At 34.0% G+C, this 144,179-nt stretch overlaps 15 protein-coding genes and 1 pseudogene across 17 annotated transcripts in view; 5 read left to right on the top strand and 11 right to left on the bottom strand.

Annotated features, from left to right (window-relative positions):
* The window catches only part of LOC11444702 (beta-glucosidase 11), a 2,604-nt gene extending 1,805 nt beyond the window's left edge, over positions 1-799 (bottom strand). The window contains exon 1 of the mRNA XM_003627769.4: positions 571-799. The gene's annotated coding sequence lies outside the window, so the exon portion shown is untranslated. The remainder of the gene's footprint in view (positions 1-570) is intronic.
* Positions 800-5,307: 4,508 nt separating this feature from the next.
* LOC11444544 (two-component response regulator ARR8) lies at positions 5,308-6,930 on the top strand. The gene is made up of 5 exons (XM_003627766.3): positions 5,308-5,550; positions 5,698-5,798; positions 5,890-5,967; positions 6,296-6,366; positions 6,547-6,930. Exons 1-5 carry the CDS (start codon positions 5,448-5,450, stop codon positions 6,725-6,727), a joined length of 534 nt encoding a protein of 177 aa, XP_003627814.1. The 5' UTR covers positions 5,308-5,447; the 3' UTR covers positions 6,728-6,930.
* Positions 6,931-7,200: 270 nt separating this feature from the next.
* Positions 7,201-9,295, bottom strand: LOC112417324 (uncharacterized). The gene is made up of 2 exons (XM_024772890.2): positions 7,784-9,295; positions 7,201-7,701 (listed from the first exon to the last, which is right to left on the bottom strand). The coding sequence occupies exons 1-2, from the start codon at positions 9,265-9,267 to the stop codon at positions 7,347-7,349; spliced, it is 1,839 nt and encodes a 612-aa protein (XP_024628658.2). The 5' UTR covers positions 9,268-9,295; the 3' UTR covers positions 7,201-7,346.
* A 7,459-nt stretch (positions 9,296-16,754) lies between these two features.
* On the bottom strand, positions 16,755-21,046 carry LOC11445114 (putative disease resistance RPP13-like protein 1). Its single transcript, XM_003627765.4, has one exon. The coding sequence runs from the start codon at positions 20,772-20,774 to the stop codon at positions 17,016-17,018; it is 3,759 nt and encodes a 1,252-aa protein (XP_003627813.1). The 5' UTR covers positions 20,775-21,046; the 3' UTR covers positions 16,755-17,015.
* A 2,014-nt stretch (positions 21,047-23,060) lies between these two features.
* On the bottom strand, positions 23,061-27,785 carry LOC11444088 (silicon efflux transporter LSI2). Of its 2 annotated transcripts, XM_024772527.2 has the most exons (4): positions 27,447-27,785; positions 25,331-26,595; positions 25,047-25,236; positions 23,235-23,497 (listed from the first exon to the last, which is right to left on the bottom strand). In XM_024772527.2, exons 2-4 carry the CDS (start codon positions 26,510-26,512, stop codon positions 23,235-23,237), a joined length of 1,635 nt encoding a protein of 544 aa, XP_024628295.1. In that variant the 5' UTR covers positions 26,513-26,595; positions 27,447-27,785. The 2 variants fall into 2 exon arrangements, with proteins under 2 accessions (XP_003627812.1, XP_024628295.1); XM_003627764.2 differs by lacking the exon at positions 27,447-27,785 and having other exon boundaries at positions 23,061-23,497; positions 25,331-26,512.
* Positions 27,786-30,833: 3,048 nt separating this feature from the next.
* Positions 30,834-36,042, bottom strand: LOC11445247 (putative disease resistance RPP13-like protein 1). Its single transcript, XM_003627763.4, has 3 exons — positions 32,089-36,042; positions 31,513-31,595; positions 30,834-31,174 (listed from the first exon to the last, which is right to left on the bottom strand). Exon 1 carries the CDS (start codon positions 35,871-35,873, stop codon positions 32,136-32,138), a length of 3,738 nt encoding a protein of 1,245 aa, XP_003627811.1. The 5' UTR covers positions 35,874-36,042; the 3' UTR covers positions 30,834-31,174; positions 31,513-31,595; positions 32,089-32,135.
* Positions 36,043-38,141: 2,099 nt separating this feature from the next.
* LOC11443981 (flowering time control protein FY) lies at positions 38,142-51,523 on the bottom strand. The gene is made up of 18 exons (XM_003627761.4): positions 51,054-51,523; positions 49,303-49,394; positions 49,113-49,181; positions 48,565-48,669; positions 47,153-47,248; positions 46,968-47,050; positions 46,769-46,840; positions 46,583-46,680; positions 46,136-46,195; positions 45,987-46,047; positions 45,753-45,840; positions 45,316-45,379; positions 44,521-44,599; positions 43,423-43,512; positions 42,213-42,301; positions 41,105-41,595; positions 39,678-39,905; positions 38,142-38,533 (listed from the first exon to the last, which is right to left on the bottom strand). The coding sequence occupies exons 1-18, from the start codon at positions 51,355-51,357 to the stop codon at positions 38,465-38,467; spliced, it is 2,238 nt and encodes a 745-aa protein (XP_003627809.2). The 5' UTR covers positions 51,358-51,523; the 3' UTR covers positions 38,142-38,464.
* A 16,321-nt stretch (positions 51,524-67,844) lies between these two features.
* On the top strand, positions 67,845-68,536 carry LOC120577468 (30S ribosomal protein S3, chloroplastic-like; annotated as a pseudogene).
* Positions 68,537-69,896: 1,360 nt separating this feature from the next.
* Positions 69,897-70,449, top strand: LOC11445181 (histone H4). The gene has a single exon (XM_003627754.4). The coding sequence runs from the start codon at positions 69,977-69,979 to the stop codon at positions 70,286-70,288; it is 312 nt and encodes a 103-aa protein (XP_003627802.1). The 5' UTR covers positions 69,897-69,976; the 3' UTR covers positions 70,289-70,449.
* Positions 70,450-73,515: 3,066 nt separating this feature from the next.
* Positions 73,516-75,454, top strand: LOC11444543 (uncharacterized protein At5g39865). Its single transcript, XM_003627752.4, has 2 exons — positions 73,516-73,815; positions 73,911-75,454. Exon 2 carries the CDS (start codon positions 73,916-73,918, stop codon positions 74,687-74,689), a length of 774 nt encoding a protein of 257 aa, XP_003627800.1. The 5' UTR covers positions 73,516-73,815; positions 73,911-73,915; the 3' UTR covers positions 74,690-75,454.
* A 4,295-nt stretch (positions 75,455-79,749) lies between these two features.
* Positions 79,750-85,578, bottom strand: LOC11445104 (probable ADP-ribosylation factor GTPase-activating protein AGD11). Its single transcript, XM_003627749.4, has 9 exons — positions 85,271-85,578; positions 85,014-85,133; positions 84,570-84,654; positions 84,368-84,443; positions 83,670-83,833; positions 83,340-83,580; positions 81,179-81,295; positions 80,987-81,082; positions 79,750-80,193 (listed from the first exon to the last, which is right to left on the bottom strand). Exons 2-9 carry the CDS (start codon positions 85,054-85,056, stop codon positions 79,912-79,914), a joined length of 1,104 nt encoding a protein of 367 aa, XP_003627797.2. The 5' UTR covers positions 85,057-85,133; positions 85,271-85,578; the 3' UTR covers positions 79,750-79,911.
* Positions 85,579-87,751: 2,173 nt separating this feature from the next.
* On the top strand, positions 87,752-93,460 carry LOC11441435 (uridine 5'-monophosphate synthase). Of its 2 annotated transcripts, none has more exons than XM_003627748.4 (7): positions 87,752-87,896; positions 89,299-90,110; positions 90,304-90,387; positions 90,626-90,708; positions 90,803-90,890; positions 90,982-91,236; positions 93,045-93,460. In XM_003627748.4, exons 2-7 carry the CDS (start codon positions 89,340-89,342, stop codon positions 93,171-93,173), a joined length of 1,410 nt encoding a protein of 469 aa, XP_003627796.1. In that variant the 5' UTR covers positions 87,752-87,896; positions 89,299-89,339; the 3' UTR covers positions 93,174-93,460. The 2 variants fall into 2 exon arrangements, with proteins under 2 accessions (XP_003627796.1, XP_024627706.1); XM_024771938.2 differs by having other exon boundaries at positions 87,765-87,896; positions 89,306-90,110.
* Positions 93,461-97,816: 4,356 nt separating this feature from the next.
* LOC11444084 (E3 ubiquitin-protein ligase DIS1) lies at positions 97,817-102,294 on the bottom strand. The gene is made up of 4 exons (XM_003627746.4): positions 102,108-102,294; positions 99,461-99,693; positions 98,713-99,099; positions 97,817-98,435 (listed from the first exon to the last, which is right to left on the bottom strand). The coding sequence occupies exons 2-4, from the start codon at positions 99,665-99,667 to the stop codon at positions 98,115-98,117; spliced, it is 915 nt and encodes a 304-aa protein (XP_003627794.3). The 5' UTR covers positions 99,668-99,693; positions 102,108-102,294; the 3' UTR covers positions 97,817-98,114.
* Positions 102,295-105,852: 3,558 nt separating this feature from the next.
* On the bottom strand, positions 105,853-123,836 carry LOC11443968 (uncharacterized). Its single transcript, XM_039829012.1, has 8 exons — positions 120,355-123,836; positions 119,709-120,072; positions 119,300-119,639; positions 117,373-119,107; positions 116,917-117,276; positions 107,956-108,040; positions 107,177-107,311; positions 105,853-106,311 (listed from the first exon to the last, which is right to left on the bottom strand). Exons 1-8 carry the CDS (start codon positions 123,834-123,836, stop codon positions 105,853-105,855), a joined length of 6,960 nt encoding a protein of 2,319 aa, XP_039684946.1.
* A 5,718-nt stretch (positions 123,837-129,554) lies between these two features.
* Positions 129,555-130,854, bottom strand: LOC11446969 (aspartic proteinase CDR1). Its single transcript, XM_024772888.1, has 2 exons — positions 130,555-130,854; positions 129,555-130,376 (listed from the first exon to the last, which is right to left on the bottom strand). Exons 1-2 carry the CDS (start codon positions 130,852-130,854, stop codon positions 129,555-129,557), a joined length of 1,122 nt encoding a protein of 373 aa, XP_024628656.1.
* A 7,571-nt stretch (positions 130,855-138,425) lies between these two features.
* Positions 138,426-140,011, bottom strand: LOC11445103 (aspartic proteinase CDR1). The gene has a single exon (XM_003627738.3). The coding sequence runs from the start codon at positions 139,872-139,874 to the stop codon at positions 138,555-138,557; it is 1,320 nt and encodes a 439-aa protein (XP_003627786.2). The 5' UTR covers positions 139,875-140,011; the 3' UTR covers positions 138,426-138,554.
* Positions 140,012-144,179: the final 4,168 nt, after the last annotated feature.

The raw sequence follows: 144,179 nt of genomic DNA, 5'->3' as shown, positions 1-144,179 counted from the left end.
TGTTTGAAATCATCACACAGGAGCAACACAAAACACAACAAAGTTCAACATAAATTACAATAGTTCAACGTTATTTTGTTAAAATATCTCAACACCATTCAAGAAATTAGCATTCTAGTACTCAGGTTTTGAATACATAAGGGTGTAAATCTAGCCAAAGATCCTAATAAGATATATAGTCCTGATAAACAACAACTCAAGAACAGCGAAAATGCAAACCACAAAAACGCAAACCACATAATGAGTACCTGTTGGAACAGGCCAATAAAACACAAACCACAACATACACCCAATTGGAACAGCAAAAACGCACAAAACCCACAATATATTTCAACATCAAACATGAATCCAGGTCTAGGTAGTTAAGCACACTAAAAACCCTAAGAAATAAAAAAAAATAAACCCTGAAATTGAACAAAGAATCAGTCACAAGTTTATGGGAACATGGTTGATTTGTTGACAAGAACACATATTATAATATAGAGAGTGAATGGTAATACCTTGAAAAGCTTGAGAAATTAAAAAAAGAAAAAACTGAGAACCTCAAATCTGAAGAGAGGAGAAGCTAACCTTGAAGAGCTTGAGAAATGGTACAAGTTTTTGGAAGGAATTGATTGAAGAGTTTGAGAAATTGATTGTGAAATTGATTTTAGGGTTATGGAAGAATAAATCTAGTTATGAGAGGAAGCAACACACAGGGGGAAATTTTGATGTGGACACAGGGGATATAGAATTTTCACACTTAAAAATAAAATTAAAACCTTCCGTCCGAAATCCATCTCAAAATTTCACACGGTTTTGGGACAGATTTGTTTTTTTAAGGAAATTCGTGCGAAATTCGTGGGAAAATTCCTTGTTTAAATATGTTATAAAAATTTGGGACGGATTTGGGACGAAAATTTCGCTCCTTTAAAACCGTCCCAAATCCGTCCGAAAAATTCAGACAAATAAGCTTCCGTCCCAAAATTCCGTCCGAAAACACAGATTTTTTAGTAGTGTTATTGACAAATATTATTATATTAGATTTTATGTTGAATATTAAAATTCTTGAAAGAAAAAACAAGTGGCTAAATGGTGAACGAAGACACGGCTCTCTTATGTTTAAGATGAGTATATTATTGTTTGACTTATAGATGTTGTTATATGTCAATTGTGAGTTAAAGTTTTACATTAAATAAAAGAGTAAAGGTTGAACAACATATATGTGAGGAGACTTGTTAAAATTTTGGATGAATATGTGATATCAAATCTCAGTTATGTGATTGCTTTAAACCATTATTTTGATCCAACTTTGTAAAACTCCTCTCATGCACAACAATAAAACAAACCATTAGTTGAATCGTATTTTGACTTGTTCTAATAAAATGTTTATTATATGATCAATAGGAATCAGATATCACATTGTGATTTTGCTTGAATTGTACAATATATAGTTGATGGATCTACGATGGATGTTAGTATTACATCTATTCATGAAATAATATGGTTTGGAGTATTGGTTTTGAATTATTGTAATTGTATTATATCTCTTCATGAAATTGAACTTTTTCTTTCCTTTTTCTTTATGTATGTCTTCCTATATATAGGAAATAATTTTATATTATTACATATTTTTTCATCAATATTTGAGAAAGAAGGGGATAAAGTTTTTTTACAGGGTTAATAGGTCTTTACCCCCTGTAATATAGGTCATTTTCGGTTTTCCTCCCTGTAAAAATTTTATTTTGATTTAACCCTTGTAAAATATTTTTGTTTTGATTTACCCCCCTAATAGGCCAAACAAAAACGAAAATTTCTTGAAAAAAATAATAAAATTGGTTTTTGTTTGGCCCCTAATCAAAACAAAAATATTTCATAGGGGTTGAATCAAAATAAAAATTTTACAGGGAGAAAACCAGAAATGACATATATTACAGGGCGCTAAAGACCTATTAACCCTTTTTTATATAAATATTACACAGTTTTCAATGCAATAACTTATACCCTCTGGTCACAAATATTAGCGAAAATTCATGCCAGATCAGGCAGTAATTTTAGAGCCCATATTTAAATAGATCTTTTTGACCTGATCCGATAAAGACCAAAACTTGTTAGGACCAGCCCGAAACAGCCTGATGATCCGTTTTGAAACTTCTATTATTTTCTAACAAAAAAACCTAGGGTTCCAATCCTTTTATATATAGCCGCCCAGTTCTCTCTTCACTTCACTTCTGCCGCTGCAACTCAACATCATCAAATCCAATGGTATGCTTCTCTCTAACTCCTTCATTCAATCTTCTTTTTATTTATTTATTTATATATTTTAACTGTTGTTACAATGAAGATAAATGAATTGTTTACTTAATAATAATTGTGTTGGTGATGAAGCAAAATTGCAATGAATCTTTACAGCTGTTGTATGATTTCAAGGCTATAAGAATTGGTACAGGAGGTAACACAACAAAATTGGAAGATCTGTATAAACAGTTTACAGATTTTAAATTGAGATTTAACTCCTTCACACTAAAAGGAATCTCAATTCACTAATGATGAGATTGGACAAAAATTTGACATTGAAGAATACCAAAAAATTTATCGCGGAATTGATAGACTAGATTCGATGATTCAACTTCGTCAGTTGAAGTTTCAACTTCATCAACTTTTTTTCAACTATTCAACAAATATTAGGATTGGGGTGCTGAGTTATGTAAATTGTTGGACAATCCCAAGAGGCTCTAAGAATTGATCCAAGAGGTGTCGAAGCAAGACCACAAGATATATATAAAGCATATAAAGAATAGTCGAAAGACGTATTTTGCAGTCTTGCTTCAATCAATTCTTAGAGCCTTGGGATTGTCCAACAATTTACATAACTCAGCACCACAATGTTTAATATTTGTTGAATAGTCGGAAAGACGTTGATAAAGTTGAAAAATGACGAAGCTGAATCATCGACTCTAGTCTATCAATTCCGGCACAGATTTCTTGGTATTCTTCAATGTCAAATTTTTGTCCAGTGTCTCACCATTAGTGAATTGAGATTCCTTTAGTGTGAAGGAGTTAAATCTCAATTTAAAATTTGTAAACTGTTTATACAAATCATCCAATTTTGTTGTGCCACATGTACCAATTCTTATAGTCATGAAATCATTCAACAGTTTTAAAAATTCATTGCACTTTTCCTTCATCACCAACACCATTATTATTAAGTAAATAATTCATTTAAGTTCATTGTAACAACGGTTAAAATAAAATAAAATAAAAAAGAAGATTGAATGAAGGAGGAAGAGAAAAACATACCATTGGATTTGATGGAGTTGAGTTGCAGCTGCAAAAGTGAAGTGAAGAGAGAACTGGGGGGATATATATACAAAAGGAGTAGAACCCTAGTTTATTTGTTGGAAAACGGTAGAAGTTTCAAAACGGGTTATGATCAGGTTGTTTTGGACTAGCCCTAACGAGTCTTGGTCTTTATGCACTCTAAAATTACTATCTGATCCTGACACTTTACGTGCTAAAGAGTGCAGCCCTTCTTTATTTCATTTTCTGAAACATTATAAAAGTGATACAAAATTTCTTTGGAAATATGAAGAAAAAAAATGGTATATATGAAGTCAAAAGAGGATATAGATCTGCACTGTATCGAAGCTGATCTGACAATCTGAACCGAACAAACACTTGAACAAAAGGGAAAAGACAAACAACGTCGCACAAAGACGACAAACAAAACAACGTCGCACTAAGACGACTAAATCACAAAAGGAAAACCTAATTCGATGTTAAAATCACTTATTTAAATAAAATGGAAGAAGAAAAACGATATGGAGGGGTGAATTGGGGTCAAAAATTGACCCTAAACCACCCCTCTTTGGTGGATGAAGGAGAAGAAATTAGCGTTTCAGCTGACGGCTCACAAAAGAGAATAATAAGTTTTGATGTTATTATGTATCTAAACTATTATTATTAATGAAATAAGATAATTTACTTCTGGAAAAAAAAAATGTTAGCATGAAAAATCATTTCTTTTCGTAGAGTTTTCTCCCATTGCCTGCTGTGTTTTCATATTTTTTAGGTAGTGGTCAGAATTTGAACCTCAAACTTTACATATTTGATGTATTGTCCAACCAACTGAACTAAGTTCACAAAGACAGTTGTGCTTTCATATGATTTGTAGCGAAAAAATCAGTGTACAAAATATCGTCAATTAATATAACTCACATGCAGTAATGCTAATAATGTTTCAATTATTTATTTTTTAGATTAAATATTGACTCCTGAAAACAATATCAATCAAATGGGGACAGAGAGAAAGATCAAAGCTAATTATGATGCGGATAAATTATATTAAATAGCTTGGCCACGCTTGGGAGGGACTATGCAAAATTCAAATTCAAAAGAATTAGAATTTGGCACCTTGTAATTAAGATTCGTAAATTTTCAATTAAAGTTCTTGCTCAAATTATTTGCATTGCGCCCAGTAACAAAACAATATGAAAGTAAAAAAATATTACGAAAAGAAAGAGAATGAAAAAGAAATCATATGTACTAAAAATAAGACAATTTAAAAAAGGAAAAAAGAATAAAAATGAGGTAAAGGTTTTCCCTTAAAAAAATTAAATACAGATATGGTGAAATCCTAAGTTTGACCCAATGATGTATCATAAGTCATTTAATCAAAGATTTGACAACTCATTTTTTAACAAAAAAACAATTGAATATGTAATACGCAGCTCAAACGCGTTCTGTTTCATCCGATTATGATCAGAAGACTAAAAATTTATGTTAGCAACAAATTAGGGATTTCTTAACAATAAAAATCCAAAATCTGATATCAAAATTGTCTCTTTATGTCAAATGACAAAAAGGAAAATAAAATGCAACAAAATCATAAATTTGCCTAGTACTACTAAAAAGTGTGGCTAATTTCTACCCAAAAAAAAAAATTGGCTAAGTGCAAAGCACTAAGCAAGTCATGCACATGCATGAATGGAAATGAGATTTTTGTCTCTTAAACAAATACCCTTTAGTCCTAATGAAAAGGCAAATGAGGTAAGAAAGAGAATCATATACCTATTATAAAAAAGGGCGTTTATATTATAATAATTAAAATAATAATAGCTCACCTATTATCAAAAGGGTCAAATATATTAAATTACTAAAATAATAATTAAAATGTCTAATTTAAAAAATTGGTAAAACAACGCCACCTTCTTTGCTTCTTCTTGAATTCAAAAATCAACTTTGAAGATCCTAAAGATTCTTGATGAAATCTGTGGGATACTGCTTTCCAAACTGTCAAATATCCTATAAGGATTATGTATCTTTTTTGACCATGATAGTCTCTCATTTAAAATGTCACATTTTGATTTTGATTCATTACAATTATATTCCTCTTGCTTTATATTCTCTTTTTTCATTCACCTTTTTTCTCATTTTTTGGCTTGAAAAATATTATTATCTTTCAAGTAATGGGCATGGCAGCTGAGAATCAGTTCCATGTTTTGGCTGTTGATGATAGTATTATTGATAGAATGTTGATTGAGAGGCTCCTCAAAACTTCTTCTTTTAATGGTACTTTTCTTGTCTATAGTTTTTTCTCTCTATCTTTTAATATAGATTTATATTTTAATGCTGTTTGTATAGTCTAATATTTTGATTTTTTGGTTACTAAGTTTGATGCATGTTAATGATTTTTGTTGTTTTGTATTGAAATCACAGTTACTACAGTGGATTCTGCTAGTAAGGCCTTGAAATTTCTTGGTTTGGTTGAAGATGAAATGAGGACTTATGACACTCATGTTGCTTCAGAAATTAATCAGGTTCATTTTCTTATTCAATTGATAAATATTATGAATTAAACCATTTTATTGTATAAATTTGTATTGATCTTTGATTCAATTATTCATGCAGGATGTAGATGTAAATCTGATCATAACAGATTATTGTATGCCAGGGATGACTGGCTATGATCTGTTGAGAAAAATTAAGGTAGGTTTTTGAGATGTTTTCCAAGACTTTTTCAAATTGCTTTTTGCCACTTCTTATTTGATTACTCTATTTTCAATCTCATTAATTTTTGCCACAATTTTGTGCTCACTTTTGAAATTTGAATGCATCAAGAAGTTTGGTGAAATTATTTTGCTTTTCTATTTAGGAAACAATTTGAAAAATAGGATCTTATTTCTTAAATACAAGTGATACGAATTTTCAAACAGAACATTAAAAAAAAAAAATCATAAATCGTTTTTTTTATTTTTTATCCCTTGTATATTCTTTAACTTGATGTTTAAACTAATAAAAGTTCATTGATCTGCAGGAATCCAAATCATTCAAAGACATACCAGTTGTGATAATGTCCTCGGAGAATGTTCCATCTAGGATCAACAGGTGAGGAAAGTTTATACCATAATATAAAATTGTCTATGCAGTTGCGAGCAGAAGAAGATATCGTGAAAAAATTATAAAATCTAATATCAAATTAATTATTTTGAAAATGAAAAGTCGATCATATTATGGACTATATTTTAAATATGACTAGATCTAACCAATTATTTGTAATGGTATCAGATGTTTGGAAGAGGGGGCTGAAGAATTCTTCCTGAAACCAGTTCAACTATCAGATGTAAGCAAGCTGAAGCCACATTTGTTGAAATCAAAAGTTAAGGAAGAGAATGAACAACCTATCAAAAGGAAGGGTATGGAAGAAACTCAATCACCAGATAAAACTAGGCCAAAAGTTAGCATTTAAATTTTGGTTTCAAATTAAATTTGATTTAACTTAATTAGTCCTAGAACATGCAAAAGGAATAAGCATTAAAAGTTCCAAATGTAAATAGCTGAGAAAGGTTTCAATTGAGTTTTGGTGGATTATTAACTATTCATTTTTGACATATTGTGTTACTTCCATTGTCTCTCTTATATGGTTTTCTGGGACAGATTTTTCATTTCTAATTATGACTCCTCTTTTTTTTTTCCCACTGCTCTTAATCTTCTATAACCAAAAGTGTGAATTTATAAAGAGTTTGGCTATAATGTAAATTGTGATTTTAACTAAGCAAATGTACTTGTTCATGTTTGGACTAAAGTGGTATCATGATAATTGTTTATTTATTTCTTTTGACAAAATCATGATTATTTTTTCGAAACACAATACCTTTATGTTTTAGAGAATTTTAGAATGCAAGAAACTGCATTTCACATATCTCAATATATATACATCATGTTACTTACAAGTTCATTCAAGGTTAAACTTGTTCACTGTGAGAAGAATCAAATAACAATTATCTCTGCAGTAACCAACTCCACAAATCATTTAAAAATGTACTTGAAACAAGTGGCCAATTGCACAATTATTTACTTGTAAAGGATTACAATCTAACTTTGTTCTCATGTTCTACATATTGGTAAGACAATTCATATATGTTTTTAATCACGCCGTAGAAGTCATCTACACCTCCTTCTCTGACTCCTTTTACGTAAACACCACTGTTATATGTTTTTTTGCCCACTGTCCATGCATGAGTATGAAATTTATATCCATTCACAAAGTAAGTGTGATATTCTTTGACAAGTCTCTCTGGCCCTCGAGCTAGTCCTCTCAGATGACTGGCTCCTCTAGTCGGTTCAATAATTGATACTTGATGTTTAAACCATTCTGAAAAATTAGCATATATATAACTAGAAGATTGTTGTTCACTAACGTTTGCCCAACTCAAAAATGCCCTGTGGTGAAATTCAAACATTAACTTCAGTAATATTAAAAAAATATATTTGATTAAAATAAACATATACATGATGGACGTACTCGAGGTATGGTTTAACTTCAGTGCAATTAATCAACACATGAACTTCAGCTGACCGCAACTCTTCATCTTTCATCCAGTATTCTTTGTTCCCAACATGACGCCTGGGAAGACAAAAGACCGATAAAGCAAATGAGTGACTTCCACTTGCAGCATCAACTTCATTTCGTGTGTTTGTTGGAGTCAATGTCCCGTTTTTGAAGTAATGGGAGAGAAAATAATTTGCTTCCTTCAACGTGTAAGCTGTGCGTATTGATCCCTCAACCTTAGCCTTATTCTTCACACATCGCTTTGCATCACCCATGAATCTTTCAAAAGGATACATCCACCTATATTGAACAGGCCCTCCGAGCATGGCTTCGTAAGCGAGATGCACCGATAGATGTTCCATAGAATCAAAGAAACCTGGTGGGAAAACTTGCTCAAGTTTACAGAGAGTGATTGGCATATTCTGGTCCATTTTAACAAGTTCATCCATTCTTAGAGTTGAAGCACAAAGGTCTTTAAAAAATTGGCTAACTTCAGTTAATGGTTTTATAACATTATTTGGCAATGAACTAAATGCAATTGGAAGTAAGCGTTGCAAGAAAACATGACCATCATGACTTTTCATCCCACGACACTTTCCCTTGTTGACGTCAGCACACCTTGCTAAATTAGAAGAATAACCATCCGGCATCCTTAGCTCTTTTAACCACATACAAACAGATTTTGCTTCATTAGAGGTTAGACTAAAAACAGCTTTGGGTTTTCGAAATTTTCCATTTGGAAGAGGTTGTAGTTCCATTTCTGGTCTTTTACAATAAACCGACAAATCCAGTCTAGCCTTCTCATTATCTTTTGTTTTACCGGAGACATTCATCACTGTGTGAAGTATATTGTCAAAAAAATTCTTTTCAATGTGCATAACATCAAGATTATGTCTTAGTAAATTGTCTTTCAAGTAAGGAAGGTCCCAGAAAATACTTCTTTTGATCCAGTTGTGCTTTTCCCCATATTCATGGTATCTGATTCTTTTGCCAACATCTGGGAATCTCGAAAGCCCACGGACCCTACGAAACACTTCACGAGATGTTATCTTAGGAGGCGGACCATCTTTTTCTATTTTATCTTTCCTGAACATATTTCTTTTCCTTCGAAATACATGACTTTCTGGTAAAAACATCCTATGGTCAAACCATGAAGCCTTTCCTCCATAGTCCAAAGTAAACGCCTTTGTTTTCTCCATACAATGAGGGCAAGCAAGTCTACCATGAGTCCCCCAACCAGACAACATCCCATACGCAGGAAAGTCGTTGATAGTCCACATCAAAGCCACCCTCATATTGAAATTCTCCCTCTTTGCAATATCATACGTCAATTGACCAATCCACAACCTTTTCAGATCATCAATTAAGGGTTGTAAATACACATCAATGCCATCAAGTGGACTCGACGGTCCCGGAATATGACAAGTCAAGAACATGTAAGGTTTTGACATACACATCTCAGGAGGGAGGTTATACGGGGTAACAATAATTGGCCAACAAGAATAAGGTGTTGCCGACGCTTGGATATATGGTGTAAAGCCATCAGAGCATAATCTCAATCTCGCATTTCGTGGATCTAATGCAAAATCATGATGAACACGATCAAAATGCTTCCATGCCTCACCGTCACAAGGATGCCACATCACGGGTGGATTTGACTTATTGTAATAATGCCAGGTCATTTGACTAGCAGTTTGCATTGATGCATACAACCTCTGTAGTCTTGGTATTATTGGCAGGTAAAACATTGACTTAACCGGGATTCGTTTGTGATTACGGTGAACATCATCATTGCGAACAACATAACTCGGTTCATTGAAAAATTTACACTCCTCTAGTGCACCATCATTAGTACCGAATTCATTGTCGTAGAACAACATGCACCCATTACTGCAACAATCAATCCTTTTAGATTCTAACCCCAATTTCGACACTAATCTCTTGGCCTCGTAATAACTTTTCGGAAGATTGTCTTTGATGGGAGTAGCATCCAAAAGCATTTTCACGAAGTGCTCCAAGCACTTATCAGGTACATTCCAATTTAACTTGGCCGCTAAAAGTCTCGCGCACATGGATAATTTAGAGTCATTTGATCCTTCAAACAACAGTTCATTATCTTTTCCAACAGGTTGTAAAAATCTTGTGCTTTCTTGTTCGGAGGTAGCTCCTCTTCAACGGGCTCATCATAAGACATGTTCACTCCAAGAGCGTCACTAATCATATCATCCATCATGTCAAACTGTTCAACATTCTCTGTATGTGTTCCACTACATGAAGCATGTGTATTCACATCGAACCCAGTATTAATAGGCGACATTTGTTCACCATGATTAGTCCACACCCAATAGGAATCCATAAAGCCAACATTTTTTAAATGTTTGATGACATCTTCTCCACTCTGTATCAATCTACACATACAAGTAAGACACGGACATCTTATCCCTCCCTCCCTCTCATAAATGGTTTGTGACATGGCGAAAGCAACAAATCCATGAATTCCTTCCTCAAATTGCGGTTTAAGTTTGGTTCTCCCCGGAAATGTTCTATCGTACATCCAACTTCGGTAGTAATAATATGGATCCATCTTCTGCATTGTTGACATTTGGTTAAATTCTTTAAAAAAAAAAACTATTTATGCATTTCTTAATACAAAATATAATATTTATGTATAGTATATTTTTTTATACCAATATCCATGCATATTTAATCAATAAAGTTATATATAAATAAATATATAATTAACAATACATATTATATATCACATGTATGTATACTAAAACTTACGAACTAAGATTTTTACTAACTAGCATTTTTTTTTGAAAGAATACTAACTAGCATTTTTATTACTACCTATTTACCAACTAACAATTTTTATAATTAATAACGTTTTTATTACTAACTAGTTTTTTTTCACAACATTTTAATCACTAATAACTAACATTTTTACTTCCTTCAAAAAAAAAAAAATAACTAACATTTTTCACTAATTTTTTTTTTACCAACACAAATTCTTTTTAGAAATTAACATTTTTACTACTAATTAACCTTACATTTGAAGAAATAAAAATAAAAATAAAAATTAAGCATCAACAAGAAATTGATAGTGAAATTATAAATAACTATGATCAAAAGTATATAAATAATTATTGATAGTGAGATTATAAATAAATTGATAAATTAACATTGTAAAAAAACTAAATCAACAATATTTATAAAATAAAAATACATTTGAAAAACTTACCAATAACAATGATCTGATGCTAAATTTCAATAGATTTAAGTGACAATGATTTTTTCTTCTTGATGAAAATGGAGTCAATATATTAAGTAGATTTTAGTTTGGTGTAGTTTGTAGTGTTTGATCAACTAGATGAAAATGTATTATTGAGGAAAGTGGGTAATAAAATTAATACAAGCTACCAACATTTGTACAATGCCGTGTAATAGTTAATCCTTCCAACGGTCATATCTGCTTTCCGAGGAACGTTTTCCTCGGAATTCAACATCGAAAAGCTTGCTCAACAGTTTGTGCAGGAGGGACATTAAAGAGTCCTGACATATGCATTCCGAGTAATTACTTCCTCGAAAAACCTTTATTTTTGCGAGAAACCATGCTTCCTCGGAAATTTTTGGTCGGAATTCCAAAGTATTCTTGTAGTGACTATGAATCTCAAACAAATGGGACACATAAATTTTATTTTCCACAGCATGACAGCAAAACCCTTCACCATTATTATTTATTAATATTAATACTATTGTTATCCTTAAATTTCTCCTGTTTTGAACGATGAATCACCACTATTAGAAAATGTTCTAATTAATCTTCTTGTGAATCGCTCTCACTGTCTTGAAGAATCACCAAACACGTGTTGAAGAATCAATTAAGGTCTATGAATAAAAAATTTATTATTGGATTTTGTCTCAAGGACAAGATTGTGTGTGAGAATGTGTAAATGTGAAACTGCATTCCACATATACAGCATGTTACTTACAAGTTCAATTCAAGGTTAAACTTGTTCACTGTGAGAAGAATCAAATAACATTTATCTCTGCAGTAACCAACACCAAAAATCATTGAAAAATGTAATTGAAACAAGTGGCCAATGGCACAATTAATTGCTTGTAAAGGATTACAATCCAACTATGAAATATTGTACCCAAGAAAAAGCTCAGACTCACACCTTCAAAAGTTCCATGATAATTTATTTTAGAAGAAAAATCAAATGTGAATGAAATTCAGCAAGAGTAATGTGCTTATATATATTTGTCTCCTCTATGTTCACAATCAGTGCTTCACCATTTTTCTAGTGCCTCATTCTTTAAAAATGAGCAACGTATCTTGTCAAAATTCCAACTTTAATAGAGGCATAATGATAACAGGAATTGTTTCACATATATAACAGAACAAAAATTGGTGTGTGAAATTCAACTAAATACTTTGCTAATCTTGTTATATATTTTATTTGTTGGGAAGAGGCTGCTGCACTTGAAACCTGAAATGTTTAATGATCATGCATGTAAAACTCAAAGCGTATGGGGTTGCCACACTAACCTTTAGGTTCGATTCGCCCCCACCAATAAATGTATATTGGATGCAATAGGAATGACCGGCGAATCCCCTTCAGGATACTATGAGTTCCTTGACGTGTATTGCACAACCACACCAAGCGTATCTCCTAACAGTATTTTACAGATTTATGGTTCCAGCAATTCACTCATGCATTAGAGAATTGATGGATGATTTAGAATAATAGAATGGTGAAGAATTATGTTGTTAATGTAACAAAATTCTGTCCAAATTGTGTGTAGTTGTGTGGTTTTTGTCTCTTCAACTAATGCCCAAATGTCAAGCATTTATAGTGCATTATATGACTCTTCACATGAGAGAAAACACCTATTTAACTTGAATCAATGCCATGATTCATTAAGCACCCTTTTGCCAAAGGTTATAACCATATATACTTGAATCAATGTCATGGTTCATTATTAATAATAAATAATAATGTTCCAATGTATATGAATGGTTCCCATGAAGAGTTACAACTTTTGGTTCTAAAGTGATTCCATTATTTTGGAAATCACCAACAATCCCCCACCATTTTCAAAATACTAAATCACATAAATCCGGAAATTCCATGCCTTCAGATAATGGTATCTCGCGATTTGAACAATTACTTAGTAAGTTAAGTTTTCGCTCATTCCCAAATAGTATGGTAGGCAAGCTTTGAACCAACTATCTATTAGAACAAGTGTGCATAACGTACACATAGAATCTCGGTACCATTGATAAAGAGACTTGTAAGATGACACATTAAGAAGGCCTTGTGTCATATATCCCTTTTCATGAGAATTTAAGAGTCAAGCCCTTGAACTCCGTGAAGCGGCCAAACTTCATTCTCACATAGGTAGACTATATCGGGAATGCCCCATAAGTATGCATTCCAGCAAATATATGCTATATGTCCATTAAGAGGAAAACCTCATCCTACCTTTTTTCTTCTTATGGTCCAAGTACTTTTACCTTTGGGATGTATCTATTGTCAAGTACTACAATTACTCTAATAGTGTACTTTCACCATTGAACCCAAGACTTGATGCTACTCAAGTGTGGGTTGAGTTTCCACTATTGGTAATCAATTAGATATGGGCTTGAGTCCCATCCCCAATGATGTCTTCAACACCATATCCTTTGTCAGACCTTTCGTCAAAGGATCTGCAAGATTCTTCTCTGTTCTTACGAACATGATGGAAATTATTCCATTAGAAATCAAGTCTCTTACATAGCTATGTCTTAAACCAATATGCCTTGATTTCCCATTATAAACTTGGCTATAAGCTTTTGATAGTGTGGATTGACTATCACAATGTATGGATACTGGCGCCATTGGCTTTTGCCAAACTGGTATGTCATACAATAAATTTCTTAGCCAGTCTGCCTCTTTACTCCCTGCAGCCAATGCAATAAATTCTGCAGCCATGGTGGAGTCGGCAATGCATGTTTGTTTCTTTGACCCCCAAGAAACTGCACCTCCACCAAGGTTGAAGATCCATCCACTTGTGGAAGCATGATCTTCAACATACGTTACCCAACTAGCATCTGTGTATCCTTCCAAAACAGAAGGGTCTCCACTATATGTTAAACAATAATTCATTGTTCCCTTTAAGTATTTTAATACTCTTTTCACAGCGTGCCAGTGTTCTTTACTTGGATTGCTAGTATACCGACTTAACCTTCCAACAGCATATGCTATGTCAGGTCTAGTACAAGTCATAGCATACATCAAGCATCCGATTACTTTAGAATATTCAAGTTGTGCCACAGGACAACCTTTGTTTGGTTGCAAACTGACAGTTTGGTCAAATGGGGTAGAGATCGGTTTACAATCTAAATGATTGAATTTCTGAAGCACCTTTTCTATGTAATGAGATTGGGATAAACCAATATGGTTACCATCTCTTATGATTTTAATTCCTAAAATCACATCAGCTTCTCCTAAATCTTTCATATCAAAATTGTTGGATAAGAAAGCTTTAGTTTCTTCAACCTCATTTATACTTGTACCAAAGATCAACATGTCATCTACATATAAGCAAATCATGACACCTTTTCCATTTTGGAATTTACTGTAAATACACTTGTCAGATTCATTTATGATGTATCCGTTGGCTAACACAACTTGGTCAAACTTTTGGTGCCATTGTTTGGGTGCTTGTTTCAACCCATATAAAGACTTAGTTAATTTACACACTTTATCTTCTTGACCTTTGATCACAAACCCTTCCGGTTGTTTCATATATACCTCTTCATCCAACTCTCCATTTAGGAAAGCAGTTTTAACATCCATTTGATGGATTACAAACTTATGGATGGATGTCAGTGCAATTAGCATTCTGATTGATGCAATTCTTGCAACAGGTGCATATGTATCAAAATAATCAATGCCTTCTTTTTGCGTAAACCCTTTAGCAACTAGTCTAGCCTTGAATTTATCAATGGTACCATCCACTTTCATTTTCCTTTTAAAGATCCATTTACAGCCTATCGGTTTGGATCCAGGTGGGAGATCTACCACTTTCCAAGTTTTATTACCCATAATTGAATCCATTTCTTCTTGAATAGCTTCTTTCCAAAAAGCTGAATCTTGAGATTTTATAGCCTCTTCATATGTTACCGGATCACTCTCAAGGTTAAAGCAAATTGGTCCATAACTATTTATGGATTTACCTGTTCCTTCTACAAGAAACATGAAGAAATCAGATCCAAAATCTTTCTCTTTCCGGATCCTCTTACTTCTTCTAAGTTCTGAACCATCCAATGTATCTATATCAGATTCATTGTTTTCTAAATTTTGAACATTAGAATGAACAATATCCTTGGGATAAGAAATTGAGTTAAATCTATCTTCTTGAAAAATTGCATCTCTTGACTCAATTACTGTATTAAAAGAATATGAGTCATTCGATTCAATAGTCAAGAATCTGTATGCTTTGCTATTTTCTGCATAGCCTAAAAATACACATTCAATTCCTCTTTCACCCAATTTCTTTCTTTTTGGTTCAGGCACTTTCACAATTGCTCTACAACCCCAAACTTTCAAATAATTAAGAGTAAGCTTTCTTTGTTTCCAAAGTTCATATGGGGTTATTTTGTTCCTTTTGTTTGGAACCCTATTGAGGATGTAACATGCTGTTAGCATTGCTTCACCCCAATATCCTTTAGATAATCCAGAATAGGACAACATGGCATTAACCATTTCTACCAAAGTTCTATTCTTCCTTTATGCTATTCCATTTCTTACTTGTTGCATCTTCACGCATGTATCTGGTTTCCAATTTGTCCCATAAGTCTTTTGCAGAAGGGCTGCTCTGGTAGATATCGAACAAAGAGTCAGACATACCATTCAGGATGTGTCTTAAGCAGATGTAATCATCGTTGTCCCATTTCTGTCTGTCTCTTGTCTCAGCAACGGTTTCATCATCCTTCTCCTCAGGCCTTGCCATGTTCAGAACGTATGCCACTTTCAATGTTGTAAGAAGAAACTTCATCTTCTTTTGCCAGCGGATGAAATTTCCCCCATCAAACTTTTCCAACTTAACAAAGTCAGAAGTCATTTCTTTCAATGAAGCAGCCATAGAAATCGAACCTAAAGATTGTTATATATTTTGTTTGTTGGGAAGAAGCTGCTGCACTTGAAACCTGAAATGTTTAATGATCATGCATGTAAAACTCAAAGCGTATGGGGTTGCCACACTAACCTTTAGGTTCGATTCGCCCCCACCAATAAATGTATATTGGATGCAATAGAAATGACCGGCGAATCCCCTTCAGGATACTATGAGTTCCTTGACGTGTATTGCACAACCACACCAAGCGTATCTCCTAACAGTATTTTACAGATTTATGGTTCCAGCAATTCACTCATGCATTAGAGAATTGATGGATGATTTAGAATAATAGAATGGTGAAGAATTATGTTGTTAATGTAACAAAATTCTGTCCAAATTGTGTGTAGTTGTGTGGTTTTTGTCTCTTCAACTAATGCCCAAATGTCAAGCATTTATAGTGCATTATATGACTCTTCACATGAGAGAAAACACCTATTTAACTTGAATCAATGCCATGATTCATTAAGCACCCTTTTGCCAAAGGTTATAACCATATATACTTGAATCAATGTCATGGTTCATTATTAATAATAAATAATAATGTTCCAATGTATACGAATGGTTCCCATTAAGAGTTACAACTTTTGGTTCTAAAGTAATTCCATTATTTTGAAAATCACCAACAAATCTAAATGTGCAACAATTCATGAGATATACCAAAAACATGTATGAAACTTGACCTGATATTTTCAAAGTAGGTTGAATCATCTTTCTTTAATATGTACTAGCAATTAAGGTGCAACTTGTGCTACTATTGTTTGCAAACTAAAGTGAAACATTTCCAATAAACAAGATTGTATTTGTCCAAGATTGTACCTTGATAGGTTCCTTGTTACAAGGTAAAGGAAAGAAAATGATTTGTCCCTCGATTTTATTGATAGCAAAGAAAAGATACACAAAGGAATCAAATCTACTTCACTAGAGCTTTAACTAGTTCATACAAATTTAAACCAATTAAAACCTAATCTGCAAAAGGAGGGGGTGACCCTATATATAACCACATGGCCAGCTTACAATAGAAAAGCAGTCGTAAAGGTACCTAAAGGTACTTCAAAAAATGCGGTTCAAAGGAAAAATCATCTTTGAGATCCACACATTGAATGTGAGAAATCTTCCCCCAATCTTCACCATTAGGTTTCATGCATCGCTGTTTAAGCAACAAACAATCCGTAACTTGTAGAGCTGAAATGGTTTTAGGCAGTCCCTCCACTGGTAAGCATTGAAGGCTGGGGCAACCACTAAGAATCAAATCTTCAAGAGAGGAGAGGTGGCAGAGACCTTTGTGGTCCAGTTTTTTAAGATTTACACAATCATCAATCCTGAGAGAAGTAAGAGAGCGTGGAAGCAACCCTTGATCGGGAAAAGACTCCACATCCACATTTCCAATATGCAGACGTTTTAGAGAAGTGTTGATTCCCAAAGCCCATTTCAGTGAGGACAGAAGAAGATTGGAGCATCCGTAGAGTACCATGGATTTTAGGCTTGGTGGCAAACCTCCATTAGAGAACACCTCCAATTGTGGACAATCGTCAATAGTTAGGCTTGTAAGAGATGGAAAGAGAGTGTGCATACATTCTGGCAATGATTTTAAATTCTGCAATCTACAAATATCAAAATTCTTCAGACTGGGTGCAGAGAATCCTCCCTCGGGAAAAGATACAAAATTTGGGCATTCTGTAATTGACATATACACAAGGCTATAATCAAGCTTATAGTCCTGTGTAATCAGTTCAAGATTCCTACACCCTCGGAATACCATATAATCAAGTTTTTTGAAGAAACTCAGTGGAAAGGTCCTTAGAGAGTCACAACTACCGATGATGATCAAAGTTTGAAGGAAACTGTAGCAACAGTCTAGGATAATGTTCATAGATGGGCAATCAACAATTTCCATTGACAGGATAGAGGTATGTGGTAAGGTGTACCCAATCCATTCAAGCAACGATCCCTCCATGCATCGTCCACCAATACTGAGAAATTTCAAACTAGTTAGCTGTTTATCAAATTGCAGCTTTCCACAATTAGTTATATGTAAGTCCTGAATGGATGTGCCCCATGACACAGAAGAAGTAAGCCGTGCACAAAAATAAATTCGAAGTTTCGTTAAACTGGGAAGGTTCACAGGCAAACACTCTTTTAAATTTGGACAATTGTCTATAGAAAGTGCTTGGAGACATGGAAAAGCACCCGACACTATTTTACAATCCCATTCTTCCCATTCCCCCATATCCTTGAATTGTAAGGTTTGCAAAGAAGCAAATGGAATAATAACAGAAGAAGAACCACTCCCATTCCCATAAAACTCACTACCAATAACCACTAGCCCAGATAGCTCTTCGATCTCCAGTTCTTTGAGAGATGGCAAAATTCCAAGTGGGGGCAACAACACACAGTTTTTACAACTGCTCAACTTTAAGGACACCACATTTGATAATGAATTATCTCCAAACCAGCTTGGAAATTGTGTACCACCATAGCTCCGGATAGATAACTCCTTCAAGTGTTTGGAAGGTTGTAGCTTCTCAAGCACTACCCTTTCTTTCTCTGAATTATCACTATTTGCATTCCATTCTAACTCTAGCTTCACAAGATGTACTTTATTTATTAAATTTGCTGCAGATGCATCAGAGGGATTGTCAATGTTTTGCAACGCTAAAATTGATAGTGTTTCATGAAGATTGAGTTCTCCTAACTGTTGAATATTGGCCTCGCTACCTTTGTCCACATAAAACGAACTCAACACTTGAAGATGTTTTAGTTTCCCCATAGCCGTTGGCATTTTTCTCACTTTAGTTCCACTAAAATCAAGATAACGCAAATTAGTGAGTTTATGCAAATTCAAGGGCAACTCTTCCAAACCCCAACAATGCCTCAACTTCAGTGTTTGCAAGTTGTAAAGATAACACACTGAATCAGGTAGCTTTTTTATGCTATAATTACCAGAAAGGTCTAGATAACGGAGATGTTTAAGATTGCCTATGGTATCAGGCAACTCCTTCTCAAAGGAGCAACTAGAGAACGACAAGACACGAAAGAACTTAAACTTTGAGAACAACTCTTGCATCACTGTGCTAGATATCCGGTATTGAGATGGAATACCATAGGATGTCATATCTAATGGTAGGAATGTGCGCGATTTATAAGCATTGTGTAAGGTCTCAAATATTTTGGAACCTTTACACGGATTTTTTGTAAATGAAAAATGGCGAGTCGTGTTCAACAAATTATTCGATTCCTCAGCTTCAAATGTAAAGGAAAAATCCCCACTTACACATTTTGCCAAATCATTGAGAAGGTCATGCATTATAAATTGCATTTTATACCGCCTTGATTGCTGAAAAAATGACCTCGAAAATAGATCATTGAAGTACTGTTCCCCAACTTCTTCCATACTCATACTCTGTCGAGAGCATTGTAGAAAATTTTCAGCCATCCATAATAAAATTAAATGCTCCTTTTTAAACACATAATTTTTGGGGAATAAGGCACAATAAGCAAAACATCTCTTGAGATGAGAAGGAAGGTGATGATAGCTCAACATTAAAGCAGGGATGATGTTGTTCTCCTCCTCTGGTAAATCCCATATCTTGCTTGACAATATTATTTTCCATTCCACCAAAGATGATTTTGTGTACAAGAGGCTTCCAATTGTTTTCAAAGCTAGAGGCAATCCTTGGCATTTTGTAATTATCCTTTTAGCAATGTCCTTAAACTCATGATTAAGTTGAGGATCTTCATCTTGGCACGCGTGTTTAGCAAACAACTTCCAGCAGTGTTCTTCTTCTAATTGATCAAGTTGAAGCATTTTATTTGATCGCATGATTGAGGCAACTTTCTCACTACGGGTAGTGACAAGAATTTTGCTTCCATGTGCCGCATAATTAAAAGGAGTTTGCAAAGTCATCCATTTGTCACGTTTTTCGTTCCAAAGGTCATCTAAAACAAGAAGAAATATCTTCCCTGTCAATTTTTCCTTCAACCTTTCTTGAACCATATTTAGGTCTCTGCTATCATCAGTTGATCCAGTGATACCCTCAAGAATTGATCTTGTTACCTTGAAAACATCAAATTCTTCTGACACACAGACCCAAGCTTTGACATCAAATGTTTCCTTCATCTTTGGGTCATTGTATAGATGTTGGGCTAGCGTGGTCTTACCCATCCCGCCCATACCAACTATAGAGACTATTGAAAGTTGATGGTTTGCATTGTCAGGGTCAGATTTTAGCCAATCATAGATAACCTCCTTATCAACATCTCTGCCATAGATAATAGAATCAACAGGCAAAGATGTTGATGGCAATTTTTGTGACACTTGGCTACCAGATCCAACATCAAAACTACTGGTAGACTTTTTCAAATCTAGTATATCCTTTTTGCTAGAAAGATATTCTAGGTTATCAAGTACTTCTTGCATCTTTGTTTCAATTTCTTTGTCAAACGAACTGGAAGAAGCATTGAAGAAGTTCCATACCTTGTTAGTAGTAGATTGAGATTCAGCTTCCAGCTTAGATTTGGAAACCTCAAAGTCAATTTCTTCCAAGAGATCCTCTGCATCTAACACAGCATCTTTGACAGCATCAAGCCATGCTCTCACGTTTGGATTTCTGATCTGCTTCAGTTCTGCATCATCGACCACAGCATCGATGGAGAGAAGTGTGATGTTGAGTTTCTTTAGAAGATTGTGATTGAGTTTTGTTCTTCGAAAGTAGTCTCCGATTTCAGCAGAAGCAAGCTTTTCGAATGTGACTTGAAGGAAAGCGGAAAGAAGAGCACCACCAACAAATTCAACTGCCATAATGGCACAAAAAGAAAGATTGCAAATGCAAAGTGCAGCTGACTCTATGCAGTAAAGTGAGCTATTACTAGTGAGCTATTTTCTGATATGAACTATTTTGTGTTGGGTCTTCCCAAATATACAAAGTTATAATATCATATTATCCAAGTTGATTCACATGGTGAAAGTGCAGAAATGAATTCAAAAAGGATATTTAAAATGAATAAATTATTTGCAAGTGGGTTAGTTTATTCTATTTGTTAGTATATAATCAATCAGTGCTCTATTCTTTTGATTTAACTAAATGGATAGTTTAAGAAAATTCAATGAAGGTGGGCTACCTACCAAATAAATAAACCCAACAAATGCTGCCAAAAAACTTCTTCCAACAAATTTGTCGTGAAACTCATTCAACTTTCATTTTCTTACTTTGTTTACTCATTTATCAATAATTAATTGTTTAAGCAAGTTTAGATTGTTTGGTCTGTTCAGTAGATGACTATTGGTAAAGCTGTGAATAACCAATGAAATTTACAGTATACTCCTTTCATCTTATATTAACCTTCCTTTGAGAGTTTGGATGGGAAGGGAGGGGAATTTGGAAAAACCTTCAAAACCTTCAATATGCATGGAGGTGAGATACAATGCTTATATTCATGTTATTTAAACACACAATTTTGGAAAAAGAAATGAGAGACAGAAAAACACCAATGAACATATATATAATATACATACATACTCTCTCCCTTTCATTTTTTCTGAGTACAACAAAATTATTTCTCCCCTCCACTTACACTGAGTTTCTTGAATAATAATATTTCTTGTGTTCATTACAAATTCAAGTTGCTCTGTAACTCCAAATATGATTCGTATCGAGGGATGGACTTATTATAGCCAGGGATATTTGTGCTTATGATATGGATAAATCTTTAAACACGGTGACTATGTCACACCTCAGTTATTGTGTAATTGTTTATTATTTTGCAGGTCTCATGACTTGATGCTAGAGATGCTCGATGAGTTACATCGGTGGTCAATTTTGCATGCAATAATCTTACTTACCGATAAGTTTATCTGATCTCTATTTTATACTTGCTCTCATTAATAGTTATTTGATGCGTATAATTTTTTTTTTATTTTTAATATGAGATAATTCCATGACTAATTATACTATTGACACTCTATTTACCAAGTAGTTAATCTTTGTACAACAATCTCTAATTTTAAAACCAGATTTAATCATAATAGAATTGATTGTAGGACATGTTTTTCATGAGAATCTAACTCAAAATTTTCAGATTTCTGCAATGCTAGATTTAATCATTAATTTTATTTTATTTTTTAAAGAGATTTTAGCATAAAAATGATATGCTTTATGTATCTATATGATGACTCAGTGATTACAGGTAATGGTTGTTTTTACAATGACAATGCTACAATATGAAACGATTATTTTAAGTTATTTTTCATACTATAATTTTATAGTTTATAATAAAACTTTGGTTTGATGCTCCTCAATTTGATCATGTGAAACTTTATGTTAATGACTTGCTATTTTGAGTCAAGCAGGAATATTTTATAGCCACTTTATTTTGTGTTAAAATGTTAGTTTGTTATGTTTCTTTCACTGGGAAATATAAACTTGGTTTCATACATAATCATTTGATTATTTAGTTCTTGGTGCTGTTACACATGCATATAATAATTAAATAATGAGAGTCTTAAGTATAGAACCAAGATTAAAATTGTGTACCAGTATTCTACGAACTATCTTGACCTAAAACTGTATTGAGATGCAAGGAGTTTTGATAACTCCTATGACAATTATAATTTATCCCAAATTTTAGTGACAATTGTTCCAATATTTTCTACTTGTGATCCTTTTTTGGCATTAGGAAGAATGAAGAAATCTGCAAAATACAACCATGAAGGATTAGTTCATCAAAACAAAGACAATGTTGCTACGACTTGCATTTTCAAGATTATTGTTGAATTTTGAAAATGTCAGTTGTAGTAACATTTTCTTTGTATTCATGAGCTAGTTTTTTCTTATTGCATTTTGCAGATTTTTGCCTTATTCCTAATGCCAAAAAATGATCACAAGTTTAGAAATTATTGGAGCATCTTTCACTAAAGTTTTTGATATAATATAATTCTCATGCGAATTATCAAGCTCTTGGAATTGGTTGAAATCAAACAATATAGAGTATAATGTTGCTCAATGGTATTTGAAGCCTAGAGCATGTATATGGTGTGTGGATGTTTGATTCTTGGTTGCTAATCTTTTTTCAATTTAAAAGCTTGGAATCATCACAATCACTTGCTTATTTGACACAAATGCTCAAACTATAGAAAACTCGGTACTCATTTACATGTATGTATTTTCTCATATACCCTTTAACTTGTATATCAAGAAATCGATTTTGCTTGTACGTAAATTTCTACTACAGGACCCTTTTGGAATTCAACAACAATTTTTCATCATCTTATGAGTGTCAAACCAATAGCAGTAACTATAATAGTTGAAGGGAGGCCAAATTTCAAATGACTCCAGAAGGTTAATGTGTATGATAGGTTTGGAGCTCGGCGAGCTTGTTCACAAACAATCAAGTTTGCAGCTGACCCCAATAGTGACAGGTTCCCTGCTGTAGTGCTGACCCAAGCCAATATGAGCCATGCCCTTTTCTGATCTTCTTGAGAAATTGCAGCAGCCGAGGCTGCAACTCTTGCTCCAAGCAATAGTACTAGAAAAATGTAAACACAAGATTGGTCAATGATACATAAGATCAAAATATCTCCTCCGAAGATGGATATAACTAAATTATTTTACTGTAAAATTTTCAAAGATAGGAAGAGGAAATATTTGGAGCAATGATTGTAATTTTCTATCAAACATAATTCTTGAGTTTTAGCATTAGAAATAAAACTTCTAATGAGCTGAGGAAAATTTAGCAATCCAACAATTGGTTGTTTTATTCATGTTTTACATGTTACCAAAATTCTAAGCATGTCCAGGAGCATAGCTGCTTTGTTTATGTTTCACAAAATTTTCCAAGCTAAAATATTTCTGATTTTTATCATGTCTTTTTAGGTAGGGGACCAGGAGAACCAAGTGCCAAAATATTGTAAGGTGTAAAGATCCTTTACTCTTGCACTGATCTACGGAGAAACATATGTGTGAACTTTTTTGTTTTTCCTTGATTCTTTTACTAAATGATTTTCCACCCCCTTTTTGTAAGGTGTAAATTTTGTAGGATGCAAATAAAAAAGGGCAGGAGCTATTATATTGGCACCCCTTTGAATTGAAAATCTTTAAAGAAGACATTCAAGTGCTTTAATGATTTCTGCAAACAACCATGAAAGTTCATGTATTTCTTGGATTATTACGAAATTTGCAATCAACAGCACTTTAAAGTCGCCTCAGTGAACTTTTTTGACAAGATGTCGCCTAGTTAATGACAGGAACAGTTTCTATCAATCAGAAAGTTGTTTATTATTGGAAAAAACAGTACGAAAATTATAACAAATGCTCCCATCAAAGGTAAATTCCTATTGTCCCAAATTAAAGGCCTAATCTGATATGGAAAACATACCTAGTAACTTATCTGTCTGAACTACTCAATATTAACCTAACTTATCTGTCTGAACTACACAACATTAACCAATGTCATCAAAACTGGACCAGAAGTTGAATCCGTGAGACCATGGTTTGATAAATAAATATTAAACGAAGTTTTTTGAACAAAATATTACAAACCGGCTGAACCAACCGCAGTTCAACTACAGTTCTTCGGTTCTATACGAGTGTTACCCGACCTTGGTTGAACCAAGACTAGCCGATTTCGACTGAATCGACCGACCAGGTCATTTTTTCACTATACTGATGTAAATAGATTTGAGATCTGTTTTCTCTCTCCTAACACGTTTCAAGCAAGTTTTTTACTGAGAAGATGTTGCATACAAGTTGATTCCTCCCATAAATAGAATATAAATGATTGGCCCACATAAATAAATCACAAGAGCTTTATAGGATCCATTTTTGAATCCTTGAAACTATCAGTGAACAGCATGGGGAAAAAAGACTTTACAAATCATGCTCCTACCATACCAAATTGATGCATTTAATTACAAACACCATATGACAAACAGAACAGAAAAGAAATAAAAAATGAAACATTAGACACCAAACATATATGAAATATTTTGGGACGGAAATCATAAGTAAGGATCCTCTACAGTTAATAAATGGTTTCAACAGGACAAAGGCCCCCGACCTAATAATCATTCACTTACCAGTTGGTACATTTGAAGCCAAATTTGATAGGACAAGTATAACGAGAGAAAGTATCGCTATTCCACTAGAACGATCAACTCGTGAATAAGGCTCCATCATCTCCCATAAAGCACTTGGAATTCCAGTTTTGTTGAATCCATTTACTGTGATAAACATTCCACAAAAGAATATCAAAAGTGAATATGAAACCTGTATCAACAAGAAGAAAAAAAAGTCAAGACATTTGTTCAATTTTGAACTAGCACAAGAATAATAGTAGCCAAGTTTTATAGTTTTGAAGTACCTTCTCTAAAGGAGGCCCAGCATCTTTGAAATCAAGAACAATCAAAGCTAAAGCGGCCGAAATTGCAGTCCACGACAAATTTAAACCAAGAAGCATTGCAATCAACATTCCTAATGTGATCATATAAACACAAGATTTCCACAATCTACGCTTCCACTCAGCGCTTAAATACTCCTTTCCTTCCGAAGAGATCAAATCATGTCCTTCTGTTGTTCTATCTACTTCGACAACGGTTTTTGTCGGACTAGTTTCCTCCTTTGTTTGAGAAGCCAAGTCATTATTAGTCCCTTCCTTTGAAGCAGTTGAATTTCTAGCAGAATCAGTTGTGCTACCAACATGAAACCTATCAATTTCACCATCACTCGAAATTAATCGGTTACGTGGATTATGAACTTGAGGAGAGTTTTGAATACTACAAGGTTCTACTAGGTATCCATTCAACTCTTGAGAATTAAGTGCCGATGAATAATGAGACATTGTAGCTGGTGAAAATTTATGAGAATTAACCTCTTCTTCAGCTGCAACTTCAGCAGTCGGGTCCTCAATATCTTTATGAACAGATAACAATTTCCAATACATAGCTATAAGAATCAAAGCATTAACTACAACTCCTATAAGCATAGCTGGAACAATACCAAGCAAAAACTCTCCAAATGAAATTTTGCTTTGAACAGCTATAACAAGATTTTGAGGGTTACCAATTGGTGTAGCTGAGGAACCAATGTTAGCACTTGAAGCAAGTGCAAGCAAAAAAGGTTGAGGTGGTAAATTATGCTGTTTTGCAATTTTCAATACGAATTCGGTCAAAACAACACAAGAAGTGTCATTTGTGAAAAATGCACTTGATAAAGCTGAAATCAAACAAATTCTACAAAGTAAATCCTTTGGCCCTTTACTTTTCCAAGAAAGTAACTTTCCTATGTATTTAAACATGTCTGCTCTTTCAAGATATACACTAACAACCATTGTGCCGAATAGAAGACCAAGAATCGGAAGATCGATTGCGGCGTAAGCTTCGTCCGGACTTATAACTCTGAATATTACCATAAGCATCGCACCTAATAGGGATCCTGCTGTTCTACCAATTGGTAGAAAAGGAACTGCTGGAAAAACTGCTAATATCCAGAAAATTGCAAAGGCAATTGAACCTAGAACAACTTTTGGAATAGGAGCTAGTGCCATTATTTTGATTCAAAGATCAAAAAACTAAAACACCGCCTTTAGGTCATTAATTACATGGATCACTTTGGTTGAAATGAAAATTCCTGAACAAGAAAAAGGAATTGGTTAGAAAAAAGCATGGCAAAAATTCAACCTTTTGAGAGTTTATTGTTTTATTAGAATCACGATGTGCTACCGTGATTTTAGCAAAAGCTGCAAGGAGCTTCAATAAAATTACATTGTCAATGTGATTTTGTGAGACTCACCGTGATTCCAACATGATCTTATTCAATCTACTACTATGAGACTGCAATATTGTGAGTTGTGAATCATTGACATCAACAAAGATCATTGATCAATAAGATGGAGTAGATATGTTTAAGGTATCTTATAGAAATTCAACATTGAGTAAAAACCATGTTGTAGATTCTAACAAAATCTAGCTATAAATTTGTAGGATTCAGAAAAAGCAAAATTAGCGAGGGAAATTAGTGATGGAAAAAATGAAATCCCTCGCAAATTTCCTCGTCATAAAATTTAGTGCCAGAAATAAAGAGGGATTTCGCGTTTTCCCTCACTAATTTTTCTTTTTTTTAGTATTGAATAAAACTTAACTACTTCTTTCAGAAAATTCAAGTCTCTACACTCTTCTAAGAGAATCAAACCAATTCAGAAAACCCCGAAATGGAAAATATTTAGATCATATAAAACACATTTTCAGCTAAATCAATGACACTTTTAGAAAATAAAAAATGGCATCTATCAAAAAAAAGAAAAAATGGCATGCAAAGTAATTTAGTTCAATTCTATGCCACTATAGATAATTGGTTGTGGAAAATATTAGCAAAGATAATATCATCTTATATAACATATATATTTAAAGAAAATAGAAGGCTAATAAAACAGCACAAAACGTTCTTCAAAAAAAAAACAGCACAAAACGTTTACCACACACCTTGCAAGCTCATGTCCACTTCCTATCCTCGAATTGAATTTTTCTCATCTGCATGAAAAACTATAAACTTTTTGAGAGAGTGTATTTTTATTTTTTTTAAGGAATAAGATAGTTAAAATTGTAGCATGTATCCATATCTATATATATGGATCATTGAGGTGTCTTCACACCTCATAGTCACATAGTGAAACATGACACTATTTTATATGTGAACTGCAAATTATAACTATAATAATTATTAAAACCATGAACGAAAAATTCATGTCAACTTATCTTTGTTGTTAAGGACATTGTCTTATATATGTAAGGTTTAGAGTTCAAACCCCACACATCTCGATTATTCATCTTGAAAGATGAATTTGTAGTCACTAGGTTGTTCACACTTCAGATTTTTTAAACTTCAGACTTTTTCTTTGGTGAACAGGAAACTTCAGACTTTAATGAATGGAATCATGGAAAATGACAAATCTTTTTTTATAGGTAAATATTAATGGTTAATATATGACAATAAGACAAATTTGTTGGCAGCTTATATAAAAAATTTAGTCTTCATTTTTAACTAGAAAATGACATGTGCATTATTGGGGTTTGCCCTCTTTTGTAGGAAAAAAATGAACTGTTAATTTTTTGTTGATGGTCGGGGTTCGAACCTTGGACCTTGTATATATTATACATTGTCCATACCAACTGAGCTAAACTCACGAGGACAAAATATGTGTTAATTATATTAAAAAAAAAATTATATTGGTAATATTGTAAATTTATTAAATATATGCATGATGCCCGTTGCGGAATTTATTTGCAGAAGCAAATTTGTATGTAATGATATGAGAAAGTTTATATGATAAAAAATTTAAGTCTCATGACTATTTTCAAAATATCAAAATTAATCTAGTGTTTCTAATAATACATTATTTATTTTTATTATTTAATAGCAATTGACCATAAAATTCACCAAATTAGTGACATTAAAATTCACCCCTCTTAGAGGCACAATTTATCAATTTTGTGAATAAACAGTTTTGGGTCTTGATCATCTAATTTTTAAAGAAGCTATGATAATTTAGTTTTTGTTCAAAAGTAAGTAAAGTTTGATAAAAGACAATTTAATTAAAAGATCAAACTCGAGTATTTTATAAACAAATTTTGTTATCAAACAATTTAATATAAAAACGGTACGTATAGTTTAACTATGAGAAACATAAAAACGCAAACCAAATTTGGGTATTGACTTCTTGCACTTCTAGTTTCGCATCTAGTGACTATAGTTTGATATCTAATTTGCATTCCAAGTTTGGCATCTAGTTTGGTAAGTTTGGCATCAAATTTGGGTATTGACTTCTTGCAACCCAAATCAATTGAAATGCTTGTTTTTTCCGATCACAATCGAAAACGAAATGTAGATATCTCTTTCAGGATGTTAAGTTGGAGGAAGAAAAAAAAAAAAAAAGTTCTTAAAATGGGGACCAAAACTTTTTATTCCAAAAAATTGGGGGACTGAAAAAGCATTTTAATAATAAAAGACTCCAACATTGCTCCTGTCCATAGTGATGCTACATTAAGAAGTGTTGCAATTTTAAGTAACACTCCCTTAAAAGAAGTATAAAAAACGGTGGATTTTATGAGGGCTCAATTAAATCCATCATTGGTGGAGCATATAAAATAAACCGTCAAATTTAATCAATGATTCAGATTCATTCAAAACAAAAGTAAGAACAGTTACACACTTACACACAATTATTATCTATAATCATCACCAAGAACACACAAGTGCAAATTATGCGTTGGAAACATCAAGACCATCAATTTGTCTAACATCAAGAATTGGAAGATTTTTAGATCTAATAAGCTGTATTCAAACTTCACAGAATTTTGAAAACCCTTAACCATGATTGTTTATTAATATTAACACTATTTTTATCCTTGAAGTTCTCCTGTTCTGAACGATGAATCGCCACTATTAGAACCTGTTTTAATCTTCTTGTGAATCGCTCTCACTGTCTTGAAGAATTACCAAACAGGTGTTGAAGAATCGATTAAGGTCTATGAATCAAAAATTTATCATTGGATTTTGTCTCAAGGACAAGATTGTGTGTGAGAATGTGTAGATGTTCTTACTTTTATTCTTAATGAATCCAAAACATCGATTAAAACCGATAGTTAATTTTCCCTGCATAATATTTACTAAAAAAAAGTACTCTTTAACTAATTCACGTTTTCGAGAGAATTCTTTTTATTCTTCTCCATGGTTCTTTTTCAGATGTTTGAACAACTTTGTTTGCATTTTCTCATTTTCAGGTTCCTCTTGTCTCTATCTACACACGCACGACATTATTATTGCTTTGTTATAGGTATTTCCATTCTAGTTATTATTGTTATTACTCCGCAAGAATTTTGGTAACTGATAAAAGAAGAAGGAAAAGGAGAAAGAATATCAGTAAAAGAAAAGGCAAAAAGAACGCCGTTGTTAAATAATCGCTCATTTCTTGTCCGCTAAATTGACAACACGGTGTCATGCCAATTTAGCACAACACGCACTCTGTCCAGCCCGGGGACGCGATAACCCCTTTTGCTCTTTTCATACCGAAATCTTGTAACATGTAGTTGACCTTGAAGATTTTGTAAGGTCGTTCCTATTCATGTAAGATGGAGTCATACTCTTTATCAGCAAAATAATGCATAAACTAGTTTCAAAACAATATGATTTGTCAAACTCTAATAACAGGAAACATTGCCTATTATTGCAGGAAACATCATCTTTTAAATAAGCAAGTCTATCAATCATATCATATCAACATTTATGGAAATTGCATAACGTTGAAACCAGAAACTACACATGGATACTGAAACATCTTATGAGGTTCATCGGAGTATACTATTAACATAGATAAATATGTAGAGTTAACCGTAGCTTTTGAACATTGACCAAGCAAAGCTTAAAAGAGACTGAAACAAATCCAACCTACATCATTGAAAGTTATCGCGGAAAGCTAGTTTATGTTGACTTCCACATAAGGTATCCGGTAAAGCCTTGCATGATCTCAGATTCTTGTCATGAACATCAAAAATTTCAGTTTCAGAATTTCAAATAACTATACATTCCAACAATCAATCTTCTTTATAAAAACAACTTTTAGTCATTAAGAAAAATAAACTGTGACAACTTCTTTGTTTTTGGGTCAAGTAGCCTAGTGGGCTAGAAATTCACCTTGTAAATAAGTGGAATGTCCGGGGTTCGAACCCTGGCCCTGCATATATCACGCATTGTCCCTTACAAACTGAGCCAGGTTCACGGGACACTTTGACAACTTTAATATTTAAATCATAATATCCCAAGAAACACCCTAGCCACAACTTTTATGTCACTATGAAGCAGCTTAATAATACCAGTCATTAAATACCATGATGGATAACATGCAGAACAAAAGTCTTTAACTGTTGAAACAACAGTTTTGGCTTTAGAATGAATAGAGACTCATCTTGTTAATGCAAAATCATATTGTATTACATTTACATGTTGTATAATACAGAGAAAAAAGGTATTTATACTACTTTACTCTAACAAACTAGGATAAGGGAACATGATCGAAATGTTTGGTTAGAGGATCTGCAAGTTGCTGATAACAGGACGTACTTGATATTTCCTTTGGGATACATTACATCCAGCTTTCGATCTTGATATTTCCAATCCGAGGACGTACTTTAGTTGGTGCAAGCTTTTCGTCCAACTAGAAACAATCAATATTTGAGAAATAAAAAACATTGTTAAATTCAAACACATCCTAATCTTTTAAACATTAGTTACATTTTAGAAGAGACTTTTAACATAGCAGAAAGCAACATTGTTAAATATTTTGACATAGCCACACATAGTCTAACCCTATTTTTTCATGAATAAATCTAATTAGGTTGGAAATTTGAAATACCGAGTATATTGTGTTTTCTCAACACTTTTTGAGACTAAGATTAGTATTATTATTGTCATAGGAAAAAGACATTTCACAAAATAATGTAAGTAAGAACTAAGCAGATTTAAGCCAGATTGCAAGTAAGAAAATGAATTTACCCAACAAAATGCAAGAGCTATTGCACTTTAGTTTTGATGGAACCGATACTAGAACTTGTGCTTCCCATTTTCCAGGTGTTTGGCTGCACACCAAACATGAAAATTAAATATAAGCAACATATTTGTTTGAAATTAAACTTAGATGTAAGCTGATCTATCCTCTTCCTAACTAGAGAGTGCAATATTATTTCTTCTCTCATATTGTCATTTAAGGTTATGCACATTTCTAAAGAAAATCATTGAGTGTACTAATTTTATAATAAAATGAGCTTTATTACTAAAGTACGCTTATTAGTAGTTAGTGAACTAGTTAGCTGATTTTTTTTCTCTTTTGAAACTAGTTAGGTGAGTTGACAATTGAGATGCCGTAATAAGGGTATATTAATAGAAAAAAGTAAGTAATGCTTCGATGGTAATCTACAATGAAAAACAATATGATTATGAGACAGACAAATATTTCAAATGTGATACTTCAAATGAGACAGATGAATTACATCAAATAAACATGAGTTACTCTATCATAGTAATGGATGACGGTATGAATCAATATTTCAATAGATACAAATATATAGATACCTGATCATATTGTAGAGAATAGAAGAACTAGTGAATGGCTTTCCAGTTCATGTTATTATCTCGTTGTCAATTATTATGCATTGAATGTGGCGAATCTTCTCCCAATCTTCTCCATTCGGTTTTTGAAAACGATGTTTGAGCAATGGACAGTTGCCCCAGATTTGTAGAGTTGAAATGGATTTGGGCAGACCCTCCTTTGGTAAGCATTCGAGTAACGGGCTGCTGGAAAGATACAATCTTGTAAGAGAGGAGAGATGGGAGAGACCCGAGTAATTCAATCTCTTAAGATTTGGACACCAAGTGATGGATAGGGAAGTAAGAGAATGCGGAAAAAACCCTTGATCAGGAAAAGACTCCATATCCGCTTCTCCGATATACAAAGAAAGTAGAGAAGTTGTTGTTGCCAAAGCGCATTTCAGTGATGCCAAAAGTTTGGAACAATTGCGAAGATGCAACTGTTTTAAGTTTGAAGGCAAACCTCCATCAGAGAACAACTCTAGTTGCAGACAGTCCTGTACTATTAGATGATACATCGATGGAAGGAGAATGTGCATGCATTCAGGCAATGATTTCAAGTTCTCCGATTTATAAAATTGACACATTACTAGCTCAGGTGCATTGAGTCCTCCTTTTGGAAATGACACGAATTTAGGACAATTGGATATTTGAAAAAGTTTGAGATTGTGAGTTTTCTCTTGTGAAACCATCTCAAGATTATTACAGTCTCTAAACTGGAGCTCCTTTAATTTTGGGAACAAATCAAGATGAAATGTAATTAGAGAGTCACAACTACTCCAGATGTACAATCCTACAAGGAAATTGTAGCAACAATGAACTGGAACGTTCATCATCGGGCAAGAATTAATATTCATTCTTTCAAGAGAGATATTGGATATGATAGGCTCAATACTCTCAAGCAGTGATGCTTCCATGCAGTATCCAGAAATCGTGAGAATTTTCAAAGTAGCTGGATGGTAATCAAATTGAAGCTTTCCGCAATCATTCAGATGTAACTCATGAATGAATGGAGTCCTAGGAACAGAAGCCACAAGTTGTTCACAATGGGAAACTTCTAGCATAATTAAACCAAGAAGTTTCTCTGGTAAATACTCTCTTAGATTTGGACAATTTTTTAAAGAAAGCTTTTGAAGATGTGGAAAAGCATTTGTCATGGTTTTGCATTCCCATTCTTCCCATTCATACATATCCTCAAATTGTAAAGTTTCCAAGGATGGAAATGGAACAGTTGAAGAGCTACTTCCATTAAACTCGGTGCCAATAAACACTACACTCGATAGCCCTATAATGCTTAGTTTCTTGAGAGATGGTAAAATTCCAAGAGGAGGCAACAAGAGACATTTTTCACAGTTACTCAACTTCAAGGACACCAAATTAGATAGTGAATCATCTCCAAACCAATATGGAAATCTTGTTCCACCATAGCTCCTAATTGATAGTTCCTTCAAGTGTTCTGAAGGTTGTAGCTTCTCAAGCACTTCCCTTTCTTGCACCGAGTTTTCATTGTTTGCATTCCATTCTAACTCTAGCTTCACAATGTGTATTTTATTTTTCAAGTTTGTTGCCAATGCATCAAAGGGATTGACAGTATTCTGCAACTCAGAAATTGATAGTGTTCCATGAAGATTTAGTTCGCCTAACTGTTGAATATTGGACTCACAGTCGCTACCTTTTTCTACACAGAATGAATTCAACACTTGAAGATTCTTCAATTTTCCAAAATGCATTGGCATATTTCTCACTTTAGTTCCACTAAAATCAAGATAACGCAAATTAATGAGTTTATGAAATTTTAAAGGCAACTCCTTCAAAAATTGACAATTCTTCAACTTCAGTGTTTGCAAGTTAAAGAGAAAACATATTGAATCCGGTAGCTTTTTTATGTTTGTATCAGAAAGGTCGAGATAACGGAGATGTTTAAGATTTCCTATAGTGTCAGGAACCTCGATCATATTCACATAACAAGACAGAGATAAAGCGCGTAAAAGCTTAAACTTGGGAAGCAACTCATGCAACAAAGGGCCAGACATCCAGAATTCATTGAGAAAAGATGGCACTTTACGATTCCTGCTAAATGGAAGAAATGTACGCAATCTTTCAGCTTTACATAAGGCCTCAAACCTCTTGGAAGATTCATATCTATTTCTTAAAAATGAAAAATGACGAGTAACTTTCGATAAATTTTGTGCTTCTTCAACTTCCAACCTGAAACAAAAAGCACCACATACATATTTTGCCAAATCATTGAGAAGATCATGCATGACAAAACATGTTTTGTCTTGACTTGATTGTTGAAAAAAAGATCTCAATAACAGATCATCAAAGTACTCTTCGCCAATTTCTTCCATACTCTTACTTTGTTGAGGACATTGTAGAAAATTTTCAGCCATCCATAATAAAATTAAATGCTTCTTATCAAACACATAATCTTTTGGAAATAAAGAGCAATAACCAAAACATCTCTTCAAATGAGAAGGAAGGTGGTGATAGCTCAGTCTTAAAGCGGGGATAATATTGCTAACCTCTTCAGGTAAGTCCCATATCTCGCTTTCCAGTGTAGTTTTCCATTCCGCCAAAGATGATTTTGTGTACAAGAGACTTCCAACTGTTTTCAAGGCTAGAGGTAATCCCGTACATTTTCCAACTATCTTTTTACCAATGTCCCCCAACTCAGGATTCAATTGAGGATTTTCATCTTGGAATGCATGTTTAGAAAATAATAGCCAGCAATGTTCTTCCTTTAACCTCTCTAGCTGGTGTATTTTAGTTGACCGCATGGTCGAAGAAGCAACTCTCATACTGCGCGTAGTGACGATAATTTTGCTTCCACGGGCTCCATAATTAAATGGAGTCTGCAAACATTCCCATTCGTCACATTTTTCATTCCAAACATCATCCAAAACAAGAAGAAATCTCCTCCCTGACAATTTTTCCTTCAACCTTTCTTGAACCATATTTAAGTCTCTACTATCATCAGTTGATCTGGTGATATCCTCAAGAATCGCTCTTGTTACCTTGAAAACATCGAATTCGTCGGAAATACAAACCCAAGCTTTGACATCAAATTCATCCACCATCTTTGAGTCATTATATAAGTGTTGAGCAAGCAAGGTCTTACCCAACCCACCCATACCAACAATAGAAACTATAGAAAATTGTTTTTCATTGTCAGTATGAGATATCAACCAATTCAATATAATATCTTTGTCAACATCTCTACCATATAAAACGGTTTCACCGAGCAAAGATGTGGAAGGCAATTTTCGCGACACTTGACTACATGATCCAACACCAAAAGCACTACTAGTACTACTACTAGCCTCTTTCAAACCTAGTATATCCTTTTTGCTAGCAAGATATTCTAAATTTTCAAGAACTTCTTGCATCTTTGATTCAATTTCTTTGTCAAATGAATTTGCAGAAACATTCAAAAAACTCCATACCTTGTTAGGACTGGATTGAGATTCACCTTCGAGTTTGCATTGAAAGGCTTGAATGTCAATTTCATCTAATAAATCTTCTGCTTCAAACACAACATCTTTGACAGCATCGAGCCATGCTTTCACTTGTTGATTTCTGATCTGCTTTTGTTCCGCATCATCGATAACAACATTGATGGATAGAAACATGATGTTGAGTTTCTTAAGAAGCTTCTCATTGAATTTTCTTCCTTGAAAGTAGTCCACAACTTCAGGAGAAGCCAACCTGTCAAATGCAACCTGAAGGGAAGCTGAAAGAAGAGCACTGCCAATAAATTCAACAGCCATAGCACAAAAGGGAGGAGCCTGATGATAAAGAAAAAAACTATTGCAAATATGAAATTCAGCTTATGCAAGTGAATTAATGTTGATTGAGCCAGTTAATACTAATTAGCAATTTTGTTAATGATGACTTGCAATACATTTGTGACTGTGCTGTATTGGTTCAGGCCTCTCCTGTCTTTTATATTTTAGTGCTTTGATAAAAAAAAATAAAAAAAAATACATCATGGTTAGTAAATGTCATTTTCTTTGATGAGAGTCAGCCAATATATTTTGAATCTTCCAAGCAATACAGTCAAAAGATATGGTGTGAAAAGTCATGAGTGGTAATGAATGAATGATGGGTGCTGAGAAAATTCATGGTGGGTTGTTGGGACATTGTCAATTTCATTAAATTCTGCTATTATTTACTTTCCTGATAGTAGTTTCTAAAATTTCAGTAATTGTGCACTATAGATTTTCTTTTTATTTTTCTTTTTCTACTAAGGAAGCAATTATTTTCTTTGTCCTAAATTATAAGTTGTTTTGATCATTTCACATATAAAAAATGTAATTAATTTTATTTAAAAAAAGTGAAATTATGAATTGGTACTTTACGAAGTTATTTTTCATTAATAGTATAAGAAAGATAAATTAAAAATGTTAGAATAGATAGACCGATAAACAGTTAAGAGTTTTTACAAAAAGGAGAATTACAAAAAGAGAGTATTTACAAAAAGGAGAATTTATTTGCTGAAATATTGTAAAAGTGTGGAGTTTGAAATTATGGTGTGAAGTGAGGAACCATTAACTTACCTTTTATCCAAGCGAAGTTTCCATGCTACTAGTTTTTTCAATAATTATTTTTTGACAAACAATAATTTCAATAATTTAATCAATAATTAATATATATATATTAAAAAATTATATTTTACTCAATTTACATTGTACTCCGAAAATTACATACATACTTTATAATTATCCTCTACACGATTTTATGTATGATATCGTTGAATAATCCATTAATTATCAATGGTGTCGAACACATCTCTCTTAATATAACTTACGAGAGAATCAGTTCATCCATTTATCCTCAATTTGATTACACAATTTAGTCTTCATCCATTCATCCTCTGATTTGATTTTGAATTGTAAAACTGAAGAATTAATTAATATAAGGAATTAGGAAAATGATACACTAATTAATTAATTAATTAATTATAATACTAGCTCTCATTGGACTAATTAATATTACAATACTAGCCATTCACTAAACTAATTAATTAATAATATGCTACAAGACATTATAATACTTGTTGTTGCACGAGCTACTGCAATTGTCAGTCATAAGCTTTGTCTCTCCTCAGCATGCTTTAACTACATAGCTAGGAAAAAAAGTGAGAGTAAGGGCAAGTATGTGCGCGCGCGTGTGCGTGTGGGGTGTTTCAACGTGAGATAAACACAATAAATTGAATGTAAAATTATGAATTGAGGATGTTCACTTTAACCCCCTAACCTTTATGTAGATCCGTCAGTGTGGGTGAGTCAGTGTGGGTGAGGCTTTAGGTTTGTTATCAACAATGTATTAGGTCTTAAACTCTAGAAAACTACAAATTTTAAAATTATACAAATGAAGTTCAAAAGCATAATTGAACTTGAGTCCAAGGCTACGTAATATTATTCCTATTGGGGTTCATTTCAACTATTTTCATTAGGTCACTTTTCAAAAAATCCGTGTATTACAAATTACCACCTGGACCACCAATTTCGTTTCCAATCTTAGGGCATGCACCTTATCTTAGATTATCACTCCTTCATAAATCATTTTATAAACTTTCAAATCGTTATCGACAGTTAGGCAAAACAACAAGGATTTGAATCACATAATAGCCACATCAAGGTAGAAACAATGTTGGCCTTCCCTTTCAAGAATCAAATCAAATTTGAAATCCCAAATGTATCAATTAGCAACAACACAGAAATATATACATTTGGGATTTGATTTTCAAACAAACAAATGATTTTAACACCATATATTAATTCATTATTTATAACACGAATGATAATACAATTCACCACCAACAATCAAAATCTATAGAAATTGATTATCATCTGCTATAAAATAACTACTCCTATGATTTTATTCATTGATGTGGACTCAACTATTAGCGAAATGTACATATAAGAGAAAGATCAACAACACAGAAAGTAACGCAAGGGATTCCTTTTTTTAAAGGAGTAAAACTTAAAAGAACCAATTTAAATATAAAATAAAAAATAAAATAAAACAAAAGATAAAAGATAACGGTTGAATCTGAATATCTAAAGAATGTTAAAGGACCTTTAAAGCAATTTTGCCTATATTTTTATACAAAAGCAGACACAGAATCAAACAACTAAACTTATGCTTAAGCAATGGAAGTATGTCTTAATCGGCTATGAATCTGAACTAGAACTAAAGTATGAAACCTCTTAAAGGCAAAGGAATAAAATCACAAGAGAATTTCCCATAACAAAAATTTCTGCAGCAGATTAAAAACTTCAAAAAGGTATAAATAAGAACAGAAACTACACGAGCTTAAATGGCAACTACAAACAAAGAAAGCAATTTCCTTAATTCATTGAGGCATTTGAGAGTGTGGTCCACCTTGTTGTGAGTTTGGAGGCATCCCAGGTTGATTTCCAGACTGCAGTATAGGCAAAATTAAGAATTAGTTCCTTTCAAAATTGGACCTTAAACTTCCAAGAACAAATCAATTAATCATGAAACTAGAAATATGATCATGTAATAGAGCTGATAACATAGCTCAGAAAGTAATCTATTAATGCATTTAATCAGCAGCACATAACCAATTAGGATAGCATGGTAAGATAAGATAGACCTATTTCATATCATGCAATAACACATACGGCGCGTTTGATTCGCAAAACAGTGGTACAAAAAAGAACTATACTGGAGAGAAATAGAGGTAATATTTTTTATGTTGGAAAATAAAAATGGTATTTTGGTACTTTTAATGATTTGTACTCTGCACAAAAAGTTGTCTCATGGTTTACTGATGGACAAGGATTCATGTTTGTGTTCAGTCCCTTGCTATCTGTTTTGTTCAGTCTCATGATCAATTTCTATTTATAAATCAAATAAGAGTACAAAAAATTGTTCAGTCCAGTTCCCTGTTTTTTAGCAAATCAAACGCACGCTTAAGAAACTAAATGGAAGTAACATAGACCTCGCAATCAGTCAACAGGACAAATGATAAAACATGTCCGGATTACAAAAATGTATTTCAGACATGTTCACCCTAAGTTTCCACCCAATATTAAAACTATTCTTTGGAGCTTGACGACCTTGAGCACCAGTTTCAGCGATTCTATACGCAATAAATTGTTGCTCAAGACCGTCAAGTCTAACAGCCATTTCTTGACACTTTTTGATTAGTCTCTTACATACAAATATTTATTCTAGAAACAACAGAAACGAAATGAAAGGAACTTTTTTCATTATTTACGAGTCATGAATGAGATGTATGAAAAGCGGAACCAAAAATAAATGCGTACTCCTATGCCTTTTTCTCAGCTGTGCCAAGCTACATCTCTTGTGAAATATAAAGAGAGAGTGGAAATAGGAAGGGGGTGGATGTAGAGATGGGAAAAGCTGTTGTTTAAATACAGACAGATGATATTTCTACTCTGATACCATAACACAGTTTAAGGAGAAGTATAATTTATGATAAAAGAAGAAGATCAAAACCAAAATATGTTTCAACTTAAAAACACTGAACTTACAAGCATGTGAAAATATGCAGTTTATGAAGCAGCATATTATCTTACCTGGTAAGGATTATAACCTTGCATCATGGGCATTTGTCCACCTTGTGGTCTGTTAAATGGAGCACCTTGAGGATAATTGTTATTTGGTGGCCCTTGCATATTGTTTGGGAAGCCTCCCATAGGTGGTCCTCCACTTGAAGACAAGGATCCTGAATGCATTTGATTCATGCCCCCATAATGACCTTGTGGCATTGGAGGGCCCATCTGATTCATTGTACCTTGCATCCCCTGAAGGACAAAAAATTAATTTGTTCTGTTAAATGTGCATTTCAACATTAGAGATACCCTATCAAGTATCAACCATGTTAAGTTGGAGCACATTTACTCGAGTGGTTTACTTTCTAATTGTACTCTCCCTATTGACATGTGTCGCCGATGTTGGGTTGATTTATTTAAGTCAAGAATGACATATCATTCTTGACTTCAATTTGACATTCTTAACTTCAATTTTAAAAATGAGTTCAGATTTTGTTTCACCTAATTATCCTTTATATATAGTGAAAAATAATAGTGAATTTAAAAGAAACTATGCATATTAGGGAGAGAAAAAAGGAAAGAAAACCTACAACACAATTATTTGTAAAATTAAATATTTCACTACCACAGCAAGAGGTTCAAATTTGTTGAAATCTATATATCTGCTATGATTTGGTTTATACAAAAAAATATATATATATGTAATTGCCAGTACATCAACTGCAACTACAATTTCTGCAAAAGCAGAAAAGAAATCCGAGTGTGCATCAAGAAACCTATCTCTTGACTAAATTATTTAAATATGCAATGCACACACAAAAACGTCCTCATGAAATTGATTGAAACTATGTAATACATGTGTAGATTGTCTATGTGCATTGGGCTACCAAATAGGAGAGTTATTCTCTGAAGTAGACCATAGAATTATTTGATTGGCATGCATTATACAGAGACCCTCTAATATGGTGTGAATTGCTTGCAGCACATATATAAAACATGAGACAGCAGTTACAGAAAGAGATGGCTGACATTTTTCAATTGTTTAAAGAGCATGCATCTGCTCAATGTGCAAGGCAACCAATACCATTCCGCTTATATCTTAAAGAAAACCACAAGGGAAAATAAATAGCTCAACTTAGCTGGCTAAGAGCCTAAGAGAGGCCGAATAACATAAAGAGATGCTAAAATAACGAGAAAGTAAAGCATCTTTTTTTCTTAGCAGTGGCCAAGCACATGGATATTCTACATCTATCATATACTGTCGAAATAGGCATTATATCATGCTAATCCTGCAAGAATATATCAACCAAAACACCCATCATCTAGACCCCAGCAGCCCCCCACATATACACAACTCAAACAATCTAACGCTTGAGGTAGGAACTGCCTCCAGATAATTTCACTATGTTAATAAATATAAAAATCAGAATAAAAGATCGTTGAACACATACCATAGGTCCTGGAATTGGCATTGGATGAGATGTAGGCACTGGTAAAGATCCTGGCATTCCATGTGGCATTTGGGGGGGAGGGCGGGGCAAATGTTGGTGAGGGAGCATAGAGGAATGGGAAGAGTGTTGTATCTGTGGCATATTTGGAGGCATAGGCAAAGGGCCCATATGTTGTTGTAGCTGTTGCTGATGTTGTGGAATCTGCTGTGGATTCTGTTGGAATGGTTGTTGTTGGTTGGGGTTAAGAAGAGAGGGATGTGGACCCGGGGGAAGAGGAGGAGCACCTATTGAACCAGGATGGGGCTGCTTCTGCTCCCCTTGAGACCCATCAAAAGAAGGAATAGATAAGGGCATTGCAACTCCAACACCTGGAATGGTACCCTCATTTCGAGTCATCAGCCCAGGGGGAAATGGTCCTGGAGTTGTTGGGCCTTCAGGCATTACAAAATGGCCAGGTACACGACCAGCAACAGGATTTTGCTCGGCATATCCTGACAGATGAACATATTCAAACTAATGTCAAATAATTTATTTGCTTTTGTTATAGGCAATTTTTCTAACTAAAGAACTACCATCCAAGCCTACAATAAAGGACCTTCGAATATTACAAACTCTAGCTCAGTTAAAATAATAGTTTAATACTGAAAGAGTGCACTTATATGGATTAGCATAGATACATTTGAGTAATATTACATCCTTCTGTAAACAGAAAGAACTGTTGGGAGTTAGCTTAACTGCTACATAATGTAAGGTGAATGTACAGCTTGTAGTTATCTTAACTTTTAAGAAATTGTAACTAAATGTATCAGATCTATAGGTTCTGTTGACCCAGGATTTACCTTATATATAATGTGTTGTATTCTTCTCAGATTTAGATAAACGTAACTTAAGATTCAGTTCAATCTCTATCTATCTATCTATCTATCTATCTCATTCTCTTTCGACCATATAAGACTACTATTCCAGAAATTTAGAACAAGGAAAGCAACCTGAGCCTACTAACTATGAAATTCAGTAATTAGATGACAAGAATTGACAGCAGAAGATTTTGATTTTAAACTGAAGAGGAGCATACTGCATCATTTTCCTTGATTGGAATAAAGCATACCTTGAATGCCATTGTTATATCTACTATCACGGGCACTATCTCCCGGCCTGTTTCTAGACCAAAACTTTGTTGTATGATCACTGCTACCACTGCATGAGAAAATATTAATGTCATGACATATAACTTGAAGTTGGTTATCACTTTCTTCATATAGCTACAGACTAATTAACTAGGTTACCAGGGTTCTCAAATCATGAATTTCCAAGCTAAGTTTCAATTGCAAATCATCAAATTGGAAGATTCAAAGACAATGAAAATTAGATTGAAATGTGCCATGCGAAATATGTTAGCACTCGACGTAATAATTTTGAACTAGGAATTGACAACTTAAACACAAGGCTCAAAAAACAAAATCACAACTCACATCATTTCATAACTGAGAACAATTGACTGTGAAGCATGGACACAGCTGGTTTTAGGTGTGTCCCTGTATCGACACTGAAGTGTCGGACACCAAATATGGGTGTCAAATCATATAAAATAAAAAATAAAAAAATAAAAAATAAATAAAAAAAAGCACTGACACAAGTGGTTCACCATTCTAGTGTGGGAAGGGACACCTTGTAAATTGTAAAATGATATATTGTGTTCAAATTTTATAGTTTTAATGCAATGGTTTGCAACTAGTTCTAGATATTTCTAATTTTTTGGCCTACGTAGGTGTTTTTGATAGGTTGGATTTTACTTCTAACTTTCATTCTGTGAGCCATCAAATTTGTCCTCTTTTATCTTTCATAAATGATGTTCATATGTGTGTGTGTCTGAGACAGGATCAAACGATACCAGTATCAAACTTGCAGACTTACACCGCTAAATAACTTCATGTATGAAATGAAATTTATCATTCCCGCTATTGAATTATGTGGTATTATGTTCACAATATTGTATATCAAATTTCAAATAATTGTGGATTGTCAGTTTTTGATTTGCATGAAATCTCAGAATTATGAAAACAAATGAATGAGCTAATTGAATAGAATGATTTAGTAGCATTCCTTCCATTTCTTTTCATTTAAGTTTATTTCGCCGTCAATTTCGTTGATAACAATTAGTAAAAATGAAGATAGATAAACTACACAATATACAATTAACAGAAAGGCATATATGTGAAACAGTAACCTAAACCCTTGACCAAGCAAAACTAAGAAGAGACGGAGAGAGAAAACAAGCAAGCATAAAACTATGCACTGAGCAGCAAAGTTTTGTTCACCTGCAAAGAAGATATCCAATAGGATGCCATGCAAGATCCCACACATTATTATCATGAGCGTTGGAAATTTCAATTTGAGGAGTATCTTGCCTGCAAAATACATAAAAATGTAATCATCACAAAAAGCAACAGATACCAAATAAGAAAAATAAATGTGAGGAAAAATCATTTAAGGGGATGAGCTGTATTCTTGTAAACCTACACTACCTTGGGAAGCATTCTCTTATCATACATAAAGGCAAAAGGACAATAAAAATTAATAATAACCAAATATTTTGGAAAGTATTAAGAAAATTCAACTCATTCCACTAAAAAAGAAAAACAAAAACTCACTGGTGCTAAATTTAAAGAGAGATCATCTTTAGGAAATTAAAAACAGCTGAAAACTTTCATATCATCCCAACCAAATACCTCAAATTCAGAAGAGATTATAGAAGTGGAAAGAAACATTGTTTAATTCATCGGAATAAAGTCACAGAATGTTGGTCATAATTTGTATATGGATAAATATAAATTTTGAAGTTTGAAATATTGCACCCACTCGTATTTTTGGATTAAGAATTAAGGTTGAGTTTGACTAAACTCCAAAATTTAAGTCAATGTTGTACAAAAGGAAAGAAACATGCAAGAAAAGAAAGGGCACGTTTGATTTCTAAAAACATTGTGCTTTTAGTTTTAATTACAAAAATGTGACTTCGTTTTCATTGTGTTTCTTGTTTTCCCGAAGGGTTCCTTTGGTTTGAGAAAACATTATCTGTTTTTGTTTCATATTCAATAGGAAATAATAAAAAAACATCACCTTTATTTTAATCTTGTTTTCAAATAGGATTAAAAAAACCTAAATAGAAAGAAGAAGAAAGCATTTTTCTTTGTTTTCATCATTTCTTATATAATTCTTCGAACGCAAAAAAAAAAAGGTGGCAATTTTATGATCATTGACAGAAACGAAAAAGAAGAAAAAACAAGTTTTTTTCAAATGAAACAGCTCCAAATAAAACACAAGCATGACAAGAGAAGAACATTCCATAACATAATGTAAGAATAAGAACTACGAAGAGAAAAAGGAAGACTGCAATGCAAGTGAAGAAATGAATTTACCCAACAAGCCAATGGAAGATGGAACCATCATAACTCCCACTGACAAAGTACTCTTCATGGAACGGATGCCAAGCCAAAGCTAAAAACAGAGTCAAGAAATAAGTCATAAAATCCATATTCCACTCAAACTTGCAAAAGGATTAGAGAAAATGGCAATTTGCCCTACAATACTAGCATGTTACACTACCCAATAGCCCAACAAAACATATTGGAAATTAATGAATTTGAAATTAATGAAACCTCAAAATGATCAATGAATCTAAAAATCGTCATTCTTCAATCTTATTAGTCCCATTGGATCGGTCAATTTGAAATTAATGAAACTTAAATATGATTGAGAATTTCCAAATTCGGGGATCGTTTTAAAATTTTGTTAATTTCAAGGACTAAGTTGAAAGCACCCTACATTTGTTGAGGCTAAATTAGTGATACAATCATAATCTACGTTCAGACTTTTTTTGCATGCATGAAGAATATGGCCTTGTGCTCGTGACACGGAGAATATCACATAAACTGCCATAACAAACTTCACCGTTTGCCTACTTAAAAATAGTGTGGCCAATACACATCACTCTGCCGAGCAACCAATACATTAAAAGCTAAGAGAACAAGAGAAATTTATTCTAGTATAATTAATAGGGAAATACTTTATAGTACCCCGCAAGTGGACGGTGGGATTGGACCCGCTCGGATTAGACGGTTATTGGGCCGGATACCAAGTTTTCAAAACAAAACAAAAAAAAAAAAAAAGAGGAACTGTCATATTCCTATTCAAAGGAAAAACATGTCACTTACTAGTAACATCCTTCCGGTGTCCACGGAATGATTCAAGCTCCTTCATTGCTCTTATGTCATACAGCTGCAAATCCATAGCACATATGACAATTAGTAACTCTGGGCAAGAGAAATGCTTAATAAATCCCAAGGAAAGTAACAAATAGGATTAAGTCAAATAACAAAGGGGGAGAAGGAGGTATTGGCAAAAAAACTGAAATAAACAGGCAGTAATAAAATCAAAAGACAGTAGTACAACTACAAAAAAAATGACACAGTGAGTCCCATAGGTAGTAAAATCCAACCTCAAATCTCTACAAAATCAGATAATCATCCCAAAAAAACAAAAACACAACTCAAATCCCTATAAGGTTAGATAACCATACAAAATATAAAAGACAGATGTAAATGCCTACTGAGGATCCATCAATTAGTACCATGATGAGATAGTTACCAACCTTTATTATTTGATCTTTAGAAGCCGTTAATACCCAGTTTCCATTTTGATTCCATTTCACACAAAGCACGGTGTTTTTGTGGCCATGACTGCATGATACAGATATGAATATGAATATGAATATGAATATGAATATGAATATGAATATGAATATGAATATGAATATGAATATGAATATGAATATGTAAACACAGACAAACTCTACAGAGAAATCAGCGCTTAAGTTAAGACTCACAAGGAGGAGAGCTCTTTCCCGCTTTTAGCATCCCAAAGTTTCACAAGATTGTCTTTCCCACCTGTATCACGAAAATCTCATTGGGTATTATTTCATGTCATTGAATCTCACAACCACAAGAAATTTCACAAAACAAATATTTAAAACACCTGATACTAATAGAGATTTTGTTGGATGCCAGTCAACACTCTTCACATCCCAACCGTGGCCTGGCTGAGTTCAAATGCCACAACAATAACTCTAGGTTAGTTCATAAAAAAAAAATGGGAAAAATAAAATATAAACACAATATATAAAATATAGATTTAAGTAATTCAAAAAAGCAAATTAATGAACTAATTTTACAACAAATTCGCATAGTCATATCAAATTGATTGGCTTCAAAATAAAAGCAAAAAGTATGGAATTCAAGAGGAATAATCATGGAAAATAGAAAGCAGTAAAACTTTTGAACAAAAGTCTAACTATTTACAAGAGACAAGTAATAATAATAAGCCTGAACAGATAAGAAACAGGAAATCCATCCTCCCATCTGGTATATCCAGATTAGAGACAGAAAACCCATTCTCATATCTGGTCCATTCAAAGCACATTACCGGTTAATGAACACTCTTCTTGACAGCGTGCGAAATCCCAAACTTTAACTGTGGTATCATCAGAACACGAACAGAACTTCAAATCTGTCCTACAAAAACTGTTTATGAAAGAGTTACAGCACCTTTCCTCCACATGATGCAATAAAATTTATTTTTATAAATAATATTTTAAAAGAAAAAATCTACCTTAAGTCACGGACTGATTCTTTATGAGCAGATTTGTTGGCTTTAACATTGTTCATGTTGTTCTGCCAATACCTAGAAAATTGACCCGCAATTAAAAATGCTTCTAATTAGATATGTGCCTTCAAACATAAAATCTACTTAAATATATCCAATATGACGCCTTAAAGAAACCACAAATCATATTAAATTAAATATTTACTTTATTGCACCCCCATCATCACCAGAGACCATCCAGTTGTCATTGTGACTCCAGATCATGGATCTGATTGCTGAATCATGAGCCTGCACATATTTCGAATTCCAACGTTGACCTCTTATATTCTTAAGCTACTGATGACTGCAGTAGTAAAATTGAGACAATAATAATATATTAAAGTTATCTACCTGAAGTATCATTTCGAAATTAAAAGACTGTCCATTCCAAAGAGTAAATTCCCCGGTCTGTGAGCCAGTAATAAGACGCCGGCCTGTAGGAGTCCACTTTTTTGAAATATAAATAGTGGGATAGCATCACAAAGTCAGTCAAATGCAAATCAGTGGCACATTGAATAAATTAACAATAAATAACTACAATCTTCCTAAACTAATTTGAAGACATTATAGAAACACATGGTCCTGCAACTCAACATAATACAGCATATAGGATTTTGTATAAAGATCTTCAAATAACAAGATCCAACAAAACAACACAACCATATGTTTGAGAATATACTTTAAAAAGATGTCAAATAATTTGATTAACAAAGCAGGTAGGTTGCATGATAGGTTATTGGATCAGGTTAGATATAAGAAGGTGCCCAAAAAGGCCCTAATGATCACGGATTCCTAAATATAAGGGGAGATTAACTTTTAAACATAAAAATGGTTGGGAAGGTTGGTTAGAGAGAAGAGTGAGAACAATCTGTGATACAGGTTATGTGTGTTGCAATTTAAGTTTTGGCTTATAGCTTCAGCCTTGTGCCAAAGATAATACCTTTGCTGGTAGCATTTGTTCTTACTTTCGGTATTTCCTTTTAACTTCTTATCAATAAGAAAGGTTCCCCTTGTTAGATAGGAGCTGTTTCTGTCATTGCAACTTGTAATAATAGCCTAAAGCCCCAAACCATCCAATTCTATAGGTAAATGATTTTTATACAACAAGAATACAAGACAGTCCAAGAACTGAACTGAAAGGCAAATGTCAGTGCTAACAATTTGAATAGAACAGGACCCACATTTACCACATAATTGACGTTTTACTAACATTAATCAAAGAAAAACTGTATGTTATTCAATCCTAGAATCATGAACACGGAAGTAATTGTGCTCTCGGTTTGCCTCAGCAAATTTCTGAGGAACAGCCACGTGAACAAATCTCCAAAGACAAGTTATTTATAATGATGTACAAAGGCATGCATTTGGCACCAAAAACTTGCATGCACACCAGTTCTTCACAGCATGGAATTATAACTAAAACATTTGGTTTTCAAGAAAATTTCGATAACAAATGCATTTATGGAGTGCATGTTGTTTCAAATAAATTTAAGTTACGAAACATGTAAACAGGATATCTATTTTTTTATACATGTTAAACAATCAGCATCATGCTAAATTACAGCTAAAATAATGCACATAATACAAAAATTTATTTCCCTAGCATAATGAGATCAAATCAAATGTAGAATAGCATCTGTTTAGAAGTGTTTGATTAAATCAAGAACAAAAAATACAACTGGTATATCAGTAAGACTTTTAACAAATTATCAGCAAAACATATGTCAACCACATGTTCACAAGATTTAAATTATATAACTTACAAGAACACAATTAATAGCACAACGATTTTTATTTAGAGATGTATGAACAAATTTAGCAGCAAAGCTTGTGGATGGATTGTCTGAATAGCCAGCTGCTGGCAACATCTGCATGAAAAATAGCATAAGGTTAAAGTATAGAGAAATAGGTTGATTATTATAACAATAGTTTATCAAAAAAATTACCAAGCTGCATTTCTGGAATTAAGGTAAATAGCATTTTCAAATTTAATCTTAAAGATATAATATAAATTCATTCATGTGTCAGTTATCAAAATGCATGAACGCTTGGGACAGTTAGTTCTTAACATGAGGCTCATTGACTAACTGTCTGCTGTTCAACCATTGCGACACCCATTCTTTTAAAAAGTTCAATTCAGTGAAAGGTTGGTGGTGGGTCATTGCTTTATCCACCCCTCAAGCCCAATTTGCATGAGAGGGTTTAAGAAAGATATATAATATAAAGATCGTTCGTGTGAACTCAATTGAAACTTAAGGTTTTTGATAGTTGTTTCGTGACACTTATTAACATAAAAGAGAAGCTCGCTCACATCAATTGCTGCTGCCGGCGTAGGTTGAAGTACTGTCCTATCTCTGGAATCACGCTGTGACATACGAATCTGAAGGAAGATTTCAAATTACCCATGAATTTCCAAGGTGGATTACACACAGATAGAGATGAACAAACCAAACAGATTTCCAACTTAACTGTGATTCTATTATTAAAGCAGCAATCATTACCTGCATATAGCGCACAACTGTGCTCGTATAATCAACTGCCTTCCTTTGAGTGAGCTTTCTCATTCTTTTTGCACCATGGCTATCATTATGAACTGTAAGTAAAACCGTTCACTATTTAATTACAATAGTCAAAATATCCCAAATCATAAAAGTTCAACAAATTTAGCTAAGCTTATAGACAATGGAGAAGATATATAAATATTAATGCCTTGAACTACATGTGAGGGCATAGACATTTTTCTAACATATCAAGACCTATCTCATATATGCGGTAGAAGATAATTTCGTTCTGAATAAATAAAATAATAACTGTTGAAGGGGAAAGAGTAGCAAAATCAAATTATGGATTATCGTCCCAAAGAGCGGAAACAAATATGTTTCAAAAGCAAAAGTTCAACAAATTAGCCTGTCATGTCAACTCAATGCCTACGGAAAAAAATCCTCATAACCGTATGTATGCAAAGGGTTATACAAAAACATATTACTATTTCATCCAAAGAAAATAAGGTTTCAAAGAATTGACTCATACCAAAACACGTACACTAAATTATGGCAAACATTCAACAAACTGCATATTCAGCAGATCCCAATGAGCTTTAAAAGTTAAAACCTCTCACTCTTAGTGGTCATCTTCTCATGACTAAACCATCTAAGGCATTGTTAATACTATTTTTTCTTGGCATGTGCTACTCCGATTTTTTCCCTAATACCCGTCCGTTCCTTATGTTATCTTTCCCTACAATATCCACCTCAACAATTGCATTCTCATCACAGTGATACTTGTATTTTGCTCTTGTCAGTTGTCACCAATCAACTGACAAACAGTTCCCTTCACTCCCACCATATAGCATCACCAGACATACATCCTGTCAAGTACAATTTCCTTTCTATTGATAATCAACCCGTTATCACAAATTACACCTAAAGCATTTTTCTAGTTCAATCACCCAAATTGAATCATAATTCGTAAGCATAATAACATACCCCTTTAATCACCCCCATCATTTTAGAACTTAAATCCATCATACGTAAATCTCCAACTTGCGGGAACACCAACACAATTACCCAAAGCAAACCTCACCTAACCTCTAAAATATTGCTGACTCAAATGCTACTAAACTCGCATCACATTTCATCTACTCCGCCCATCTTACCACCAAACCATTTAATCGCAAACTTTCTGTCCAAAAATCAAGTTCATAATAAATTCACTACTTCACTCCACTCATCAACTAGGAAATTACAATCCTAACAAAATAAAAATAAGATAGAGATACAACTCTTGGATGTGAAAACTTGTGCATTACTTAACCAATCAAACAATTCTTTTAAAATAATAAACAAATAATTAGAAATCACACACACATATACACACCAAAGCACTGTATAAGCAATCACAACAAACTATCATACAAAATAGGCCCTTTTTGTATAAACAGCTTATAGCACAGGACGATATCATGATAATTGATAAGCGCTTATGTATAACCTATTTCTATAGCAAAAGATAAAATTAAATTAAATTGTTTTCATATAAGCTATCTCCATAAGTTATAAAAATAAGCTAAAAACGGCTTACGAACAATGTCATAAATTGTTTTCATAAATTCACCCAAACAATCACACAAAAACTTATGCCAGTAGATAAAATCAAATAAGTCAATCCAAACAGCCCTAACAAGCATATGTGTTCTAATTCAATTCAATTCAATTTCATTCGATAAAAACAACAAAAAGAAGAAAAATCAAACCATCGTAATGAGGAGGAGGACCAGGGGGACCAGGGGGACCACCAGGAAGAAACTCCGATCCGAGATTCGTCGAAGAAGCGGAAGGTTGGCGCATCATAGGCGGAGGTTGTTGAGGCATCGGCGGCGGAGGTCCACGGTGGAAATCCGGACCGGGACCTGACTGCTGCTGCTGCTGCTGATGGTGAAAATGCGGAGGCTGCTGCTGCTGCTGGTGTTGCTGATACTGTTGTTGTTGTTGTTGCTGTTGCTGCTGGTGCTGTTGGTGTTGTTGGTGTTGAGGGTTATGAGGGTCATTGTACATCATTGTAACTAACTATGGTGTTGGAAGAATGAGGATTTGGGATTGAAGAGCAGTGTGGGGAGAAAAACCCTAAACCCCAAAATTGTGGTTGGGATTGAGGTAGAACGATGAATCTGGAGCGGGAAGGAAAGAGTGATGATGAGAGAGAAAGAAAAAACTAACCGCAGACGACGCCGTTTTAATTTAACTACAAATGGATTGTGCGTGCGTTGTAGTTTTTTTTCAACAATTTTTTTTTTACATGGAAAAATTCATCTCATCTCTTTTTTTTTTTTTTTTTTTAAGAAAACATTGCATCTCATTAGATGTCACTACAAGACGTCCACGTGAGTTTAACTCAGTTGGTATAGACAATGCATAAAATATGCAAGGTTCGGGGTTCGAACTCTGACCACCACCAAAAAAAGATGTCACTACAAGACCATAATAATTTGGAGCTAACGTTTAATTGGTCCACGGTGTAAACAATGTTGTTTTAGAAAGCATATAACCCCTGTATACATCTCGAATACGCATAATGATACCAACCTTACTATGGGATGTAAAGAAGGAACCATCAACATTATATTCTTGTCTACGTGGGACTCTGACATTGAACCCTGTTAATAGTACTCGGTCTTGGTGGCAAGTTACGCCGCTTCCAAATACTATAAGAGACTTATGTAAATAAAGAACACTATGACGGTTGAAGTTGATCTAGTAAATACAATACAATTGACGTCTTATTATCAAACTCATTTACGACATTATCTGCAATATTCCTTAGGTTCGCAGCTTGCCAAACTTGCGACGCTTGAGAACAAGTAAAAATAGCATGTAAATAATCCTCGTCAGTATCAATGCACATAACACATTCTGAAGAACATGCAACATCTCTATTGTTGAGTCGTACACGAGTAGGAAAGCAATCACGACATACTCTCCACACAAGGTTTTTCACTTTTGGCGGTACCTTGAGTTTCCATATGGAATTATTCGGATCTTCTCATGTTTGAATAACTTATGAACAGATTCTGTAAGCACTACGAACATAATAGCAATCGTTTTTCTTACATTGTCATACCAAACTATCATTAGTAACTTGCGGGAAAAGAGGTGTATTTAAGATCTGAGTGGCGGTGTGAAGATCAAACAAATAATTAACAAGAGGTTTTTTTCCACAATTTTGATATCTGATCTATTAGTTCACTAACACATAATAGAAAGAAATTGTGCATTACATGTGTGTATGGCCTAATTACTATCACCGGAGGCTAACCAAGGTTGGTCCATCAAAGGGATATTATTACATGTGCCAATAGTGCACCTTGCGTCTCTTTACACCACATCTTTTACACTAAGTATGCTATGCGAAACATAACTCGGTCTGGTACCTATTTTAGCCCCAAAGAAATCAAAAGTTGGAAAATAATGATCCTTAACAGATATGTGACCCAAGCTAGGCTATGCACATTAGACTGAAGTTTCCACACTTGTTTATTGAGCATCGCAACATTGAAAAAGGTGAGGTCCTTGAACCATGTACCACTAAAGAAATTGTGAACTCACAATTTCTCCCATGACATCCAATGAATTCCCCTGTTAGTTGCTCCAACATGTCCCCACCAGAATGCATTCATCATTTTTTTTAAACAACGTCTATCAATGTTTTCGAAAGAAGAAAAATACTCATTACATATGACTTGTAAAACATACTTTATCATTACCTCTTGACCCGCCTTCGATGAGAATTTATTACTCCATGAATTTATTCTTTGCCAAATTTGATCCTTGATGTAGCCAAATGTTGTTTGCTTCTTCTGATCATAGATGGTAGCCCCAAGTATTTGCATGTGCCTAGTTATGCTTGGTAAAGATCCACGATCTTTTTTTTATGTGTATCTTTTTCTAAATAACATGCTGTATTTATTTTTTTTATAAATGGAGAGGATCATTAGAGCATCTTTGCAAACTTTTGCCTTATTGTCAGAGAATCATAAATATTTAACATAAAGTGTGGTGGCTTTAATTTACCAGGTTTCCAACCTTGGCAATGGGGGCCTTCATCCTTTTAAATTTTTTTCAAAAGCTTTTTAATGTAAAATAATGATATAAAATATAGTTTTGGAGTATATTGTGAGATAAGTGGAGTCAATTTTAAAGTTTTGAACGAGTGATATGAATATTAGGTGGAGTCTATTTATACCATAAATATGGTCAGTGGCGTATTCAGGACCTTAGGTCATGTGGTGTAAAAAATTAACTTCGAAAAATTCAATCTCTGAGATACTTTATTTTCTAATAAATATTTTTCCAAATTTTTATTTTTCCTTTGCTCCAAATTATCTAAAAGTATTATTTTGGAACCTAATTGGCCAATTTTATACAACATCGATATCTTAATGGTACACAATGCTATCCACACATCTCTTAGTATTGCTTTAGTAATTTTCCACATATTTTAATTTTATTTTGAGTTGTTTCATATTTTATAATAGGGTTTAAAACTATATGTTAATGAAATTGTGAATAAAAAATAACGAAAAATATCTATTCAAAATTTGATTATATTAAAATGGACCCGCAATGATAGTGTCCATTCCACGCTCCATCATTGTTCTCAATGATATGGCTCACAGCAATACCTTGAGCTTCACTTGGTTCAGCTGTCTTTATAAAAGGCTCCTCAACACACCGCAGCCAAGAATTTCACCAGACTCCTACCATCCCCAATCTACCACTGGTAGCCTTCCTCTAACAACGTTTAGGAAGACCAAATGCTACATCAAACATAACTCGGGTTAGTCATAACTTCCAACCTTGTTTCCCCAACATTGCAAGATTAGGCAATGTAATTAACCATGTAACTATCTTTACTCTCTTAAATAAGATAATGCAACACTACCAAAAAAAAACAAAGATAATTTAATATTGATGATATATACAATGAAACATCTAGATAATATTTTAATTTTTTTTTTAAGCAATAACTTATTTATTGCAATTAATTTCACAACATAGTATATGGATTTTAGCAGACTTACTGATTCTACACAAGTTTTCAATTTTTTAGCTGATTTGGTCTTTTTTTTTTTTGTCTACATTTAGAAGCTTTTCAGCTAGGAATGCCTCTTCTTTACATAGCCTTTTGACAGGATCTTGAGGGTAAGAGAATGATGACTTAGCTATAGTTTATCTTATTGATAGGATCTTCTAGGCATATTTGTATTGTTAGCTACTTAGCATTGCTATTCTGCAGTTTTTATAGTTATCTGTTATGAGTACGCACTAACTTATATAAGCATTGTAATGCTTCATGATTAAAATCAATGAAAAATATAATCAATTTCCTTTCTTTTAGATCCACTTGGGTTGGTCTGATGGTGCTGACTTGCGACCTTAGAATGTGCTCCTTTCAAGGTTTCAGATTCTCCCCGTGCCAAATTTGGTGTGCCAGTTTGAAATTTCAAAAAGAATAATAATAATATTTTCCTTTAAGTCTAACTTCTATCTCTATACTCGAGAACGTGATCCATACTTAAATTGAGGCGTATTAGTTTTGCATCCCATCGAAAATTCTTAAGTCTCTTAGCAATTTTAACGCAACGCAATAATTCTCCAAGCTTTGATCCAAATCCATCTCACAATGACACTATGACTATGAATTTCCAAACATACTTTATGAATTCACAAACTTTATATTTTAAAATTATAATGGTAATAATTCAAAATTGAAAATGTAATTTTGCTTGTTTGTTTGTCAATTCATAATATTTTGTTGTTGTCAGCATTTGGTTACCATGATTTAGTGTTTTATATTGCTGCACACATAATGCTTGGATGTGAAGTTCAGATTATTCATCTCCAAACTTGCGTTCGATATGATATGGCTTTGTCAGGTGTATGTTGCTGCATTTTTTTGCATATAGTCATGAATAATTGTAACATATTTCAAGAACAGACCCAAACTCATCGGTAGATATTACTCCTAAATGGTAGTTGATCCCACGTGGACCAATAACCTATTAGATTAAAATGAAAGCGATGAATGAATAATTCTAACAAAATTTGAAATATTATATAAATTAAACAAAATTCCAGTACTGCATATCCATGTTAGGATGCTACTTATGAAAGACTGAAAAATGAAACATCTCTCAGAGTCACAACACAAAAATGAAACAAATGAACTCTCAAGTATGAACTTGACCTATTATATTTGGTTAGGGAATACAAGCCATATTGCACTTGTCCAAATATGCACTCCATCTTTGAAGACGGTATTCACGAGCTGCCGCAGCCGCATTCACTGCCCTGATAATAATGTCACTACCCCTATCATGGATTACCTAGAAAAATAAAAACATTCGGTGAATTGTCAAGAGAAATAGTACAAGAGTGTGCAAAACAGCACAATAGATTACATGCTTACCATAACCAAGTTATGGCATACCACAATTATCAACCTCAAACAAATAAGAATACAATGAGTTTGGAAAAAATTGGTTTGAATTGCAGATATGAATTAGCAATACAAATGTATTAGCTTTGCCGTGTGAAGCATACCAATAATTCATTTTGTATAATTTCTTTTCTTTTCACCTGTAATGAAAATATTTGAGATTTTAAGTGTTAGCCTCAAAATATTCATAGTCTATGTCAACATTCATTGATGTTTAAATCAAATTGGTATAAGCTGCCAAGACAATATAGTAACAACTCTCATTGATGAAATTTTGTATCATTTTCCTGCTCCACTCTAGCTAGGAGGTGCGGTGCAATCAGAAGTATTCAAGGTAATTAGTCAAATAATGCGTAAATCACAAAGAAAATAAATATTCATCTACCTGTTATTCTCTGTTGGTTATAAAACATCATCACGTAGAATCTTCTTGCAATATGTATCTCAGGATCTCCTTGTCATAGAAATCAAAAGTTTCGGTTTGAGAAAACGACTCCTTCAACGATAGTATTTTATCTTCAATAGTATTTTGAGATATCAATCTCAAAACACACAGTGGTTGTGTTACACAAGCTACTAACTCTTCCTTGATAGATTTCCGACATGCATCCAATAGGAAGACTCTACATGCAGCATTTATGGTAAATCGATGTCTGCGGGAACTTTGAAAGTCTACAAGCAAGACTACTGGTCCATCAATGTTTTCAAATTCCTTGATAGTATTTTCACAGTAAGGCAGTGTATTGGTAGTACAGGACAGAGTTTTGAAACCAGCAAGTCGCAAATGCAAAAGAAAAAAGATCACAATACAAGTATAACGTGTAAATATGACCGACTTCGACTTAGTAGAGGTGTCTTCTCTCAGAAGTTGCATCAGAATTTCCAACTTAGTGGTTGGTTTTGTTTCAGAGAACATGTCATTTAATGCGAGTAAACCTCTACAATAAGGACAGGTTGTAGGGTCTTTGGACTTTTTTCCGCTGGTGAACCATTTTCTGATGCACTTCTGGCAGAAAACGTGAGTACATCCTGTGATTACTGCATGAGAAGGAGTAGATAGACAAATTGAACACTGAACTTTTTCTTGCAGTACCTTCCTAGTTAGGATTGATTGCAAATTAATGTTTGTTGAAACATCTACGATAAAAATTATATACAAATTAATATCATCTACAAAAACCAATGCTTTGTAAGATCATAAGGGGAGTTGGGGTATCATCAACATTGAACTAAACAACCATACAAATGAGTTGGGGGATCTTTACGCGAGCAATTGTGGGGGGGGTGAAAGAGCAAGCTTCAAAACATTAAGGCATTGGGTGTATATGTCATCAATTATAAAATGTTCAAGCACAACTTTTCTAAGATAAATTGTTCAACCTCAACTTTTCTAATCAATGCGAGACTTCTAGCTCAAACTTGCTGCACAACAATGTATGCCTCAAGTGTGAGTCAATTACATTCAATATGCTCCCCTCAAGCGGACGCTTTTTCATCCACATTTACACTTGCTAGCACTGTCGTTGAGTTTATTTGTCATCTCATTTATAAAGTGCTCAAACTCCAATCAAAAATCAACTTCTAACTTACATTTGTTAGATAACAATATCTGAATAAAAAACTAGTCTCTAGGAATAACAATATCTGAATGAAAAACTACACAAGTCTCTAGGAAACAGGAGAAATAATATAAATATTTAGAATATATATAGTTACTGTCTAATGCAGCAAATTACTCATTTTTGGTTTGAATATATTAACTAACCTTGGTACTCGATTTCTCTCGGAAAAGCATCGCTTGAAAATTCATCTATGGATCGATTGTATACTACAAAATGTACACAAAGTTTGCGGAGTTTGGGCAGCACCATATGTATCAAGTCCTTATAGTTGTCATGAGTAAATCAAGTTCTTGCTTCCTCTATCAGATCTTCGTAATGTGCACGGGCTGTCATCGGAAGTGGGTAGTGAGTCCTGATCGATATGTCTTCCTGTTTCGCACGTTTATGTGGACAAGAACCCATTGAATTGAATGATTTCAAACAAAAACCGTTATTGGTTTTTGCTTGGGCGTAGGTATAAGCTTATTAGCAGATAATAGGGTTAGGGTTCAGAGTGGAAGTGTTGTAATTTCACTTGCCTTCTGTTTTGTTTTCCTTTTTTCTCTCTTTCTGTTAGGTTTCAGTTGCGACTTGTGCAAGTGACTACTAGGTCTAGACTTTTTTTTTTTTTTTTTTAAAGAAACTATTCTCTCCAGTTTTTATTATAAATAAAAAAAAGAGTAGTGATATTCAGCACGAAAGCAAAAACAACGAAAACCATTTGTTGAAAATGGTATTTCCCTAAAAAAAATCAAACAAAAAATTTGGATTCTATTTATTAAAAAAATGTCACAATTTAAAATATTTTTCTATCATTCGTTTAATGATTTTCTTTTTAATATTAGTAGATGTGTTTAACGTTTTATAACTTTTCATCGGATTTTTAATGTTTCCAACTACTACACAAGAGGTTGGTGCAAATTTGCTCAAATTCTTGACATTTAAATTGCATTTTTTCCTTTCTGTTTGGCTGGTATCGTTCGGGTTTTAGAATCTGGAATGTGTTATTCAATATTTCGGATTCTAAAATCCGAAATGTGTTAAGAGATCCACATTTGCTATTTTATATATGATATTTTCCATTGCTTCAAATATGGACTGACGCAACGATCGTGTTAGGGATAACAGGGTGTCGATGGATGCCTTTGTTAAACAAGAGCACCATATGAAGCCTAGAGCCAATAGAGGAAAACCCACTGATCTGCCACAATCAACGCATATGTATAAGCCTGAGCCTGAGCTTATGCATAACCCATGACCTAAGATAGAGCAAGAGGAGGTAAAATAGGATGAGGCACCAAGCCATAACATACTTTTTTTTTGCTGAATCAAGGGAGACAAACATCAAGGAAACGCGTAGACAACCCAAATAGGTTGTCACCCCCACGCGATTTACATCCTATGTCGTCGACCCCATAAAATAATATTATTACAAAAGAGGAAAAACTGTCAAACGGGGGGGGCTATACCTAACCATAAAAAAGGTGAGTCACCAACATAGCACAAGAAAGAAGAAAAGATGCAAAAACAACATTGATAGGTCGCTGCAACTTAGCACCAACCTAGTCCCAAAGGTGAGCCGCACAGGGGCACTCAAAAAACAAGTGATTAGAACTTTCAGCCTGCGACCTAGAAAGAGAGCAAACTGAAACAATGAGAGATCCTCGACGCCGCAAATTCCCATCCGTTGACAATTTATTGTGCATAAACTGACAAAAAATGAAGGAGTGCGAAGGACGAATGCATGACTTCCAAATGGTCGCTGCCCAATCAAGAGGAAGCGGAGGAGGATGCAAAAAGCGGAAAGCATCTTTGGCAGACAACAAACGATCAGATGAATGCGACCAAACAAATCTATCTGGCAAAGGAAAGCGAGAGACTGTTAACTTAGAAACATGTGTGGCTATTGTAATATTATCCCGCACAAAAGCAAGAAGCTCAATCTGACCATTGTGAATAGCCATTTGAACTGTGCAGGTGATGACAGGTCATCTTACGTTATTCTTAGCATGTTTTTCAACCTTTTTCAGTAGGTTTTACTAGCAAAACAAAGGAGTATTAGAGTAATTGCCTATGATTTTGGGACATTTGTGATGTTTTCTATATTTGAGTATGTAATCAGAGTTTTCCCGAAACATAGAAATTTTAGGGTGTTCTTGATGTAATTCACGAAGAAATCATGCAAATTGGCAAAGCAAGACATCCGAAGATTAATGTGGTCCTTGGCAAGACAAAGATTGAAGATTCAATAGGCCTCAGAAGACGTTACATAGGGAGGAATTATGTTCTCAAGTTCCAAGACATCTTACATTGAAGAAAACACAAAAACGAGCGAAGAAGACAGGCATTTCAGCACTGAATTTACACTGAAGCGCCTGGGAGCTTCAGAAAAGCGCCTGGGAGCGCATGGCTGGCTAAGCGTAGCGCGCCCAGGCGCATGCCAAAAGTGTCAGGCGCATTGTGACTTGCGAAAAAGTCACTTTTTGTGACTTTTTCGCCCCTGGAAAACCCATACTTTTACCCTAAGTTAGGTGGAAACTTTCCCTGTAAATACCGCCTTCCTCATTCATAATTTCTCGTTCAGAACTGGAGCAGTTCAAGAGGAAGGCGATTCTAGGAGACTAGGAGGAGTTCTATCTTCTCCTATCTTTTCTAGGGTATGTTTTTATCTTTTTGTATCTTGTCTTTAGTTACCATGTGTAACTAAGTAGTTATAGGTTAAAGTTCTAAGATGAACTCCTATTTAATTTCTTGGATAATTATTTAATTATACGTCGTTTATTTAGTTATTTTCTGTTAGCTATTCAGTTTTACTAGTCTAGATTTATTTTGTTAGCAGAGATATAATTCAGAGACCAATTTGACAGTAAATTATATAAAAGTTAGTGGACGAACAAAGTTGCTTGATATAATTCAAAAGCAAAGTCATGTATGCCTATTCACAAAATTCAGGACGTAAATGTCCGACCCCTTCAATTTCAGGGGAAGAATCGGTTATTTACTCTATATTAGTGTGCCTCTTTTTCAGAGACTAGTTTATTTGCATTAGATTGTAACTTGTTCCAAGTATTAATATTATTCTGCCTCTTGTCTAGAGACTTTTCAGTGTTGTAATCAGATATTTGCCTATTTTCAAGAGATGTGCATTGGTTTTTGTGGATGATAATTTGTGTATTTGTATATAGATGTTTTGACAAACCTCAATTTGAGGACGATCCTAAATAGGAGGGTAGTTGAAGAACAAGTTGAATGTTCAATTTGTCTATCTACTCCTTCTTCTACACTAATCACAAGATGTACTCACGTTTTCTGCTGGAATTGCATCAAAAAATGGTTTGATCATGCAAAAAAAAATCTATCACATGTCCTAATTGTAAAGGTTTACTTACAAGTGATGGCATGTTCTCTGAAAGGCCAACTAATAAGTTGGAAATTTCGATGCAGCTTCTGAGCGAAGACACCTCTACCAAGTCAAAATCTGTCGTATTTTCACGCTACGATGATGCACTATACTATTTAATTTTGTATTTGCGACTTCCTTGTTTCAATTGTCTTGTGATCTATACCACCAAAACAATGATTTGCTATAAAGTTATTCTCAAGTAATTTGAAAGCAATGTTGGACCAACAGTCTTGTTTGTCGACTTTGAGACTGCGCGCTGAAAGAAAATTGTCGTGAATGCTGAATGCAGAGTCTTCCTGTTGGATGCTTGTCGAAAATATATTGAGAAAGAGTTGGTGGCTCATGTGACACAGTCGGTGTCTGTTTCGAGGTTGATATCTCAAAACACAATTGAAGATAAAATATTCTCATTGGAGGAGACATTTGTTGAAACTGGCACTTTTAATTTTAATTAAAAGGAGATCCTAGGATATTTATTGCAAGAAGATTCTATGTGATGATGTATTATAACCAGGTACGGTGATTGTGGTTCCATATGATTTGAGCGCTTTCATAGTTTTGGACATAGTTTTAAAACTCGGACCGGACCGGCCAGTCGGACTGGTTCCAACCGTGTGAAACATAGCATAACAATATGAATCTTTCATTTTATTTCTGATTTATGCATTCTTGAGTTAGTTACTTTTATGTTGAGTTTAGTTAATTTATTTGAAACTGAGATCCATTATGTGTGATAGACACAATTGCTGAAATTTATTATATATGACAAACAAACTTATGAAATGATGTTGTTGCATTATCCTGTTTCATTGATTCTTGCAGAGATTTTGGATGCTTTGCTTGATAATAATTTCTACTTAAGTTATAGCACCATTCCAATTTTAAAATTGCTGTAAAACTACATTTTGGAAGTCTTTATAATTTCATGTTTAGCTACTGGATATGAATTTTTATAAAAAACTGTACTTTTATGGTTTTTATTCTGGATCATATCTGATCTTTATTTGACTATAATCATATAATCTGAAAGACATGTTCAAAAGGTATCTCTTTGTTTCAACCAGTCTAACTCATGCCTCAAAAGATTGCAAATAGGAAAACTAAATAGAACCACATTCACCAATTGTAACAAACGAAAATCTCAATAAGAAAATGTGACTACTATTATCAAGTGAAGACAAGTTAGTAGGAAAATAGCAACTCAGAAGGCACCTTCCTTCTTAGTAAGAGTTGCAAGTTTTTTAACATTATGATGTTGAGTTATTTCTTAATTGTGATGTATAATGATGCTCTGAGAATATATATTTTAGGATGATGAGATGTAAGTAGTCCTCTCAAATAAGGTTCATCCAAAAGCCTTCACTTCCTGTTTAAATGTGAAAAAGATTCATATATAGTTTTATTCAATTATGAAGATTAATTTGATGGTGAAGTATTCATCCTTTGCAATATGGATAACATTATTTTTATCATGTTCAATTTACAATCTTATAATAATTTTGCGCTATAATTTAAGTAGGTCGAAATGGTAGGAAGATGGTTTTGGCAGGGGTACACCTATAAATGCATGTTTAGTATTGCACTGCGTTGATATTTCTCACGTCGATTTGCAATTTCGACGTGCAAAACAACAAAGGAGCAGAAATAAGAGGAAAGAAATACTGCATTAAGGCATTTTCGATACTGAACATTAAAGAGGTGGGTGCAGAATTACAATGAGCCATGGCATGCCACTTAAATCAACTTCAAAGAAATAAGAATACAATGAGCTTGGAAGAAATAAATGGTTTGAAATTTGAATTGCTGATAGAAATTAGCTAGAGAAACAAATTAGCTTTGCCGTGCAAAGATACCAATAATTCATTTTGTATAATTTCTTTTCTCTCCAACTGTAATGCTAATATTTCGGTATTAGCTAGCCTCAGAATATTCACAATCTAAGTCCACTTTAGATGAAGTTTTCATCAGATTTGATGATATAAGATGCCAATACAATATAGTGACAACTCTAATTGATGAAATTTTGCTTCATTTTCCTGCTCAACTTTGTAGTTAGGAGGTATTGTACTATCAGGTTGCGAGAGTCACAAACTATAGTATTATTTACCCATTACATTTTAATCCAAAAAAACTATTTTCAATATCTGAAAGACTGAGTTAAAAGTAGTTGTTAGTAATTGGCAACTTAGATTTTGTAGAGCTAGTAATTGGCAGCTTAAGATTAAAAGTATAATATGAAAGACTATGTCAAAAAGTAAGTTAATTATTGATAGATATATCATATATGTTAATAATAAACAACTCCAAAAATGAAAAAGATCCTCAAAGCTTGGTAACACGGTGCTTGTATAACCACATAACATTCTTATAGTAAATTAAAATCATGAGATCAGCATTCTACTTTCAATAAATGTTAACGATGTCAGGATGCAAAATCTTGTTCTGCAATAATCTGGGAAAAAATAGCTTGATTTAGTATTATACCGCGCGAAGCTTAGAGCCAAAATCTGGAGTAAAATTGGAAAAATATCCACATGAGTTTTCAGCAAACAGACCAGAAAGAAAAGAGAAGTTAACACTTTGTAACATTTTCACTATAAATAAGTGATCACACAAAATGTCATTCCCCATTTAGTATAAATACCAAAACCTTGTCAGGAATTTCAAGCAATTCGCCTGCAGTTCCAACATCTGCAGCCAAACACGGATTACTTTCATTCTCTTTAATTTCCTTGTATTTTTCAAATAAATTAACTACATTCATGTTAAAAGTAGATATCTCAAGTAATGCATAAATCACAAACAAAATAAATATTCATCTACCTGTTATTAACTGTTGGCTATAAAACATCATCACATAGAATCTTCTTGCAAAATGTATCTTAGGATCTCCTTGCCGTTGAAATCAAAAGTGTCGGTTTGAGCAAATGTCTCCTTCAACGAGAGTATTTTATCTTCAATAGTATTTTGCGATATCAATCTCAAAACACACAGTGGTTGTGTTACACGAGCCACTAACTCTTCCTCGATAGATTTCCTACATGCATCCAATAGGAAGACTCTGCATGCAGCATTTACGGTAACTCGATGTCTGCGGGAAGTTTCAAAGTCTACAAGCAAGACTACTGGTCCATCAATGTTTTCAAATTCCTTGATATGATTTTTACTATAAGGCATTGTATTGGTAGTATAGGACAGTTTTGAAACCAGCAAGTCGCAAATGCAAAAGAAAAAAGACCACAGTAATATTATAACGCGTAAATATTACCGACTTCGAATTAGAGGTGTCTTCTCTCAGAAGTTGCATCAGAATTTCCAGCTTAGTAGTTGGTTTTGTTTCAGAGAACATGTCATTTAATGTGAGTAACTCTCTACAATAAGGACAGTTTGTAGGGTCTTTGGCAGTAGGGTCCATGACGAGATCAAGCGACGTTTTACCTCTGGTGAACCATTTTCTGATGCACTTCTGGCAAAAAACATGAGTACATCCTGTGATTACTCCATGAGAAGGAGTAGATAGACAAATTGAACACTGGACTTTTTCTTGCAGTAACCTCCTAGTTAGGATTGATTGCAAATTGATGTGTGTTGAAACATCTACGATAAAAATTTTATACACAAATTAATATCATCTACAAAAACCAATGCAAGGCTCTTTGAAAGAGGCAAAATATTTGTAAGATCACAAGGGGAGTGATAATCAACATTGAGCTAAAAACAACCACACAAATGAGTTGGACACCAAAAATCTTAGAAATGTGAGCAATTGCTCAATTCAAAACATTGAGTTTATTAGTCATCTCACTTAATTATAAAGTGTACAACCTCCGATTTAAAATCAATGTGAGACTTTTAACTTACAATTGCAACATAACAATATCCGACTAAAATCTACAAAAGTTCATAGGAATAACAATATCTGAATAAAAAACTACACATGTAGGGGTGGGAATAGGCCGGACCGAGCTGGGCTTTGCTTAAATAGGTCAGGCCTAGTTGAAAAAATTAAAGTCTAAGCCTCACCTCTTAGCCTGTCAAAGGCTTTATTTTAAGTCTGGTCTGACCTTTTTAAAAGGTACCTATTAGCCTGACTAAAAGCCTAATTTGACTTATTTATAAAAAGGCTAATAAACATATATTTTTTAAAAGACTAATAGATAAATAAAATTTTGTAAAGCATGTACGTCCATTTTTCCCCCACTTTATTAGCATATATATTGCATGTATATCAAATAAAAATTTGTAGAGGTACACACATATATTATATAATGTAGTATATATAATTACACATATATGGGCCGCCCTAATAGGCCGTAGGCTTTTATATAAGCCTTAGCCTGACCTAGTAATATTAATGAGCTTTTTAAAAAGCTTAAACCTAAAAAACTTAAACCTAACCTATTTAATAAACGAGCTAGGCCAAGCTGGACTTTAATAGGCCGGGCCATAAACTCTTGCGGCCTGGCTTGTTCCCATCCCCCTTATACACATGTCTACAGGGAACAGGAGAAATAATATAAATATTTCCTTTGAGGGAAAATAATATAAATATTTAGAATTTCATCTTGAAAAAATATAAATATTTAGAATATAGTTACGGTCTAATGCAGCAAAACTCATTTTTAGTTTGAATTAATATACTAACTAACCTTGGTACTCATCTCCAGGAATAGCAGCATCATTTAGGAATTCATTAATGGATCGATTGTATACTACAAAATGTACACAAAGTTTGCGGAGTTTGGGAAGCACGGTATGTATCAAGTCCTTATAGTTGCCGTGAGTAATACAAGTTCTTGCTTCCTCCATCAGATCTTCATAATGTGCACGGGCTGTCATCGGAAGTGGGTTGTAGTGAGTTCTGATTGGTATGTCTTCGTGTTTCGCACGTTTATGTGGACGAGAACCCATTGAATTGAATGATTTCGAAGAAGCATAAACCCTTATTGGTTTTTGCCTTGGCGTTGGTGTAATAAGCTTGTTAGCAGATACTAGGGTTACGTGAGAAGTAGGGTTCAGAGTGGAAGTGTGATCATTTCAATTTGCTTTTTTTTTTTTGGTCTTATTTCAATTTGCTTTATTTGTTTTTCTTTTTGTTTTTGGAGGATTCGGTTGCGACTCTTATGTGAGCTCAAATGGGCTGACCGGTCCGAGCGCGCCTCGACCTAGTTGTCTAACACGAATAAATGAGTTAGGGTTGATCGGTCCGTTTCATAAATGAGCCACCAAAATTGAGGCAATAGTAGTGGGCTATGCATCCCGTTGGACTGGTTCGGACCATATTTTAATATTACAATTTTTATTTGAAAAAATAGATGGAATATACATTAGAGGTACTCTTTTCTTTACAAGCCTATATTTATTGAAAATGTGTCTTTCATGTGAAATTTTGATTGACAAAAAATAGACCAACATTATGCTTCTACACAAACCAATGCAAATACATAACACATAAATTAACATGCATCAAATAGACCACATTCCATGTTATTGTTTCTTGTATTATTGATCAGTTAGCTATACGTTCCAACTTCGAGGTGAATTTTACCAATCACCATGTTTTTGAGTTTTCTCCTACTTGCATTGAACAATTTCTTATTAATGATATCAGTTAATTTTGCTCCTATAAACGTGCATCAAATAGACCACACGGCTTTATGAAGAAAAAAAAAACACCACCCTATTGATTTCTTTAGACATAACGGTATAAAGAAAAACTCTGACCCCAAGCATATGTTATGTATAGGTTCGTTGGTTAGGTAAGCGTCCTGGTAAGAGGAGTAGTTATGAACCCTGTAGACCATCCACATGGTGGTGGTGAAGGGAGGGCCCCGATTGATAAAAAAAAAAAAAAAACCCTCAACTCCTTGGGATTATCCTGCACTTGGAAGAAGAAGTAGAAAAAAGAATAAATATAGTGATAATTTGATTCTTCGTCGCCGTAGTAAATAGTGTAGAGTAGAGGAAATAGAATTTGTTTCTTCGTCTTTACAAAAGAAAAGAGTGATTTACTATGACATTATATGATTTGATTTTGTTTTTTTTAGAGATTATATGATTTTATTTTTTAAAATATAAGAGAAAAAATTCACTTTTTTTAGAAATTATAAGAGGAATAATTAACTATGACACGTTCACGAAAAAAAATCCTTTTGTAGCAAATCATTTATTAAAAAAATAAATGAGCTTAACACAAAAGGAGAAAAAGAAATAATAATATATAACTTGGTCCATAACATCTACCATTATACCTACAATGATTGGGCATACCATTGTTATCCATAATGGAAAAGAGCATTTACCTATTTATATAACAGATCGTATGGTAGGCCATAAGTTGGGAGAATTTTCACCTACTCTAAACTTCCAGGGGTATGCGAAAAATGATAATAGATGGCGTCGTTAACATTAATTTTAAGGTAAATTTAGTATACTAATAGTCATTAATAAATAAATATTAATTAATAAACTCATTTCATTTTTTCGTGAAAATATAACCTTAGGAGAAAGAAGAACCAATACATAGAAGTATAAGCCTCTGGTCAAAAAATATTTGTGTCTATTCACAAGACAAAGCGTGAATCGTAATTCATAATATTTATTAAATTTAAAGGGTTATGATAATAGAAATTATGCTCTATGGAGTTGAGCATATTATTCTATTATTTTATTTTTTTGAATTGCTTTATTCTGCAGGAGAAAATGCTAGTTACTAACTCCGTTCTTTTTTAATTGTCACATTTTGACATTTTACACAAACCAAGACAATCAACAATTGATATTACTTTTGATGCAATAAGTTATACTTTTACTATAATGACCTTATTCATTTAATATCTCATTTCATATATTTCTCTCTCCGCAATAAATAACTAAGGATAATATTGGTAAAACAACATTTAATGTTGCATTGAACTTTTAAAGTGACAGTTAAATAGGAACAAAAATTTTCTCCAAAAGTGACACTTAAAAAGGAACGGAGGGAGTACAATATATATTACAACGAACTAAGTCAATGAGTCATAAAGATATATAATATATTTATTTTATATAGAGTAGTGAGGAATTATGGGACAAAAAATACATCCGTTTGGTTTCAGACTTGGTACAACTCCAAATCATGATTCTATTTGGTTTGCACAACCAAAAAATTATTCCGAGAATCTAAAAGAAGATAAAATAATACGAGATTGTATCAAGAATTATATACAAAAAACCTCCGGTGTCGAGGGAATTGGACGAATAAAGATTAAAAAACGAATCAATCTGATTCAAGTCATAATCTATATGGGACTTCCAACGTTATTAATGGAAGGTAAGCCTTGAAGAATCGAAGAATTACAGACTAATGTGCAAAAAAACCTTAATTGTGTGACCCGGAAAATTAACATTACAATTACAAGAATTCCAAATACTTATAGCGACCCTAATATTCTTGCAGAATTTATAGCTGGACAATTAAAGAATAGAATTTCATTTAGGAAAGCAATCAAAAAAGCTATTGAATTAGCTGAACAGACATGTACAAAAGGAGTTCAAGTACAAATTGCGGGACGTATCGACGGAAAAGAAATTGCATGTGTCGAATGGATTAGAGAAGGTAGGGTTCCTCTTGATAAGTGCTCAAAAGTGATATATTTCATGTATAACTTTCCGAGCTTATGTCATAGAAACAATCGACTATTTTTCCATCGATGCATCAAAAGTCAGTTGTTTTTATGGATCTTTCGTCGTTAACTTTAGCAGGAGACGTACACTGAGAAAATGGTGGAGTTATATCTAAAGCATAAAAAGTATGCAATCAATTAAGAGAAAATATACGAGAAATAATTATTGAAATTCTATCCCAACACAACTTTCCGATGAAGGGAATGAATATGTTAAACCATTCTTTCAATATATTCTTTATGGTGTTTTGATAATTTTTATTTACTTTAGATTTTCTTTTGTTAATAAAGTTTTGTCTTAGTCTACTTTTTTTTGTACCGTTTCTTTTATCTTTAAGGCCTGTTTGGATTGAGCTTATTTTGAGCTTATAAAAAAGAACTTATGCAAAAAAATAAGTTTTTATGTTAATTCATAAGATCTTACTAACAAAAATTGTATATTCATAAGTTGTTTTTTCATAAACTACCTTAACAAATTTATAAATAACACATTAATGCTTCTTTATTTGCATAAGGTGCCTTACATAAGCTCTGAAAGAAGCCAATCCAAATGAACCCTTAATGTATTTGAGTTGATGTTGTCGTATGCATCAACCCTTTTTCTTCTAAATTTTTTTTTTTTTTTTTTTAATAAGGGAGCTTTTTTTTAAAGGGTTTTATAGTACGTTTGTAAATTGAAGTGTATTTAAAAGATTTAATTTAAAAAAGTTAATTTTTATTTTGCCGACATTTTGATAAATAAATTTAGTTATTATAACCGTGAATGATAAAAGTAATTACAAAAAACAATTCATTTAAGCATCTTTAAAAAAAAAAAAGCATCTTTGAAACAAAATAAAAAAATATCTTATAAAAATAAAACTTCCAATTTTTTATTTATTGGTAAGCATATATCAACCAATCTCATTACCGTAAGCTACTGCAACGTAATTGGCAGGTGCATGTATCTCACATCTATTCCGAAGATAATTCTTGTGCAGAGTAGTTTGCGAAGACGGGTGCTAAAAATAATGTCGACTTTACAGTTTGTAGAAACCCCCTACAGATTTAAACCCCCTTTTAATTGCTGATGTTAATGGTATTCGGTTTGTGAGGCCTTAGTTTTTTTCCTTTTCCTTTGCAACCAAAAAAAAAAAAAGCATAAATCAACCAAAACTCCAGCTTTTGGCAAAAACACTTTTGACCAAAATAGACGTATCCGAACTCAAAGTTTGACTGTTTGAGCAAAGGAAGTGCGATCCGCAAATCCACTACAAATCAAAATCCAACCGTTCATACATATTTATCAACGGTCCAAAATCTCTCACTTAGCTTCACACGGATCACAATCTAAACCATCGATTACTCCAAATCCAACGGCTCAAATCAAATCCAATTCTCAAACCTATTCTTCCTCAATCTCCAATACACACATATAAATAACACAATCACATTCACCATTTTCATCACAAATCTCAATTTCAAAACCCTAAATCCCAAATTCAAAGTTTTTCAAAAGTCTCGATTGAAAATGTCAGGTCGTGGAAAGGGAGGTAAGGGATTAGGAAAGGGAGGTGCAAAGAGACATCGCAAAGTGCTTCGTGACAACATCCAAGGAATCACAAAGCCAGCGATTCGGCGATTAGCGAGAAGAGGAGGTGTGAAGAGAATCAGCGGGTTGATTTATGAAGAAACTCGCGGTGTGTTGAAGATTTTCTTGGAGAATGTGATAAGAGATGCTGTTACGTATACTGAACATGCGAGGAGGAAGACGGTTACTGCTATGGATGTTGTTTATGCGTTGAAGAGACAAGGAAGGACTTTGTATGGTTTCGGAGGTTGAAGAAGATGATGAAGAAGTTGATTTAGGGTTATGGTTATGAATTATGTGTATTTTGAATGTTAGTTTATTTCGTAATGTTTAATGGTGAATTAGATTGATGTATATTCAGTTTTTAGCTGAATTTGAAATTTGAATTCAATGAAAGAGTAATGTTTGGGTAATTTTAGTGTTGATTTATTTTTACTGTTTTATTTTATATATTTTGTTTGATTTTATAGATTTGATTTATAAGTATATTACTAGAAAGTTACAGATTATAGTTAAACAATCAGAAGAGTAAAAAGAATAGGATAATGGTTTTGCTAATATGCATAATCAATTGACAATTGACACACACTGACACTGGCACTTTCATTTTCCAATTTAATCTTAATAAAACGTTAGGATAGATTCTTGTTAGGATATTGTGCAAAACTTGGCATGATATTGGCTAAGATTTTGTGAAATCATAAGGGTATTTCATGGAAGATTTTGTGCAAAACTTGGCATGATTATTGGCTATTGTGTTTTTGAGGAGCAATAATCTTTTGTCAGTGGTAGATCAATTGTGGATAATGCTTTCATTGCTACTGACATAGTTCACTACAACAAATGGTCTGTAGTGATTATCTTGAAACAGTTATATTTAAGCTTGGTTTTGCCAATCAATTGGGTCAAGTGAACTCTGATGTAGAGGTGCGCCTATCATAATCTCATATTTTCTTCGTGGACGATTCTTTGATTTGTCTTGGTGCTAATTTTCTTGAAGCTGCAGCGGCGTAGAGAGTTCTAGTTGCTTTTGAACATGCAAGTGATCGATCGATCTATTAATTTCTCAAAGTCGGAGGTCTTGTTTTATGCAATGTTTGTGCTCAAATTAGAGCCTCCATCTCTGCCATTCTTGGTGTTCAAGCAAGTTGAGGGGGCAGTTAAGTACATTGACCACCCTTCTCCTATTGTTAGGAATCCAAAGCAAGCTTTCAACTTTGTCAATGACTTGCTAAACCAGTTTTGGAGGATAAGTAGCAAAGGTGGTTGTATTTCTTTCAGTCTCTGCAGGGGAGTTAGCTAATTGAAGCTTATCTCCAAATCACTATTTATCATGGCAGGAATTGTCTTATGTGATTGTATGAGTTTCAATCAAGATACTTCGGTCTGGTGTATGTTTTGTATTGAGAAGTTTGAAGAATAATTCATGGTGTATTGTAGTAACTGATACAGGTTACTGATTCTGGTGCTTTTGTATCAGGTTTTTTCTTCTAGCTGGGCAAGTTTGGTACACCTTGTGTTCTGGTTTTCCTAACCATTAGTAAAGATTTACATATTCAAAAAATAATACTTAATTGATAAAATAACTTACTACTACTATCTTACTACATTTCTTTTTCCGATGCTATTTATACTAGCGTTAGTGTATGTTTGATTTTGCGGTGATGGATTATGTAATTTTTACGTTTAAATTTATTGTTCATCTCACTTTCATGTAAATATATTCAAACATAAACATTTTACATTCAACTCACTTGTAAGTAGAAATCCTTTTGAAACATGAAATTGAAGATAATCCTTCTGAACCTCTAGCTGCCACAAACAAAAATCAAACATGGAACAATCTTGCCAATGCTGGATCCACAATCTCTTGGTTTTGGCTGCCAAAGATTCAACACACGATCTTTGTGACTTTCCCATCATCGATGAATAAGGTAATGGAAGCAATGGTCTGTCACATACAAATGAATATATATCAATAATGGTCTTTTGTGTACAAAATCAATTTATTTAAAATCAATTCAAAAGCTATAATTCTACTCGAAAAATCATATATGTCAAAATCAATTTGTGTTACCCAATGCCTTAGAACACCTGTTAACATTCTACTAAATTGTATTTAGAATTTCTTAAAGGGAGAACCATCCAGAAAACAAGATCATATGGCTATGGCCCTGTAGTCCTATTGTTGTCCAAGACAAAGGAAAAGCCTACCTAGTGGACCTCTTTTGGGTTTTTCGAAAAAATAAGGGGTATCCTAATCCCATTAGGTGTGTGTGATCATCAAAAGTCAAGCAAAACAAAGTAGAAGATTCGAGTGATTAACCCCACTCTCTCCCAATCCCACCACACGATCCAAACATGACTGGGACACCCAAAAAGTTGGGTGCATCCTCAAGCCTATCACCCAAAAAAACATATCTTCCAGGATAGAATGGCCATATTTTCTGGTATTTCACCAGTGTTACTCATATTTGAAGGATTGTTAAATATTAAATGTGAACATTTTTTGCAACCAGAATTAAAACCCCGACTCTCCATATTGTCGAAATATAGCTCTTTCAGCTGGACATAACACTCATTGTATGCCATATTCTATGTTTACTGTTTATTACCTTCAGTCTTATTTATAAAAAAATAATTGATATTTTAGATTCATTAAGGTATCCGATCTATAATATATATCAAATACATCAATTATTTAATGTTTAAAAATCAATTGTTTTTTATAAATAAGATCGAAAAAGGTATTATCATATAATCTTTCCACAAATTTACAAAAATTAACAACCCCAGGAGTTTGTTAATATGCATATAAATGGTTTACCTCTTACATTTTTTTTTTGGTAGATAGACGAATGACAAAGTCATTATAAACTCACACATAAGTGGAGGTACCGTGTTCGAACCCCGGTCATAGCATCCGACCTAACAATTTCAACATTTTTGTCAGTTGAGTTAAGATTTGTGGATTTTTTTTTTAAATTTATCGTTGGAGAACATAACTTGTGACAATTAGTCAAGCATTCCTTTCATGTGATTAATGGGTTCCAAATAAAAACGAATGGGTCCAACAATTTTGAGTTCAAATCTTAATTTGAACAATTTTTCAACGTGGCTTTACTTATTATCATATATTTTTTTTGACAAATACTTTTTTTTGGTAGAATACCATCATATTTTTTTTGGTGGTGTCTAGAGATTGAACTCTAAACCTTGTATATATTATGCATTGTCCTTGTCAACTGAGCTAAGTTCATGCGACAATACTATCATATTTATTAATTAACATAGCAATTCATAAATGTATCCTTAAAATAATTGAATATCTTCAATGCATATTAATTACATTCAAATGGATTAATTAAAATACAAAATAAAATAACTTTATTTTAATTTTTGATTTAATTAATGATTTAAATATTCTTTTGCATAAAGTACAAATACTTGGCTTCATGGCTACGTCTCTCTCTCTCACTCACGTGAAAAGCAACAAAACAAACATTTTCTCTCTCTCTCTCTCTCTAACTTTCCTCCCCAAACGCATTTCATTTCCCTCAATTTCAATTCTCAACAACCTCTCTCTCTCTCTCTCTCTGCAATAACCAAAATCCAGATAACAAAAACCACAAACAAGCAAAAAACAACTAACAACAAATCAAAAAATCTATCCTCAAAACGACACCGTATCGTATCCATCATAGAAACCACCGCCCAACTATCATCCATCATCCTCTGCCGCCCCACATAATCATCACCCACCGTCCCTCTTTCTCAAGGTAACATTAATAAATACAAATTAATAATAATTTATTAATTATTATTAATTATTAATTACCGATTCAAATTTTGATTATTGTTTCATAAACAACAGAGTCGATGGAAGAAATCAGAAACAACAAGAATACGACGTCGTCTAGGTCTTCATTCCTCAACCGTTCTTTTACGACGGTTTACACAAACAACGACGAAAAACCGCCACAAAAAACCCAAAACCTCGAACGCACCGTTTCGCTTCGCGGCAATGTTGTTAAAAAGCTCTGTAGTGTCTTCGAACCACCAAAACCATCTCAAGAACAAGGATCACTTTTCAAATCAAAAACCCTCAAATCAACAGAATCAACATCGGGTTCATCGCTAAAATCTTCGAAATCAATTGATTCTGTACCGGTTATTAAATTACTCGGTACAGAAGATCGAATTGTGGTCTATTTCACGAGTTTACGTGGAATTAGAAGAACATATGAGGATTGTTACGCGGTTAGGATGATATTAAGAGGGTTTAGGGTTTGGGTTGATGAACGAGATGTCTCGATGGATATTTGTTATAGGAAGGAATTGATGAGTGTGATGGGTGAGAAGAGTATGAAGAATGTGACGTTGCCGCAGGTTTTTATTCGAGGGAATCATGTGGGTGGTGCTGAGGTGATAAAGCAGCTTTGTGAGGTTGGTGATTTGGGGAAGCTTTTGGAGGGGTTTCCAAAGACGAAAGGTGGGTATGTTTGTGAGAGCTGCGGTGGTGTTAGGTTTTTGCCGTGTGGGAATTGTTGTGGAAGTAAGAAGATTTTTGATGAGGATGAAGGGTTGTTGAAGAGGTGTTTGGTTTGTAATGAAAATGGATTGATTCGGTGTCCGAATTGTTGTATTTCTTGAGGATTTGTTTCGATGTATGTGTGTATTAGTATAGTAGTTGGTGTTTTGTGCAATTGCAGCTTGTTTATTGATGCGTGCTTGCAAGGTTTTAGGTGTTGTCGATAAATAATTTGATCAAGATTGATGAATTTGTGTCGTTGTTGTTGTTGGCAGTGGCGGTGTTGATGATGATAAGTCTTTGGTTAAGGTTATCAAGGGTTTTAAATAAAGGTCTGCGATCTAGACAGCCGACATGACCGAGACTGCAATTGAGACCATGTCAGCTGTCACATGTCACAGTTTGTTGTAATATCGAGCAAGGATTGCAATGCAGCTGCAATGTGACCATGACTGCAATTGAGACCACATCAGCTGCCATGATTATTTGTAATATCAAGCAAGGATCGTGATGTGACTGCAGTTCAAAACCTTGGTTATATCAAGATTCAAAGCTCTCTTTGAATTTTATATGGTTGGTGTTTACTTATTTATTTGATATATAGGATTTGTGTGATGAGCTGAAGCTGACGGTGTTTTCAGCTCCTTGAACATGATTTTTGTTGTTCAAGAGTGTGCTTATAGGAATAAATGGGTTTGAGTGTGTATGTCTGTTGTAGTTCATTCCTGATGAGGGCTGAGGACTGTTTCTCATCAAGGGAATGTAAATATTTAGTGTTATTATGATATGATCCCTTGTAGGGATTTACAAATATTGATCATTGAAATTTATATTGAGAGTGGTTTGTTACTTTGTTGTTTTAGTGCTTTATTTCTATAGTTGGTTTATCTTATGTCTTCTTGCATTTGATTTTTGATAGCACATAGGGCTTGAAGATCAGAACACCTTCAATCCTGCATGTTCCAATGCAATATGTGCATATATCTGTGATAACTGAATTCATCAGTGGAGACGGCGTTTCGTAAAAAAAAAAAAAAAAAATTAGTGGAGACGGCGTGTCTTCTACTAGTCATATGATATGATGGATGATAGTAAGGAATAACAAACAACTGATTGTTGATAATTACCAATGATCTATGCAACATTAAACTTCAATTACTTAAGGTGTGTATAGTGTATGAATCTGATTTATAGTTACATTTAATCACTTTAATTACTTAATTATTATCTGTGTCTATATGTTGATGTTATTGTCGTATTTGGTGTTTATATCCGTGTCAATGTAACATTTGTTGTTATTTTTCGCTCACAGATGTTGGTTCCTATATTCTCTCATGTTCTACGTATGGAAATCTATCTAATATATGCAGAACATCACTAATATAACGTATCCTTCATGATGTTGGGATATTTATCGGTGATTTTGTGATGCTAAATGAACATCATATTCAGTTCATGTCATGTTGATAGGAAGACCGGTGTTATTTGCTATCAGCCGAGACCGATGCGGCATTTCTATAAATTCATGTTCAGAAAATGATTGTCTTTTCTTTACAAAATTTGGATTAGAATGTTATTTATCTTTAGCTTCAGATGGAACTACAGATGAACACTCTATAGCTTATGAGACATTGTTGAATTTAAAGCTGAAAAGGCAAAGAAAAAGGAGTGAGGATAACCATATGATAAGTTAACAAGTATCTTCCTTCAAAAAAGTTAACGAGTATCTGTGTATTTTCGTTCGTGTAACTGCTATGTTTAATCTACTTTCTTTAGTTAATCTTTTTTCATTTCAAATTACTACGAGTAAATCTTCAACTTGTCCCTTGAAATTTTGAGTCGGGTGTTTTGCGACGTCAATAGTCTATGAAATTGAATGACTTCAAACGATGTGTTCCTTCTGTTAGCTTATGTCGTTATGGGTTATGAGACGGCACAAGAGAGAATCGAACATGAGATCTCAAGGAGCACACTCCCAGATCTCAAACCAATACAACTAGGTCAACCCAAGTGGGTTCATTAATGTCACATAGTTGAGACGATTATTGCTCAAAACTAAGGACTACACATTAAATAAATTATTAGTAGTACGAGCACTTTATGTTTCACGGAATATTGTGTTCAACTTTCTATGGTACGAGGCTCTTTTTCAAGTTTCAAGCCAGTAGGGAGGTAGAGAAGACCAATGCCATCACGTTGAATATCTATGTACTATAGCTTTCGGTTTCAGCAATTACTAAGAAACTAGGAACATTGCCCTCTAGCGTTCTCTCACATGGGACACCTTTTTCCCCTAAAAAAACCACATCTTTTGTACTAAGTTTAATTTCGGCCTGCAAAAATTATTTAATTAGAAACAAACTTTCCAATGAAAAATTAGTATTAGTTGCTTAAAAATAAACCTTAAATATTTGATAAAATTATCAAATATCTTTAGTTTACTATTTGCGGACAATGATAAGGGTGTCAGTGTTGACAATGAAGTGTTTAGTTATGTGGTTTTTTGGGTTAAACTTCAACCAATCAAAATCGAAGTGATTTGATTCACATAAGGACTTTATGAATTTATTGAATTTACAAAGAAAATTGTCAATTTCTTATTTCTATGGAAGTATTTGAAGATTTCTATGTTGAATCTAGAAGTTTTTTTTAAGTTAGTTTAAAAATTGTAATTTTAAATTATGAATTTGAACTAAATTAATTTTTTCAAGCAGAGTTGGTTGGGTTTGACAAAAAGAATTGTTTTTTTTTTGAAAGAAGAATTGCAATTTTTTGACAAACTAGAATTGATAATTTTGATTGGATCGTATTTTATCCCTTTTTTTTTATCACTCACTCCATATTTCACATGTATTTTTTGAGCCAAAGTCTTTCGTATTACTTTGTTTGACATACAATACAAGACTTTAATCCTTAAACAAAATAAAAATAAAAATGCAAGACTTGTAATATTAGGCTCTCTTTCTAATCCCGTCAAGTTATTGAGTAATCGCAGGTTAGAAAACTTAGAATTCAAAAGACGAAAGAATATTTTATTGGACATTTCTTCAAAAAAGTAAATTATTAAGATGCCAACACCTAAGTTTAAGTCTCTAATTTTTCTCCTTCAAAAAGAAAAAGTCTCTAATTCTTCTTTGAGATGTCCATAATAAAGTTTACTTGGAAGGTATCACGTTAATGTTAAGATGAGCCGTCACGTTCATCCGAGTTAGACATAAAAGTGTATTTTTTGGTTACAAAGAAGTTATTCAGATAAACATTTTTCATTGTAAATCTTTAGGTAAATTCTTATTAGATACCTTTGAGTTTGATTGAGTATTGGTAGCAAAATTTGGTGAACTTTTGAATTTATTTTATTTAGATGTAAGTCCGTGTGCTGCACGGATATCTTAAATATTTAATTTACAAATAGCTTTTTTAAAGTAGAAAAAAAATTAATTACACATGGAGTATAGTTATTCATAACCTATGAAATTGAAGATGAGTATAGTTGTCATTGCATAGTTAGAATGAGCTCTGTTGCAGGCGTTTGTTGCTCAGTCAAACACCGACTAGTGGAGGGCCAAAGTATTCTATCACTATGGCAGCCAGTATTGGTGAAAGTGGTAATTCATCAGGCAAGACAGTGAGTCGTTTCCGGACAGGAAAGAGCAGGCATTCAGCTAATCCAACATCAGAATCAGTATGTATCGACCAGATGACCTCAGAATCAGTTCCTTCAACTAGTTTTCCAATCAGAGACAGATATAAGAAGCCGCAAAAGAAGATTGGATTTGCATCCTTCTGGACATTTTCCAAGTATGAATCGAAGAAAGAATCTGTGAAATTGATCTATAGCTGTTCTATATGATGATCAGTTCTATAATGATATTGATCTTGATGAGTTCGAGGCACAAGCAACTTCGATTTTAAAGCATAATATATATTTATCAATTCAATAGCTAGATACAAACCCTTAATCTCATGAACTGAACCATGATGTTAGTATGTTTCCTTCATTCGACTTTGGTATATGATAAGCAAGACAATCACTCAAGTGGCTGAATACTTATACATTTTGGAAATTAGTTAATGAATATGTTACCAATACGTTAGCAGTTTTTGTCTTTATCTTTTTTGTATTTATATACACGAAAGTACTATCGTTACTGGCATGTTTTACCTGTATAATGCACGGAATAAGAAAAATGTATGAATGCACATCCACATTATTGCTTTAATGCTCACATTTGAACTGTTGTTAATGAATAAAGATTCTACTAAACATTGCATTATTTGAGAAATCCGGATTGTTTACTATTCTATAGCCACTATATAGAATGCCAACTTTGATTCAAGTTTCAACTGCATTGAGTTATATTAGAGTTTCTAAAATATCCAAGATAGTTTCACTTGAACAGAATTGGAACTTTAGGTAGAAATGTTATTTTGAATAAGTTGTTACATGGATGATAACTTCGAAATTACTTGTGAACATTTTAATGTTATTTTGTCTTGTATTTTATATTATATATGCTTTAAGTGTACATTCTTTAATTGTGTCTTGTAGATTTCCGTTGATGCCATCGACTGCTGACTTGCAATCCATCTCGATAGTAATCCGTTGGACACCTAGCTCTTGCAACCAAATAATAGCCTCCAAAAGACCATACATCTCAGCCTCTTAGCTCCAACATATTATCCTCTATCATTTCTCAAACAGATTCCTATTTCGAATTTTCCTTGTTGTTGAAAGACACCACATCGATATTGCCCTTTAACTCTCTCTCATTCGGCTTAACCCACCTCATCTCAGCAGATCTTGTATGACGTGATGCTTACCTGCACTGTCAGTCATGTCATTCTTGCACACACCCAGCCACTCATGTTGATATTCTCGCGCTAGTCAGATAGATACCTGCATCGGCTTCTCACTATTCACGCAAACTTTTTCATTTCAACTGTAGCATATACACCAGTATATCATTGTGAATTCATCGCCCTGTACCTGATCCATACCTTGTTCCACATAAAAGTATCTCCTTGTTCTACATCCCAAAGAGGCATAGTTTAATTATACTAACTTATTTTCATACATTTATAAGCCTTTTAATATCAACTTGCCAAATTGTTATGTTCAATTATTTCATAAAAAAATGTTTGAAAGTATAATTGGGAAACCAAGGTAACTCAGAGCCCAGGAAAAGAACCTTTAATAGAGGAACAATTCTCTTAAGTCACATCATAGAATATACAAGAGGAGAAGAGACAGAAAAATCTAAAAAACAGATTAATATTTCTGATACATATGTTCCAAAACTAAATGTTAATAAAAGTCTTCCTGGCCCTTAACTTTCTATCCAAGCTATTGAATTAGAGGAACACACTCAAGCTCAATCTCAAGAACACCTCTCTCAACATTCTGTAGTCTCACTGAGATTTCTTGTTTGATCTTCCCATCCTCAAGAGATATGACACCATCTCTAACAAGAGTGTTGTCCCTGCTTTCTACAAATTTCTCTAGCTGCACGGACTCGTTGGCCGTAGATTTCTCGTATGCAATTGCAGCTAAAACTAGTGGTTGAATGTCTATTTCAGCTTCGCCCATAAAATCATCAGTTGAAAATGTATCCTTATCATATACAAGCTGCATATGTAAGAAAACACAATAAATCTAATCAAACATGATCGCCATTTAAAATGTATCAAACAATTTCAACAAGAGATAAATTGACATCTAGCAAAAGTACAACGGCATCGGCATAAGTACAAGAGCAAAATTAGTAAGAAGAAACATCTATCTATTTTTTCCCCTTCTATAATACGAGCTACACATAAAGGAATAAAGAGGAAAGAAAGGAATTGAGGTTCTCTGCAGTCAAGGAATCACACGTTTGACACTGTAATCCGATATTTGGACATAAGTGTTAAAATCTCACATTGGATGAGTTTTGAACTGAAAAAGAGTTTATAAGTGGAAGACTTCCCTTACCTTACGAGCCGGTTTTGTAAAGGTCGTATTAGACCCTACCCAAATTCTAAGATGGTATCAAACTCTATCAACTACATGTTTGGTCACTCGGATCATGCTCCAGATGTGATGTTTTGTAAGGTTGAGTTAGACCCAACCCAATTTTTAAGAATCGGATAAAGATCGGGTCTACAATCCAAAGTCGGAACGTGAGTTGTCCGATCTTAATCTTACACTTCAGATCACCGATTGCATGAATGAAGGGAATCCAAATCCAAAAGAAAGGAGCATTGAAAATAAAAAAGAAGGGAGAAACAGAAAAATATAAAGACTTGCTAAAAGAAATAAAAAATATAAAGACTTGGTCACATAATTAAAACTATGCAAAAAGTGTGCCGTTTTGATTTCTCTTTTGGATCTCTTAACACGATTTAAAAATCAACAGAAACTGAAAAACAATCGAACTTACCACTTTAAGGGGAGGAATGTTCTCTGGAATTGATAGCATTAGACTTTCATTCCAAACTGGATTCAAATTGTTCCTTATAACGCGTGTTTTTACCGACTGCAAGAAGAAACATTAAAAGTGTTACACTATACCTTTTTCATTTCCTCCACTTCATTCATATTTTTCAAGTAGTTAGGAGATAAGAATACTCACTTGGTGTCCCAAAGAAAGGATGACATAAGGGTCACTGGTCACTACATCTCTAATAGCTAGGTGAGTGCCTTTCCTAACATTAACCTTAATCAACCCAACAAATTCAACCATACCTGCCTATAACAGTAAATAGTAACAAAACTGAGTATTCAGAACAAAAAATAGGACAACATTTCAATAAGTTTATCATTTTCCCTTTTATATATATTCATTAATAAGAAATATAAAGTATGTTTTACATTATAATAGTGGTTAAATTTTTCAACTGTCATAGTATTCTAAAGAGACAAATAATCAGAGATGGAAAAATACTCTTAGTGTGACACTTAAATTAGACAGAGAGAATATATGGATAGGAGGATGAAACTCATAAAAGAATATCTTCTATTAAGTTATGCATAATACTATATAGCATATTTGTTGCATTAATTGATTCAAAAAGGAGTACTTTAGTTTATATGAAAATTTTGCTAATATCGTGGGGGAATAAATTCTTGAGTTTTGGAGGAAGAATAGTGCTTCTTAATTCGGTGTTGAATGCAATTCCTATATTTTATCTTTCTTTCTTGAGAATTCCGGTGAAGGTGTGGAGGAGGTTGGTTCGATTTGAAAGGGAGTTTCTATGGGGAGGAGTTGGAGGAGGTAGGAAAATTAGTTGGGTAAAATGGAGTAAGGTTTGTCAACCGAAAGATAAAGGGGGTCTTGGTAGTAAGGGATATAAAGCTTGTTAATTTAAGCCTTTTGGCTAAATGGAGATGGAGAATTTTACAAGGGGAAGATGCTCTTTGGAAAGAGGTGTTGAAAGAAAAGTATGGTGAAAAGATTGGAGACTTGATGAACGTGGAAAATGTAAATTGGCCATGGTATGTTTCTAAATGGTGGAAAGACATAGTGACGATAGATCAAGGAGGGGGAGCTAGTTGGTTTAATGGGGAAGTGATAAGGAGAGTGCATAATGGGCTAAATACTTCCTTTTGGAATACTAAGTGGAGGGGAGAAATGATTTTTTGTTCAAAATATCCGAGACTTTTTGCAATTTCTAACCAAAAAGATGCAAAAGTGGCGGAAATGTGGGAGGATAGAGGTACCGAAACCGAGTTGATTTTTAATTGGAGGAGGAGGTTGTTTGTTTGGGAGGAGGAGATTCTTAATAATTTGTTACGTGATCTTCATGGTTTTGATAGGACTCAAGGGGAGGACGAGTGGTGTTGGAAGTTGGAGGACGGAGGCCGCTTCACGGTTAGTTTAACCTACAAGAAGTTGGCGGAGGTATTGCTGGTGGAGGATGAGTGGGGAGAGGCGGAGTATCGGGTTTTCGGCCAAATTTGGAAGAGTCCGGCTCCGTCTAAGGCGGTGGCTCTTTCTTGGAAGGGTTTTCTTAATCGAGTACCCACTAGAGTGAATTTAGTGCGGAGAAATACATTGCCAACAAATGCGAGCTCTATTTGTGTTTTTTGTAATGTGGAGGAGGAGTCCACAAATCATCTATTTCTTCATTGCAAGGAGACTAGGAAGGTTTGGAAAAAGTTAGAGAATTGGCTAGAGGTGAATTTGATTACACCTTCAAATCTCTTTTCGCATTGGACGTGTTGGGAGGGGCAACTGTCGAATTGGAAAGAATTAAAAAGGGGTATGAGATTCATATGGCACACCGCGATTTGGGTCATTTGGAATTTTAGGAATAATATCATTTTCAAAAATGGTGGTATAGAGGTGGAAGTAGTAGCGGAGGAAATTAAAATGTTGTCGTGGAAGTGGAGCTTATCTCGGTTGAAAACTCAGCCGTGTTTGTATTATGAATGGCGGTGGAATCCGAGATGGTATCTTGGAGTTTTGCGCGGCTGAGTTTTGGTTGCTGTTGCGGTTCTGGTTGGTTCCTGATTGCTGGTGTAGTGTAGATAGCAGGTGCCTGGCTGCTGCTGTTTGTGGTTGTTCGGTTAGCAGGTTTGGCAGTTAGATCAGTTTGGAAGTTTGGTTATAAGGCTGGACAGTGTATTGGTGTTTTCTTGCTGTGTTTTGTTCCGTGTTCTGTTTCTGAATAAGGATGTATAGGAGGTTTTTTGTTGAGTTGTTGGCGGGTATAGTGCATCTTGTGCTAGCCTAGCTTAAAAAAATTTCCTAATTCAAAAAAAAATTTGTCATTTATTAAATGAAACATTACCAATGAGGTACTCTTCTTTGAACACTTGTGCTCAGAATCTTTTCTTGTCCAGCTCTTTCGGAATGCGTGTCCGATATGATGTCTTGTCAGCGCTTTTTCATATTTTTTGTTGTCAATATGATAAGTGTAACATGAAGAACTACTCGGACCTAATGATACACTTCTTCCTTGAGATGGTACAAATGGACATAATGAATTCTCATCACTCTCCATCATAAACTGTAGTTCCTCATATTTTTTCCTGAAAAATCATTAGGACATTTCTTAATAACAATGGTGCGATTCCTCCGCACAAAACATAAAAAGAAAATTCGGTTTACTTTTAGTTACCTGATATATTCGGAGCGCTCTTCGATCGAGGTATGTGGTTTTGGTTTTTTTATATTACTTGGTAAGCAAGCTTCATATTTTTTATTTAAGAATGTATTTCCACCCAACTTCTCTAATGCATCAACTTGTTCATCTGACCATTGATCTAGCTTCAATGATGCAATCTGTAATAGTAAAAGATGTGGTGATCATGTAGCAGTATTCAAGTAGCGATTTTGATTAAGGGGATTAACAACTTAATTAAGCATTAGTGCTTTAAACGCTTATCATATAAGTGCTTATGTATAAACTGTTTTTATAAAAAAAAAGATAAAATAAAGTCAAGCGATTTTAAATTTTAAATAAACTATAAGCTGTTTTCGTAAGATATCGTAGAGAACTTATGAAAATAAGCTGAAAACAGCTATGATCAAAAGCTCTCACAGACAGTCTCACAAGTCACAAATGCTTATGACAGTAAAAAGGTTTAAATAAGAAATACAAACAGACCCTAAAAACATATTAAGAATGTGCTGTATGCATATCGACTTTTAGATGGAATTCTTATGACATTCTTTTTCCATGTATATGGCAAGCATTATTTTACTTGACCAATATCTCATGTGATGTCTGATAAACATTTTCACAATCGCTAACAATTAATGTCGAGTGATGAACTCATATTTCGATAAACATGTAATGCTTGATCAGAAAAATACCTTTGATATGTGGACTCCTAAACTTCTATGTATGCCGGAACACTTGATGCAAATAAATACTCCAAGACTTGAAGATCTGATGTTCAATAAACAATGAAATGAATAAGAGCAAGTGCGAAAAACATGAACTAATGTTATTTCAACAAAAATAGTGAAAAATCCTAACAATTTGAATTCCAACTAAAATCGGACTAACACTTACACCCATTTTGGCTCTGGAGTTCCGCAATCGGCACAATACCTGTTTCCAGCTTGGTGCATCAGATTTGATAGCCTTTTGTGTGTACCTAATAATTTATAAAAAGGCTTATAAGGTGAAGTTTCCTTTCAAGAGGATAATAAATTAACCAAGACTTAATCTTGTAGATGGAGACAAAACTAAGATATAAGTTTTTAGTGCAGCATGCTGCAGAGCCATTAGATTTGGAGATCATTTTTTCTCCGGATCTAAAGGCTTGTCGCAACGCTGCAGAGAATCCACACACAACATTGTACATTACTAAGTTACATAGTTGAGCAACTTTGGTCCTCTACTAAATTTTTGATTATATTATGAATAAATCTATTTTTATTTTTGTACAAGATTAATCATTCTATTATTCTGGGGGGTGTAATTAGAAGAAAAAAAATGATGAAATGTTCTAACCTGATACATCTTTCTTATCAGGACTTTCATGCTTTGAGGACATTTCTAGCCTTCAATATTTGAAACCAAAATAAAGAAATGATCCTAGAATTCACAACCAGCCATGTTTGAGTTGCTTTTCTGCATTTAGATACAAGACATTGCACATATCAAAATTGTAATCATGTAGCACAAACCACATATAAAACAAAATGTTGCAATAATAATGAAACATTTTATTTTTTTAATAGAAATTCTTAACATAAATTAGGACATACCTATCTCCTTTTATATTTTGTCATCAAAAGGACTCAATGGAAACTTGTTCCTTGTAACAAGCCAAAAGTGTATGCAAAATCAAAGATATTGTGACCAATTAATGAGGTTGTGAGTAAATTGAAAAATCTTGAAAAAGTTATTGACAAGAATTCAAGGTGAAAATTTAGGAAAATTGTATTGAAGAAAGGGAAATTTTAGGTAAATGTGTTGTGATTTTAGGAGTGGCAACAAATCACATGATTTAGGGTAAGGAGAGACAGGTAATAATTTGTTGTTCTAACAATTTTGATTATTGAAAAACATTTGAATCCTGAAACACCAACAACAATTATGTTTTGTTGTGTAACAGAAAACAAATACTAATGTTCTGGTTCAGAATTGTATAAATGTATATGACATGGTACTTATTTAGGAAGAACACATAATCAAATCAATATCAAACTATGTACCCAAAAATAGAACTACCCACCATCTTTTCCTAGTTAATATATTTGGAAAAAAAATTACTTTTATTTGTGTGTAGTGAGAAATTTTGAATGCATATTCAATTTATTTAAAGTTGTGTTATTTGAATACACAAAAATGTGACATTGTATCCATTTTTTTTTTTGTGTACATTTATCCGATTTTATGCAAAATACACTAAAGATTTAGTTTGTTTTTCAATTGAAATGAGAGAAAATAATGATTAAAAAATTTAAATTGTACCCAAACGATATGTTTATATGATATTGGATGTCAAATTGGATGTCCACAAAACATTTTTTTTTTCAATTAGTCTAGTGGCTATAGGTCTCACAATTTAATTGTAGAGAAGTGGGGATATCTGAGGTTTGAATCCTAACCCCTACATATAATATGCAATATCCCTACCAACTTACCTAAACTCACGGGGATAATTCTCTTTAGGTTATAGATAGATCACATTGTTTCATCAATTACCCCCCTGAAATTAACGAAGCTTCAATTACCCCCCTGAAATTTCACAACGTTAGTCAATTTACCCCCTCCGTCAAATTTTTCTGTTAGTGAACATGAAGTTTTGCAAATACCCCCCCTGAAGTTTTGCACTTATGTGCAAAATGCCCCCCAAACTTAAAAATTTATATTATTTTTTTCTTAAAAACAAACAATTAATAGTTAAATATTAAAGCTAACTATTAATTTTGGAGTTTGGAAAAGTTACATACATATATACATCAAAATAGGAAAAAATGTGTATTTTTAAAGTGACAACAATGGTTATTTCTAATAGACAAATTATTATTTTTAGAGGTTTATAAACAAATTAATAATCAGATTTAAATTTATATTTTCTCCTTCACCATCATAGCCTTTTAACTCCTCCAACTCCTTCAACAATTTGCTCAAACCATTTAAACTACACAACCCCCAATATTAATCCACAAATCATCTCATTATTGTCACTTTAAAAAATACATGTTTTTCCCCATTTTGGAGTCTATTTTGATGTATATATGCATGTAGTTTTCCCAAATTCCAAAATTAATAGTTAGTTTTAATATTTAACTATTAATTGTTTGTTTTTAAGAAAAAAATAATATAAATTTTTAAGTTTGGGGGGCATTTTGCACATAAGTGCAAAACTTCAGGGGGTATTTGCAAAACGTCATGTTCACTAACAGAAAAATTTGACAGAGGGGGTAAATTGACTAACGTTGTGAAATTTCAGGGTGGTAATTGAAGTTTTGTTAATTTCAAGAAGATAATTGATAAAACTTACAATTTCAGGAGGGAAATTGACTATTTACTTTTTTTTTACTTGGAAGATCATATTTTCTTTCTAATGTGACAAGTAGAAGTGGCATGACCTTTTGTAGCTCTACAAAAGCAAGTTACAAGTTTTGTTTAATTATTCAATTAAATACTTATATTTGTTTATTTATTTTTACATTGGTGATAAAATCTATTCCCCAATTTATGGATTATTTCTAAAAGAATAAACACATGTTAACAATTATAAAAAAAAAAACTAAAAAAAGATAAATTGTTACTAATTAAAGTAACATAATCATTTTACAATTACGTTCTAAATGAATTTTGAACACCATTTCTTAATGCTACAATAACACCACATGAACATTAAGTCACTTGATATCTAAATTTTTACTTTTATTTTATTCTGTTGTTTTTTGGTACAAACTTTTCTTTTATTTTTATTTTTTTGTCAATAACTTTTCTTCTATTCTTGGTAGATAGACGAAATGGCAAAGCCATTATAAACTCACACACACAAATGGAGGTACCGGGGTTCGAACCTCGGTCATGACATTCAGCCTAACAATTTCGGCATTTTACCAGTTGAGCTAGGACTTCTGAATTTTCTTCTATTCTATTACTCACATTATAATTAGTTTATTTAATTTTGTCGGTTTTTACAAACTTTATGTATCTTACTTTTTTTTTTCTTTTTGGATAATATAATAATATTAAACATTATAAAAAGAGTTTATATTTAGTGTAAGATAGTTTTCTTCTAATTTGACGATTTTGAAATTGGTTAAGAGAATATTGTATAACTGAAAACTGCGTTAAAGTGGAAGATAATGGATTCCTTGAAACATATGCAGCAGCGGCAATAACAACACTCGCCATCGTACAAAGGTGCAAACTCAAACTCTCATCGTTCGTTACATTCACTCACATTTCTTTTTTTATAACATCTCTCTCTCTCTTGCTGCATACATTTTACTCTTTTTCTCCATTATTACGTTTAAGTCATTTCTGTCTTATATTTAATTAATATTTTATTTTTTCAAATAAGATTGCAGGGGATAAACTATAAGCTATAAACTATTTCAATTAGCTTATCAAAAACCGATATAAGTTCATAAAAATAAGTTATTAGTTTGTGAAAAAATAACAATTACTGAATAGGTCTTTTTTAGTCATACAAGCTTATAAGCTATTTTCAAACAAACTATTTGTTAAATCAATTAGTTAAAAGTTAGTTACGGAGATAATGTTTGGATTGCCTTATTTGAGTTTATCTACTAGCAATCTATCATAAGCACTTGTGAGATTGTTTGAGAGAACTTACCGAAAAAAAAAAAAAAAAAAACTCATTTTCATAACTTCTCCATGATAGTTTATGAAAACGTGTTATAGCTTATGCAAAATCAATTTAACTTTATATTATGGGTGACCGACCATTTTGGTCCCTAAAAGTGTAACTCGCTGTCACATTGGTTCCTGAATGTACCAAAAATGTAAACACATCCACATGTGTCTCTTTTATTAGTCATTTTGGTCCTCAGATATGTTTTTAGGTTGTCAATTTTGTCCTTGAAGGTATTTTTTGTTGGTCAATTTAGTTCATCTAATACTAACAAAAGAGCCATAAGAGACATGTTTGCAATTTCGATACATTTAAGGACTATAGTATTAGTGACAGTATCTCATACATTCAGTGACTAAAATGGCTCTTTGCTCATCGAGTCACTGCTTTCATGTCAAAGTTATCGGGTCACTCGGGTCATGCTACGAATGCCCAGTCCTATGCGTTAGAGTTGTGTGTTAAGAGTCCCACATTGGATGAGATGAGATATGACCCGACATCCTGTTTATAAGTGGAGGCAGTCCTCACTTATAAAGAGCCCAATCGAAATTCTAAGAACAACTTCTCTAACAACCTAGTTTATAGGCATAATCACATCAAGTGGCTTAGATTCCATGTGCACAAGTGCATGAGAAGTGGAAGCAGAGTCATAGCGTTTAGTAAGGTTGTGTCATCCCTTTATGATCTGAGGAATGAGGAATTTTATGATTAAATCTGTACTAGTAATTGTAATTAGTGAATAAGTATAAGCACATGTACTTGTATGCAAGTGCTATAGCTAGTTAGCTACTATTTGAAAACACTTTATGCTAAATCGTGTATCGTATCGCAGAACAACAGCGGTTTGTTGAAATTCAACTATGCTTTCTGTTTCACAACACTGCTTGTATTGTATGCGTTATTTTTATTGATGATTTTACTCACTGAATGACACTGATTGTTCTGAAGGTTTTAGATAATCCTTTAAGCACACTGAGAAAGGCACATCAATGGAGTCTTTAGTTCTTAAACTCCATGAAATCTCAGCTGTCAAATTTGGAAACTTCAAGCTTAAATCCGGCATCTCCTCACCAATTTATATAGACCTCCGCCTTATTATATCTTACCCTTCTGTCCTCCGACAAATTTCTCAAACTATGATTTCCTCTGTCTCCAACACTAAATTCGACCTTGTCTGTGGTGTCCCTTATACTGCTCTACCTATTGCCACTTGTGTATCTGTCACTCACAACATCCCTATGGTTATGCGCCGCAAGGAAGTCAAAGACTATGGCACTTCTAAAGCCATCGAAGGAGATTTTAAGCATGACCAAAGTTGCTTGATAATCGAGGATTTAGTTACTAGTGGCACATCGGTTTTGGAAACTGCTGCACCGCTGCGTAACATAGGGTTGAAGGTCAGTGATGCTGTTGTTTTGATTGATAGAGAACAAGGTGGAAGGGAGAATTTGGAGAGTAATGGAATCAAGTTGCATGCGATTCTTAAATTGACTGAAATGGTGAAAATTTTGAAAGAAAAAGGAAGGCTTGATGAGGAGATGGTTAGGGTTGTTATGAGATTCTTAGAGGAAAATCAGAAGGTTGCTGCTTTGGAAAATACTACCAAGTTGAAGAAGGCATTGTCATATTTGGAGAGGGCTAAGTTGTCCAAGAATCCAATGGGAAAAAGGTTGTTTGAGATAATGGCTGAGAAGGAAAGTAATCTGTGTTTGGCTGCGGATGTTGGAACTGCTGCTGAATTGCTTGAAATTGCAGAAAAGGTGAGAAATTTTTATTACAGCTATGGCATATTGTTTGATATCTTATTTACAGTGAAAATGTTACAGAGTGTTCTTAATTTGAAACATGGGTTGAAAATTGAGAGGGTCATGTTCTCTTAAATATCATCAAAGTTTGAAGTTTGGTCATGATGAATAATTTGATTAACTAATTTTGTATTTTCTTGTTTCTCAGGTTGGGCGTGAGATATGCTTGCTGAAAACTCATGTGGATATTTTTCCAGATTTTACTCCAGATTTCGGCTCTAAGCTTCGCGCGGTATAATGCTTCAAGAATTATTTTTTTGCCTGAGTATTGCACACTGATATTGTTGACATCTGCACACTTAACTACTTAAGTACCTTTGCTATAATTTATTGAAAGTAGAATGCTCGTGATGATTATAACCTACTAAAAGAGTGTAATGTGTTTATATAAGCAACATTTTGCCAAGTTTTGAGGAATTTTATACATTTCTGGAGTACTTTGTTATTAACTTATGATATTTACGTTGAAGATTGCAGAAAAACACAACTTCTTAATATTTGAGGATCGTAAGTTTGCCGACATCGGTAACACCTCTGCCATGCAGTATGAAGGGTAATACATTGCTGGAAATTTTTGTATTCTTTATAAGTTTCCTTTCATCTGTTTCAGCATTCAGCATGAAATCTTTGGTTTATGTTGTCTGCAGAGGGATCTTTCATATATTGGAGTGGGCTGATATAGTAAATGCTCACATTATCTCTGGTCCTGGAATTGTGGATGGACTGAAATTAAAGGTCCATAGAAGAATTATGATCATAACATTATCTTAACTGTAGTTATATGATAAGTTCTAGTCTAACATGTCAAATGATGAACAATGCTTAGGGTTTGCCTCGCGGAAAGGGTTTGTTGTTACTTGCTGAAATGAGTTCAGCCGGTAACCTTGCCAAGGGAGATTACACTGCTGCTGCAGTGAAAATTGCTGAGGATCATTCTGACTTTGTTATTGGCTTCATCTCGGTCAATCCAGCATCGTGGTCTGGGGCACCGATAAACCCTTGTTTCATTCATGCAACTCCTGGAGTTCAAGTGGCGATCGGTGGTGATGGTTTGGGGCAGCAATATAATACTCCATATTCTGTAAGTATATGCACGTTGCCATCTTAATTTATGTTATTTGATATACGCATTGCTAATTACCAACTCTCTCCAAAAGGATCATAAATGATTTTATATGAAGCAGTAGCACACCTTTTCATGAACCATTCATTTTCTAAATAATAAAAGAACCATCAATTAAAGGGGATTAGTAGTGTAGCTTTATCAATTGAGCACACTTTTAGACAGATAACATATTCATTAGCTCTCCAAAATCTTTATATCTGACATCTATGAAGCACTTTACTTTTAACATTTGGGTCTACTATAGGAGGAACCAAAATTGATTCTAGAGGTGTAAAATTTATCTGACATGTTTGGTTTCTATCGAGTGTAATTAATATCGTCTCAAAATTGATACTTGCTTGAAGTTAGAAATTATAGTTTTTGATTCTAGATTTGATTAGTACATTCAAATTTATTATTCAACCTATTTTTACATGAATGTAGTCAAACATAGAACATTTTAGTCTCAACTCACTTCGCCACCGAAGAATCAATTAACTCAAAATCAATGTTTGCTACCGCAAACCAAACACACACAGTCTTTCATGGGTTCATTTTGTTTTTTGGCATTAAAAACATAAAGAGAAAGGGAGAAAGAGGGTAAATAGTTTGTGACTCTTACAACCTTTTAACATCGTATCTCCTAAATACATAATGGAGCAGGAAAATGAACAAAAATTCCATCAATTAGGTTTTGAATATTCTGGGGCTATCAGAGGGTTGGGTAGCTCAACTGGTCTGAGCTAGGGGATAAGGAGTTGGAGGTCCTGGGTTTAAACCTGGACGAATGAGTAAAATATTAATCTAATAACTAACTTCTACCATTTGTCATTCAAAAATAAATAATATTATGGGGCAATTACCTAAATATTATCATTTCAGTTGAAAAGAAAAGAAATTATTGAAAATGTATTACTGCTTTGATTCACTTGGCAAGCCAATTTTTGGGGAATGGGGAGGTTTTTATTAAGGCTAAAATATGGTTTTAGTCCCTGCAAATATGCCTCGTTTTGGTTTTAGTCCCTGTGAAAAAAAAAATTGTTTTTGGTCCCTGCAAATTTTTTTGTTTTTGAAAATAGTCCCTCCAGGGACTATTTTAAAAAACAAAAAATTTTGCAGGACCAAAAACTACAAAATGGGTTCAGTCATCAGGTGCCACGTATGCAAATCATCACAAAAATGGGGTCAGGGACTATTTTAAAAAACAAATAATTTTGCAGGACCAAAAACAATTTTTTTTTTCACAGGGACTAAAACCAAAACGAGACATATTTGCAGGGACTAAAACCATATTTTAGCCTTTTATTAATTAAAGTGGCAACCATTTTACAATAGATGAGATTTGCACTATGTACCTTGAGGTTACATGGCTAAGCTCTTACTACTGAGCTAGCATCTCAGGTGTAATCTCGGTACAATAATAACCAACCCTTATCCTACTAGGATTTGGATTTTTTTTTTCTTCCCGTCTTTACTTAACTTGCATATTTGCAATTCAAACCATTTCTTTACAAACTCGTTGCATTCTTATTTCTTTGAAGTTGATTTATGTGGCATGCAGTAACTAGGTTGTGGTAGAGATGTATTTCTCCACTCACCCCTTTAATATTCAGTATTGAAAATGCCTTAATGCAACATTTATTTCCTCTTATTTATGTTCCTTTTTATTAGCTTCGCACACTCTTGTACTACTTCTCTTGACAATTCACCACAACAAAACCAATTATCCCACTAAGTTGGGTTGACCATCTCTTGACAATTCACCAAATGTTTTTCTTTTTCAGGTTATCCATGATAGGGGTAGTGACATTATCATAGTCGGATGTGGCATCATCAAATCTGCAAATCCGGTTGCAGTAGCTCGCGAATACCGTCTTCAAGGATGGAGTGCATATTTGGAAAAGTGCAATTAAGGCCTGTATTCCCTAACCAAATGGAAGAGTTTGGGTGTGTTCTTGAAATATGTTACAAGTGTTCATGACTAAATGCAAAATTGCAGTAACATGGACCTGCACATCCATATCATATTGAACGCAAGTTTGGAGAGGAATAATTTAAGCTTCACATCCAAGCATTATGTGTGAAGTTATAGAACACCAAATCCTAGTGACCAAATTGCAATCACAACTCTGAAATATTTTGGATTGAGATTGAATCATAACCAAACAAGCAAGCTAAATTTCATTTCAGTTTTGAATTATAACCAATCAGCATTATAATTTTAAACTAAAATATAAAGTTAGAGCCAATAATCAATTGAAAACCTGACTTCGTGTATGTTTGAAAATGCATAAAGTCAAAAGTTACGAATTAATGTTGTGTACATGTGAGATCCATTTAAATATTTAAAATTAGAGAGTGAATGTTCTCATAATCCTATAGCTGCCAATGACACTGACACCTCAAAGTTTGACTCTAACATTTGAAAATTGCTCTTGTAGAATCTGAACAAGGGGGTATTTTGGGAAAAAAAATATGGTGCGAAAGAAACTTATAAGCTAAAAAAGGTACTCCCTCCGTTTCAAAATACATGTCCAAGTCAACCACTTCACATATGTCAATGCACAATTTTGACCGTTAATATCTTTAATTATCTAAAGTAAAAAATTATAAAAATTTAATATTTTGAAAATATTTGTCGAGACAAATCAAACAACATCTTACATGCTAATATTTGTATTTATACATTAGTTAAAAAATATGGTCAAAGTAAGTCAAGTGAATAGTGCACATTGCAAAAATTGGACATGTATTTTGAAACGGAGGAAGTAATAGTTTTATGAGAAATATTAACGAGTGCCCTTAGAGCATTCTTTAAGGACTTTAAATAGTAAATTTTTATGGAAAATTGTGCATTTAATGCATCGGAAATTGAAGTGTTAAACTTTTATATGGAATAATTTTTTAATTGAAAAATCTTAAAGAGAGTGCCCTAAGGGCACTCGTTAACAAAAACCCTAATTTTATTTTATGTATCATTTTTTAAAAATTAAATACCATAAACCACCTTTTACTTAAAATTTTCCAAACTCCAAACTGTTATAGTTGTGATTAAGTCAAAAGTGTAACTGTTAGCTTATTAATTGTACAGTTGTCGCACTTTATTCACTTGTATATAATATTGTTTTTAAAAGCAAGCAAGAATATTTAAATTGGCCTAATTAATTACCATAGAGCTTTTGATATTTGAGTGACTTAAGCTCCTCAATTATTTGTATCAAATTGGCATGAGAAGACCCTCCAACAAGTATAGCTTTCTCTCCATTATCACTCAAAGCTTTAGCTCTAAATCTCATCTCATTAGCTTATTTTCCATTTGCCATCACCAAACCAATAGCCTTTATAATAATTATATCTTTACTATTATATAATAATAATAATAATAATAATAATAATTATTATACATGTGATAAATATATAAATTAGTTATTTGATTGGGAAAAAATGACAAATTTGTACATTTAGTTGTTTAAATAAATGATAAAATTAAAAGAAAAAATAACTAAAGAACTTTGATAATTCTAAAAGTTAAAAAGATTGAGAGCAATGTTAGCAACACTCTCTCTAATACTCACTCTCTTGTTGGTTTAAATTATTGTGCGCCTACACTTTCAAAATTGAACTTACACAAAGTGGTGGGACATATTTTAATTTCTTCCAATAAAAAAATGAGTGGTAGAAAAAGTGTTGAAAAGAGAGTGTTGTTAACATTCCTCAAAAATTAAATCCCCTATCTACGCGACTAAGTATCACACCATATTTGTGTGTGAACTACTCATCTAACTACTTTGAAGGAGAAAAACACATGAGCCACTTACTTCTTACCAAAGAATTTTATTTTTTTAGGTTATAAATAGGAGTTAGTAATGCTTTTGTGGACACCGAAGCATCGTAATTTTTTATTAGCTTGCATCATAATTTTAGAGTAGCTTTAATGACTGTCCAAGCTATGTTTCTTTTATTACCTTTATAATCCCTTTATAATTAAAATGACAAGTGCTAGTATGTACAATTTCGTATTTGTATGCAGTGGCCTCCAGCCACATGTAGAGAAAATCCATCAAGATGCACCCGCCAATCCTTTAGCGACGCACCTCAGCGGACTAGAGATAGTAGAGCTCCTCGGCCAAATTCCATGAAATTTAAATCTTTCAATTGTATTTGAATTTTAGGTGTATCTTGATGGATTTTCTGTGCAGGTGGATGGAGGCCACTGCATAACTACGAATACGAAATTGTAAATACCAACGGTTGTCATTTGAATTAGAAAGGTAAGTATAAGTAATATAGTTTTGAAAGCCATTAAAACAACTCAAATTCTGATGCAATAAAAAATTACGATGCTTCGTGTCTAGAAAATCATTACTAACTCCTGTTAATAAACAAAAAAAATTTCTAAGGTAAGAAGTAAGTGGCTCATCTTGTCTTGATGAGATAGGGTTCTATTGATTATTTTTAGAAGTAAGAAATATTTATTTATGAATTTTAATCCTTATGATTTACAATAGACTTCATTTATGCCAAATCTACAATGCAGACTCAGTTGAGTTTCCATTTGGTCCAATCTAATGGGAGTAGATGAAGACTTTTGGAAAATTCAATGGAATGATCATGGGAGTCGTACGTATGTATGAACATTTTACCTAAAAAGAAGAATATTTTTCATGGGCCATTGAAAATTATCATAAACTTGATGATCTTTTATACTCTTTTCAACAGGCGTTGTTCCAAATTCGACTAAAACCCTTAACCTAAACGATCATGCACTGGAAACACAACCACAGTTTTGATGCATCGGAGACAGTTCCAATGGCATTCCAAACCCCAAATCCAAGAAATTAGGATTTGTTATGACATACGTTTGAATGAGTACCGTCCACAAAAGGATACAAAGTGTTTAGATGATGTATTTTGGTACACTTATTAAATAAAGAAAGTAGTATTTTATGTTACAAATAATAAACTAAGTGGAAATCCATCTGTTGATTGTCTTTAGTTATATTTGATCATTCACTTGTTTATTATTTATGTCTTATAAATATGACTTTACGGAAACCACAAACCAAAAAAGACGAACTGGTTGGATGGCAGTGCCGTTAAATTGTATTGTTTCTCATTGGGTGTATACGATGGACGGTTGCCAATGACAACGAAATTGAAACATTGACACCGAATGGGGTAGATTTTTATGTGAGCTTCCCTCCTCCATTTGATTAAACACGTAAAGAAAAAGTTATGTTTAATAGTTGGGTCCGAAATTCGCATAAACAAATAGGAAGAGGAATTCCATTGATGGCAATCATGTTTAATTATAAATGAGAATAAAATGCGTTTTAACCTTTTCAATGTGATTTTTTTAGTTGCTTAAGTTATTTTTTGGAGGGTCAAATTTCTATATAACATTTAAGAATCTATAAGCAACTTTAATCAAACTTCTCTACAGGTGATCACAATAAAAAACTTACACTTGACCCCATCAATTGATTTTATTTTTTATTTTCACTTGATAGTTTCATATGAGATTGAGTAATCAAAATTGTTTTTCATAATCAAATTTTTTGAAATTTGCATTTGAAGCTCCATATTTTAAATATAAATAATCTCAATTGCCATAAGCCCATAAAACTTAAAAAATACTTCATCCGTTTTAAAATGAGTGTCGTTTTAGCAAAAAAAATTGTTTTAAAATGAATGTCACTTTTAATTTCTAATGCAATAATAATATTTTTTTTTCAATTGTACCCTTTAGTTAATAATACTATATACACTACTTCCAAAATATTATTTTTTCTTTAACGAAAAACAAACCAATAGTTGATTAGGATAATTTGGCAAAATAACATATCTCTTTCGTTTAATTAATGTATTTTTTAATATTTGTGTAGAAACCCGACATTCATTTTAAAAACAGAGTAATAGATTCTATCATCTCCACCCATCATCATGGCCAGTGGCTTTAGAATCTCATATTTGAGCGTCTTTCTTTCTCATGTTTGGTGAGAAATATCACAGACAAGATGTACACTGTCTTATGTTGTTTATTCACAAAACAATCAATATATACACAAGATTAGGATCCCAATTTTCTTAAAAAAAAAAAAAGATTAGGATCCCAATTATTCCTAACAGTTATACATGAGATATGGTGAATCATAGAATATTTGGTTTTTATACTTATACTCCTATGCTTATGCCTTATACGCTGATATATAGATATTCGTATAATTATGGTGTTACAACTTTTCCAGTGCATTATAATTTTACCCGTTATTTTTTCAATGATCTATTAGTTATTAAAACAACTAAAAAACACCTTCCCACTTTAAAAAACCACAAATCCTTCAAGAGAAATGATATTTGTACAACTATTTTTTTACAACTTTCTCTCTCATACTCGCATTATCTTCTTATTCTCTCTCTTTCTTTTTCTCGCTCCATTGTTTTTTACCAATGAGAAGAGAGAACAACAAAGTTGTCACAAAAGTTATACCAAAATAATTGTTCAGATATCATTACTCATTCTTCAAATATCAAAACAGGTTCACAAGACATATTGTAAATCGACAAACATGACATAATTTCACATGCTATTAAGTGTAGCTTGTCATCACGTGCTTGCAAAATTTTCACAATTACTTTCAATCATTAACATTCATAGAACAAAAACTGTCATAATGATATGAAGTACAGCTTCATGTTCATGCATTTAATGAAAGGATAAGCAAAGAGAGATTGCTTCCTAAATCACAAAATACGACTAGATATAATTTCCGGTCATTAATTCCTAGTCTTTCCGGACATCAATTAGTCTAAATATAATTTCTAGTCGAAGAACGGACATCAATTCCTTCTTGTCATTGTTCTTTCCAAATCCTACCAGTAACCCTTAGCTTCAACTCTTTCCGGTCACCACCTGAAAAGAAAAGCGCCATATTCCTCTGAATAATAAGACCATCAAAACTGTCGCGGATCTTGCTATGACTTTCCCTGATGCTTCTTGGCACTCCTTGCCAAACCATCTTCCTCCCATTTCCGCCTACCTCTAGACTGTAGCTATAATTTTTTGCTTCACTATCTTCACCCATGAACCGCAAAAAGGCTATGTAGACAGGAGCCATTCCAAGTTGAAAAGTTTCAAAATGTAGACAAAAGTACTTACCAAAACAGCTGAAAACCTGGAAACCAGTGTGTAATTCAAAAATCACGTAAAAGCCAATTATTTTGTTGAAATAAAAATAAAAAGCCTATATAAGACCCTTGTACATATAGTTCTTTTAAAACATGAAGTTACTCAGATGTTCCACAATAGGCAATATTGAAATTTTCTTGTTTATCCAAGTAAAGAAAGTTGCATGGTTAATCACATTGCTTAAATTCAACACTCTCATTATAGCCTAGAAAATTTGCTTAGTCAGTAGAAGGAAAGGAGAAAAAAGTTCAAAAAAACAATACCGTTAACATCCATGTTGCATTTTCAACATCTTGAGGATTTGATTTGACATAACGATGGTTAAAAGTGCTACCATTGTGCATGTCCACTTTGTGATCTTCTTTCAGATGGGTCACCAAGTAGTTTATATCACCCACAACAGAGCATTCTGAACCAGCATATGGACAGTTATAGGGTCTATATGAACATTGAGATTCATGTTCTGGCTTGTTGTAGTATGGATATATACCGATGCACCCAAAATCTTTGAATTTACAGGGGAGTGCAAAAGATGCAGCCACCTTCTCCAGTGCTAGACATCTAATATTTCCCAGCTCATGCCTACAAGTAGGGCACCGGTTATGTACTCTAGGTTTGCAATCTGAGCATATAGTGTGACCATTCGAACACTGCAATAGCAACGTCGGTAAAGAAGTTAACTAAATTTTCCAAATAAATTCTCTTTTATTTTTAGAGGATATTCAATTTGAATCAAAAGGAAATCACCGATATTCTCACAGCTAGGCAAGAAATGGAATGACAAATGTTGAATGATGAAAATAACACCCCATTACTAAGTTTGTTCTTATGACATACCTCAACGAAAAATTGTTTTAGTTTTTAATTACTACAAAAATCAGAATTAATTTTTTCTTTTTCTCCAATCTAATATGCAGTAACACCATTTCATGCCCAATTCCTATAAAAACATGCTATCTCAAGAACCCAAAAAATCAACAATAAAACCATCATGAGTAAGTCATAAATAACCTGATGGATTGGAGGGTACATAGCATTCAGGCATACAGGACACTCTAGAAGCTCACGAACACTGCTTAAAACAGTCCCAGTAGGTTTAAGAGCAGTTTGTGCAGGATCATTCACCAATATACCAACATCTGTTGACTCTTCCTTTTGAGGAGGATCAACATCAATGTTGCTTCGTATATCATCAAAGAGTGGATTACTCAATGCCATGCTAGCAAGAGAAATCCCCAGCGGCCCTGTGAGAGGAGAAAAGACATTGGAATTAAAATCAATAGAGTTATTCTTGTTTACTTTCGTTATACTGTTAATATAGCATAAGTAGTCAGGTATTACATCCCCTGACCAGCTTAAATGACAAACACTGGGAAATATTTCATCGTCGTCCATTGATTTTCTATAACATGATCAAATTTGGTTTCAAAGCAAATTTACAAACTCTAGAATGGATTAATAAGGGGTAAATTTTGACTGACTGAATTTATGAAAGAAAAACAAGACACATTGAGCATCCAAAAGCACAAACATTTGCCATTGAAAATAAAACCCTACAAAAGGTAATCACCATTGAATTATATGGAGAGTTTACCATAAGCCAACCATTTTTCACACACTTCCATCAGGAAATATCATTTACTATCAACATTTTAAACATTACAGCAGACCTAAGCCAACGTCAATTTCATCCAAACAAGTTCCACTACTTACCAAATCTTAGTTCTGTTCTTGGGAGTCATTTTATATGCTTCCCAACTTAAACTACAAAAAGGCAAAAAGATACTTTCTGCTCCATCAAAAATCACTTTTTTCAGAAAGACCTTTTTTTTACTAATCAGAAAGACCATTTAAGCAACGAAAAACATATTTCTTTAAAATTCTTTTTGACTAAACAACAATGATTTTGCCTCAACAGAATATAAAAAGTACTCAGGTCGAGTATCCAATTACATTTTAGTTTTTAAAAGTAATTTTGGTATGCATCACTATCAGCTACATGTAGTCGTCTGCTTGGAACAGGTATGTACCCTTGCTTCATGGGCATTTTATTAGGGCCTAACTGGTATAACTCCTATATAAGCTGAATATATTGAGGCAGTCAAGTAGAGTAATCAACAGCTTATACCAAACAACTTTATTACAAAATTAACCCTTTTAAGAATATCCTTGAGAATAAGGTTTAATCATGTATCATTTCTATATTACATTATCCCCTGTGCATAAGAGCAACAACAGTGACCAAAAAAATTGTCAAAGTGAAACTTTAGGAAAGCATTGGATGCCGTCCAAAGCAATGACTAGTAGAATTGATCATTAATATAAATAGTATAGCTCAAAAGTCAAACCCAACTCATCAAAAGAAATGGTGATGAAATCGATGTGTGTATATTTAAAAACAAAAAATTGACATGGTTCTTCACAACTACTAGCTTTGACCAGTCCTGATTAGTTACAAATAAACAAGCCCAAAAAAATACAGAATAAAGACACGAAAATAATCAAAGTTTATTAACATGACCAGGTCAAATATGGGGCTTTGCAGGCATAGGGTCAATGAATTGGTTCTCAAAGAAGGTAGAAAAAAAGACAAGGATAAAAAGACAATAGAGAGACATTTGAATCATAAATTGTTCCCTTCCTAAGCATTGACATTATAATATAAAACATCATTTGGTAAAATAAGGCCATGGTGCAGATCAATTAGAACACGAATTCTGGAAAACCTATGAAACACTGGCACAGACACACGACATGGGTACCGATAATCATTTGAGAAAATGACATAATTCAATATACATATGAGTCGGTGTCGGACAGTGACATGTGTCCGATACCAGGACACGACAAATTGAAGGTCTGTTTGTGGTTCATTGCACAAAACACACTCAGTATCAAAAACAGCTTTCCTACTGATCAGCAATGCTCTTGAACAGCAGCCATGGGGTCGCTATGGCAAAATGGCGTGGTGGATATTTTAACAACAAACATAAGCAATTTGTGAAGGGATGCCTACCATGGCGGCGACATAGGCCCACAAGGGCATGTTTATATAGCAGACTATCAATTTTCTACCATCGAGAACAGTTTCGGGGAATCAAAGAGTGATCAAAACAAACCTAAACCTCGAGAATCAAACTACAAAGACACATTGTCCTAATAAAGGAGAAAGTCAAGTGAAAGATACCCAACAACCATCAAAATTTATATTATCTCTATAGCACTGACACTTCTGATCGAAGGCATGTCCGGTGTCCGACACCATCACGACACATGCGATTACATTGAATTATGTCATTTTTCTTAGTATTATTGGTGTCGACATATGGTTTCGTGTCCGGTGTCAGTGTTTCAAACTTTCCAAAACGCTCCATTGATCGACCAAACAAATAAAAAGGAACCTAAGAAGAAAGAAATTAACCAAACACAAACCTTAAACTTAAACAGAACAAAATGTGCAAACCATTCAAATACGCATGGTGATTAAAACCCTAACATCAAGCAACAAATGCATAAGATTTCAAAATCAAACAAACAACAGATCTATGAGTAAAACGGGGAATGACACAAAAATTGAAACTAAAAATTGAAAAATAGAAGAAACTCGGAAACGTAAAAACGAGAATAACGAAGAAGAGAAAGAGAAAAAAAAAAATACCTGAAGCGATAAAATTGATCAGAAGAACATTTGATAGAAGATGAGAAAAGGGTTTTGGTGGGTTTTGAGTTTTCAACAAAGAAAATGAAGAGTGCGTGTTTGGAAGTTGAACGAGAAATATTCAAATTAAAGACATGCAGAGAGAGAGAGAGAGAGAGAGTTTTCTAGGGAAAATGCGGAATAGAAACAGTGGAAAAAAGGCTTAAAACACATAGTAGGACCCCACCCCACGCTCCTTAATTCATTTGTGTATTTCTTTTGAAATTCAAAGCTATTTTATTGACTTTGACCAGAACGAGTGAGTGGACGAGTCGAGTTAATTTAAAGAGCAATGATATATGTACATCCATTTCATGATAATTTTAGTGACAATTTTATTTTTCTCTTTTTTTATTGGTCAAAAACAATGAAGAGAGAGAATAAGAACATCATGTGAGTATGAGAGAGAAAGTTGTACAAAAGTTATCACAAAATAGTTGTACAAATATCATTTTTCTAATTTAAACTACGCTCTTCAATTTTTATTTTATTTTTTTTAGGAAACGCTATTATAAATAAAAATCTATATTTTATATTTATGTAATTAATGATGATATATACGATTTTTATTATAAATCAAATACTCTCTACGTTCCTTTTTAAGTGTCACTTTTGGAGATTTTTTTTTCTTCCTATTTAACTGTCACTTTCAAAGTTCAATACAACATTAAATGTTGTTTTACCAATATTATCCTTGTTATTTATTGCGGAGAGAGAAATATATGAAATGAAATATTAAATGAATAAGGTCATTATAGTAAAAGTATAGCTTATGACATCAAAAGTAGTATCAATTGTTGATTGTCTTGGTTTGTGTAAAATGTCAAAATGTGACAATTAAAAATGAACGGAGGTAGTACAATATTTATTAAATAAATATAAAATATTAATTTTTTTTTATAATATTGACTAAAGGTGTATGTTACTTAGTTATGAATAAATTAGATTTAAATGCGTTTTTGGTCCCTTAACTATTTACTCCCTCCGTTTTTTTAGTATAAAGGCAAAATTGATTTTTTAGGTTCATTCCTTTATACATCATTAAATGTATGAATTTAAAAAGTCAATTTTACTTATATTAAAAAACGAAGGGAGTATTTGGTATCGTTCCTTAACTAAACGGCATTGTAATCTATGTTTACAAGAACAATAAAAATGTAAATTTGACAAGGAGCTTCAAAACTAGCTTAGACCAGTCCTGATTAAAAACGAATAAACGAGGCCAAAAGAATACAAGTTAAAGACAAAAAACAAACATTTTATTAACATGATCAGGTCAAATGCGGAAGGAACTTCGCAGGCATAGGTTCAATAAACTTGTTCTCAAGGGAAGCAGAGAAAGGATAAGGATAAAAAGACCAAAAAGAAACACTAGATTTGTAAATTGTCCTCTTCCTAAGGATTGATATTGTAGAATGAAACATCATCTGGTAAAATAAGGCAGGTTTTGTATCTGTGGTCTTGTACATTGACGAAAGACATTATACGGAAATGGATGCAAAAAAAGAAAATTGTGCCGCCAAACACAGTTAGTATCAAAAACAGTTTGCCTGCTGGCTATGGCACCACTATGGAAGAATGGCGAGCAGGATTTTAGCAACTACCATAGGCATTTAGTGAAGGGATGCCCACCATGGTGGTCCCATAAGCTGCAATGGCATGTTTATATGACGGATTTTTGGCCTTCAGCCATCAAAAACACTTATCGGCAATCAAAGTGTGATCTAAGAAAACCTAAACCTCAAGAATCAAACTACAAAGACACATTGTCTTAATAAAGAAGTAAGTCAAGTGAAAGGCATCCAGCAATCATCAAAATGAATATCTATAGCACCGACACTTCTAATCGAAGTCATGTCTAGTGTCCGACAAGCACCAACATGACACCAATACATGCAACTTACATTGAATTATGTTATTTTCTCAAATTATTATTGGTGTTGACGTGTCAGTGACGTGTCCAGTGTCTGTGTCATGTTTGTGCTTCATACATACCACTAGAAAACAAACTAAAATAACTTCGCCAAAAAAATGGTCATAAATAGGCTAAGCCTTCTGCCATCGACAAAAACACACTCGGGAAATCACAGTGTTGTCGCTTCTAATGGAATGCATGTCCGGTATCACGTGATTATGTTCAATTAATTCATTTTTTCAAATTTTTATTGATGTCAATGTGTATGTGTCAGTGGTCCATAGAACAGAACAAGCAGTGAAACAACGCAGGAAATCAAAAGTCAAAACCCTAACCAGAACCAACAAATGCATCACATTTCAAAATCAAAAGAGAAAAGAAAAATTAAAAAAAATTGAAACAATACACTCATAGAATTAAAATCGAACCTTAATCACCACTGTAGCAACTATAAAATTCAAATTGAAAAAATAAAAGTAGAATGAAGATGAAAAGAAAGAGAAAAATACCTGGACCGATAAAATTGATGAGAAGAGCATTAGAGAGGAAATGAAGAAAAAGGGGTTTTGGTGGGTTTTTAAGTTTTCAACAAACGAAGGGTATATATATAACCAAGTTTGCGCGCCAACTGCGTCCTAACTTTCGAAAATTTAAGACCGTAAGATTAATCTAGTGCTTCATTTTTTGCCACATGGCCATGTCATTAAGCAAGTATAAAGTTATTTAACATATAAGGTATAAATTATCACATTAGCACTTGTCAATTTTTTTTTTTTTTTTTTATCACATTAGCTCAATTTAATTAATCGACATATATTTCATTAAAAAAATATATATATAACCGACATATAAACAATTTTTTTTTTTGAACAAGGACATATAAACAAAATTATAAACAAAAGTTATTGCAGTATAGTTAAGATTATTCGCAATACGGTTTTGTTCGATTTTGAAGTTATTAATAGCTTGTTTGTTTTCGCGGCAAATTGACAACAAACGTGTGTTTGTCTTAAAGCAAGTATTCCTAGCTTCTATTTTATCACCGTAGAAGAGTTGTCAAAAGCGAGTAAAAGTGGTTAGATGCCAAACCAAACACCAACTAAGTTATCCGAACCACAAAATAAAAAAAACATATGATTTTGTTTGGTTTAACTTTCAAATACTTTACTATTTATACGTTTTATTTATTAAAAAAACAAAAATTAATCGTTTCACCCTAAAAATATGCGTGTGTATCCAAAATCTTAAACAAAACTTCATATAAATTTTGGAAAATATAAAGCAAAACATATCATCTTATCATATTGTAATACACTACGTTATCAAAATGTAGTAGAATGTACAATCTTAAGATGCAAGCCGTTGAAAAAAAGTATCCATGTTATATTTGATAAATTTTATAATTTTCATGATGAAAGAAAGGATGACGATAAGAAAAAGAAAGAAGAAAATTAAATGAGGAACAATGAACAGTTGGATTTCATTCTTGAAAGTTTAGAACATTGTCAATTGGATGATGGAGAAATGAGAAAATATTGGAAGCTGATCTCATCATTGAACCTTTAGTGAGGAAAGTAAGCAAATGAGATACACACAATTCCAAATCTTATGATACTTGATTACAAATTTGAATTTTGGTATGCAATGCTCTTGAAATTCCAAATCTTATGATACTTATCAGGTTATCATAAAAAAATAAACCAGCACGGTCAAACAGCTCGAATGGTGAGAGGTTTAAGAGTGATGTGGTGGTCGTGCTAGAGATAACTCGGCAAACAGCTGACCCTTCATCTAATCCTTCACCTTTGCTTGGACCATCTTTACTCTCCCATCCTTCACCATTTCCTGAACCATCTTTGTTATCCCATCCTTCAACTTTGCATGGAATGTCGTTTTTATCCTATCCTTCATCTTTTCTATCTCATCGTTCACCTTTTCCATCTCGATGTACACCTTGTTCTCGTTGCGCTGAACAATCCTATGAAAAATCCTATCTTCAAGTCCTTGCATCCAGCTTGGAGCTTGACCAGACAACCCTGCATCCTGAGCTTCACCCTCTTGCATTGGCCAATTTTCAGAAACTTCAGCTTGAACACGAAAACCTATGTATTTACAGGGGAGTTCAAAAGATGCAGCCACCTTCTCTAGTGCTATACATCTAATATTTCCCAGATTGTGGCTACAACAAGTAGGGCACCTGTTATGTACTTTAGGTTTGCAACCTGAACATATAGTGTGACAATTTGAACACTGCAATGACAGCAAAGGTAAAGAAGTTAACTAAATTTCCAAATAAAGTTTCTTCTATTTTTAGAGGATATTCAAGTTGAATCAAAAGGAAATCACCAATATTCTCATCCTAGATAAGCTAGGCAAGACATGGGATACTAAATAAGGAATGATGAAATTAAAATCGTGATACCAAGGGTTTGTTTACTTTTTAATTTCAGCTGTCGCTTTTTAAAATGTATAGTGAACAACTGTGTTAGAGAGAAAATACTGAAAGGCAAGCTAGGAATAATGCATTTTTAGAAACAACGTAACAATGTTTTGACATTTTTTGATTTCTGACAATACTATATCTGTTTTCAAACTTGTAAAAGAAAATGGTGCGGAAAATATTAGATGTGAAAAGGAAAACAGGAAACATGGAATAAACTGACCCTAAGTTTGTGCTTATGACATGCCTCACCGACAATTGTTTAATTTAACTTGCTACGAAAATGAGAATTCATTTTTTCATTTTCTCCAATCTAATGGTCAATTGAACTTTTGACGAGTTCTAGCATCACACTTTTCTCAACACACACACACACTCTCTAATTGATTTGATTGAAATTTAAATGGATCCCACTAATTTATATAGGCTCCTAAAAAATTTAATGGGATGGATCCATTGAAATTTCAATCAATTAGAGAGTGTGTTGCAAGCATAATTATGAACTTTTTTCATCCCAATTAAGTTATCAAATTGGAAATGCTTTTTGAAGAAAAGTCCATTATTTCAATGGTACAGAAAAATGCCTTCTCAAGAACCCAAAATACAACAATAAAATCATCATCAATAATTGATAAACAACCTGATGGATTGGGGGTACATGCGATTCAGGCATACAGGACACTCCAAAAGCTTGCGAACACTGCTTAAAACAGTCTCAATGGGACTCAAAGCGGTCTGTGCAGGATCATTCACCAATTCACCAACATCTGTCGACTCTTCATTTTTAGGAGGATCATCATCACTGTTGCTCTGAATATCACCATTGAATTATATGGAGAGATTGACCATAAGACCAACATTTTATTTTGGAAAAAGTAATTTTGGTTTACTATGTACCAACCATCAGCTGCATGTAGTCGTGCTCGTGTACTTGGTATCAGACACATGAGCCCATTGAGTTTTGGAGTAGCCTAATTAGTATGACTCTTTTACAAGCTGAAGAGACTGAGGTACTCAAGTAAAGTAACCAACATTTTTTATTTTCATAATCAAATACACTTTTTCTGAGTAACATAGCTATACAACTATGTTATATTGCCATTATACAACTTAGTTGCATCACATCATTAACCATTTTAAGAATCTCTTTGACAATAAGGTTTAATCATGTACCATAGCTATATTACATTGCCATTGTGCATACGAGCAACAGGACAGACCAAATAAATTTGTCAAAGTACAAATTCTACGGAGCCGTCTGCAACATTGACTAGAAATGTTTTACCCTATTTAATATAGATTTAAGAGCCCAACTCCAATTGATCAAAAGAAAAGGAATTGCAGTCTATGTTTTCATTCAAAATATAAAATTTTACAACTACTGGCCAACTGGCCAACAATGTCGTAAAATGGCGCCACTATAGCAAAATGGTGTGGCGGATTTTGACAACTACCATAGGCAATTTGTGAAGAGTAAACCACGGCGGTGGTGCCATAGTCCGCAATGGAATGTTTAAATGGCGTATTTTTGGCCTTCTGCTATCGACAACAATTTTGGGCAATCAAATTGTGATCTAAGAAAACCTAGACCTCAAGAATCAAACTACAAAGACACATTGTCCTGATAAAGGAGAAAGTCAAATGAAAGGCATCCAACAATCATCAAAATGAATAATATCATCTCTATAGCACCGACACTTCTGATCAAATACGTTTTCGGCGTCTGACATGACACATACACGACACATATTCTCAAAATATTATTGGTGTCGACATATCAGTGTCGTGTCAGGTGTTGCATTTCATATATAAAACTACAAAACAAACAAAAATAACTTCACCAAAAAAAAAATACACTCAAATATGCGAAGCTTTCAGTAGTAAGGTGTGAAATCCCATATTCCGAAAACATCTTATTGATCAACCAAACAACAGATAAAAGTAAAAGCGATAATGAAGATGAAGAGAAAGAGAAAAATACCTGGAGCGAATGGAAGAACATTTGGGAGAAAATGAAGAAAGGGTTTTGGTGGGTTTTTTAGTTTCACGTTTGCGCGGCAACTGTACCCTACCTTTGGAGAATTCATAACCGTCTGATTAATCTAGTGATCCATATTTTGTCACGTGGCCATTTCGTTATTTTTTCGATCAAGATATTTAAAAAACAACATACAACATGTCTTAGAAAAAAACATTCAGCATAAAATATCACATTAGTCCTCTCAAAAATAATATCACATTAATCTAATTTAAAGTGGGCAAAATACTTCTTTTGATCCTCTAAGTTTGACAAAAATACCGAATTAATAAGTTTTTAAGTTTTAAATATAAGTTTTTCTAAGTTTCAAACATTTGAGTTTTAAATATGTCCTTTTTTATGTTGTTAATTTAATACATCTATTTGAAGTTTTTTAAGTTCTTATGTTTTAAATAAGTACTTAAAAGAAGTAATAAGAACCTATTTAAAACTTAAAAAAAACTAAAGGATTAACATGCTATTTTTGTTAAACTTAAAGAATCAAAAGATGTATTTTGTCTTTGAAGCGTTACACATTTAGTCCTCCGTCCATTTCTTCCTCCGTTAAATGTAGTGACACGTCATATGGGGTATTTTCACATTTTTTTGAAAAAACTATTTATTTTTTATGGGATCGGATTTTACAATAGATACTTCTCCCCCACCATATAACCTTACTTCACCTTCTTCCTCCTCACCTAAAAAAAAAAATGATGGAAGGTAGAGTTGAATATTCAAATCGATGGACACAATAAGCCAAGAAGTTATTCCTGCACGTGTGAAATCAAGAATTAGGTAATTCTAAAATATCATTATGAAAGGATTGCAATGATTATAATTGAAATATTTTTATTTGGATTGATGAGGCTTAGAAATTGGGTTTGCTTAATGGCAAGCATGATCAAGATGTTATTGGATCGGTGAGGAAGGACAACAAGATTAATATAAGTCCATGTAAGGTGAAAGAACAAGTTGCATCATTAGACCAAGATGCAAAAATTTGGTGGTGATCATATTTGAAAAGCAAAGGTGGTTGAGAAATTGCATTGTTTAGCCCATGTCAACATCAAAGAAGATGTGTGAAAGAGGCTTTGGGGTAAGCTATTAATTTAAAAAAAATCAGAATTATTTTGTAGTCGTAATACTCTAGATAATCTCAAGAACCTCATTGCCATCACTTTTGTGTTTGTCAAGCTCTAGGTACTGATAAATACTTTGGGTTTCTATCTATGATTGGAAGAAGTAAACATGAAACTTTTAAGTTTATCAAGGACCACATATGAAGTAAAATAAATTCTTGGAGTAGTAGGCGTCTCTCACAAGATGGAAGGGAAATTCTTATTAAATCAGTATTGCAGTCTATTCCTTCATACGTGATGAGCGTTTTCTCCTTCCGAGATCAGTCATTAATGAAATTGAGAGAATGTTAAACTCCTTTTGGTGGCCTAATAATTCAGCTAACTCTCGAGGCTTGCAGTAGCTGTCCTAGGAAAGAATTTCCAATCCTAAGATGTTTGGTGGAATGGGTTTTAAGAGTTTTAAGACATTTAATATGGCTATGGTTGGCAAGCAATCTTGAAAGTTGATTTCTAATCTAGAGTCTTTAATCACCTGTTTACTCAAAGCTAAATACTTTCCCCGAGTTGATTACTTTGGAACTGGTATAGACAATAATCCTAACTATGTTTGACGTAGTATTTGGAGTTTGCGTTGGAGTATACGGGAGAACGAATACCAGTATGGGACCATCCTTGGCTTCAGAACACTGAGCATATTTGGCCGACCACTCCTCAACATTTGAAGTGGTCACATGTCATTGTTGCAGACTTAATGGCTACACCTTAGAAGCAATGGTACATGGAGCTAATTAATGTTTTTTTTATATTTTTTATATATAATAATAGAGCCAGAAATATTTTTAATACTCCATTGTTGGCTTCAGTGATTAACGACGTGTCTACTTGTAAATTAGAGAAGGATGGTGCTTATACAGTTAGGAGTGCATACAAGAACATTATGAATCATAATTTTCCAACTTTACAACATTGTGTGTCAAGAAATGGAATGTTTGTAAGCTTAAATTGCAACCAAAGGTTAAGAATTTCTTGTGGAGAGAATGTCGTAATTGTTTGCCAACAAGAGTTCGGTTGTAATCAAAAGGTGTTCAATGTCCTTATATGTGCGAACTGTGTGAAGGGAATGCTGAAGATAGTACTCATTTGTTTTTGCAGAGTCTCTTGATGGTTGTCTTTAATCATGCTGCAAGTTTCCCGACAAATGTGTTTGCTATTTTACAATATCTGGATCAACAATAAACAAGTCCTTGGTGTGACCCTATGGAGTATCTAGAAGCATAGAAATAACAAGGTTTGGAACAATATCATTGAATCAACTCAAACTATATGTGAACGTGTAGGGTTTTTTCTTACTAGATGGATGAATGCCCCAACATATTTGAAATCATACTACCAGACATCCCACTTCTCAAGGAGATTTACAATGGCATAAACCAAGTCCCAGTAGGTATAAATGTAATGTCGATGCTTCCTTTTCCCATTCTTTCAATCAGGTTGGCCTTCGCTTGTGTATTCGAGATGACGAGGGTCGTTTTGTGTTGGTTAAAACTGAATGGTTGACTCCACTCCTATATGTGGACTCGGAGGAGGCTTTAGGTTTATTATCAACACTTCATTGGGTGCGTGATATGCGGTTTAGTATTGTGGATTTTGAGCTTGACATTTTTTAAAATTGTGGTGGATAATCTCTATTGTGGTAAGAGTGACACTTTTAATTACAGTGCAGTGATCAATGATTGTAGACGTCTGTTAGCTTTTGATTTAGTAATATCTGATGTTAGGTTTATTAGGAGACAAACCAACAAAGTCGGTCATAATTTCGCCAGAGTGACTCCGTGTCATGTTAGTTTCCATATTCATATTAAGATTTCAGCTTACATTTCTACTATTATTTTAAATGAAATACAATAAATTTCTTCTTGTAAAGAAAAAGTTTGTCTCATCTTTAATAGTATTACTATTTCCTATGTAAAAAAAGTAGCAACCGTTTCCTTTTCATTTTTTTTTTATAAGTATTAAATGTTTCCTTTTGTATCACCTAATTATATATCTATACACACAAATTTTCATTAAAAAAAGTATTAATTGCCTCTTTCTTTATATAATACAACTGTCTCGTCTTAACAATAGTATTATAAGAAAAGAAAAAAATAGTATTATCTGTTTCCTATATGTGCTCGCGATTTTCGGATATCAAACCATTAATTGATTTGAATCGTCAATCTTTGAACTCTCGATTTTTGTTCTTGGGAAGGGAAAAAATGAGTAAAAACCCTTATCGAGACTTTGGATTCGGGGGTTGGTTTCGAATAGGGAAGGTGTTAAGCACCCTAAACGACTTCGGTACTCCGAAGGAACCGCTTACCTAGATTATTTTGTGCTAAATTCATTTGCTTACTTGAAAAATTATTACCTAAAAATCTAAGTGAAAGAATGGAGGGAGAAGAAGTATGTTTTTGGTTATTTTTATTTGATTTGGAAGGACGAGTCCTCTGCCTACGTACCCTTTTTGGGAAAGGGATCAAAACCGACGTAGTTCCACTCAAAAATTTCTTTGGTGGGTTAGGTTGATTTTAAGATTTTTTTTTGAAAATGGTTTTAAGAAGAGAAAGAGGCCTCAAGGCATGAGATAAAAGAAATGAGTGAGGTTGATTGATTTTAAATTTTGAAAATGATTGAAGTTGAATTAAAATTGATTAAAAATTTGATTAAGAAAATAAAGGGAAAATGTTGCTAAGAAAAAATATTTTTTTGAATTTGACATATTTGATTTTTTTTGTGAAAAATGATTTTTCTAAACTAACGGTGAAAACTAACGTAACGTCGTAAAAACTAACGGAAAGCGGTAAATAAAATGTGGTAGTGTCGGTGCATGTGTCGGTGCTTGTGTTACCTACATTATTACATCAATTCCTAAATACAACCCTAAGGCCTTTATGCCAAAATAAAATGCAAGAAATAAAATTACATCAATTCCCTATTTATACACACTAAGTCAACGACAAAATGAAATGATAGAAAAAACTAAATGTGCATGCTATGATTCAAGACAAAAATTAAATGGTTAGTAATCACAAGAAATATTATGGTGAATGAGACATAAGCAGTAATAAGCAAGAATTAAGACAAATAAAAATTAAGATCATCATATAAGAGATAAACAAAAAATAAAAGGAAACAAATAGGATGGATTTTTAAAATTAGAGGAAATTAAAATGGTGAAAAAATATTTTTTGGAATTTTTTAGACACAAAAATGTCAAAAAGAATAAAAAAAACAGCATTTAAAAAAAAGTAAAAACAATAACAAATAAAAATAATAAACAAATGGCTCAGCAGGATTAATTCTGGACCATTGGATTAAATCAATGGTCCAAGTTCAAACCCCTGGATTCATCACAGCCATAGGATCTAAGATCCAACGGTTTAAAAACAAAGGAAATAAACACTAAAAAAAAACAGTAACACAGGGACCGTCTGATCTACGATCTGACGTTTGACACTAAAAGTGTACAGTGCAGTCAAATACAAAGGCGTATAGAGGAAACAAGACAGGAACTATCATTGGCCTTCAGATCTAAAATCTGATGGCCTAAACCTGAAGGTGTATGGAAAGATTAAAGATACTCGCGCACCAGATTCAACAAAAAAAAGTAGTATAAAGAGGCTTCAGTAACAAAAAAAAACACATAACTACAAGAAAACCCTCTCTCTAAACATTTTTAGTGAGAGAAGGTCTGCAATTGCAGCCTTCTTCTCCGGTGAGCCATGCATTTTCCGGCGTGGTGGCCGCCGGCCAACAGGCGGCGCCGCCGCGCCGGAGTTACAAAACTCCTCCGTTTGAAATTTTTTTTACGTTTTTAACAATCCTTTTTCTTGTTTTGTATGAATCCTAACTTAGATTTTTGAAAACAAGCTTCTACAAGCCTAGATCTAACAAAGAACATTCAAAGAAAATGAGCAAAAAACTACCTCTATTCTCTCTCTCCGGTCCGTAGCTCTCTCTCTTTGAACTGGTTCGGTTTATCTCTTTTTCCCTCTGGTCCGATTCGGCGCAAGCTTGCTCCGGCCTAATGGTTTTCTTTTGCTCCGGTTCTGTTTGGTTTTGATTCGGTTTGCTTGGAACTGATTTCGTGATTGTTGTTTGGGGTTATGTGAGGTTTGGATTTGTTGCTGTTAGTGATGAACAGCTTCGAATTTGAGCTTCTGGAATTTATCTGTTCTTCATGTTCATGATTTTTTTTGTGGATTTTGGGTGATTTGATCTGAAATTAGATGAAAGAGAAAAGGTTTTAGGGTTTGTTGATTGTGATTGAGTGCTGGTTGGATCTGTGTGTACAGTGATTTTTTCTCTGACCCATTTCCCAATGATTGACAGGCTTTATAGTGACAAACTAGGGTTTCTCTGGTACAAACAAATGACAAAAATACCCCTGCAGCTGAGACTTGGAGAAAAAGATTTGACAGATAAATAAATAAATAAATAAAAAAACAAAATGAATAAAATAAAATAAAAATAAAAAAAATAAAAAGAAAAGAGAAGAGAAGGAAAGAAAAGAAGTCACGTGAGTGACTTTTATAAAAATAAAGAAAATAAATAATAAAAAACAAAACTAGCTTAAAAAAAAAAAGAAAGAAAAAAAATAAAAAGTCCCTTCGGAATCCGACATGAGGTACTTCAAAGTATCCTCCCTGCCGAAATTTTGTTTGAAAAGATTAATAAAAAAAACGCCTTTTAAAATGCGATTAGGCCTTCTCTTTTTTTGACGTGATCGTTACGACTAAAAGACTATATAACAAAAATGCGTCATAAAATGAAAGTGAGACGGTTTTAATTGTTGTGAAATGCGAACGTTGATTTAAATGTAAAAATAAAAACTTTTTGAATGACTAAAGACAAGAAACCCGAATTTTAAATGGTAAAAAAAAACGAGTAAAAAGGGAACGTGAACCATTTTAAAATACGGACAAGAGATTTTAAACGGTCCAAAATTGGGGTATGACAGATGCCCCTATTTAAGTTTCTTCGTCACAAAGGTTTTAAAAGAGAACTTTTTAAACCAAAGGGTCGGAGAGACTTAAATATATAAAAACGCCAATTTTGGACCATTTGAAACGCCAGAGATGTGATGCTGATGAATGTGATAATATGACTAAATATGATATAAGCATGAAGGTAAAGATGATGCAAAGACTGACTGGGAGACAAATGGATAGGTATCACTGGGGAAAAAAAAATGATAGGTAATGCTTACGATTGTTGTGAGGTACCTTGAAACGACTGGAGTATAAATGATGATGTTTAATAACATTGTTTCAAGGCGAAAGTAAAGACATGATTGCCGACGAGTGGCGAAAGTAAAGACATGATTGGCCGACGAGTGGCTAAATTAAAGACATGACGGGCCGACGAGTGGCTAAATTAAAGACATGACGGGCCGACGAGTGGCTAAAGTAAAGACATGATGGGCCGACGAGTGGCTAAATTAAAGACAAAACGGGCCGACGAGTGGCTAAATTAAAGACATGACGGGCCGACGAGTGGCTAAAGTAAAGACATGATGGGCCGACGAGTGGCTAAATTAAAGACAAGACGGGCCGACGAGTGGCTAAATTAAAGACATGATGGGCCGACGAGTGGCTAAATTAAAGACATTGTAAAGCTTGATATGAATGGGGACCAACCTGACAAAGATACACCTGAGGGGAACAATGAAATTGTCTGAAGACGATGGGGCAATTGTATAGACTGGTTACTGGCGAGACCTGCCACTTTGAAACATGATTGGTTTTATAACATATCTGAGTTTAGACCCATTTTGAGGATAATGAAGCAAAATATTGGGTAAAAAATGAAACTATGTATGGATGATGTTTACATGCGTGCTATGTATGCATGAATGAATGAATATGTATGAGACTCATATGATGGTGTAATGGTAAGATTGTTGAGACAGGACTGGGCAGGTCTACGAGGAGAATGGCCCGGCATCACTGTACGAACACTCAAAGCCTTCATTGGGGATAAAGTCACGGGGATGAATCAACCATTGTTAGGGTACAGCCCTTAAACATACTGCTGAGGTAAGTCTTCACAAACTATGGTATAAGTCGCCATTTCATCAATGCAACACCGTACTGTCTTGTCTGAATAGTCATTGCTTTTTGTTATTATCTTTTGAAATCCCTAACTTTTGCCTGGATCGTCCTTTCGGATTTTCAATCCACCGGGGAGACATTTTTCTTTTTCTCTTTTTGTATGCCCCTAATTTTTACCTGGACCGCCCTTTCGGGTTTTCGATCCACTAGGGCGCGCTTTTCTCTTTTTTTTTTTTTTTTTTTTTGCAATGACTATTTCTTCTTTATTGAACCTGCTTGTTTCGGACCAACTGTTGACACATACTTATGTGATACATGTTTTTAAAGATAATATGTTTGTCATTTTTTTGTTTTTAGAAAGAAAACATAAAATCTTTAGAAAAGTTTTTTTTTCAAAATTTTTGCTTCAAATACTAATACTAAAAACGAAAGAAAGATTTTTTTGCACATAGAATAAACAAGAATTCCAACAAAGGGGCACATGCTCAAATTGATTTAATAGAAATGGTGACCGGCTAAAGGCATGGCACCACAGATTACAAAGAGTTGGAATATGGTAATTATATGGGATAGGTACATTGAACACAATAACCGCTATACTTCTTAACCACTTTGAATTCCACAGTTTGGATGCTTCAACATTAGAGAACTTCTGACAGTCAAAGTGTCTCGGGCGAGTGATGTTTCATCTGATGCAGTTACTTGTCTCGATCCTTAATTTTTGCATAGATCGCCCTTGCGGGTTTTCGATCTATCAGGATAATTTCCCCTTTTTTTTTTTTTTTTTTTTTTTTTTTTTTGTCTCTAATTTTTGCCTGGACCGCCCTTTCGGGTTTTCGATCCACCGAGACGCTCATTTTTGGTTTAAGCCGCCCTTTCAGGTTTTCGACCTACCGAGCTGTTCTTTTATATATTTAGACAAAGTATTTCTTGACTGCATCAGAATTCACAGGACGAGGTAACTCCTCTCCATCCATATTTGTAAGAATTAAAGCACCACCAGAGAAAGCTCTCTTCACCACATAGGGACCTTCATAGTTTGGCGTCCATTTGCCCCTAGGATCTGGTTGAAAGGATTTGATACATTTGAGCACAAGATCTCCTTCCTTGAATTCGCGGGGATGGACTCCTTTATCGAATGCTTGTTTCATCCTTGACTGATATAACTGTCCATGACACAAAGCAGCCATACGTTTTTCCTCAATCAAATTCAACTGGTCGTACCTGCTCTGGCACCATTCAGCTTCAGACAAATCAGCTTCCATCAAGACTCTTAAAGAAGGAATCTCAACCTCTACTGGTAGTACAGCCTCCATACCATATACCAAAGAGAAAGGGGTTGCCCCTGTCGAGGTTCGCACTGAGGTACGGTATCCATACAAAGCGTAGGGTAACATTTCATGCCAGTCCTTATAAGTAACTACCATCTTCTGTATGATCTTCTTGATGTTCTTGTTTGCAGCTTCAACTGCCCCATTCATCTGTGGTCTGTAAGGAGAAGAATTGTGATGTTGAATCTTGAAGTCATCGCACAACTCTTTCATCATGTTGTTATTCAGATTTGTGCCATTGTCTGTGATGATTCTGTTGGGAACACCGTAGCGGCTGATGAGGTTGTTCTTGATAAATCTGACCACTACCTGCTTGGTCACATTGGCGTAAGATGCTGCTTCAACCCACTTGGTGAAATAATCGATAGCCACTAATATGAAGCGATGCCCATTGGAAGCCTTTGGTTCAATCCGACCAATCATGTCAATGCCCCACATAGAGAAGGGCCACGGGGAAGAGATGACATTGAGCATAGATGGTGGTATATGAATCTTGTCAGCATAGATTTGACATTTGTGGCATCTCTTGGCATGATTGTAGCAATCAGCGTGCATTGTTATCCAGTAGTACCCAGCTCTCAATATCTTCTTCGCCATGGCGTGCCCACATGAGTGAGTTCCGAAAGAGCCTTCATGAATCTCGCACATCAATTTTTCTGCTTCATGCTTATCCACACATCTAAGTAGGACCCTATCAAAGTTCCTTTTATACAAAACGTCTTCGTTAAGGAAGAAACGGCTTGACAATTTTCTCAATGTTTTCTTGTCCTTGTTGGATGCCCCAGGTGGGTACTTTTGAGTTTGAAGGAAAACTTGGATATCATGATACCATGGCTTGTCATCATCAATTGCTTCAGCTACAAACACATAAGCAGGTCGGTCGAGAAATTGGACATTGATTACTGGCACAGTATTGTGACCATTCACATTGATCATTGAGGATAGAGTAGCTAAAGCATCCGCCATTTGATTCTCATCACGGGGCACATGGTGTAACTCTACTTTGTTGAAGAAAGTCAGCAATCGTCTCGCATAATCTCTGTAGGGAATCAAACCAGGATGACGAGTTTCCCATTCTCCTTTGATCTGGTTAATCACAAGAGCGGAATCTCCATAAATGACAATTTTCTTGATCCTCAAATCGATGGCTTCCTCGATACCCATGATGCAAGCTTCGTACTCTGCGATGTTGTTTGTGCAATCAAAACGTAACCTCGCAGTAAAAGGGATGTGAGTACCCTTAGGGGTAATGAGCACCGCACCAATTCCACTTCCATAGACATTAACAGCTCCATCAAATATCAAACCCCATTCGGATTCAGGATCAGGACCTTCACCGAACACTGGTTCGTCACAATCTTTTGCTTTTAGATACATAACCTCTTCATCTGGGAAGTCGAATTTGATTGGTTGATAGTCTTCGATTGGTTGATGAGCCAAATGTTCTGCCAAGATGCTACCTTTGACTGCTTTCTGAGTGCGATACTCGATATCATACTCGGACAATAACATCTGCCAGCGAGCAATCCTTCCAGTTAAAGCTGGCTTCTCAAATATGTACTTGATAGGATCCATCTTGGATATCAACCAAGTTGTATGATTAATCATATAATGACGGAGACGCTTGGCAGCCCAAGTTAAAGCACAACAAGTTTTCTCAAGTACAGAATATCGGGACTCACAATCAGTGAACTTCTTACTCAAATAGTAGATAGCGTGCTCTTTCTTTCCGGTTTCGTCTTGTTGACCCAAAACACAGCCCATGGAATCTTCTAGTACTGTTAAATACATGATCAAAGGTCTTCCGTCAACTGGAGGAACAAGAATTGGAGGTTCTAACAGATATTCTTTGATTTGATCAAAAGCCTTCTGACAATCATCATTCCACTTCACCCCTTGATCCTTGCGGAGTAACTTGAAAATTGGTCCACATGTGGCGGTCATGTGAGAGATAAATCTGGAGATATAATTGAGTCTACCAAGAAAACCTCTGACTTGCTTCTCTGTCTTTGGAACAGGCATTTCTCTGATGGCTCTGACCTTGTCGGGATCAACTTCAATACCCTTTTGACTGACGATAAAGCCTAGGAGTTTACCAGATCTAACACCGAAAGTACATTTGTTAGGATTCAACCGGAGCTTGTACTTTCTCAACCGCTGAAACATCTTCAACAAATACTCAACATGTTCTTCTTCTGTGCCAGACTTAACAATCATATCATCTACGTAGACCTCAATTTCTTTGTGAATCATATCATGAAAGATTTTGGTCATACCCCTTTGGTAAGTGGCACCAGCATTTATCAAACCAAATGGCATCACCACATAGCAGAAAGCACCCCAGGGCGTGATGAAAGACGTCTTTTCTCTATCCTCAGGAGCCATCCTGATCTGATTGTAGCCGGAGAAACCGTCCATGAAGGAGAAAACCTTGCACTTAGCAGTGTTATCAACCAATACATCAATGTGAGGCAAAGGAAAATTATCCTTCGGACTAGCCTTGTTCAAGTCCCGATAATCAACACACATTCTGACTTTACCATCTTTCTTTGGAACAGGCACTATGTTGGCCAACCATTGAGGATACTCTGATGTGACTAGGAAACCTGCATCAATCTGCTTTCGCACTTCCTCTTTGATCTTGAGGGCCATATCAGGATGAGATCTTCTCAATTTCTGCTTTACCGGAGGACACTCAGGCTTCAAAGGTAGTCTGTGTTCAACGACATCAGGGTCTAGACCCGGCATGTCTTTGTATGACCATGCGAATATATCAACATATTCTCTGATAAGCTCAATTACTCTTTCCTTGACAGATACATCCAACGATGCCCCAATCTTGATTTCTTTCTTGTCTTCCTCAGTACCCAGATTGATGATTTCTATCTCCTCCTGATGAGGTTGAATTGTCTTCCTTTCTTGTTCCAACATCCATTTGATCTCATTCGGGATCTCCTCATCCTCCTCTGCCACAGCCTCGTAAACTGGGACCTCAAAGTTGGGAGAAAGCATGGGGTCACTGTGTTCAACGGATTCACTTATGTTCAGTCTGCACATGATTCATGATTGATTTTAATGAGTAAATGCAGACCTTTGGTTTTGAAATTTAAAAGAAAAAAAAGAATGATTTTTTGGATTTTTGTATTACCATTTTTTCCAGAAAAAGCAACAAAAAATAAAAAGTAATAAAAGCCGTGATAGAAACGACGATTTTTATTTGTAATAAAAGTACTAGAAGCAAAACAAAGCCCTACATGATTTCACTTTCGCCTTGGGCAGAACGAAAGGAGTTTTCTTAAAAAAACAACAAAAGACAAGACAAACACATTACTTAGAGCGGGGTGTCACAGAAGGAATGTCAACAGCAATCCAGTTGCAGCAAGCTCCTCCAGGCGTCACAAAGACCGGTGTCACTCCTCTAGGTGCATCATCTAAAATTGCATTGGTCTCTGGTGAATCATGAATGAAACCAGCACTGTGGAAAGAACCTCTGGTAGGGTCGAACATCCCAGGCTTACTGTTAAGGAAACCAATTCCCTCCTTACGCTTGTTTTCTGGCAACTCCACTAGCTGACCCCAGCCTTCGGTTTTGCCTTCCTGAATTACTCTCCGGGCATCCTTCAACGAAGCCATACAAGTCTCAATCTTACCGACACTTTCTTCGGCAGAGAATCCTTGGAATGATGGCCCGTCTGAACCACTACCACCGATAACAGAGAAAGCAGACAAATTGCTGATTAAAAAGGCCGACTCGCCACTCACAGTGATCAACTTTCCACGACTTACAAACTTCAATTTCTGATGGAGAGTAGATGTCACAGCCCCAGCGTCATGAATCCAAGGTCTGCCGAGCAAACAGCTGAAAGAAGCCTGGATTTCCATGACTTGGAAAGTAACCTGAAATTCATGTGGGCCGACCGAAATTGGCAAATCTACCTCACCATACACCGATCTCCTAGTCCCATCGAAGGCCCTCACCGTCACCTTGCTAAGTCTCAAAGGAGCCTCGGAGTACGCCAATTGGTCGAAAGTTGACTTGGGCATCACATTAAGTGCAGAGCCGGTATCTATCAGGACGTTGGATAACGAGTCCGTTCTGCAAAGTACAGAGATGAATAATGCTTGATTATGCTTATTCCCCTCCGCCGGGAGATCTTCATCACTGAAAGTCAGACTGTTACACGCGGTCACATTCCCCACAATGCTTTCGAATTGACCCAGAGTTACATCATAATCCACAAATGCCTGGTCTAATACTTTCCTCAGGGCATCCCGATGAGCACCAGAACTTGATAACAGGGCCATGATGGAAATCTTCGCAGGAGTTTGTAACAGCTGGTCCACCACCCTGTATTCACTCTTCTTGATCAGCTTCAAGACTTCATCGGCATCCTCAAAGTCAAACTCTTTGGCCTGCTCCCCAGCTTTACCTTTACCGGCGTTTCGCTCTTTTACTGGCTCATCGACCGGAACACTAACACTCTTCGGACCCACCGTAGGAAAGATGCGGCCACTCCTCAAAATCCGGCTATTCTCTGCGATATTATCCACAGCAACAGGTGAAGTTGTCTCACTTCCGGGCTCAAGAATCGTGCCTTCATACTTATAGGGTACAGCTTTCTGAGCAGTAGTAGGCGTGGGCCTAGGCACACAGATTACCAAGGGAGTACCAACGGGCTTTGTACTGTTAGGGTTTATCACCAGCGGCCTCCTGGCTCTGAATACCGGAGTGACAACACAGACGTCCTTGCTCTCGGGTTCCCTTGTAACCACAAGTTCCCTTCTATTTAGGAGACCCTGCATATCATTCTGGACTTGTATACATCCACGAGGATCCATCAAACATATGTCACAAGCTCCATGATTGTGGTTGAAGAGAGTTGCTTTACACAGTTTCACATGTATCGGTACCAGAGGAGTCTTGATATCACCTACAGAGAGAATGCGAGCCTCTTCCCGATCGTCTTGAATCATATTAACAGCAGGCCCATGAGTAGGCAGAGGATTGTTCTGAGCTACAGCATCAGGATCGGTGAAGGTTAACTCTTTACTATTTATCAGTTTCTGAACCTCTTTCTTAAGAGCAAAACAACGCTCCACATCGTGGCCTGGTGCCCCTTGATGGTAAATACAATGAAGGTCCGGACGGTACCAGCGTGGGAGAGGGTCCGGAATGCGAGGAGGTGGTATTGTTTGGACCAGATTCTGTGCAAGTAAAGAAGGGAGCAATGCTCCATAGGTCATTGGCAAGGGGTCAAATTGTTGTTTTTGATTTTGCTGGTTGTAGGGAGCTTGAGGACGGGGTTGTTGTTGTGGGGGGTTATATGGCCTTTGTTGGTATGGTTGTTGAGGATAGTAGGGTTGTTGAGGATAGTAGGGTGGTTGAGAGAGTTGTTGTGGGTTATATGGTTGTTGATATAGTGGGGAATAGTATAATGAAGGCCCTTGAGGTCTTGGTGGTTGATAGTTTGGGTTCTGGGGTGCGGTCATTTGTGGGGTGATGTTGGCAACAAAGGGATGATTAGAGTACACGGGCTGAGGTCCTCCATGAGCCACCATGCCAACCTCTTGAACATTCCTCTTTGGGTAACCATTTCCAAATTTCTTATTACCACTGGGCGAAACTCCTGAAGAACCACCTGAAGAACTTCCCGAAACAGCTGCTCCCTTACGAGCCCACTCCTCGATACGCATTCCTGTTTCCACCAAGTCAGTGAACTTCTGTGATGCACAGACAATCATCTTTTCTGAATAACAAGGGCTCAGGGTTTCATAGAACAATTCTGAAAGTTCCCTCTCATCCAAGGGAGGACGAATCTGAGCAGCTTTTTGAATGAAGCGTTGTGCGTATTCTTTGAACGATTCTTTATCTTTCTGGGTTAAGGACTGCAACTCCTTGCGACTTGGCGCCAGATAGGTATTATATTTGTACTGTTGCATGAAGGCCTCAGCCAACTGTTCAAAAGTAGTGACTCCTTTCAATCCCATGAACCAGGTATGTGCCGGACCAGTCAAACTATCCTGGAAGCAGTGAATGAGTAAGGGAACATTATTCTTGTAAGCTATCATCTTGCTAATATACATAGTTAGATGATTTTGTGGACATGTGTCCCCTTGATACTTCTCAAATACAGGCATCTTGAACTTTGGAGGTATGTTTACATCTGGTACCAAGCAAAGGTCATATATGCTTTGGACGACTGCTTCCTTTCCCCGCATATTACTCATCTTCTTCTCTAGAGCACCGAACCTTTCTTCCCAATCGATTGCTTTATCATCCCCCATTATACTGTCGGAGTGATAAATCTGTTCTTCATGTTGTGGCCCAACATGCACAGTAGGACCTGCTTGAGTCATGGTAGCTTGAGGAATCGGTTGACTCATCTGGAAATGTGCCGAAGTCTGTTGACCCTGTGCGAAAGGCGTTTCAGTAGCGCCTGGACCAAAACCCCCGTTGGTTGCAATCGGCATGCCCCAAGGGTAGCCTGAAGGCATGGAATACTGAGGAGTAGCAAAGGGACCCTGGGGGCCAAGAGGACGGAAGCCTGAGTTGCCCATAGTTGCCATATTACCAGAAGAAAAATCAGTCATCAGAGGCTGGGTGAGGCCGATAGTTGTAGTAGTAGTCGGAGATGGTTGCGGGGGACCCTCAGGTGCAGCTGTGACAACCACAACAGGAGTTGAATTGGAGATTGCTGCTTGCTCTCTCTCAGCCATCATAGTTTCCATCATAAGTGCCATTCTTTCCATCTCCCCCTTGAGGTTAACCAGTTCCTCTCTGAGCTGAGCGTTTTCCTGTTCTGCCGCTAACATCCTTTTCTTGATATGAGCTCGAGTGTTGTGAATGCGAGCGGGTTTGTACTGAATACGCCGGGCCACTTTGCTTTTCTCTGAGGCAGAAATGAGGAGAGTATGAGACTTGGATTTTGATACTTTTTATGAATGCAATATGATGCATGATATGCTATATGCCAAAATATGCGATTTTTATATATATTTTTTTTTATTTTTTATTGAAGGACCTATAAAAGCAGTTTTGTAAACATACCAACCTAAACAAATCATAAAAAAACAAAGTTGATTACAAGATAATTCCCTTTCTAACAACAAAGCCAAGGGATAAACTTTCAAAGAAAAACAAGATAATTCCCTTTCTAACAACAAAGCCAAGGGATAAACTTTCAAAGAAAAACAAGATAATTCCCTTTCTAACAACAAAGCCAAGGGATAAACTTCGTAACTACACAAAAAACATCAAAACCAACTGAAAGACTCTCAAGCCTCTGAACCGAGCTACTCCTCAAAATCAGAATGTGGCCCATCAAAGAGATCCATACGCTTCTTCTTCCGCCCGGGAATTTGATCAAGCGCGGCATCTTTCTCTCTGATACTCTTTTTCAGCTGGGCGATTATCACATCTTTCTTGTGGCTATCATAGGCTTCTTGCTCTAGTAGGGCCATCACAGCCTCATATTCCTGATCCTTTTTCTGATACTCCCCTTTCCACTTTTGTATTTCACGTTCCGCCTCAACTAAACGCTCTTGGTATTCCTTCTCGGTGTCAAAGGTCATAGGTAGGGGTGGTGCTGGAGTGATTGCAGATACAAATCTTGATATCTTGTAAGGCATCCCAATTTGAACAGCTCTATCTATCACCCACTGAGTATATGATTCATGAACGGCTCCTGTCTTCCTCCCTAACTGGCTCTTGTCTCTTCTACGAATGGTGTGCCAAGCTCGCACAACCTGCTCTTTCATGCCTTTACTGTCATCTACGTTGAGGTAATACACATTCTCTAGATAGATGCTGAGCGGCTTCCCCTCCATGGGATATCCGAACTGACGTCTGGCAAGTGTAGGATTGTAGCTAATTCCTCCTTCTATACCAAGAAGTGGTACATTGGCAAATTTCCCACAACTGTCAATAATAGTTCCTTTGTCATAAACCCGATCGTACCACACTACCTCGGTTGGAGTCAGGGACATGAGTCTTTTTGACCAAAGAAGGTTTTCTGGATTGGTGGTGAAGCGAGGAGTTCGGGGTAAGTGTGAGGTGATCCATCGATATAACAATTGTGCACAACAAAGGATAGTTCCACGACCAGCCTGGGTGCGCCTATGGATGGAGAGGTACGTATCACCTAATAAGGTAGGGACAGGGTTCCTTGACAAGAAAATTTGAATGGCTTTAATATCCACAAAGTTGTCGAGGCTAGGGAAGAGTACGAGGCCATAAATAAGCAAGGCAAGGATGGAGTTAAAGGCATAGGCAACCCCCATTTTGTCAAAGAATGTGGTCCTTTCGTAAAGAAAATCGGTGGAGAAACCCAAAAGTTTTCCCTTAGTGATGAGATGTGCTTTCACTTCGTCCGTTTCAAGATGGAGAGCTGCGGCAATGGTTGAGTGCTTGGGGATTTCCTCGAGGCCACTGAAAGGTACTTTGTCCAACACTGGTAGATTAATCCAACAAGAGTACTCCTCCAAGGTGGGGAGAATCTGGTAATCTTGAAAAGTAAAGCAATGGTAGCCCGGGTCATAGAACTGAACAAAAGCGTTGAGAAGCCCTTCGTCGATATCTGTCTTAACAACACCCATCAAATTTCCATGTTGCTTGTAGAAATCGTCCATACAAACCACTTTCTTCCCTAGCTTCCTCAAACTCGAGAGATCTGGCTTCCTGAAACTATACTGCCTAAGGTTCCTCATATCTACAATGTTTACAACAAAGCTTTTATAAGTCCTTCAAAAAAGTGATGAATGGAAAAAATATTTATGGATGGATGCATGTATGCATGATGAGGTTAAATTCATATGTTGGAGTCAAAGGGTAATAACGCCATTTGGTAAGGATTAAGGTTTTTAGATTGCACTTGTAACAAGGGTTCTACCAAGTTGCCAAAGTCTTTAACCACTTCCGAATATTTATCGGGTGACGGGAGTACTCCCATTCCAATTATATTCGTCGGAAAGTCTCGTTTGGGTGTAGTATCGCGTATCAACTAATTCAAGAGTACTCTCGATTAGCCACCGCACTACGTTCCTAAAAGGCCAAGATGGGTTAAAGGTGACTAAAGGTCCTCAACTTCAAAGGTCACTTGAAAATAGCATGCCAAACATGAGTACTCACGTTGACAACACATACTTCCAAGATCCCTCCGTTGAGTGGGGTTATCACATGTGCCAATACCGAAGAGTACTCTTGGCATGGAACTATGATTATACCACCGTCCTATCTTAAGTTTCCCTCAAGCTCGGGTGTAGAGCTTATCTCACCACTCACGTAATAAAGTAAACATGTAAGCAAAATAAAGCACAAAATAAAGAAAATAAGGTGGGTTTTACCCGCGTAGAATCTATGTCCCCAGTGAAGTCGCCATTTCTGTGCTCGCGATTTTCGGATATCAAACCATTAATTGATTTGAATCGTCAATCTTTGAACTCTCGATTTTTGTTCTTGGGAAGGGAAAAAATGAGTAAAAACCCTTATCGAGACTTTGGATTCGGGGGTTGGTTTCGAATAGGGAAGGTGTTAAGCACCCTAAACGACTTCGGTACTCCGAAGGAACCGCTTACCTAGATTATTTTGTGCTAAATTCATTTGCTTACTTGAAAAATTATTACCTAAAAATCTAAGTGAAAGAATGGAGGGAGAAGAAGTATGTTTTTGGTTATTTTTATTTGATTTGGAAGGACGAGTCCTCTGCCTACGTACCCTTTTTGGGAAAGGGATCAAAACCGACGTAGTTCCACTCAAAAATTTCTTTGGTGGGTTAGGTTGATTTTAAGATTTTTTTTTGAAAATGGTTTTAAGAAGAGAAAGAGGCCTCAAGGCATGAGATAAAAGAAATGAGTGAGGTTGATTGATTTTAAATTTTGAAAATGATTGAAGTTGAATTAAAATTGATTAAAAATTTGATTAAGAAAATAAAGGGAAAATGTTGCTAAGAAAAAATATTTTTTTGAATTTGACATATTTGATTTTTTTTGTGAAAAATGATTTTTCTAAACTAACGGTGAAAACTAACGTAACGTCGTAAAAACTAACGGAAAGCGGTAAATAAAATGTGGTAGTGTCGGTGCATGTGTCGGTGCTTGTGTTACCTACATTATTACATCAATTCCTAAATACAACCCTAAGGCCTTTATGCCAAAATAAAATGCAAGAAATAAAATTACATCAATTCCCTATTTATACACACTAAGTCAACGACAAAATGAAATGATAGAAAAAACTAAATGTGCATGCTATGATTCAAGACAAAAATTAAATGGTTAGTAATCACAAGAAATATTATGGTGAATGAGACATAAGCAGTAATAAGCAAGAATTAAGACAAATAAAAATTAAGATCATCATATAAGAGATAAACAAAAAATAAAAGGAAACAAATAGGATGGATTTTTAAAATTAGAGGAAATTAAAATGGTGAAAAAATATTTTTTGGAATTTTTTAGACACAAAAATGTCAAAAAGAATAAAAAAAACAGCATTTAAAAAAAAGTAAAAACAATAACAAATAAAAATAATAAACAAATGGCTCAGCAGGATTAATTCTGGACCATTGGATTAAATCAATGGTCCAAGTTCAAACCCCTGGATTCATCACAGCCATAGGATCTAAGATCCAACGGTTTAAAAACAAAGGAAATAAACACTAAAAAAAAAACAGTAACACAGGGACCGTCTGATCTACGATCTGACGTTTGACACTAAAAGTGTACAGTGCAGTCAAATACAAAGGCGTATAGAGGAAACAAGACAGGAACTATCATTGGCCTTCAGATCTAAAATCTGATGGCCTAAACCTGAAGGTGTATGGAAAGATTAAAGATACTCGCGCACCAGATTCAACAAAAAAAAAGTAGTATAAAGAGGCTTCAGTAACAAAAAAAAACACATAACTACAAGAAAACCCTCTCTCTAAACATTTTTAGTGAGAGAAGGTCTGCAATTGCAGCCTTCTTCTCCGGTGAGCCATGCATTTTCCGGCGTGGTGGCCGCCGGCCAACAGGCGGCGCCGCCGCGCCGGAGTTACAAAACTCCTCCGTTTGAAATTTTTTTTACGTTTTTAACAATCCTTTTTCTTGTTTTGTATGAATCCTAACTTAGATTTTTGAAAACAAGCTTCTACAAGCCTAGATCTAACAAAGAACATTCAAAGAAAATGAGCAAAAAACTACCTCTATTCTCTCTCTCCGGTCCGTAGCTCTCTCTCTTTGAACTGGTTCGGTTTATCTCTTTTTCCCTCTGGTCCGATTCGGCGCAAGCTTGCTCCGGCCTAATGGTTTTCTTTTGCTCCGGTTCTGTTTGGTTTTGATTCGGTTTGCTTGGAACTGATTTCGTGATTGTTGTTTGGGGTTATGTGAGGTTTGGATTTGTTGCTGTTAGTGATGAACAGCTTCGAATTTGAGCTTCTGGAATTTATCTGTTCTTCATGTTCATGATTTTTTTTGTGGATTTTGGGTGATTTGATCTGAAATTAGATGAAAGAGAAAAGGTTTTAGGGTTTGTTGATTGTGATTGAGTGCTGGTTGGATCTGTGTGTACAGTGATTTTTTCTCTGACCCATTTCCCAATGATTGACAGGCTTTATAGTGACAAACTAGGGTTTCTCTGGTACAAACAAATGACAAAAATACCCCTGCAGCTGAGACTTGGAGAAAAAGATTTGACAGATAAATAAATAAATAAATAAAAAAACAAAATGAATAAAATAAAATAAAAATAAAAAAAAATAAAAAGAAAAGAAAAGAGAAGGAAAGAAAAGAAGTCACGTGAGTGACTTTTATAAAAATAAAGAAAATAAATAATAAAAAACAAAACTAGCTTAAAAAAAAAAGAAAGAAAAAAAATAAAAAGTCCCTTCGGAATCCGACATGAGGTACTTCAAAGTATCCTCCCTGCCGAAATTTTGTTTGAAAAGATTAATAAAAAAAACGCCTTTTAAAATGCGATTAGGCCTTCTCTTTTTTTGACGTGATCGTTACGACTAAAAGACTATATAACAAAAATGCGTCATAAAATGAAAGTGAGACGGTTTTAATTGTTGTGAAATGCGAACGTTGATTTAAATGTAAAAATAAAAACTTTTTGAATGACTAAAGACAAGAAACCCGAATTTTAAATGGTAAAAAAAAACGAGTAAAAAGGGAACGTGAACCATTTTAAAATACGGACAAGAGATTTTAAACGGTCCAAAATTGGGGTATGACACTATATATATGTTTTATCTAAATATATATACTAATCATATTATAAGGAAAACAATTAAAAATTGTTTAACTTTCAAAGTAAAAATAAAAATTGTTCACATAACATTTTTTTTAAAAAAATTAAACCGTCTTTAATAATTCAACCATTGTGGAAATCGCAAGTTTAAACAAAAATAAGGTATATTTGCAAAAATAAAAAAATAAGTTTAAATAAAAATAAAAAGAATAAATGTTACTGGAACAAAATATATAACATCCAACCAATGAAATATTATAATGCATGTTTTATTATGAATTCATGAAGTAAAGAGTTTACATTCAATATGGCTTGGTACAATCAACAGGCTTAAATGTAACAGTATTTTGAACAAGATTATAACCAACCAACAAATTCTGTTGAGCCACGTTTCCAAAGATGGCTGTTTGAGATGGGATAAAAGCCAAGCATGCAATCCCATCAGAAACTTTAATAAAGGTACTAATATAATACAATTTAATATCTGCACCTTTAAAATGTGCAGTGATTAAAGGAGCTTCAAATCCATGATATGCAACATTATAGCAAAGTTTAAATGTACCATTTGGATCCTCAACATGCTCCAGATTAATATATTCTGCTACAGCTGATTCAAATCTATAATAAACATCATAGGGCAAAAATGTGAATGTTGTACCAGAATCAATTAAAATGTTACCCTCATTACCACCATATGTAGGTCCTCCAAATTCTATTAATTTGTTTCCCACACTAAATGCTTCTAATGTCAAGTAGTAACCACTTTGTGCATCCTTTTTCACTATAGGAGTTGTCATAGCCCCATCACCATATACTATCGCGGCGTCGCCGAAATTGAGTTTGCTCGTTGAGTTAGGCAACCATGGACCTAAACAATAAGAGAATTTTCCACCAATTGATGTACCCAATTGAGATGGAAGAGACATAGGTCCACTTCCAAGGCCAACTATACCAGAGCTTGGGCCATGAAACGTCCCTGTATTTCTATATCCACATCCTATCATTGTTTTAGGAAATGAAACTGAGTAGCCGGTGGTGGAATCTAATGTAAGAGTCTCCACACTAAGATATCCTTGTGAAATTGATCCATCCATATACTTAGAAGTATGTATATTCACAAAAACCTCGTACATCACAAGAGGTAGTTCTCATAGAATGACATGTGTCAGACAAGCAAGGTATGTTTTGGTAACTTGATGATAATGAAGGGTCAAATATAGGTGTGATTTGGGGGTAACATTGTTTACAAGGCTCACATTGAAGCCAAACAAGGTCACTACCTGTATCAACAAAGCCAAATACCTTAAATGGTGGAGTACCAATTGAATAACTCATGAGATACTCACCTTTATCAGAGTTTACAGTTGATTGAGGTGTACTAGTGAGAGAATATTTGTAGAAATGGTTGACACGGTTGATGGAACGACGCACCGCATTGGCAATGCGTTCGTATTTGTTTTGTGTAGGTTGGTAGAATGGTGATTTTGAAGAGTCGCGATGGATGAGTTCAAGAGTGAAACCATTGTTTAGAGCATGAGAAAGTGAAATAATGAAACAAAAAATGGTAAAGAAAAGAAGTGTAAGAAATGAATGTGCACTCATTGTTGGTATCAGAGAAAGATAGATGGAGATGTTGAATTGTGAAAATTTGGTATCACTTTTATTTTGTGCAAATTATCTATGTTCTAATTTGTGATTAAAATTTTAAGTTTGTGTGTTTATGTATGTTCTTCAAAACGTTTTTATAAGACTATTAGTGATGTTGTGTTGCTGGAATCACATAGGAAATTAAATAGATAATAAATGAATAGATCTTACTTGATTTACCTCAATTAAAATAGGAAATAAATCAACTAATTAAAATAAGAAATAGTTATATTTAATAGTGCAAATTTCTTTTCCTTTAAGGACCTAGACTGCAACAACGCGCGCGAGCTTCTTGTGATTCCAATTTCAGGAATGTCCCACCCCCATTGTATTCATGCCTTCATTTTTTAATAAAAATTTTTCCTGCAATTTTACTCAAGGAAATTTGTTTTACGTGATTTTTTTTTAATCATTTTTTGAAAGCCTATGCATATAATTAGTAACATATCCAAATAAACTGAAAATAAATTAACAATTCCAAAGATAAAACATATCAAATTAAAATATTCAAAGATAAAACATATCCAATTAAAATATCAAATACTAAATTTTCAAATGTGTAATTAAATCCTCTTCAAAACAAAATAGGATTCCATGCTTTGTATAGTCAACCTCCTTTTCAAAACTTGTAGAAATTCCACTCCAGGTGGTATGCATATTCCTATTAAAAGAACATACAATATAGCCAAATAAATTAATTTTAATTAGTAACAAATAAACATAATTATACAAAAATTAGAAATATAGAGAATTTAATAAATAAAATGAATAATAAATGTGTACCTAAACTTTTGGAAGGAGAATTGGATTTAAATTTGGATCGTCACAAATTTTATTTTTCTTGTTTGCCTTCTTTTCCTTAAGTGGGCATGTGACAATGTTATGTCATAAACCTCTGCATAATCCACAAGTGTTCATATTATGTGATAGCTCTTTTCCCCCTTTAAGTCGTCGTCGTTTGGGACGACCTTTAGGTTTGGATTTTGGAGGACAATAAACAACATGTTGTGGTTGAGGTTCATTGTTACAATCTAGTAATTGCTCCTCACCAACAACATTAACTTGAGACTCCACATCATTATCATCGTATGATACTTGAAGCAACCACCGTGAAGGCAAGTAGTTAGAAGGGATTTCATGACAATCTTTATGAAGAAAAATACTAAGAATATGACGACATAATATCCCCCAAAATTCAAAGAGCTTGCAACTACATGTAGCTACCTTACCATCCCAAAACACTACATGTTTCCTACTATTAACATCTTTATAAAACCGCACCACAAACACATTACCATTTTCATGATCAATTGAATATTGTGAGGACCTCACAAACTCCTCTTGAAACTTTTGAAAAGAAAAACGAGTGAGATCACTATGAGCTTGCTCTTGTAAAGGTGACATCAACTTCATATTTTATCCTTTGCACTTCTCTAACATTATATCGTGGTCTTCTTTTTGTTTAATATCATCAATTGCTACATCAACCTAAAGTTAATATAAATGAATTAATATGGATTTTTGGGAATAAACACTAATGCATCATACCTTCCAAACTAACGAGTTTTAATATAATGATCAATACAACATACCTGCTTTGCAAAGTCAGTTAAACTTGGGTGAGAATTGATGAATCTTTTAATGAAAACATTAATACTCTCCGATCTTCTTGTGGTTGTCATTCCACCAAAGAAATGATCACGAAGATATGCGAGTGCCCAATAATTTCTGATTTCATACAATCCTTTCACATGTTTATTTGACTGCAAGTTATACTTAGCAACAAGGCCATTGGTGCTCAAATTCTTCACATGTCTCTAACTTATACAACTCATAAAATTCAGAACACCATTTTGCATATTTGTCTCGAAGTAGAGCATTAAACCAAGAAGTAAACTTGAAAGTTATGTGCCATATCCAGAAACTATGTTTTTTCGATGGAAACTCTTTTGAGATTGCTTCTTTCATCCATGGATCTTGATTGGTTAGTATAGTCGTTGGTGGCTTCTTCATCAAAGATATAAAAGCATATGCATACCAGAAAGGAACATATAATCAAATATTTTTTTTAATAAAAAAGATATTTGAGAAATAGTTACCTTCATTAGCCAACGAAATGCAGACACCATTTCGTTCCGTAAGAGTGCACATCCAAAAAGTATAGTCTTTCCATAATTATTCATATCCACAAAAATCCCAAATGGCATTTCATAAGAATTGACCTTGTATGTAGTATCAAATACAACAACATCACCGTATTTTTGGTACCAATCAAAACAAGAAGCCGAGGACCAAAAAATATGCTCTAAGGAACAATAATATGCACATGGATCTTATAAGATTGACTTACCATCAAAACAACATCACCGTATTAAAATAAAATAATTACCACATGGATGGCACATATACAAGTTTGCAGCTAATGCCACATATTCACAAATGTGACAAATCATCAAGAAAGTGGATCCATGGACTATTTAAAAAATAAAAAAATTTGCAGGGATGAAATTCAATTTTTTTTTTACTAGGGACCAAAATCCAAACTCGCCATATTTGCAGGGACCAAAAACATATTTTAGCCTTGGGAATAATAACCGTATTGGTTGATGGTTGTGAGGTTGAAGACAAAAGAAGAAAATCTAGTGATGAGGGAGTATGATAAGGATGTGTTCTTGCTTTGATCTAATGGTCAAAAACTAACTTTCCCATGGTGGGAAAAAAGTAACTTTCCCATGCTAAACCTCACCTATTTGTGGTGTAAAAAAAATAAGTATAGCAACTAATAACCTTTTTGAGAATTTGATGAAAAGGAATACATGCAGGGAAAGTTGCTACAATGTTTCATGGTGGAGATAATGCTTTTTCTAGTGTGGACTGCTGGAATATCTTAGACATCTTAATTAGAAGAAAACATTTTGACGTGGGAAATGCTCAAGCTGTCTTTAAATTTTGTAAGCAAAAACAAGTTGAGAATCCAATTTTTTTATGCAATACGGTGTCATGATGAAGATGGAATGATAATTCTTTTTGGGTGGATAGAAGAGCAAGATTGTCATATTGATTTTTTGGTGATGTTGTAACATTTTTTTTGGTGTGAACCTGCGTGTAATTGAATAGACTAATCTCTCAGTCAGATCGGATCATAATAGGTGGAAAACCATCTTCCCCGCTCTTTACTTCACCATTTGGTTTCTTCTATTTCGCTCCCTTTTATAGATATAGCATAGCATTATTACATTCAACGAGATTGTGACGATTTCCTAACTCCCTTATTCTAGTTCTATTTTTACAAATGATAACAATATTTCTATATGAAAATGGAATAGGTCATACCTTGTCCCATATTTGGTAGAAGACAGTTCTTTCGCTTTTTCTTCCAATTCTTCAAAGGGGGAAATGTTTCCTTTGGGCTCTTGATCCTTGAAATTGATAGAACATGCACATACATAATTGAGAGAAAAATTAGAATGATCTCTACACACTCACACTTAAAGAGGAAACTACAAAGAAATGATAAAACTCTTCTATTATTGAATATGAGAGATATGAGATGTGAGCTATACAATCTGTAATCTACAGAATACAAACATGTACTTATAGGATAAGTTGAATAACTTGCACTACAAGCCTCTAACAAACTAACTAACTAGTTAGTTACTTACTAACCAACTAACCAACAAACATAGTTGGATTTATCCTATACTAACTAACATTAGAATATGAATTATACTTCAACACACCCCCTTAATTCAGATTCTACAAACATCTTAAATTGGAACAAAACTAAAATCACGGGGCTTGATAATCCCTTTTCTTCTCAAGCCTTGCTGCATACTGCTACTAGCTTGATTCTCCAGAATCTACTTGTGCATCTGACAATGAATTTGAATCAGCATCTCTTGCTTCTAATTATTGTAGTAAATAGAACTTTTTGTTCCAATCCTTTCTGCATTTCTAAAACTTCAGAATGTTTCACCTGCACAATTTTCGCACTTCAGAATGCTCTCAAATCAATGACTGCCATAGTAAGGAAGACTTTTTACACTTTATCCCAAAATGAAAAATGTAAAATTCTCAGTTTAATGGCATCATTTGGTACTCTACCAATAAGTATCATATTTTTGGATTTTCTCTTTTTAAACCGGAAAATAGACATTCATTTCGTAAAAATTTGATCAAACTAGGTTTTATGAGAAAATTTTTAATCACGGTGATAGTAAAACAAAATAATAAGAAAATTATACTAACTTGGAAAAAAATCACCCCGATTTTCAACAAGTCCCCCACAACAATACTAAAAACTCTATGACCGCAAGTGCACGATTTTACTGTCGTAATAAAAATATCGATCCCACAGAAAATGTGAATCTCGACACTATTTTGTTCTCCTCAGTGTGCCAATAAATAGTAGTATTTTTGGATTTTTATGAGATAAATGATTGCAAATATTTTAGAGATATGCAATGATAATAAGGCCTTGGAATCATTGCATCATTATTACTATCAGTCCAGATCGTATTCAATTCTTTTGCCTTCGAAATGCAGACCTAAGGATGAGATTTTTTCTTTTGTATCATTGACCATGTTTTTTTTTTTTTTAAGGATCACTGACCATGTTTTTAGCAATAATGAAGCGTCTCATCAATACGTCTCCCTTAGCATGGTGAGAAAATCTTTCATGGACACAATCACAAATCAATTTTATTAGACACATCCTTACATGAAATGAAAAAAAATAAAGAAAAAATATTTAGTCATATCAATTGACCTTATTCAATTTTACTAAATTTTTTAGACTATTACTTTCCCCACAGTATATGTTTCTCACACGCCCTATTTTGTTTCCTCCAAAAATACCTCTGGTTCAGATTATATAATCCAAACTAGATTGTCAAGAATGTTCGGATTATATAGTCCGAAATTTGCTTTGCCCAGAATTTTAAAAAAATTGTGGTTTATTTATATTAAAGAGATTGTAATCATATTATTTCGATGACATAAACATAAAACAAATGCAGATCTAAAAAAAATTAAAAGAACAAAATGATACAAACAAAATCTTATTGTATTATTATATCAAGAGAAATGCTAGGAACCCACATGCATGCATTTCCAATGTGTGGTACCCACAGGCATGACTTTCATCCAATAAGAGAATGAGTGTTAGAGAGAGTGTTAGAAAAATAGTGTCCATAACACTCCTCTTATATCAATACATTTACAATAAAACAAAGCCTAAACTTAAAACTTTTTAAGCTTATTACATAAAATATTCAAACCTAATTATAATCTATTAAAAACATAAAGCTAAACTTGTAGTGCAAGCAGATGGAGGGGGAAGCCGGAGGGAGAAGGAGAAAAAGATAGTTGGGGGCAAGGGCTGGGGTAAGGTTTCTTTCCTCTCTAGGGCAAAAGAGACCTTGATGGTCAACCTTGCACCCAGACAGACCAACCTGAAACCCAGACCAACTGTGCTTCTTTGTTGCGCAGCACCATCCCATTGATCGTTCATACAATCCTTGAATTTCCAAAGTAACCTCTTTTTCTAAAAGGTCGATGATGGAAACACATTGTTGTAGAAGGAAGGAGGAGGAGAAAGTGTGAGATGATGTTGTAAGAAATTAATTGTGAAGGTTTGAAGGGTATTTATAGGGAAAATTAGTGAAGATTTTGTTGCATAGAGTGTAACTACTCTTAATTAATGATCAAAAACGTGTTCAAAGGGGGTTTTACTAGTCATTAAAACTGGTAAAATTCATTGAAAAACGTGTTCCATGAGTTTCCTATGCCGTCCAAAACTTTGATTTTGTTTGGATTATATAATTCGAAACTTTTTCAAACGTTTTAGATTATGTAATTCGAAATGCTTCAATAATGAGTGAAAATGAGAGAAACCTCATACTTTGTGTATGGTGAGGGATGTTTCAGATTATACAATCCAAAATAATCCACGACAAGATTCTTTGTGTGGTCCACATTGCACTGACAGTTCCTCTGATTCACGACGTCCAGAAACCTCTATAAATAAGTGTGTCGGGTTTCATAAGCAGTAAACCACACACACAAAAAAAAACCATGGAAATTTCTGGTCATTGATTCGAACACCAAGCTAGTTGCAGTTTACTACAACGGGGGAAAACCACCCCATCTGTTCAGGATTCACACTGATGTCAATATTTTCGGGTTGAAAGATCATATGGATCAAATCAACCGCCAACTCAACCACATAGACATAAGAAAGGTGGACGGTGTTGAGTATCGAAGTCCATCGACCGACTCAGTCGAAACTGTACGGTTCAGTTAAATATATTTTTGGTCCCTATAAATATATCATTTTTTTATTTTAGCCCCTCTAAATTTTTCCTTCAACTTTGAGTCCATATAAAATTTTCAATCACAACTTTTTGTCCCTATTTTTAACTGAACTCATGTATTATTATTTTTTTAATAAAATTGTGCAGAAATATGTAGAATATTATAAAAATCTCTCCCAAAAAAAAAAAAAGAATTTTTTAACAAAATATGAATTTTTAACCACCAAAAATATAAAAAATCATATTTAATTAATGTTTTGTAAATAAATTCTATTTTTTTTTTTGGAGAGATTCTTCTAATATTATAAACTTTTTTGCAAAATTTTAATCAAAAATATGAATTCTACATTTGATTTTATTTAAAAGGAGGGACTAAAAGTGAAGATGCAAAATTTTTGGGGACTAAAAGTTAAAGAATTTTTTTAAAGGGATTAAAACAAAAAGTTGATTTAATTATAGGAACTAAAAACATATTTAAACCTTATTATTATTATTATTATTATGAGAAATTCTTGTGTAGGAACGAACCTAACTATCATTCTTACAAACAACAAATTAAAACATGACACGTCATTTTTTTCTTCTTTTAACCATGATTGGTGGTGGTGAATACTAACTGCAAATAATGGTTGAGAGAGAGGAGGAACAATTATTTTTCATTTCTTAAATTATTTCCAAATTATTTTAAAATAAAACAATGATGTGTCATGTTTTAATTTGTTGTTTGTAAAAATAATATGTTAGGTTCGTTCCTAACAAAAATTTCTCTTGGAAGACATTGTTTGCCTACATAGATTCCATGCATGCTATTTACATTTTCACTCATCACTACGAATATAATACTATAAGAAAAATTACATGGCTAAAGAATGGGCTTTCCAATTATATTACACTTCAAGGATGGATAAAATATGTGTTGATTATTTAGCCAAAGTTGTAAAAAGGTTTACTAAGAATCATGATTGTTCTTGATCTTCCAGCAGATCTTCGATTGCTGGTTATGACGGATATAATGGGTGTTGCTTATCATCGGAGACAATAATCATGAATTTTTTTTTTTTTGTTTTTCTTTAGTTTTATCTTGTAAGCAAAAATATAATAATAATCGAAGTAATGGTATGTTACTTATAGAAAATTTTAATTCTTTTAAATTTTGACGATATAATATGCTTCCTTATTTATATATATTTTTTTAAATATTTGTCGTTCAAAGAATATAAATAACTTTTCCGTGATGCCTATAATTTGACCTTCAAATGTATTTTATTAATACATCAAATAACATGCAGATTATTTTATTTTAAATGCAAGTAAGAAAGTAAACAAAGTCTATAAAAGTGATCACACTTTGGTACAATCACTAGGTTTAAAGGACACAATTTTTTGCTGAAGATCATAACCAACCATCAAATTTTGCTGAGCCAAATTTCCAAAGATGGCGTGATCTTGAGATGATTCAAAAGCCAAGCAAAAAACACCATCAGCAACCGAAACAAATGTGCTAATAGGATGCAAATCGACATCTGCACCTTTAAAATGCATTGTGATTATAGGAAAATCATATCCCTCAGCTTTGACACTATAGCAAAGGTTTAATGTTTGAGTAGGATCGTCAACACGTTCTAACTTCACCAAATCTACCACAGCAGATTCCAAAAAAGAGTAATCATCTTTTGTTAAACTTGTTAATGTTGTACCCGAATCAATTATGATGTTACCCTCATTATCACCATTTGGAACTCCTCCAATTTCTACTCTTCTATTTCCAACACTAAATGCTTCCAATGTCAAATAGTAAAAGGTTTCGGGGTCTTTTTTCAATATAGGAGTTGTCACAACCCCGTCTCCAGATACCGTAGCCGCATCTCCAAAATTGAGCTTGCTCGTTGCGTTTGATTGAATGTTTGTTACAGAAAACAATGGTGTTAAACAATAGGAGAATTTACCACCAGTTGAGGATCCCAATTGAGTGATAAAAGACGCGGGTCCACTTCCGAAGCCAACGATACCAGAGCTTGCGCCTTCATAGGACAAAATATTGTTAGTTCCACATCCTATCACAATATTAGGAAATGAAACTGTAAGTCCATTGGTGGATTCCAATGTAAGAGTGTCAACACTAAGATCTCCTCCTGAATGTGAATTATCACCATAATAAGTAGAATATTCACAATAATTTTTGTCATTACATGAGGTATCTTCCATAGATTGACACAACTTTGATGGGCAAGGAATGTTTTTGTAACTTGACGATTTCGACGGATTAAACATAGGAGTGGTTTGGTTGTAACATTCTTGACAAGGCTCACATTGAAGCCAAACAATATCACTACCGGTATCAACAATACCATATAACTTAAATGGTGGTGTACCAACTGAATAGGTCATTAGATACTCGCCGATATCGGGGATTACAGTTGATTGAGGTATATTTGCAAGGGAATATTTGTAAAAATGATTGGCACGGTTGATGGAACGACGTGCGGCATCGACAAAATATTGGTATTTATTTTGAGTAGGTTTATAGAGTGGTGATTTTAAAGAGTCGCGGTGGATGAGTTCAACACTAAAACCATTCTTTTGAGCATGAGAAAAAGAAACAATGAAACAGATGGAAAAGAATAGAAGGGTAAGAAATGAACGTTTACCCATTGTTGCCATAATGTATAGAGAAATAATGATATGAAAATTGTGTTACAATGTTTATGTTTTTCGGTGCCTTTTTATAGACTATTCGAAGGAAATGAAAAAATTAAGTAGATAGACGCATTATCGCATACAGAGGAATTGTTTATTGATCTAAAACTATCTAAATTTAATGGGATGTACATAATGATGGAAGTTATCAAGAATTTATTATAGTGTTATTAAAAATTCAAATGCTACTAGATTTGTTGTATTCCAATAAAAAAAAATACTAATATATATATGAGAAATGGTAACCGGTGTCCCTAGGGACACTGATTAAGAATATAAAAAAGGAAATTATATAATAAAATCAAAAACAGTTTTATTTTATGATAATAATTCTCTTTTATAGTATTTTTAACCAGTGCCTCAGGGATCCTATATATATATATAGATAGGTCTTTTTTGTTGTTGACAAATACTAGATATATGTTGGTTATTCTATACGTATACGTGTTGTTTTTATTGAAAAACTCAATTGCGTTTGTGTGTACCAACGGAACATTCCCTCAAGTGTTGGAGTTGTAAGCAAATTGTTCATATAATTAAAAGAAAAAAACATATTAGAATTATAAAAAGCCAAAACTTATTAAAAAAAAAACAGTTGAAAATCATAAATAAATTTTAAAAATGAAAACTTTCACTTTAAGAAAAACTCTAATGGTACAATGTACATTATAAGTAATAGCATTCACACGAACACTACGTGTTTATGTATCTACTATTTTTATTACGTTAATACGTATAAATTAGGAACAATATTTTTTTTTATGAAATCTTGATTTTCATTAAAATTATAGGCTTAAATATTTTAGACTTTCATATTGTAATAAACTTTACATATCTTTTTCAATGGTACTAACAATGTATTTATACTACATATAAAGAAAATACATGAGTTTGAACTGACTTTTTCTTTACCCATTTTAACATTCATTTAAACTACTTTATTTTATCTTTTAATAATATTATTTTAAATTTTAATTAAAAAATGAAATCTCATTAACATAGGAAATATCCCACTAAAATAGGAATAATATTATCAATATTATATCCGAAAGGGATAAAGATTTTGGAGTGAATTTTTTATAATTCATCCCAAAATATATATTTCCAGGGGTAATATCAATATTATACATGACAACATCGATAGGTATCGGTTTAGGTTTTTCTTCAATGTGAGTTTGAAAAGGAATTTTGAGTTTCAACTTTACATTAACGGTTGGTTTGACATCGCCGGAAGCTTCAATTATGGCTTATTTCGGCTCAACTTCATCATCAACCACATTTTCAACCATCATTATGTCTATTGAATAACAAAATAACAAGGAAAAAATAATATAAATAACTTGTGTAACAAGCTAACAAAGAAAAAAATGGTGCAAAATTTGAAACAGAGCAATACACATGAGTGAGTTAACTCACGTTCATTCTACTTCCAAAACTGATGAACCAAGCTTAAAAACTAGCAAAATGAAATGAGTTAAGATGATATATTACCTGATTTTTTATGCTTGATGAGCGTAGTAACTTTCTTCCTAACGATTTGCAATGATTTGAAATGAAGATTTTGACCCAAAAAATCACACTTTTTGAGATTTTGGAGGTAGGGAGGGAAAGAAAATGGTGTTTGGAAGTTGGGACTGATGGGTTATGTACCAAAACAGTACAACCTCCAGTGTGACTTAACTCACACTGGGTTTACAACCTGCGTGAGTTAATTCAGACAGCGTGAGTTAACTCACGCTGAAAGTATCGATCATGACTTAAGTCACGCATGGATAATTTCGTCCATTCAGTTGGGAGTGAGTGTTATTTGATGGGAGAAGAGCAATTTTCAAAAAAGTTCTCTTTTTTTTTATAAACCAAAATGAATTATATTAATCACCAAATGTGACCCATCCCACACAAGGTGTGCTAATACAGTGGCTCACAAAGATTTAAAACATGAGCCACTAGTAACAACATGAAAAACGCAACAACAACAAGAACTATAAAATGAATCCCATGCAAGCTAAGAGATTTCGCCACCAATCATGATAATTAAAAGCAAAATTAATCATCTTTGCCTTTAACCACAAAAATGATTGCAACTTAAATTTGTCGAGCATGTGATGCAAGTCAATTGAATTTCAGGAAATTTATAAAACACAATGTAAAATCTATTGAAAATGTATTTGAATCTCACATTATTAAGATTTTTTAGTTGTTGCATGGATCAGAGTTTAGTTAAGAATGACGACGTAGGATTTTGACCCAAGGCTCACACTAGGCATGAGTGTTGATAGTGAGATGTATCGGAATCTCACATTGCTAAATTTTATATATATATATATATATATATATATATATATATATATATATATATATATGGTTGTGATAGTCATTTATGTCCCTTATTAAAGCATGATCCAACATATATGTCTCTACTCTCTAATACATACATGTCTTGTCATGTACTATTTATGTCGTGTCCAATACTTATTGTTTCGCAAATAAAATGCACCTCAATGTCTTAGCATTTTACTTTTAGTTTTATTTTGTCGGTGAGGAGGTGTCATATATGAGTCGAGAGGATCTACAACATCTTAGTTGCTTTGTAATTGCCTCAGGAAGATAGCAAAATTAATCATCTTGAATGAAGATAACTCACATTTCTATATTACTCGTCAATATCGTTATTTGAAATGAAATAAGACTAAATCCTTTCAACATAAAATATTTTCATTGACGAAATGAAATAAGTTTAAAAGAAAAAAAATAAAAATTGACGCTATGCGTCTGATGATGACGTTGTATTTTTATTTTTTTATTAAAATAAACGATATATTTATTCATTTAAAATGATATAGTACATGTGCCTAAAATAGTAGAGCATATTGATAAATATTTTAGCAAGTGTACTAAAACTATCGAAGTAATAAAATAAGTTCGTATCCACGAGGACTGCGTTAATCTCAACTTAGCAATAAAGTTAATATCTAGGATGTGTAAATTTTATAAGTGCCTGAGGCAGTAGGTTTGTGTGTATAAAAAGTAAACAAAAGTTGTTAAAAGATGATTTGAGAAGGATGATTAAGCCGATGAATCCCCTATTGTTCTATATGAGTAGTTTACCTCCCTTTATTCCTAATTACTATTCAATCTTTACGACAAATTATTTATTTATTTATTTATTTATTGGTAGATAGACGAAATGGCAAAGTCATTATAAACTCACACACACAAGTGGAGGTACCGGGGTTCGAACCCAGGTCATGGCATCCGGCCTAACAATTTCGACATTTTGCCAGTTGAGCTAGGACTTCTGGATATCTTTACGACAAATTAACTAAGTAGTTTTGATCAATCTCTTGACTCAAAACCCTTTCCTAAGTTATAACCTTTTAATCTCTTAAACCGATTGAATAACCGCGGAAGCCATAAAAGTACGTTAATTCATGTGTCATGATCCTCAATTTCCTATCTCTAGGTTCCTATGTTGAATCAAACAGGATTACTACTTCAGGATTAAAAGCTAGGGTTAATAGTCATTCAATTCCTAATATCAATTCATGTAATTGCAAGAAGTTAGGGTTTATAGTCATACAAAGCAATTATATAAAAAGCAATGAACACAAGTAATTCTGAATAAAGACTGAATAACATTAATAATAAAGAGAGTATCAACTACTGATTCATATATTACAATAGATTTATCATGGCTCGATCAAAACAAAATTAGCTACGTATAATTAACATAATCATAAAGTTTAAAAGCTTGTACATGAATTAGAATTAGAGAGAATAATTTCTTCTCTGCTTCGTGAATCCTGCCAAGCTTGAACTCTATGTGGCAGCGTGTTTCTTTCCTTCCATTCCTTCGTCTCCAAAAGTGAATGCACCTGACCAAAGCGTGAATGTCCATTTGTTTCACTGTTTCCGCTTTTTATATGTGCCTCATGTGGACTCGTTTGCTAGAAACATTGCATGCATCTCCTTTTAGGTTACATGACATAGGCCCATTAATTAGTGCCTATCTCATCATTTTTATATTCATACCACCTATAACAAAACACTTGTTCTCATCCAATTAATTCATACGTGGCAGTAAATTTATTCAATCATCGTGGCACGTTACACATCCATCGTGCCACCATTTTTCCAGCATCTTCAGTTAAATTCCACGCTTCAAACGTGCCACGATTCAGGTCCATCGTGGCATGATTTCTCCAGTAGCTAAATTCTTGCATTCATTTTCAATTTGTGCAGAACTTCTCTTTCATGAATCTTGAGATG

The sequence above is a fragment of the Medicago truncatula genome, chromosome 8 (assembly GCF_003473485.1).
Source record: "Medicago truncatula cultivar Jemalong A17 chromosome 8, MtrunA17r5.0-ANR, whole genome shotgun sequence".
Classification (NCBI taxonomy): domain Eukaryota; kingdom Viridiplantae; phylum Streptophyta; class Magnoliopsida; order Fabales; family Fabaceae; genus Medicago; species Medicago truncatula.
Note: the sequence above shows the minus strand (reverse complement) of the source record. Positions and strands in the feature narration are given on the sequence as shown.

Excerpts from the sequence above, each read along its gene's own strand:
- LOC11444544 (XM_003627766.3), top strand. The coding sequence starts at position 5,448 with ATGGGCATGGCAGCTGAGAATCAGTTCCATGTTTTGGCTGTTGATGAT. Across the intron at positions 5,551-5,697 it reads CAAAACTTCTTCTTTTAATG|TTACTACAGTGGATTCTGCT; the intron begins GTACTTTTCTTG and ends TTGAAATCACAG. Across the intron at positions 5,968-6,295 it reads ATCTGTTGAGAAAAATTAAG|GAATCCAAATCATTCAAAGA; the intron begins GTAGGTTTTTGA and ends ATTGATCTGCAG.
- LOC112417324 (XM_024772890.2), bottom strand. The coding sequence starts at position 9,267 with ATGTGTATGTCAAAACCTTACATGTTCTTGACTTGTCATATTCCGGGA. Across the intron at positions 7,702-7,783 it reads GAAGTTAAACCATACCTCGA|GGCATTTTTGAGTTGGGCAA; the intron begins GTACGTCCATCA and ends ATTTCACCACAG.
- LOC11445114 (XM_003627765.4), bottom strand. The coding sequence starts at position 20,774 with ATGGCAGTTGAATTTGTTGGTGGTGCTCTTCTTTCCGCTTTCCTTCAA.
- LOC11444088 (XM_024772527.2), bottom strand. The coding sequence starts at position 26,512 with ATGGCACTAGCTCCTATTCCAAAAGTTGTTCTAGGTTCAATTGCCTTT. Across the intron at positions 25,237-25,330 it reads CTGGGCCTCCTTTAGAGAAG|GTTTCATATTCACTTTTGAT; the intron begins GTACTTCAAAAC and ends TTGTTGATACAG. Across the intron at positions 23,498-25,046 it reads GGCTTCAAATGTACCAACTG|TACTATTGCTTGGAGCAAGA; the intron begins GTAAGTGAATGA and ends ACATTTTTCTAG.
- LOC11445247 (XM_003627763.4), bottom strand. The coding sequence starts at position 35,873 with ATGGCTGTTGAATTTATTGGCAGTGCTCTTCTTTCAGCTTCCCTTCAG.
- LOC11443981 (XM_003627761.4), bottom strand. The coding sequence starts at position 51,357 with ATGATGTACAATGACCCTCATAACCCTCAACACCAACAACACCAACAG. Across the intron at positions 46,048-46,135 it reads AAAATCTCTATTAGTATCAG|GTGGGAAAGACAATCTTGTG; the intron begins GTGTTTTAAATA and ends TTCGTGATACAG. Across the intron at positions 41,596-42,212 it reads ATATAACAATGGCATTCAAG|GATATGCCGAGCAAAATCCT; the intron begins GTATGCTTTATT and ends TTCATCTGTCAG.
- LOC11445181 (XM_003627754.4), top strand. The coding sequence starts at position 69,977 with ATGTCAGGTCGTGGAAAGGGAGGTAAGGGATTAGGAAAGGGAGGTGCA.
- LOC11444543 (XM_003627752.4), top strand. The coding sequence starts at position 73,916 with ATGGAAGAAATCAGAAACAACAAGAATACGACGTCGTCTAGGTCTTCA.
- LOC11445104 (XM_003627749.4), bottom strand. The coding sequence starts at position 85,056 with ATGTCCTCAAAGCATGAAAGTCCTGATAAGAAAGATGTATCAG. Across the intron at positions 83,834-84,367 it reads TAGGAGTCCACATATCAAAG|ATTGCATCATTGAAGCTAGA; the intron begins GTATTTTTCTGA and ends TTACTATTACAG. Across the intron at positions 81,296-83,339 it reads CAAAGAAGAGTACCTCATTG|GCAGGTATGGTTGAATTTGT; the intron begins GTAATGTTTCAT and ends TTACTGTTATAG.
- LOC11441435 (XM_003627748.4), top strand. The coding sequence starts at position 89,340 with ATGGAGTCTTTAGTTCTTAAACTCCATGAAATCTCAGCTGTCAAATTT. Across the intron at positions 90,709-90,802 it reads TCTGCCATGCAGTATGAAGG|AGGGATCTTTCATATATTGG; the intron begins GTAATACATTGC and ends TGTTGTCTGCAG. Across the intron at positions 90,891-90,981 it reads TGGATGGACTGAAATTAAAG|GGTTTGCCTCGCGGAAAGGG; the intron begins GTCCATAGAAGA and ends AACAATGCTTAG.
- LOC11444084 (XM_003627746.4), bottom strand. The coding sequence starts at position 99,667 with ATGGCATTGAGTAATCCACTCTTTGATGATATACGAAGCAACATTGAT. Across the intron at positions 99,100-99,460 it reads TGTACCCTCCAATCCATCAG|TGTTCGAATGGTCACACTAT; the intron begins GTTATTTATGAC and ends TTGCTATTGCAG. Across the intron at positions 98,436-98,712 it reads ATGCAACATGGATGTTAACG|GTTTTCAGCTGTTTTGGTAA; the intron begins GTATTGTTTTTT and ends ACTGGTTTCCAG.
- LOC11443968 (XM_039829012.1), bottom strand. The coding sequence starts at position 123,836 with ATGTTAGCGGCAGAACAGGAAAACGCTCAGCTCAGAGAGGAACTGGTT. Across the intron at positions 119,640-119,708 it reads TGAAGCCTGAGTGTCCTCCG|ATTGATGCAGGTTTCCTAGT; the intron begins GTAAAGCAGAAA and ends GTGCGAAAGCAG. Across the intron at positions 107,312-107,955 it reads CTCTTCACAAATTGCCTATG|AGCAACAGTGATGATGATCC; the intron begins GTAGTTGTCAAA and ends GGTGATATTCAG.
- LOC11446969 (XM_024772888.1), bottom strand. The coding sequence starts at position 130,854 with ATGAGTGCACATTCATTTCTTACACTTCTTTTCTTTACCATTTTTTGT. Across the intron at positions 130,377-130,554 it reads TTGGTACTCCACCATTTAAG|GTTTTTGTGAATATACATAC; the intron begins GTATTTGGCTTT and ends GTGATGTACGAG.
- LOC11445103 (XM_003627738.3), bottom strand. The coding sequence starts at position 139,874 with ATGGCAACAATGGGTAAACGTTCATTTCTTACCCTTCTATTCTTTTCC.